This window comes from Cibotium barometz, chromosome 19 (genome assembly GCF_041138505.1).
Source record: "Cibotium barometz isolate CiBa-2024 chromosome 19, ASM4113850v1, whole genome shotgun sequence".
NCBI classification, from domain to species: Eukaryota; Viridiplantae; Streptophyta; class Polypodiopsida; order Cyatheales; family Cibotiaceae; genus Cibotium; species Cibotium barometz.
In genome coordinates this window covers 38842511-38986689 of record NC_141064.1, presented here as the reverse complement: position 1 = coordinate 38986689, position 144179 = coordinate 38842511, and the positions used below count along the sequence as shown (strand labels likewise).

At 40.5% G+C, this 144179-nt stretch overlaps 2 protein-coding genes across 17 annotated transcripts; one reads left to right on the top strand and one right to left on the bottom strand.

The window, feature by feature from the left end:
• Nucleotides 1–24551: 24551 nt before the first annotated feature.
• Nucleotides 24552–113410, bottom strand: LOC147628563 (uncharacterized). Of its 16 annotated transcripts, XR_015268140.1 has the most exons (8): nt 113124–113410; nt 112940–113030; nt 112320–112387; nt 105028–105118; nt 104851–104922; nt 104660–104766; nt 104409–104476; nt 83094–84364 (listed from the first exon to the last, which is right to left on the bottom strand). XR_015268140.1 is itself a non-coding variant. In XM_086813753.1 (7 exons), the coding sequence occupies exons 4-7, from the start codon at nt 104722–104724 to the stop codon at nt 83824–83826; spliced, it is 549 nt and encodes a 182-aa protein (XP_086669879.1). In that variant the 5' UTR covers nt 104725–105118; nt 112320–112387; nt 112940–113030; nt 113124–113384; the 3' UTR covers nt 83094–83823. The 16 variants fall into 16 exon arrangements, 6 of the variants coding, with proteins under 6 accessions (XP_086669879.1, XP_086669880.1, XP_086669878.1 ...); XM_086813753.1 differs by having other exon boundaries at nt 83094–84087; nt 84213–84364; nt 104660–105118; nt 113124–113384; XM_086813754.1 differs by having other exon boundaries at nt 83094–84087; nt 84213–84364; nt 104660–104922; nt 112320–113030; nt 113124–113262.
• Nucleotides 113411–118684: 5274 nt separating this feature from the next.
• LOC147628562 (uncharacterized) lies at nt 118685–119823 on the top strand. The gene is made up of 4 exons (XM_086813067.1): nt 118685–118768; nt 119022–119298; nt 119398–119708; nt 119803–119823. Exons 2-4 carry the CDS (start codon nt 119121–119123, stop codon nt 119821–119823), a joined length of 510 nt encoding a protein of 169 aa, XP_086669193.1. The 5' UTR covers nt 118685–118768; nt 119022–119120.
• Nucleotides 119824–144179: the final 24356 nt, after the last annotated feature.

The window sequence follows — 144179 nt, the reverse complement described above, 5'->3', positions numbered from 1 at the left end:
CTTAACTGACCTAAAAATGGTCAAATATTGACCAAACTGATTTAGAAAATTCTAGAATCAGTTTGTTTGGTTAGGAGCTCAATTTTTCCTATAAATAGAAGCCTCCCCCTTGTTGAAAAATATATAGTGTTTATGCATCGTTACTCTACTCCACCTAAGCCAAGAACTGTGAATTCATTTAATAATTCACTAGTTTTTGGAGCTTCCCTCTTTCTTCAATCCCCATTAGTGGCTCCATCAACATACTTAACCAATTGATTGGTTGGGGGCCTCTACCGTGAACAAAGAATCAAGCAAGTTGTAAGGTAATTAGTGAATATTGATCTTTCTATAATTTCTCAATGTTTCTCTCTTCTCAACCCCTCTCAAGCTTGAGAAGTTTAATTGGTATGGTTTTTTTTAAATGCTATTGAAGTTTGAATAGTAGTGAAGAGTTACATAATTTAATAAATGCTATTGAAGTTAATTTTCATTTATGTTTAAATTCTAATGATTCTTATGTAAATTCTCTCTCTCACTCAAGAAATGGTCATACTCATGACCCGTTCTCAATCCAAATCAAGCTTTTCATAAAGCTTTTCCTTAACCCAAGATTAAGCTATGCTTGAGGCCAAATTAATGGCTTTTTTCTATGCTTTTAGTTTATGAATATTGATGATTCAATCCATTATGGATTAATAATCCAATTAGAGATCTTTTTAATTATTTCCTTAATGATAAGCATTATCCCTTAGAAAAATTGAGATTTATCAGTCATAGCAGCGGAGCTATGGCAAAATTTTTATAAAAATTATGCATAAAATAATCTCATTCAAAGCATAAAAAGAGGACTTCCTACCATATTCTAGGAATTATCATCCTAGATTAATTGAAAGAATTTCATTACAATCATGGAGAAATTGAATTTTAATATTAGGCATAATGGATAAATTTTTATATCAAAAGTGTTATTTTTACCATTTTTATTTCATGCATAGAAGTATGCATAATGGATAAATTTTTATATCAAAAGTGTTATTTTTACCATTTTTATTTCATGCATAGAAGTATGCATAATGGATAAATTTTTATATCAAAAGTGTTATTTTTACCATTTTTATTTCATGCATAGAAGTATGCATAATGAAAAAATTTTTATATCAAAAGTGTTACTTTTATCATATTGGATTTCATGCATAGAGGTATGCATAAAAGTTGATTATTTTATTATAAAAGTGTGACTTTTATCATATTTGAATTTCATGCATATAGGTATGCATAAAAGATATTCTTTTTATACTAAAAGTGTGATTTTTCTCATAAATGGATTTTATGCTTAACTTAGATGCATAAGAGAAATTTTTTTATTCTAAAAGTGTAATTCCTACCAAATTGAATTTATGCATAAGAAGATGCATAAAAGATTGATTTTTTAATTCAAAAGTGTCATTCTCATCTAAATTGAAATTATGTATAGAAAAATGCATAAAAGATTAAAATTTAATTCAAAAGTGCCATTTTCATTAAAAATGAATTTATGCATAGGAAGATGCATAAAAGATTGATTTTTACTTTGAAAGTATTAATCTCCTTAAATAGAATTTATTCATAAATAAATGTGTAAAGAAATCTTATATCAAATGTAAGAATTCTCTTGTATTCTATAAATAGATAAGAGATGTGATAGGATGTGATAAGAGATGTGATAAGATGCTTATGAAATAAGTTAGGAGGTGATAAGAGATGTGATAAGAGGTGTGATAAGAGGTGATAAGATGCTTATGAAATAAGTTAGGAGGTGATAAGATGAATTAAGATGTGTATGGGGGGATGAGGTAAGAAGTGTATGTGATAGGATAAGATGTATATGGGTTGTGATAGGGCGAGAATGGATGTGATGTAAAAGATTAGATGTGAAGGTATATGGGGTTATATAAATGGGAATGTGGAAATGGATGTGTGGATGTGGAGATGGGAGTGTGGATGTATGAACGTGAAAATGGATATATGCATGAAGATATATATGCATAGATGTGAATGTGGATGTAGATGTGGATGTATAGATGTGAATGGATGTGGATGTATAGATGTGAATGGGAATGTGGATGTGGATGTATGTGAATGTGGATGTAGATGTGGATGTATAGATGTGAATGTGAATGTGGATGTGGATGTATGTGAATGTGAATGTGGATGTGGATGTATGTATGTATGTGGATGTAGATGTGGATGTATGGATGTGTATGTATGAATGTGGATATGGGATGTGGATGTATAAATGAGGATGTGAAAATGGAGGTAAGCATGTAGATGTGGATGTATGAACGTGAAAATGGATATATGCATGAAGATATATATGCATAGATGTGAATGTGGATGTAGATGTGGATGTATAGATGTGAATGGATGTGGATGTATAGATGTGAATGGGAATGTGGATGTGGATGTATGTGAATGTGGATGTAGATGTGGATGTATAGATGTGAATGTGGAATGTGGATGTGGATGTATGTATGTATGTGGATGTAGATGTGGATGTATAGATGTGAATGGGAATGGGGAGATGTGAATGTGGAATGTGGATGTATAGATGTGGATGTATGTGAATGTGAATGTAGATGTGGATGTATAGATGTGAATGTGGAATGTGGATGTATAGATGTGGATGTATGGGAATGTGGATGTGGATGTATGTGAATGTGAATGTGGATGTGGATGTATGTATGTATGTGGATGTAGATGTGGATGTATGGATGTGTATGTATGAATGTGGATATGGGATGTGGATGTATAAATGAGGATGTGAAAATAGAGGTAAGCATGTAGATGTGGATGTATGGATGTGAATGTGGATGTGGATGTGGATGTATGGATGTGGATATGGATGTGTATGTATGAATGTGGATATGGGATGTGGGTGTATAAATGAAGATGGGAAAATGGAGATAAGCATGTAGATGTGGATGTATGGATGTGAATGTGGATATGGATGTGGATGTATGGATGTGGATATGGATGTGAATATATGATATGTGATGTGAAGGAATTTGAAGTGAAGAGATGGAAAATGAGGTGATTGGATGAGTACACATATAAATGGAATGTGGAATAAGTAATGTGGATTAATGAGGAACAATGTGGAAAAATGAGAGTTAATATAGAAACTGTATTTGTAAACTGTTTGTAAATGGCTGTTTTATGTCAAGAATGCTGGGGAAGCATTTTGACCGTCTTGTGATTAAGGTCGTGGAGACCTAACTGATAAAGTTGCAACTGCTGACGGAGATTCAATGGAGGACGTCTCGCGTAGCAAGGTCGACCGAGGTCTTGACCAGCCTCGGTTCGATTAAAATGGTGAGCTTCCGGTACGGTGGATGAGGGACCAAGGAAGCGGCCTATGAGTGAAGCGCTAGGTCACGTGCGAGGATCCTAGAGGGTGCTGACCATACTGGAATGGAGGGATGTAATGCATGAAAAGATGAGTAATCACCATGTAAACATGATGCCTAAGTGTGTTTAGTCTCTCACACCAAGAGAATGGAAATAGCCTTCCACAAGCCAAGAAGCCATGAGCTCCAAGAAACATGAGTTTTCCATTTCTAAAAATGATCATCAAAAGTTACAACCATGGTCCAAGTCCCCTCTTTTATACATGGACTTGTCCCATTATTAACCCTATTGAATAAAGTTCCTACTTTATTACAAACCATCCCTTCCCAAAGATTTTGTCCTCAAAATCAATAACATGTACAATCTCAAAGTATGAGACTCTAATGTAATCAATGGGAAGTGGTTAAGAGTTCTCAAGTACATCCAAAGCACATATACAATGAAAATTTGGATGTGTACGAGTCCACGAAGCTTCAAGCCCAAAGTGTATGAGTGGGACTGTTATGACAGCCCTTCTAGTCGATGAAGACCCTTGAAAATCCTTCATTTAGACTCCATATATTGGGCTGAAAATGATATGTACACTCAGCCATATGTAGCCCACATCATAATCTTTCATTAGGATACGCCATGAAGCTTGTTGGAGTAGAAAAATAGGCCCAATAGTAGACCTTCCCAAAGCTGTCTAGAAATTACAGCATGTATACTTCTCCTCATATTACCCAATTTGCTCAAGTAAACCATACCACTTGGTCACGGAAAGTCATCCACAAGTAAACCATGTTGTTGGGCATAGTCCATTGATTGCCAAGTAGCCATATTCATGGGTAATTGTATCCATTTGGCAAGGTAGTTTCAGCACTCTAGGCCCCACCAACCTTTGTGTGCTTGGGTCCTTGCAACCCGTCAATACATCTTGTGAGATAGAGCATATGCAAACTGAAATTTCTGCATTGGTAGGCATGTCTCCATCCACAAGATTTTCCTTAACTCACCCTCCCGGGTCAAAAGGAAACTCACCATCCTCATGCACTTCATCATTGCAATCCTCCCATTCCTCAATGTCATGAGAGTCATACTTGTTCTCTTCTTTGTCCATGAGGATCATAGTGATCACCATCTTCTTTGATTTGCAAGCATGCCCGGGTGACCACCTCTCTTTGCACTTAAAGCATAGCCCTTTGCTTCTCAACTCCTCAATGTTTTGATCATCCATTCTTTGAATCTCCTTGAAGTGTTGAAAGGGCTTCTTCGTAGGATCACTACCCTTTTTGGCATCAATATGCACTCCATCCTTTGGCTGTCCACTCCCACATGATGTAGGAAACCTTGGAGTAGAGGATGGTAATGTGGAGGTAGGATCCTTCCCAAGGTTACAAGTAGTAGTGGTTGGTTTGGGTGTGTCTATGGCGAAGGTCATGGGCTGAGACCTCTTGTACTTTGGCTCATAAAGTTCGGCTAACCTCATAGCTTCTTTGAGAGAGCTAGGCCTTTGAGCCGACACATCCGCCTTGATGAAATGTTCAAGCCCATGCACAAACTTTCTCATCTTCATGTCTTCACTCAAACCTTCCACATACATTGAAAGCTTCCAAAACCTCTTGATATAATCTCTCACCATCATCCCCTTTTGAGAAAGTTCATACCATTCTTCATGGTAACGGTCAAGCACTGAAGGCCAAGTTCATCTCCCGCTTCAATCCTTCCCAAGTTGATGGCGTGTTCCCTTGTTTGACCAAGTGCCTCCACCATTGATGTGCATAATCTTCAAGGTGTAAGGAAGCAAATTGTACCATATCACGCTCACTTTTTGGGTAAAGTTGGAAATAAGTGTCAAGCTTAGTAGCCCACTCCTCCAACTCTTGCGGAGATGATCCATCACCTTTGAACTTTGATAGTGAGACTTTGTCTTTGACATCCTTAGAAGCTGTGTAGGATGGGTTGTCATGTTGGGTAGAGGGTTTGAACCTTTGCATCTTCATATACGATTCCATGAATTGCGCAAAGTCTTTGTAGTCCCTCTTGATGTCATTTGGTAACTCCATCCACTTCTCATGAGCATCCCTTTGTCTTTGGGCAAAGGACAATTGGTTCCAATCGAGTACCACCTCTTCATCAATCATGTGCATATTGGAATTAGATGGACCCGAGTGAAAAGAAGAATGAAACATGTCCTTGACAAGGGGCCTCCGTGCATCCGCCATGAATCCAAAAGTAGCATTCTTGGTGGCATGCTCATGCATTACTTTGGGAGAAACCTCTTGTGCCATAGGTAGCTTGCCTTCCCTACGGCCTTCAAAAGCTGTCCCATATTGCTTGCCTGCATGTGAAACACCATGACCACTATCAAATGAAGGTTGGCTCATTGGCCGAGCCACCCTCTCTTCCAAGACTTCCATCCTTGTGGCCATAGTATCAAGTCTATCATTGACCTCCACCCTTGTAGCCATCGTGTCCATCTTCGCATTCATTTGCATCAGCATTTGCATAATCGAATCGATGGGGATGGTATGTGACGCTTGTGGGGTGGGCTTGTGGGCACTTCCAACATTCACCTCTTCATGCACTTCCCTTGAAGTATGCCCACAAGTATCTTCCGGAGCATCTAAGATTCCTTGCTCCATAATTGCTTCTTCTCCCTCTACCTCGTCGGGAGTCAAGGTGTTATGCTTTGGTCGCCCTCTTGTCCTCGTTCCCATGGAAAGTATCGGTTTCAAAGATTTGGCTCTAACTTGAGGTAGGGATGTCCGATTGAAGTGGTCTAGAGCTTGTTGGAGAGCTAATGAGGTGTACTAGACCACTATACAAAGACCCTTAAGAGGTGAGAAGTGCTACTATTCTCTGTTTTAGGGTTTACAGGGTTATAGGCTGAAATAGTATTTTGAGCATAACTTGAGCTAGAAATACCCGAATGCAAAACTTCTTAGCTCAAATCGAAGCCCTCGATGAGTACTACGAGCCTATGTGATTAGATCTTGAAGACCTTAAAACCCCTATGACTGAATTAGGGTTTACTGTTTCTGCAAAAACCCTAATTTCTACCCCAAAGAGATATCGAAACGGAAAGGTTAAGGGCTCATTGGGTAGCTCTAAGGAAGCACTAAGAGCTCGTATGATCACCTTTAATTCAGTCCAAAAGGTTTGGGACTGAATTAGGGTTTTGTAAATCTGCAATTTTCTTGCCCAAGTGACCCTTTTGTGCCCCCAATGATCCTTGCTTGTTCCCGCACCTTTGTTAGCACCTTTTGCACTTCCTTTGCATCCCAAGGTCTGCAATTAATGTTTCACCAACCTCAATTGCCATGCATAGCCAAGATTTTGGAAAAATTTCGTCATAGTCTCCTTTGTAAATGGAGCCAAATCTCAACTGAAAATGCAATTTCTGAAATCAAAATACAATGCTCTTTGCATCCCACAATGCCATGAAAGCTCTTATGCAATCTTTGTCCATCAAGGCATTAGCAACATCCACACAATATGATGGAATAGGGGGCCCCATTGCCCAAATGCATCCATAAAGTCGATGTGAGGATTGTTGAGGACGCGCGTTGAAGCTTGCCGATCTCCCGGCCAAGCCCTTCTCACCCCTTCACCAAGTTTTCCTCCAAGGTGAAGGTTGAGGCCATTTCTTCACTCCGTGTACCTAATCCCTCTTTGTACCGCTTTTCCAAGGCAATCACGGCACAAAGAGTTCAAGACATTCTCCCCTTGGCCTCTCCAACCAATGCCAAGGTACCCTCACACATTGCTAGATTCACTAGGAATTTGACGTGAGTGAAAGCAATCGTGAGGTGTATGTAACTTGAATCTCAAAATGAAATGAATGTCATGGATGAGATCACTTACAAGTATGTGGCATGACTCATGCCATTTACAATATTCTCATGAATCATTATGCATGAATTCATGCTCATTCTCATAACTCCAAGTGTCCACCATTCATCAAAACAATCCATCCTCCATAAGCTCCAACACAAAGCAACAAATCACAATGCCCTCACCATGGCATTTGGCATTTGCATAAGCATTTGTAAGACCAAAGTCAAGGCATATGTAATTGCATTCCACAATCCTTTTTACATCAAATTGACAAATGCATGCTTCCACTTATGCTCTCTTATGCCCATGTGTAAAACATAGCATTGCCAATGCTATGTATAGCATCCCTAGTGTCCATATGGCATCAAAGTGAGCATGTTTCCATGGCATGGTATGAGCTTGTCAAATGGCAATCCATAGCATGGATATGGCATATGAATGGTGTATATGATATGTGAATGATGCTTCAATTCCAACCAATGCTACATAGACTTGCCATTACAACTTGATAAATCCAAACCTCACTAAGCAAGTGTAAGATTTATGCACCTTCAAATCGAACTTTGTCTTCCATTGATTCAGCTTCATAGCATCATTCCAATTTGAAGGAGAAGAATACTCTTGGACCATAGTCTCCTTCAATGCTGTTTTTTTTTTGAGGTTTTCGGTAGGTTGTAGCTTCTTTTCTGAAATGCACAGCAGCAGGCAGTGCTGGGGCTGCTGATGACGTTTGCAGCTCACGTTCGCAGCTCCCGTTTGCAGCTCCCCGTTTGCAAGGCGTCGACGTTGCTGCTCCCGTTGTAAGGCGTCGTGTAAACGGCCTGCAGCTCCCCGTTTGCAAGGCGTCGACATTGCTGCTCCTGTTGCAAGGCCCGTCGGCTGTGCAGCTCCCGTTGCAAGGTCCGTTGGCTGTAAGGTGATGCTAGGCCCGTCTAAGGCGGCCTTGTCGGCCCTTCTAAGGCGGCCCTGTCGGCCCTTCTAAGGCGGCCCTGCAGGTCCCCGTCTGCTGTAAGAGAGGCTTATGCAGCCCCCCCCGTTAATCAGCGATTTGAAACCTTAGCCAATTGAAACCTTAGCCAATTGAAACCTTAGCCAATTGATTAAGGTTAATGCCCCTCTATCTCACCATTCAGTGATCACAAGGGAGGAAAATTCCAGGAATCAAAGGAATGTTCAGAAAATGCAGAAATCAAAGAATGTTCAGAAAATGCAGAAATTAAGTGGAAATAGGTGGAAATTGTGTGGGAATTTGGGGGAAATGGACAAAGCTTGAGGAAAATCACAATTCACTCTCTAAGACCTCAAGTTCTCAAGGTTTCCATTAAAGCTTGAATCACAGCCATGAAAAATTGACCAAACTCTCTCCATTCTTGAGAAGAAACTTAGCAAAATGAGGCTCAAATGATAGATCTCAATGAGCTCTACAAAAGCCCTAAGGTTTGGCATCAAAACGGGTAAGGAAAGGGTGTCCCATGGCTATGGAAAGCTTGGGGAAGAAGGAGATGATTACTAAAACGTGATTAGCAGAAAAGTTAATTGCAATTAGTCATTTGCCCTAAGTTTTGGCCCGGCTGCCCCAAATTTTTGGTCCAGAGGCCCAAAATTTGGTCCAGAAATGGCAAAAATGACCAAAATCACTCAAAATTCAAGCAATTTCCATGAAATCTTCACCAAATCCATGAGATTAAGCATGATTAGAGAAGATTTAGCTAGAATCACTCAAGGATTAGAAGAAAATAAGGAAGAAAATGAAAAAAATGAAAAAAAACTCAAATTCTCAAGCAAATTTTTCCATGCAAGCAATGGATCTAAATCAAGCTCTGATACCAATTGGAATGGAGGGATGTAATGCATGAAAAGATGAGTAATCACCATGTAAACATGATGCCTAAGTGTGTTTAGTCTCTCACACCAAGAGAATGGAAATAGCCTTCCACAAGCCAAGAAGCCATGAGCTCCAAGAAACATGAGTTTTCCATTTCTAAAAATGATCATCAAAAGTTACAACCATGGTCCAAGTCCCCTCTTTTATACATGGACTTGTCCCATTATTAACCCTATTGAATAAAGTTCCTACTTTATTACACATACGCTGCTCGGGCTCTGGGTCGCCTAGGATACCCACGCGTGCGTCGAGGAAGATATTGGAACAAGGAGTAAGAGTTGTTTTGTGAAACCGGGCATGGATCTGGTTGACTGACCTTGCTGGTCCTCAACGGATGAGTCCATGGCTCTTTTATATGGATCTGTTGGTTGATCTTGCTGATCTTCAACGAGAGTCCATCTTGATAAATGATTATATTGCCGAGTATTATGGGCTAGGAACTATGGAAACGGCCTCTGAGTGGACAGGTGGTGAGCGTTCTAGTTGCCAATGATGCCATAGATACTCTGATGATGAAGGAATGATGGGAAATTTGAGAATCAACCGGATAATTTGGAAGACTGTGATCAGTGGTACTATGGTTTCATTAAAGGATTGTTTTAAAGTTAGCTGATGCTAAGAATAAGGCAATTTCATATTGGGTGTGTAAGTGGTGTGCCTAATTTTATGTTTGCATGAACTTCCGGCTAGGGGGCCTTGGAACTCTTTTCCTTGGTACCCGGGACAAAACCTAACCAAATTCCAAATTGGATCCCATCACTACAGTGGTTGGGCGGTTGGCTAACCCATGGGATCGGATAGGGTTAGGCTGGACTGATGGATCCGTAAATCGAGACTCAACTTTTGTTAATACGATAGATAAAGTAAATCCCAGACAGTAATTGTTCTATGGATAGGAATCAACGGCTGTGCCTCTTGAATGGGGAAAAAAGCGTTGATCCCAATGATCCAAGTGCAAGTTTCTTCCTTGATCTGATCTAGTATCTTGAAGATACAATTGGATCAGCTTGATCAGAAATGATCTTGTCTTCGTTAGAGAAAAAAATTATCCTGGTGGAATCGCCCGTGCTTTCCGGTAAGGGAAGTTTTTTCCGGGTTCGGTTTTGGAAAAACCGACGGATTAGTCTCTTGTCCGGATATCCGTGGACGAGGCCCCGAATGTGGGACCCCTGTCCCGCGCGAGAAGTGCTACTTCCGCTGCTAGTACCCGAATCCGTTGCTCGGTGGGAACAGGGGGACCTCACAGTTGGTATCAGAGCATTTGGCTAATAAAGATCAACTGAGAAACCAAATATGTCAAAAATTTATCAAGAAGCACAAAAAAGGTTGTAATTGTGTGATATAATTCATACAATTTGATATTCAAACTGAAATTCGTAAATTGGTAATTGGGTCTTCAGATGGAAGTACCGCAATTATATAGAATCCCTGACTTGCTTGAGGCCTAGACATGATGGTATTTACCTTATAATTCCAAGGGCCGTGACTACCGTATATACCGAGAGTATAACTGCAGCTCTTTACTGACAGTATATACGAGTAAATCTAAGACTTGAAATTATAAGCGTTAATGCTATCCAGATGATGATTTCGAATGTGGTTGATATGATTTTTAGTTCTGTTTGGAAACCGATGAATTGATTTGGATTCTGATTGAAAAATGATGATCCCTGAAAATGGATTGAAATGTAATAAGCTGAGCGAAACCACAAGGTGGATGATTGGGACGAGTCCCTGTAATGATAAATGATGAAAATGATTTAGCAAATCACTATGAGATTAGTGGATTGTGCTGTCAAATTGCTACTGTTAACACTTGACCGTTAGATCAAGTTAAGGGATGACAAATTGAGAACTTACTTGACTGAGATTCCCGTGGAGGAATGCTCAGAAGGAAATTTTTCGGTCTAATGAACCTTTATCATGTTAAAGATATGAATGATATGATCTGAATGAATTGTTATTTAATGATGAGTTCTAAGGGATATTTATCCCAGTATTCTGTTGGGTTGACCAGAATATAAGGAACCCCAGAATAAAATTGGATCTTAAGAAAAAGAGTTGTCCTCTACTTTATGAGATGAGGACATCTCGCACTTTTTAAGTGGGGTAGAATGTAAGATTCTCCCCCAGCCTTCGAGGTATACAGGAGTAAGAATCTCCCTTTTTGATCTTATAATTTATTCCCTCTCTAAAATAAAAGAAAGATTCTGTTTAAAAAAGGAAGAACCTTTTTCCTGAATACTTCTCAAGAGTCCCACCTGTTTTAAGGATTCAGAACAACGAGTTCAGAAGTGAGAATCGATGTTTTGGATATCAAGGTTTTGGTCTCGAGTACGACCCAAAAGAAGTTCTTTATCTCTTGGGAAGTATAAGAAGTTATCTCCCAGATATTGTGGACCAAGGAAAGTAGGTGATTTAACTTACGAACTTCTTTTATCTCCTCATCTCAAAGTTCTTAATGCCTTCTATAGAAAATTGTGCCAAACCCAAATCATGGAAAGACGGTAAAACTTCAGTGGCAAGCTACCGTTGGCTTCTAAGTTACGCTAGCTCCTTCCTTTATATAAGTCGTAACTTTTACTTGTCGCTCACAGTAATCTTACTCCCATCGATCTCCTTTCTTCCTAATCTCCTTCATGGCTTGGCAACAAGAATTAGTTTTATCCATAATGATTCCTCACCTTCAAGACGCAAGTGAGTCTGTGAAGAAGGATTTTATAGAACAGTATGAGCGCTCACTTTTCCCTCACTTGGGAACTTCTGTAGCGCAGACCAAATGGCGGACCTATCAAGACATAACTAGGGTAACACCCTGGGGTCAGCAGCACTTTCGTAACAATGTCCGCTTGGCCATGGTTATTGAAGCCTTGGGTTTGGGTCCCCGATACTACTGCGTCATGAGATCAAGGCATCCTGGGTTTTCTGAGCGGGTCTTCTTATTGGCGTGTTTTCTTCCTCATGAGAAGATATGCCTTTACCCTGTTTTTGGCTTGCCTCTCAGAGGTCCTTTTGTTAGATCACCTCATACCACTGAGATAGGTGCGGCAATAACCAGCAGAATCATTCCCATAGATGAGTTACCCTATACTTGTGCAGCTTGTGAGTGCTGCTTTTGTGATCATATGATGGACGGGCTTATGGAAGTGTAAAGAGTTCTTCTATCTTTACTGTATAAGTTTCGAGAATGAATAAAGTTTAAATCTTGTTCTTATCTTGAATCTTGCTCTCTTTGAGACTTTTTCTTGGTGGTTAATCCTGATTTAAATTTTTCTCTAAGTCTCATAATTCGTGCATCTTGCGAAATTATCCCAGTTTGCGAGATGAGGACATCTCGCGTTTTTTAAGTGGGGTAGAATGTAAGATTCCTCCCCCAAACCCCTTTTTGATGTCTAGTATCTTCTTCTATAATCAATCCCTCTTCAGAAATATAATAGACTTGTTTCTAGCTGTTTTAACCTAGAGAGAGAAAATATTCTAGAGAGAGAATATTCAGATTTTTAATATTTTTAGATAGAAAATTATCTCATCTTATTAAAATAAGTTCCCCTGAAACAGAAATTCAAAAAAGAACTTTCCAATGTGCAATTGGAATTAATTAGAAATGTGTATAAAGGACCTTAGTCTAAGGGTCTAGATTTTCAGAAATTTTTGGATTATGGTCCAATTAAGGTTCCTATGGGCCAAAAGCATCAATCCATGTGTAGGGAGGAGATAAATCCAATTTGAAAAAGAAGATACCCAAAAATGAGTAAATGCTCACATAAGATGAAGAGTTGAAAATGTACAAGGTTTATTAGTAAAAAATTATGAGCAATATTAAAAGTATGACATATGTAAGGAAGAGGAGTTCTTTAAAGGAGGTGCATATTTCACATAAGATGAAGAGTTGAAAATGTACAAGGTTTATTAGAAAAAAATTATGAGCAATATTAAAAGTATGACATATGTAAGGAAGAGGAGTTCTTTAAAGGAGGTGCATATTTCACATAAGATGAAGAGTTGAAAATGTACAAGGTTTATTAGTAAAAAACTATGAGTAATATTAAAAATATGACATATGTAAGGAAGGGGAGTTCTTTAAAGGAGGTGCATATTTCACATGCTTGAATGAGTTTTAAACTCATAAAAATTGAGATATTTCATCTCTCCTCTCTCCTCATTTAAGTCTAGTTCCAAAAAGTTAGCTTAACTGACCTAAAAATGGTCAAATATTGACCAAACTGATTTAGAAAATTCTAGAATCAGTTTGTTTGGTTAGGAGCTCAATTTTTCCTATAAATAGAAGCCTCCCCCTTGTTGAAAAATATATAGTGTTTATGCATCGTTACTCTACTCCACCTAAGCCAAGAACTGTGAATTCATTTAATAATTCACTAGTTTTTGGAGCTTCCCTCTTTCTTCAATCCCCATTAGTGGCTCCATCAACATACTTAACCAATTGATTGGTTGGGGGCCTCTACCGTGAACAAAGAATCAAGCAAGTTGTAAGGTAATTAGTGAATATTGATCTTTCTATAATTTCTCAATGTTTCTCTCTTCTCAACCCCTCTCAAGCTTGAGAAGTTTAATTGGTATGGTTTTTTTTAAATGCTATTGAAGTTTGAATAGTAGTGAAGAGTTACATAATTTAATAAATGCTATTGAAGTTAATTTTTATTTATGTTTAAATTCTAATGATTCTTATGTAAATTCTCTCTCTCACTCAAGAAATGGTCATACTCATGACCCGTTCTCAATCCAAATCAAGCTTTTCATAAAGCTTTTCCTTAACCCAAGATTAAGCTATGCTTGAGGCCAAATTAATGGCTTTTTTCTATGCTTTTAGTTTATGAATATTGATGATTCAATCCATTATAGATTAATAATCCAATTAGAGATCTTTTTAATTATTTCCTTAATGATAAGCATTATCCCTTAGAAAAATTGAGATTTATCAGTCATAGCAGCGGAGCTATGGCAAAATTTTTATAAAAATTATGCATAAAATAATCTCATTCAAAGCATAAAAAGAGGACTTCCTACCATATTCTAGGAATTATCATCCTAGATTAATTGAAAGAATTTCATTACAATCATGGAGAAATTAAATTTTAATATTAGGCATAATGGATAAATTTTTATATCAAAAGTGTTATTTTTACCATTTTTATTTCATGCATAGAAGTATGCATAATGGATAAATTTTTATATCAAAAGTGTTATTTTTACCATTTTTATTTCATGCATAGAAGTATGCATAATGGATAAATTTTTATATCAAAAGTGTTATTTTTACCATTTTTATTTCATGCATAGAAGTATGCATAATGGAAAAAATTTTATATCAAAAGTGTTACTTTTATCATATTGGATTTCATGCATAGAGGTATGCATAAAAGTTGATTATTTTATTATAAAAGTGTGACTTTTATCATATTTGAATTTCATGCATATAGATATGCATAAAAGATATTCTTTTTATACTAAAAGTGTGATTTTCCTCATAAATGGATTTTATGCTTAACTTAGATGCATAAGAGAAATTTTTTAATTCTAAAAGTGTAATTCCTACCAAATTGAATTTATGCATAAGAAGATGCATAAAAGATTGATTTTTTAATTCAAAAGTGTCATTCTCATCTAAATTGAAATTATGTATAGAAAAATGCATAAAAGATTAAAATTTAATTCAAAAGTGTCATTTTCATTAAAAATGAATTTATGCATAGGAAGATGCATAAAAGATTGATTTTTACTTTGAAAGTATTAATCTCCTTAAATAGAATTTATTCATAAATAAATGTGTAAAGAAATCTTATATCAAATGTAAGAATTCTCTTGTATTCTATAAATAGATAAGAGATGTGATAGGATGTGATAAGAGATGTGATAAGATGCTTATGAAATAAGTTAGGAGGTGATAAGAGATGTGATAAGAGGTGTGATAAGAGGTGATAAGATGCTTATGAAATAAGTTAGGAGGTGATAAGATGAATTAAGATGTGTATGGGGGGATGAGGTAAGAAGTGTATGTGATAGGATAAGATGTATATGGGTTGTGATAGGGCGAGAATGGATGTGATGTAAAAGATTAGATGTGAAGGTATATGGGGTTATATAAATGGGAATGTGGAAATGGATGTGTGGATGTGGAGATGGGAGTGTGGATGTATGAACGTGAAAATGGATATATGCATGAAGATATATATGCATAGATGTGAATGTGGATGTAGATGTGGATGTATAGATGTGAATGGATGTGGATGTATAGATGTGAATGGATGTGGATGTATAGATGTGAATGGGAATGTGGATGTGGATGTATGTGAATGTGGATGTAGATGTGGATGTATAGATGTGAATGTGAATGTGGATGTGGATGTATGTGAATGTGAATGTGGATGTGGATGTATGTATGTATGTGGATGTAGATGTGGATGTATGGATGTGTATGTATGAATGTGGATATGGGATGTGGATGTATAAATGAGGATGTGAAAATGGAGGTAAGCATGTAGATGTGGATGTATGAACGTGAAAATGGATATATGCATGAAGATATATATGCATAGATGTGAATGTGGATGTAGATGTGGATGTATAGATGTGAATGGATGTGGATGTATAGATGTGAATGGGAATGTGGATGTGGATGTATGTGAATGTGGATGTAGATGTGGATGTATAGATGTGAATGTGGAATGTGGAATGTGGATGTGGATGTATGTATGTATGTGGATGTAGATGTGGATGTATAGATGTGAATGGGAATGGGGAGATGTGAATGTGGAATGTGGATGTATAGATGTGGATGTATGTGAATGTGAATGTGAATGTAGATGTGGATGTATAGATGTGAATGTGGAATGTGGATGTATAGATGTGGATGTATGGGAATGTGGATGTGGATGTATGTGAATGTGAATGTGGATGTGGATGTATGTATGTATGTGGATGTAGATGTGGATGTATGGATGTGTATGTATGAATGTGGATATGGGATGTGGATGTATAAATGAGGATGTGAAAATGGAGGTAAGCATGTAGATGTGGATGTATGGATGTGAATGTGGATGTGGATGTGGATGTATGGATGTGGATATGGATGTGTATGTATGAATGTGGATATGGGATGTGGGTGTATAAATGAAGATGGGAAAATGGAGATAAGCATGTAGATGTGGATGTATGGATGTGAATGTGGATATGGATGTGAATATATGATATGTGATGTGAAGGAATTTGAAGTGAAGAGATGGAAAATGAGGTGATTGGATGAGTACACATATAAATGGAATGTGGAATAAGTAATGTGGATTAATGAGGAACAATGTGGAAAAATGAGAGTTAATATAGAAATTGTATTTGTAAACCGAGGTCTTGACCAGCCTCGGTTCGATTAAAATGGTGAGCTTCCGGTACGGTGGATGAGGGACCAAGGAAGCGGCCTATGAGTGAAGCGCTAGGTCACCTGCGAAGGATCCTAGAGGGTGCTGACCATACGGTGCTCGGGCTCTGGGTCGCCTAGGATACCCACGCGTGCGTCAAGGAAGATATTGGAACAAGGAGTAAGAGTTCTTTTGTGAAACCGGGCATGGATCTGGTTGACTGACCTTGTTGGTCCTCAACGGATGAGTCCATGGCTCTTTTATATGGATCTGTTGGTTGATCTTGCTGATCTTCAACGAGAGTCCATCTTGATAAATGATTATATTGCCGAGTATTATGGGCTAGGAACTATGGAAACGGCCTCTGAGTGGACAGGTGGTGAGCGTTCTAGTTGCCAATGATGCCATAGATACTCTGATGATGAAGGAATGATGGGAAATTTGAGAATCAACCGGATAATTTGGAAGACTGTGATCAGTGGTACTATGGTTTCATTAAAGGATTGTTTTAAAGTTAGCTGATGCTAAGAATAAGGCAATTTCATATTGGGTGTGTAAGTGGTGTGCCTAATTTTATGTTTGCATGAACTTCCGGCTAGGGGGCCTTGGAACTCTTTTCCTTGGTACCCGGGACAAAACCTAACCAAATTCCAAATTGGATCCCATCACTACAGTGGTTGGGCGGTTGGCTAACCCATGGGATCGGATGGGGTTAGGCTGGACTGATGGATCCGTAAATCGAGACTCAACTTTTGTTAATACGATAGATAAAGTAAATCCCGGACAGTAATTGTTCTATGGATAGGAATCAACGGCTGTGCCTCTTGAATGGGGAAAAAAGCGTTGATCCCAATGATCCAAGTGCAAGTTTCTTCCTTGATCTAATCTAGTATCTTGAAGATACAATTGGATCAGCTTGATCAGAAATGATCTTGTCTTCGTTAGAGAAAAAAATTATCCTGGTGGAATCGCCCGTGCTTTCCGGTAAGGGAAGTTTTTTCCGGGTTCGGTTTTGGAAAAACCGACGGATTAGTCTCTTGTCCGGATATCCGTGGACGAGGCCCCGAATGTGGGACCCCTGTCCCGCGCGAGAAGTGCTACTTCCGCTGCTAGTACCCGAATCCGTTGCTCGGTGGGAACAGGGGGACCTCACAAGATGAAGAGTTGACTATGTACAAGGTTTATTAGTAAAAAACTATGAGTATTACTAAAAAAAAGGAGATATTTTGGGTATAATGATTCCATTTTGACACATGTGTAAGGAAGGGGAGTCCCTTCAAGGAGGCGCCTACTTCACATGCTTGAATGAGTCTTAAACTCAAAAATAATGTGATATTTTTATCTCTCCTCTCTCTTGGATCAAACCGAATCAAAAAGGAACCAAACTGAATAAAAAAGGAACCAAACTAGGTCCAAATCTGGTCCAAATTCAACCAAACTAAATCTAGAAAATTCTAGAAATCAGTTGGTCTTGGTTAGAGCCTTCCTCTCCTATAAATAGAACCTGAGCCCTTTGTAAAAAAATAGGAGAATTATACTATGCCAGAACTATGCTGAAATAATGATAATTTTTACTATTCTATGAAATTCTCTCCAAATTGAAGAAATTGGAGCTACCCTCCTTCAATCTCCATTGGAGCTACCCTCCTTCAATCTCCATTGGTGGCTCCATCAGGATACCAAACCAATTGATTGGTTGGGGGCCTCTACCGTGATCAAAGAATCAAGCAATTTGTAAGGTAAAGTGTGAATTTTGATCTTTTTCCATAATTTCTCAACGTTTCTCTCTTCTCAACCCCTCTCAAGCTTGAGAAGTTTAATTGGAATGGCTTTTTAACGCTATTGAAGTTAATTGATGAATGGAAGTAAGGAAATACATAAATTCCCATGTATGCTTAATTTTTATGATTTTTGTCTTCTCTAAATTGAATATGATGTTATGCCTCATTGAAAAAAAGGCATTCCCCTCTCTTCTTTTGCAACCGAAATTGATTGTGGAAAGTAGAGAATTAATTCAATCATAAAAACCATTGCTTGTAAGCTTCAACTAAATCAAAGCAATTGAAAAATTAAAACACTTAAACAAAAATACTTAGCTCCAAAAAGACCATATTGGGTGCAATCTTCCCCCCTCTTGTGCGTGGCCTCTCCCCACACAAGAGTATTTCTTTATTAGCTTTCCTTTTCACCAAAATTAGGCCATAGCCCCCAAAATACAAGATGTGCTTTTTAGAGAGCACGGCACTCTTCTTTAACAAAAATAGAGTGTCAAATTGGGACTAGGGTAAAGCCATAGGCTTTAATAAATTCCACAAAAATAAATGTATCTTTCCTAAAGTTCAAAATGGAAAAATCATTTAATAAGGTTACAAGCTACTATGCTTGCCAAAAATGAAATGTGATGATCCAAGACATTTCTTCCAAAGTAAACTCTTCAATTCCCATAGTTTTCATCACCTGAAAATATAAGCCCAATTAATTATTAAATTAATCCCACAAATATTAAACAAGCACAAATCATCACCAACTCATGACTACCAGGCGTAAGTACCCCAGGAATCACCCTGCCATACAAACCTAACTGAAATAATCATAGGTGGCCTCAAACATACGTCATATACTGCACGTATTAATATTTATAGTGGTGTCACCCACGATATTAACCTAGCCGGCATGACGCAAGAGTAATCTAGGCGTCCCCAAATTACTCAAGAGGGGATGAATAATATTTTTCTAGAGGACTTAAAATATATTCTCATGACATCCCTCTTGCTTGAGTTTGCAATTGTCCTCAATTGCGGATTTGCTGGGTTTGAAAAGAATGAAGAATTTCAGGGTAAACTCGGAAAAATTTCTCAGGCATCCATTTAGCATCTTCTTGAGGATGATTCTTAAAAGTCAAAAGATACTTGAAGTATTGATTACCTGTCCTTGTTGTTGTTATCTCTTGGTCAATGATTGCATCAGGAACTAGTACTTCTTCCTCTCCTTCAATAAGAGGTGGTTCCTCATATGTTGGGTGAGTAGGAAGTGTTCCTCGAAAAGGTTTCAAGAGATGGATATGAAAAGAATTGTGGATATTCCAATTAGATGGAAGCTCTAGTCTATAGGCCACATCATTAATCTTTTGAAGGATTTTAAATGGCCCATAATATCTAGGCGCTAGCTTCACTGCAGGGAATTTTTCCACACTCTTTAATCGACGCTTTTCAATTCTCAAGAGTACATAATCACCTTCTTGAAATGAAAAATCTTTGCGCTTCCTATTTGCTTGAGATGTATACTTCTCTTGAGCTTTTGCAATACAATCACGCACTTCAGATAGAATGCGATCAAAGTCTCTAACATATTGGTCGGCTGCTTCAATCTTATGAGAGAGTCTAGTAGCCGGAATAGGCAATGCTCTTCCATAGATGATCTCAAATGGTGCTCGACCAGTAGATAGCAGTATGAGGAGTATTATTATAAGCAAATTGGAGTAGGTGTATGTACTTATCCCATGCACTAGGTTGCTGGGAAACATAGGCTCTAAGCATATCTAAGATAGTGCTATTTGTAACTTCGGTTTGTCCATTCGATTCCGGATCGAATGCCGTGGAAAAATCTAACTTAGTGCCCAAGTTTGAGAAAAGAGCAACCCAAAAGTGACTACAAAATTTAGAATCTCTATCAGAAACTATCACTTTGGGTAGACCATGATGAACAAAAATTTTCTTAACAAATATGTTCGCGGCTTACTGAGAAATTAGTGTCTTTTTGCATGGAAATAGGCTTGCTTACTAAATCTGTCCACTATTGTCCAAATCATGTCATGGTGACTGGAAGTAGTAGGGAGGCCAGTAATAAAGTCCATAGACACGTTCCCATGGTCTATCAGGAATAGGTAGAGGCATAAGCAATCCTAAAGCTTTGCCTTTGTAGCTTTTAATTGTTTGGCAAATGTTACATTCAGCTACAAACTTAGCTACATCATTCTTCAAATGGGGCCAATAGAATTCTCGAGAAACTACTTGAAGTGTTGCGGAAACTCCTCTATGTCCCACAAATGGTGGTTGGTGCATCTCTTCCAAGACAAGCTGTCTGTAAGGTTGAGTAACACACAATCTTTTCTCAAAGAAAAGATAGCCATCATTATGAGAATAACTTCCTTGGGGTGTCCAATTGTTTTCACGCAATTTGATTCATATTTGAGAAAAATCTAGATCAACTTCATAAGTTTCTTTCATGAGGACAAATGGTTCACTTTCAATTATAGAAATGTTGTTGATATTTGGTCTTCGACTCAAAGCATCGGCAACAACATTTTCTTTTCTAGGTTGATATTGAATCATAGGTTGGAAACTTTGAATGAAAGCTGCCCATTTGATATGCCTATCTGAAATAAGAGGTTGCGTAAGCAAATGCCTAATGCTTTGTTGGTCTGTCTTGAATAAGAAATTCAGAGCCCATTAGGTAATGCTTCCAGATTTTCAAAGCATGCACTACTGCTGCTAATTCCTTATATTAAGTGCTATAATTTTGCTCTGCAGGCTTAAGCTTTATACTTTGATAAGCAATAGGATGGTTGTCTTGCATAAGAACAGCTCCAAATCCTTTGCCACTAGCATCAGTCACTACTATAAAGAATTGTCTTTGGAAATCAGGTAGTGTAAGAACTGGTGCTTGTGTTAAAGCATTCTTGAGTGTTGCAAAAGATTTATCTTGCTTTTCAGTCCAATTGAAATTTGTAGCTTTCTTAAGGAGTTCAGTCAAAGGATTGGCAATACAAGCAAAATTCTTGACGAACTTCCTATAATAACTACATAAGCCAAGAAAAGATCTAAGATCATGTATGTTTCTAGGCGTAGGCCAAGAAGCAATACACTCAATTTTCTTAGGATCTACACGAATCCCTTCGACCGATACTATATGTCCTAAGTATTCAATCTCTTCTTGAAAGAAAGAACTCTTTTCAGGATTGACATACAATTCATTTTCTCTCAAAAGATTGAACACTTGTTTCAAGTGTTGTTCATGTTCTTGTCGATCCTTGCTAAAAACAAGAATGTCATCAAAGAACACTATAACAAAACTTTGAAACTTAAGGAATATACGATTCATCATACGGCTGAAAGTAGCTGGAGCATTAGTCAAACCAAATGGCATAACCAAAAACTCATAATGACCAGTTTGGGTTCTAAAAGCTGTCTTGAAAATTCGAGATTGAGTCATACGGACTTGATGATACCCAGACTTTAGGTCAATCTTGCTAAAGACCTTTGATCCTCTAAGTTTATCAAGAAGATCATCTACCCTAGGAATAGGATATCTGTTCTTGACAGTAATCTTATTCAATGCACGATAGTCTACACACATTCGGTAAGTTCCGTTCTTCTTCTTAACAAGAAGTACTGGAGCTCCAAAAGGTGAACTACTAGGTCGAATAAGGCCTCTCTCTAGCAAGTCTTCTATTTGGCTTTGGATTTCTCTTTGCTCTAAATTGTTGACTCTATAGGGAGCTTTACAAGGTGGGGAATTTCCAGGCAATAAATCAATGCTATGATCCTCAGGCCTAGACTTAGGTAATCCTGGAGGCAGATCTTCCATGAAACAGTCACTAAATTTGGAGATAAAAGAATCAAACTTTGGTCTTTTGGATGTGTCCAACTCAGTATCAAGCTGGTTAACCCATACCATATAAGTCTTATCTCTTTTTCTTAGAGCTCTCTTTGCTTGAGTGTGACTCAACAAAGGACTCATTCCTCCTTTGACTTGACACTGGAGTATAATATTTTCATTGTCCTTCCTTAGAGAAATACTATGAGTGTCATAGTCTATAATAGGATTGTATTTGTGTCTCCAAGGCATACCCAAAATTATATCTACCCCTTGTAAAGGTGCAACTAAGAAATCCCTCTTTTCTGTTAAAGGTTTGATGCATAAATCCAAATCTTTCACTACTTGCATGCAATTATACTTTGTTCCAGTAAATGCTGCTTTGACTTTATAGTGCGTAGGTGAAGAATGAAGATTTAATGCTCTAAGTATCTTTTCAGAAATGAAATCATGTGTACTACCATCATCATGCAAAATAAGAACTTCATGTCCATTTATTGTTCCTTTTATTTTAAGCAAAGAATGAACATGAGGTTTACCTTCTTGTTCTGAGTAATCTGGATCGGAATTACCCTCTTACTCGAATGATTCTTCTTCATTGTCATCTTCTTCAATCATGTTGACTCGAGCTGCTGCTGCTGGTGTTGAATTCTTGGTACGCTCCGGACAATTCGGTGCTATGTGACCTTCTTTGTGGCACTTAAAACATTTGATAGTAGATGTCTTCGGTTTGCCACCATTGACTTTCTTATTGGTACTCATGTTGCCTTTAGCTTCGTCCTTGCCTTTGTCATAACCTGGTTTATACATCTTCTTTGAAGCATAAAAAGATTTAGTGAATGGTTTAGAAGAAGTACCCTCATGTGCTTTATTCTCTTTAGGAAAACCATTTTTACGTTCTGAATTAGTTGCCAAAGATATTGCAGAAGATAGTGAATGAGGTCGAAACATATTCACATCGGCCCTAATGGTAGATCTAAGGCCTGATATGAACTTCCTTTTTTGATCCTTCTCACTAACTCTATCCACAACCTGCACCTGTAATAAAGTATTCCAGAACTTTTCTACATACTGTGACATAGTCTCCTTTTCCAATTGATGCAAAGTGTCCCATTGGTGCCTAACTTTGGACTTGAATTGTGAGGGTAAAAAGTGCTTTTTAACCACCCATTGAAATCTTTTCCAAGAGTCTGGCTTATCACGACCTTGCTTAATTACACTCCACCATAAAGCTGCACTGTCTACCATATGATTGATTGCACATTTAATCTTATCTTTCTCTGAAAATTTTTCTCCAGAAAAATAGTCATCTATTTGACTAAGCCAAGCTAAAATGACCCTAGCATCCTTCTTTCCATCATAATTTTGAAATGTGAAAGCTTTCCGACTAATCTTGGATTCTTTTTGTGACCTTTGTGCTTGCAATGTAGCATTTACAGCCCTTTGAATAGTGTCATCTTCGTCATCAAAAGATAGCGAAGAGTCACGCTTGCGTCTACGATTTGAGAGCTGTCTCTCCAATTCAATACGCTTCTCTCTTTCTTCTACAATTTGATGTTGTAAAGAAAGGAGTTGCTCTTGAATTGATGGCGAGATAGGCAAATCTGCCATAGTGCTTGTGCAAATGATGTAGATAAATAAAATTTTACTTTATTTGATGTAAATAAATAAAGCAAAAATGAGTACTTATCTTGTCTTTCTCCTGCAATTTGATCTTGGTTGAAGCTGAACAAGACGTTGTTTAATGGCTGAATTGAATTCTCGTCGCCTCAAACAAATCTCGAACGATTCCGCGTGATTCAAGAGTCTTGGGCTAGTCGAATTGTTGATGAAATAATTTTTTTGCACTTTGAAACCCACTGAAACAGTCCTGTAAACCTTGCCCAAACTTTGTAATATTTTTCTAAAATTTTCAGAATTTTTCAGAAGCGATTTCGGAATTTTCTGGCCTTTTCTAGGCAATTTTCAAGCTTTTTAAAACCTGTAAATCACTTTTCTGCACCCAAAAATTTTCAGAATTGAAAAACCTTTGAATTTCTCCTCAAATTTGGAAATTGGGAAAAGTAGAGGTTGAAAAAGTGATGTGACTTGCATGGGGATTGGGAAAAGTAAGCTTGATTAGAAAGTGGATTGAGGAGGTGATTAGCTTATGGAGAGATTAAGCATGGAATTTTTTTTTCTTCTCCACTCCACGCTTTTGCGCCGGCAGGCTGCCGCCGTGCGCTTGCTTGTCCAAGAGCTTGTTGAGAATTTTGTGATGGTTTTTATACAGAGATTTATCTCCCCCGTCCATTATAGATTTGCTCAACCTTGAAGCTTTCCGATTTCTGAGAGTTACCCGTGAGGTTTTTGGCTATGAGGATTTCATCCATACGGTCAGATTCTGATTACACAGAGTATTTGGAAAAACCGCTTTTTGATAGAGAGGGATGGTTTTGCAGGGTGGTGAGTGGGTTTGAGAGTAGATCTAGTTTTGAATCTTTGACCTTTGGGTAAAGACCTGCAAAACACCCTTCTGTCCACTGGATAAATTCCTGCACTTTCTTGATTTTTGAGAAGTTGAAGCCCTTTCCTACCTTCTCCACAAATCTCCTAGCCCAAGCTCTGATACCACTGCAACCGGAATCTTATTCTAGGAATTGATTGTGGAAAGTAGAGAATTAATTCAATCATAAAAACCATTGCTTGTAAGCTTCAACTAAATCAAAGCAATTGAAAAATTAAAACACTTAAACAAAAATACTTAGCTCCAAAAAGACCATATTGGGTGCAATCTTCCCCCCTCTTGTGCGTGGCCTCTCCCCACACAAGAGTATTTCTTTATTAGCTTTCCTTTTCACCAAAATTAGGCCATAGCCCCCAAAATACAAGATGTGCTTTTTAGAGAGCACGGCACTCTTCTTTAACAAAAATAGAGTGTCAAATTGGGACTAGGGTAAAGCCATAGGCTTTAATAAATTCCACAAAAATAAATGTATCTTTCTTAAAGTTCAAAATGGAAAAATCATTTAATAAGGTTACAAGCTACTATGCTTGCCAAAAATGAAATGTGATGATCCAAGACATTTCTTCCAAAGTAAACTCTTCAATTCCCATAGTTTTCATCACCTGAAAATATAAGCCCAATTAATTATTAAATTAATCCCACAAATATTAAACAGGCACAAATCATCACCAACTCATGACTACCAGGCGTAAGTACCCCAGGAATCACCCTGCCATACAAACCTAACTGAAATAATCATAGGTGGCCTCAAACATACGTCATATACCGCACGTATTAATATTTATAGTGGTGTCACCCACGATATTAACCTAGCCGGCATGACGCAAGAGTAATCTAGGCGTCCCCAAATTACTCAAGAGGGGATGAATAATATTTTTCTAGAGGACTTAAAATATATTCTCATGACATCTTTAGTAAATCCAACCATTCTTTATCGTAGATGAATGATTAATGGATAAAATCAAGTTTTTTATAACGTTTCGCTTTGATAAGTAGAAAAGGTTTACATTAGAATGATTTAAATACTCTTGGTGAACTTCCAATTAATTTTAGAGAATAAAAAATTAAAAAATTATCAGCCATACAAAGGAGGTTATGGCAAAATTTTCTAAAATTGTGAAAAATAAGTTTTAATTTTTTTAATTCAAAAAGAGTAATTCCCATCGTATATGTATTCTTAAAGTGTTAATTTTCATCCTAGGTATAAGAAAATGCATACTAAAAATATTTTATTAAAAAAGTGTTACTTTCTTAAAAATTAAATTCCATGCATAGAAGGAAGTATATTGAAATTGTTATTTTGATTATAAAAGTGTGGTTTTCATCATAAATGATTTTTATGCATAAATAGATACATAAAAAAATTCTTTTATATTAAAAGAGTGATTTTCATCATAAATGATTTGTATGCATAAACATATGCATAAAAGATATTTTTTAATATTAAAAGTGTGATTTTTATCATAAATGATTTATATGCATAAAAGATATTTTTTATATTAAAAGTGTGATTTTTATCATAAATGATTTTTATGCATAAATAGATGCATAAAAGAAATTCTTTTATATTAAAAGAGTGATTTTCATTATAAATGATTTGTATGCATAAAAGATATTTTTTATATTAAAAGTGTGATTTTCATCATAAATGATTTATATGCATAAATAGATGCATAAAAGATATTTTTTATATTAAAAGTGTGATTTTTATCATAAATGATTTATATGCATAAATAGATGCATAAAAGAAATTCTTTTATATTAAAAGAGTGATTTTCATCATAAATGATTGTATGCATAAAAGATAAAATTTTTATATTAAAAGTGTGATTTTCATCATAAATGGATTTATGCATAAATTAGATGCATAAGAGAAATTCTTTTATTCTAAAAGTGTAATTCCTACTAAATTGGATTTATGCATGGAAATATGCATAAAGAATTTATTTTAATCCAAAAGTGTTATTCTCATCAATTTTGATTTTATGCATAAATAGATGTATAAAGAATTTTATTTTTACTTCAAAAGAGTTATTTTCATCAATTTTGATTTTATGCATATAGAAAGATGCATAAAGAATTTTATTTTTTAATTCAAAAGAGTTATTCTTATCAATATTGATTTTTTGCATAGAAAGATGCATAAAAGATTTATTTTTATTTCAAAAGTATTATTTTCATTGAAATTAAATTTATGCATAGTTAGATGCATAAAAGATTTATTTTTATTTTGAAAGTGTTATTCTCGTTAAAATGGAATTTATGCATAGTAAAATGCATGAAAGGTTTATTTTTAATTCGAAAGTGTTATTTTCCGTAAAATTGAACTTATGCCTAAATAGATGCATAAAAGGATTTTTATAAAAGTGTTATTCCTACTAAAGTTGTCTTTATGCCTAATTAGATGCGTAAAGAATCTTTATATCAAAAAATTAGAATTCTTCTTCATTCTATAAATAGATGTGATAGGAATCAGATAGAAATGGATGTGGGTATGGATGTGGATGTATGGATGTATGAATGTGGGTATGGATGTGGATGTATGGATGTATGAATGTGGAATGTGAATGTGGATGTATGGATGTGAATGTGGGTGTGGATGTGGATGTATGAATGTAGATGTGGATGTATGGATGTGGATGTGGATGTGGATGTATGAATGTGGATGTGAAAATGGATGTATGGACATAGATGTGGATGTATGGATGTGGATGTGGATGTGGATGTGGATGTGGATGTGGATGTATGGATGTATGTATGTGGATGTGGATGTATGAATGAGGATGTGAAAATGGATGTATGAATGTGGATGTGAAAATGGATGTATGGATGTAGATGTGGATGTATGGATGTGGATTTGGATGTATGGATGTGGATGTATGGAAGTATGTATGTGGATGTGGATGTATGAATGAAGATGTGAAAATGGATGTATGAATGTGAATGTGGATGTGGATGTATGAATGTGGAATGTGGATATGGATGTATGGATGTGAATGTGAATGTGGACGTATGGATGTGGGTATAGATGTGGATGTATAGATGTAGATATGGAATGTGGATGTGGATGTGGAAATGGATGTATGGATGTGGATGTGGATATGGATGTATGAATGTGGATGTGGATGTATGGATGTGGATATGGATGTGTATGTATGAATGCGGATGTGGAATAATTGGATGTATGAATGTGGATGTGTATGTAGAATAATGAATGCGAATGTGTATGTGAAATGACGTGTCGTTGATATGAGTGAATAGATGAGATGTGATGACATGTGAATTGGGATGTGAATATATGATATGTGATGTGAATGAATCTGAGGTGATGAGATGGAAAATGATGTGATTGGATGAGAATGAGTACACATATGAATGGAATGTGGAATAAGTAATGTGGACTGATGAGGGATAATGTGGAAAGACGAGAGTTCAATATAGAAACTGTATTTGTGACCTGTTTGTAAATGACTGTTTTATGTCAAGAATGCTAGGGAAGCATTTTGACCGTCTTGTTATTAAGGTCGTGGAGACCTGACTGATAAAGTTGCAACTGCTGACGGAGAGTCAATAGAGGACGTCTCGCATAGCAAGGTTGGCCGAGGTCTTGACCAGCCTCGGTTTGATTTAAATGGTGAGCTTCCGGTACGGTGGATGAGGGACCAAGGTAGCGGCCTATGAGTGAAGTGCTAGGTGACCTGCAAAAGGATCCTAGAGGGTGCTACCATACGGTGCTCGGGCTCTGGGTCGCCGAAGATACCCACACGTGCGTCGTGGAAGATATTGGAACAAGGAGTAAGAGTTGTTTTCTGAAACCGAGTATGGATCTGGTTAATTGACCTTGCTGGTCCTCAACTGATGAGTCCATAGCTATCTTATATGGATCTGTTGGTTGATCTTGCTGATCTTCAAAACGAGGATTCCATCTTGATTTTTATAAGTGATTATCTGCTAGGTATTATAAGCTAGGAACTATAGAAAAGGCCCCTGAGTGAACAGGTGGTGAGCGTTCTGGTTGCCAATGATGCCATAGATACTCCGATGAAGAAATGATTGGAGATTAAGATTCAACCGGATACTTGGAAATTTATGATCAGTAACACTATGATTTCATTAAATGATTGAATTAAATACATTTGAATCTAGGAAAAAGACAATTTCATATTGGGTGTGTTAGTGGTGTGACTGGAGTTAAATTTGCTTGAAAATCCGGCTAGGGGGCCTGGGAAGTTTTTTCCTTGGTACCCGGGACAAATCCTAACCAAATTCCTAATTGGATCCCATCACTATAGTGGTTGGGCGGTTGGCTTAACCCATGGGACTGATGGATCCGTAAATCAAGACTCAATCTCGAGACTCAATTTCTGTTTAGTTTGATAGATGAAGTAAATCCCGGACAAAAATTGTTCTATGGAAAAGAATCAACGGCTGTGCCTCTCAATGAGGAAAAAAGCGTTGGTCTCTATGATCCAAATACAGTCTTTTTCCCTGATCTGACTATGGGACTTAAACGGGTTTGGTCAAATGAGCTCAGTTAGTTAAGGCTTTTGACTACGTTAGGGAAAAGTTATCCTGGAGGAATCGCCCGTGCTTTTCGAGCAAAGGAAGTTTTTCCGGGTTCGGTTTTGGAAAAACCGATGGATTAGTCTCTTGTCCGAATATCCGTGGTGGTGGGCGAGGCCCCGAGTGTGGGACCCTCCCCCATGCAAGAAGTGCTACTTCCGCTGCTAGCACCCTTGAAATTGTTGCGCGGTGGGGATAGGGATCTTACAGTTGGTATAGAGCGAATTGACTAATGAGGATCAACCAAAAAGCCAAAAATGTCAAAAAATTATGAAGTAGTAGTATAGGATCAGAATTGTGTGATGAAATTCATACAAATTGTTATTTGAACTGAAATTCATAAATTAGTAATTGGGTCTTTAGATGGAAGTACCACAATTGTATGGAATCCCTGACTTGCTTGAGGCCTAGACATGATGGTCTTTACCTTATAATTCCAAGGACCATGACTACCCGTATATACCGAGGGTATAACTGTAGCTCTTTACTGGCAGTATATACGAGTAAATCTAAGACTTGAAATTATAAGCATTAATGCTATCCAGATGATGAATTCGAATGTGGTTGATATGATTTTTAAATTCTGGTTGTTGTGAACTGATGAATTGATTTGGATTCTGATTGCAAAATGATGATTTCTAAAATTTGGTTGAAATGTAATAAGCCGAGCAAAACCACAATGAGGATGAATGGGATGAGTCCCTGTGATAATGTTCGTAGCTATAATGACGTTAATGACTTCAGCAAATCACTGAGATTAGTGGATTGTGCTGGCAGATTACTATTATTAACTTTTGATCAGTGGATCAAGTTAAGGGTTGATAAATTAAAAATCTAAAAATTTGAAATCCCCATGGAGGATTGTTTAGATAGAAAAATTCAGTCTGATGGACCATTATTGTGTTAAAGATATGAATGAGATAATTCTGAATGAATTGTTAACTGATAATGCGTTCTATATGAGTATCTTTATCCCTTGACTCTGTGGGGAGCCGACCTATTTAGAGAACCCCGGAATCAAAAATAGGATTGAATCATAAATAAAGAGATTTAACAAGAATTTTCGTATTGATAGGAACATGGATCGAGGTCGTCGTGGTAGAAATGTTAACCCCCAACTCGATGAAGAAGAGCTCGACCTGGATGTTCGTAAAAATCTTCATAGTTCGTAGCCTAGACCTTTCAAGGGAGAAGGGGAAAACTTGGGCGAGGCTGTGGAGAAAAGGATCGAATCAATGGAAGAATACTTCGATGTCACCGGGTACAATGAGAAGAGAAAAATGGCTCTTGCAAGGCTAAAGATAGTGGAGTCAACTAGAGTGGCATGGTGAAACCACTGCGAGACAAACCGTCTCGACCGAAATACCTAAACCTGGACTGATCTCAAAATTTACCTAAGGACGAGGTTCTGTCCTCCCGGCTTTTTAGAAACAAAGATGAACGAATTCTTAGAGTTAACCCAGGGGAGTAGAACTATTGAAGCATATCACCAAGCATTCGCCCTCCTCCTCAAATACTCGCCTCCGCTCAATGAAGAACAGCTGATGGCCAACAAACCTTTGAATATCCTGGTGAAGAATGCCAAGCCAGTTTCCATGGCCAAAAGCGGATGGCGAAGGATTTCGCCAAGGCCTTTGATGTCAAAGTCCGGCCAAAGCCAGCACCATCACCATCACCTTTCAAAAGGTTTTTATTTCCAGAAGGTGATTCCAACCTTCCTCCGCCTAAGAGATATCAGGGTCAACCCCAAGATATGGGAAGTTCTCGAATGGAAGAAATGTCCTTTTCTCGAAACTCAATCCCCTGGATTTCAACTTCAGAAGTTCCACCCTTGAACAAGAGAGTGAAATGCTATAACTGTCAAGGGTTTGGACATCGCAGCATGGATTGCCCAACTCCTTTTGGATCAAGGTTTTCAGGGCAGGAAAATCAAGGATCAAGATTCCAGACTCCAACCCCTTCCATCTAGAGACCGATGGATTAGTCTCTTGTCCGGATATCCCTGGGTGAGGCCCTGAGTGTGGGACCCTACCCCGCAGAAGAAGTGCTTGTTGCGCGGTGGGGACAGGGATCTTACAGAAGAGTACTTCGATGTCATTGGGTACAATGAGAAGAGCAAAATGGCTCTTGCAAGGCTGAAGATAGTAGAAACAGCCAGAGTGGCATGGAGAAACCACTGCAAGACAAACCGTCTAGATCAGAATACCCAGACGTGGAATGATCTCAAAATTTACCTAAGGACAAGGTTCTGTTCTCCCGGCTTTTTGGAAACAAAGATGAACGAATTCTTAGAGTTAACCCAGGGGAGCAGAACTATTGAATTATATCACCAAGCGTTCTCTCTCCTCCTCAAATACTTGCCACCGCTAGATGAAGAACAGCTGATGGCCAGGTTCATTTAGGACTGAACGAACCTTTGAATATCCTGTGAAGAATGCCAAGCCAGTTTCCATGGCTGAAGCAGTGCGGATGGCGAAGGATTTTGCCAAGGCCTTTGGTGTCAAAGTCCCACCGAAGCCAACACCATCACCTTTCAAAAGGTTTTTAATTCCAGAAGGTGATTCCAACCTTCCACCGCCTAAAATATATCAGGGTCAAGCCCAAGATATGGGAAATTCTAGAATAGAAAAATGTCCTTTTCCCAAAACTCAATCCCCTGGAATTCAACTTCAGAATTTCCACCCTTGAACAAGGGAGTGAAATGCTATAACTGTCAAGGATTTGGACATCACAGTATGGATTGCCAACTCCTTTTGGATCAAGGTTTTCGGGGTAGGGAAATCAAGGATCAAGATTCTAGACTCCACCTCCTTTCTTCCAAAGTAATCAGGTTTCTTTCCGCCAAAATCAAGGAAATCCCAGAGGTAGAACCTCTAACCAACCCGCAGTTTCAATCCAAAGTAATGCAAAACCTCTGCCTCATCAATAGGGGAAGTCAAAGAGAGATGATCCCAAATCGACCGTCCACTTCCAAGGCAGTAAGGCTGGAAGTGATTAAAGAAGAAGAAGATGATGAAAGAGATCATACTCCGCCTGTGAGATGAGGACATCTTGCATTTTTTAAAGTGGGGTAGGATGTAAGATTCCAACCCCTCAAGATGTCCACTTTCTTCCCCTGTAATCAATCCCCTTTTCAGAATAATAACAGATCTTGTTTCTATCTATTTTGGCTGGAGAGAGAAAATGTCTAGAGGGAGATAATTCAAAATTGAGATATTTTTGGATATAAAAATTCTCCTGCTGTCTAAAATGGTTTCCCCTGAAACAGAAATTCAGAAAGAACTTTCCAATGTACAATTGGAATTAATTGAAAATATGTAAAAAGGACCTTAGCCTAAGGGTCCAGATTTTTAAAATTTTTTGGATTATGGTCCAATTAAGGTTCCTATGGACCAATAAGATTAATCCAAATGTAGGGAGGAGATAAATTGAAGAATAAAAGAAAAACCTCAAAAAATGAGTAAATGCTCACATAAGATGAAGAGTTAACTAAGTACAAGGTTTAGTAGTTTAAAATTAAGAGATATTTAGAGAAAATGATGCATTTTTGACACCTCAGTGTGGGGATCCCCTCATGAAGGAGGCACCTATTTCACATGTGTGGAGGAGTTTTAAACTAAAAAAATAATGAGATATTTTCATCTCTTCTCTCTCTTGTTTCAACTAGATCCAAAAAGTAAGCTAAATTGACCTAAAAATGGTCAAAAATTGACCAAATTGATCTGGAAATTTCTAGAATCAGTTCGCTTGGTTAGAGGCCCACTTTTTCCTATAAATAGAAGCCTCCCCCTTTGTAAAAGCTTAATGGTGTTTATGCACTGTTACTCTGCTCTTGAGCGATTTAACATTGAATTTCTTAATAATTCAATTATTTTTGGCCTAATCCTCTCCAAAGAAATTGGTGGCCACCCTTGCTTCAAACAAGAGTAGAACCCTCAATCCCTCAAGCCAAAGGAAAGCTTACAACTACATGTAAGCTAATTTTTTTTACTTTTTTAATTTTAAATCTATGGTTTTCTTGATTTTCTTGTTTTATAGTTGCTTGAATTAAATTCAAATGCTATGCCTTTGAGAAAAAGGCCACCCCCTTCTCTTCTTTACAATTCAGCCTTTCTTGATCCTAGAAAGATTAGTTAAATGATTAATTAAACTTTTCTTATTGTTTACTCTCTTGAATTCTAAAAATTGAGTAGATTAGAGTCCTATATATCTAGATTGGGTTAATTTAAGTTGAAATTAGAATGATAAAAATAAGAAATGGTCAGCCATACAAAGGAGGTTAGTATTTACCTTATAGCTCCAAGGACCGTGATTACCCGTATATACTGTGGGTATAACTGCAGCTCTTTACTGACAATATATACGAGTGAATCTAAGACCTTGAAGTTATAAGCAAAAATTCTATCCTAGATGATGATTTCGGATGCTCGTTGATATGATTTTAGAATTCAGGTTGAGAATTGATAAATTGATTTGGATTCTGATTGAAAGATGATGATTTCTAAATTCTGGTTGAAAGAATATAAGTTGAATAAAGCCACAATGAGGATGAATGAAGAGAATCCCAGTGATGATGTTAGTAATTTGGAAGACGATTATGACTTTTAGCAGATCACTATGAGGTTAGTGGATTGTGCTAACAGATTGTTCGCACTTTGACCCAGTAGACTCAAATTGAGGAATGACAAATTGAGAACCTAAATAACTAAAATTTCCTGGAAAGTGTTCACATGAAATTACTGGTTTGATGGACCATTTGTGTGTTAAGGATATGAATGATCTATTTTCTAATGATGAGTTCTGTATGTTTCTTCTTGTAGAAGGGATATTTATCCTGGGATTCTGTGAGGGTTGACCAAACTTTAAGGAACCCCAGAATCAGTTGGATCTAAAGTTTAGCTCCTTTCAGATTTGAAGTGATCTTTTCACCTAAGTGTCTTGTAGAAGGGATATTTATCCTGGGATTCTGTGAGGGTTGACCAAACTTTAAGGAACCCCAGAATCAGTTGGATCTAAAGTTTAGCTCCTTTCAGATTTGACGTGATCTTTTCACCTAAGCGTCTTGGTTAAATTGGAAAAAGGGACTTAACAAGAATTTTCATATTGATAGGATCATGGATCGAGGTCGTCGTGGTGGGAAATGTTAACCCCCAACTCGATGAAGAAGAGCTCGACCCAGATGTTTGTAAAACTCTTCATAGATCTCAGCCTGGACCTTTCAAGGGTGAAGGGGAAAACTTGGGCGAGCCTGTTGAGAAGTGGATCGAAGCAATGGAAGAATACTTCGATGTCACCAGATACAATGAGAAGAGTAAAATGGCTCTTGCAAGGCTGAAGATAGTAGAAACACCCAGAGTGGCATGGAAAACCTTTTGTGAGACAAACTATCTGGATCGGAACACCCAGACATAGAATGATCTCAAGATTTACCTAAGGAAGAGATTCTGTCCTCCCAGATTCTTGGAGACTAAGATGAATGAATTCCTCGAGTTAACCCAGGGGAGCAGAACTATTGAAGAGTATCACCAAGCATTCGCTCTCCTCCTCAAATACTCGCCACCGCCACTGGATGAAGAACAGCTGATGGCTAGGCTCATTTGGGGAATGAACGAGCCCTTAGATACTCTAGTAAAGAATACCAAGCCAGTTTCCATGGCTCAGTGCGGATGGCGAAGGGTTTCGCCAAAGCTTTTGTTGTCAAGATGCTGCCGAAGCCAACACCATCATCTTTCAAAAGATTCCTAGCTCCGGAAGGTGATTCCAACTTTTTGCCTCCTAAGAGACAACAAGGTCAAACTCAGGATATGGGAAGCTCTAGAATGGAAGAAAGGTCTTTTTCCCCGAACACAATCCCCTAGAATTCAACTTTAGAAGTTCCACCCTAGAACAAAGAAGTTAAATGCTTTAACTGCCAAGGACATCGCAGTATGTGACCAACTCCTTTTGGATCAAGGTTTTCCGGGTAGGGAAGTCAAGGACCAAGATTCCAGACTCCAGCTTCTTCCTTCCAGAGTAATCAGGGTCCTTTCTGTCAAAATCAGGAAAACCCAAAGGTAGACCCTCTAACCAACCCTCAGCTTCGACCTCCGCCTCAGAATTGGAAAAATCAAAGAGAGAAGTTCCCAAACCAGCCGTCCACTTCCAAGGCAGTAATGCTGGAAGTGATAGAAGAAGAAAGATATTATTCTTCAACTCTGCGACATGATGAGGACATCTCACGTTTTTTTAAGTGGGGTAGGATGTAAGATTTCTCTCTCCAACTTTTGAGATGTAAAGGTGTAAGAACCTCCCCTTGTGTCTCTTGTAATCCTCCTCCTCAGAAATGGAAAAAGATCTTGTTTTACCCAAGTTTTGGCCTAGAGAGATAAAATGTCTAGAGAGAAGTAGTTCAAAATTGAGATATTTTTGGATACAAAAATTCTCCTGATATCGAAAATGAATTCCCCTGAAACAGAAGTTCAAAATGAACTTTCCAATGTGCTTTAGGCATTAATTGAATATGTGTATAAGAGACCTTAGCCTAAGGGTCCACATTTTCTAAAATTTTTAAATTAAGGTCCAAATAAGGTTCCAAAGGGCCAATAGGATTAATCCAAGTGTTGGGATGACAAAAATGCAAAGAATAAAAAAAAATACCCCAAAAATGAGTAAATGCTCACATAAGATGAAGAGTTGACTGAGTACAGGGTTTATTAGTTAAAAATTAAGATATATTAGTAAAAAAATGGGATATTTTGGTAAAATGATGCATTTTTGACACCTCAATAAGGAGGGAAAGCCACTTGAGGTAGGTGCCTTTTTTATCATCATTGCTTGACATTTTTAATTCAAAAAAATCAAGATTTTTTATCTCTCCTCTCTCTTGGTGCAAACTCGATCAAAAAGGGAGCCAAACTGATCCAAAACTTGTCCAAATTGGATCAAATCGAAGCTAGAAACCTCTAGAACCCAGTTGGACTTGGTTAATGGCCTCCCTCACCTATAAATATACCCTCATTCCTTTGTATTTTCATCTTTGCGAATTTACATGCCATTATTATCTTTATTTTAGTGTAATTTCTATTATCCCTCTATTTGCCTCTTCTCTTGGGAGCTTTGGAGCATTCTCCATCCTCTCTTGGAGATTACCCTCCCCCTCTTGGTGGCCAAGGACTTTCTTGGGGGCTTCACTTCTAGCCAAAGAATCAAGCCATATTCAAAGGTAAACCTAATTTAATGGTTTTTTTTTTCAATTCTCTCAATGCTTTTCTTCTTCTCAACCCCTCTAAAGCTTGAGAAGCTTTCAAATCAATGGCTTTTTCTTCAAATCAAGCTTTCCAAAGATTCATAATGTTTAATTAGATTAAGGTTAATCTCTATGCTTAATTAGAATGTTTTCTTTAAGAAAATCTCTCTTTTGGAAAGATTAGTCATTCTTATGGCTAGATCCTTGGTAGAAGGATGATTCTTAATGATAATCCCTTTATCTTAATCCAAACTCTAGGCTTGACAAGCTAGAGAAAGAGATTAATTATTTTTATGATTTTTAGTCTAGAAAAAAGGGATGATTAATTTTTTAAAGCTTATTTGTGATATAGAAAAATCATATTAACTCATCCTAAATTGAAAGAGGGTTATGCTAACATTTTTAAGGAATGAGGAATGGTTATTTTAGTTTAATCAAGAGAATTAATCATAATTATGCTTATAATTATGCTATGTATGCATAATTTAATTTTAGTCTAAAAGAGGAGTTTCTATCATATTTTCATTACAAGTATTCAATTTAAAATAGAAAATTGAATATTCTCAGTAATTACAGCGAAGCTATGGTAAAATTTTCTAAAAAAAATATAAATCTTATTTTTATGCATGATTTTAATAAAGTAAAAAGAGAAATTCCGATCATATTCTAGGCATAGATATTTTTATGCTAAAAGTGTAGTTTTGAGCATTATTCAATAGTCAAAAAAATAAAGAAGGTTATGTATAAATTTTATAGAATCATTCAATGGATGTGAACGGATGTGAATAAATGTAGGAATGATGTGAATAGATGTAGGAATAATGTGAACGGATGTGAATGAATGTAGGAATGATGAGAATGGATGAGAATGGATGTGAATGTAGGAATGATGAGAATGGATGTAGGAATGATGAGAATGGATGTGAATGAATGTAGGAATAATGAGAATGGATGTGAATGAATGTAGGAATGATGTGAATGGATGTAGGAATGGTGTGAATGGATGTGAGTTGATATAGGAATGATGAGAATGGATGTGAATGAATGTAGGAATGATGAGAATGGATGTGAATGAATGTAGGAATGATGTGAATGGATGTAGGAATGGTGTGAATGGATGTGAGTTGATATAGGAATGATGCGATTGGATGTGACTTAATGTAAAAGATGTGGGATAATGAGAAATGACGTGGAATAATGAGAAATGACATGGAATGGGATAATAAGAAATGAAGTGGAATAATGAGAAATGACATGGAATGGGACGATGAGAAATGATGTGGAATGACGAGAGATGATGAGGAATAATGTGAAAGGATGTGGATGATGAGAAAAGATGGGAATTCTGTTTGGAACTGTATTTGTAGATGAACCTGTTTTTTAAAAGATTGTTTTATGTCAAGAATGCTGGGGAAGCATTTTGACCATCTTGTGAATGAGGTCATGCAGACTTAAGTGAAAAAGTTGCAACAGCTGACGGAGAGTCAATGAAGGACGTCTCCCATGTGGCAAAGTCGGTCGAGGTCTTGACCAGCCTTGGTTCGATTAAAATGGTGAGCTTCTGGTACAATGGATGAGGGACCAAGGAAGCGGCCGATGACTGAAGCTAGGTGACCTGCGAGAAAGAGCCTAGAGGGTGCTGACCATATGGTGCTCGGGCTCTGGGTCACTGAAGATACCCACGCGTGCGTCGAGGAAGAAAAATGAGTTGGAGCTGTTTTTTGAACACGGGCATGAATCTGGTTGATTGGCCTTGCTGGTCTTTAACAGAAGAGTTCATGGCTCTTTTACATGGATCTTGATGGTTGATCCCCAACTGAGAGTCCATATGGTTTTTATATGATTAAACTCCTAGGTACTATCGGCGGCTAGGGACTATTAAAAAGGCCCCTGAGTGAGCAGGTGGTGAGCGTTCTGGTTACCGATGATGCCATATGTACGCTAAGGAAGGAATGACTGAAATTAGATTGTATGGTTAGAAAGTGGAAAAGTTAAAAATTGGATCAGGATATTTTGGAGGATTATGATTCGAAATACTATGGTTTCATTTCAAGTTTGCTTTAAAGACAGCTGAATTTATAAAAGACAATTTTATATTGGGTGCATAAGTGGTATGTCTAAATTGTATTTTGCATGAGTGTCGGCTAGGGGGCTTGGGAACTCTTTTCCCTAGTACCTGGGACAAAACATAACCAAATTTTCATAATGGATCCTATCAATACAGTGGTTGGGTGGTTGGCTAACCCATGGGACTAGATGGGGTTAGGCTGGACTGATGGATCCCTATAATTAAAATTCAATTCTGTTCAAGTTACGATAGTTGAAGTAAATCATGGATAATCCTTGTTCTATGGAAAAGAATCAACAACTGTGCCTCTTTGATGAGAAAAAAAGCATTGGTCTCTATGATCCAAGTGCAAGTTCCTCCCTTGATCTGGTCATGTGATTTGTTGTTGCGGGTCTAGTTGAAATGAATAAGAGAAATTAAGGCCCTTGACTACGTTAGAATAATTCTCGTGAGGAATCGCCTATGCTTTGTGGGCGAGGAAAGTTTTTTCCGGGTTCGATTTTGGATGAACTGAGAGATTAGTCTCTTTTTCGGACATTCGTGGAGCAAGGCCCTGAGTGGGAAACTTTGCCTCGTGTCATGTAAGGTTAGTACTTCCACTGATAGCTCCCTGGATTTTGGTGCGCGGAGGGGGAAGGGGTCTCACAATAGTAGCTGAATTTTCTTCTATCTTCTTCTCTTCTTAACCAACATAACATAAAGATAAGAGTACACACTATATGGGTTAGTACTCAACTACTACAACATATAAGGGTTGGTTCATAATGTGAACCTTACTAAATGAGCTGGCACTATAACTATGCTAGTCTCTAGTGATCCAAAATGGTTGTCACACAGCGTGTCATCCCACTGGCCACATATCACCCATAATCTCACCAACCATGCCAGTGGTGTAGATGCGGAAGCTATCACCTAGGCGGGTCATCATCAATGTCCGCTGTAGCACTAGTTGATCTTGATATTTTAACACTCCCCCTCGAGCTCAACTCTGCACATTGCACTCCAAGTAAGCTCCTAAACCTGTGGAGCTTCTCTGTGCCCAATGCCTTCGTGAAGATGTCAGCCACACCTGATCCTCTGTGGTGCTGACATATACCAAATCTACATCTCCTGCTAGAAGCTTCTCCCTCACAAAGTGATAATGCACCTCAATGTGCTTCCTTCTAGCATGATAAACTGGGTTATTGGCCAATTGTATGTTGCTCATGTTGTCATAATATATGACAACTGCCCTATCCATGGGCTCTCCCATGTCACCAAGTAGCTTTTGAAACCAAGCTACCTCACAAGTTGCCATAGTAGCACCCCTGTACTCTGCCTCTGTGTACTCGACAAGGCAATCGTTGGCTGCTTCTTATTGCTCCAACTCACAGTAGCACTCCCAAATGAGAACATAAAATCACTGGTATATCTCCTGTTTGCAATACTACTAGCCCAATCAGCATCTGTGTACCCATGCAATTGTATCTCTATACCAGCCTCATAAAAAAGTCCATAATCAACTATGGACTTTATGTACCTGAGGATCCGTCTAGCCGCATCCAAGTGTGGCTTCCTCTATGGGCCTGCATAAACTGACTCACAAGTCCAATAACAAAACTCAAGTCTAGCCTTGTAATGGTCATGTGGATCAAACTACCCACTATGCGCCTGTATGTAGTAGGGTCCTCCAAAAGCTCACCTGTATTTGTGGAAAGCTTTGTGTTATGCTCCAATGGCATTGAAATAGGCTTACAGCCTGTCATACCATACTTGCACCACATTTCCAAGCCATACTACCTCTACAATAGCAAAATGCCATGAGGTGATCTCACCACCTCTATGCCCAAGAAATACCGCAACTCACTCAAATCCTTCATCTCAAACTTCTACTTCAAAAGCATCCTGACATCATGTATGTCTGCATCACTATCACCAGTGATAATTAATAGAATGTGTAGCGGAAGAAGGGAAAGTGGAAACATAGGAGAGAGAATGAGAGAGAGAGATGGAGAGGAAACACAGGTGAGAACTTGCTCTCAATATCATCACCAAAAGGAATACATGTCCCAAGAAAGAGGGGAGAACCTCGTATGTGAGGGACTACAGCAAACAATGCTAAGAAAGTAGTGAGAAATGAGGGAGGCAAGCCAGCTACATATATGCCCTTGTGTAGGCAGCCGACTAGAGATAGAATCCTCCATGACTAGGGAAAATACCCAAGACTCCATAAAATGGGAAAAAATATGGGAAAATATATGTGAGGGGTGACCAGCCCCTCCTCTAGCTAACATGGTCAGTCCTAGAGGCTAAAATAGGACACCAAATAGGAAGCCAGCAAGAAGGGGATGATATCTAACACCCCCTCTCAACACCATGCTAAGTGAACTCCCAGAAGCTAGAGATGTCATCCTCGATCATCAAAGATGAAGGACTATAGAAATAAGTACCAAGAAAGCTCCACAAGTAATCTCCTTAGCAACTCAGCTATACAAAAGCAATAGAACAAGCTGCTAGGTACACCGCTCCTCTGAAAGAAAACAACCAAGTAGGCTGCGATGTGCTGCTCCAAATAATGGTTCAAAACCCAAGTGTAAGAACACTCCACGAAGTCGAATGTCGTGTATCGCCTAGAGAAGGTATGAAAAACTTCATAACTAACCAAGATCAGATCCTGTATATAATCAATCCTAGGAGAAGCAAACTACTCCTCACTGGAACCCTCAAAAGAAATAGAGTCAATCTGCTCCAACTCTGTACCAAGAGTAGCCAAATGCTGTACAAAAGCATCCTCTGAAAAGGTCGGCATCGCAAGATGTAAAGACTCTGTAGAAAAGATCTGTAGAAAAGATGGGGTTCATCTGCTCAAACTCTATACCATGAGTTGCCCAATGCTGTACATAAGTACACGCCAGTGAGGTGGGCATCGCAAAATGAAAGGACTCCACATCCCCCTCTGAAAAAAGATATCATCGGACTGATATAAGCCTAACTTGATTTTGATCCAAATCCAAAAAACTCTAGAGAAGTACTACTGTGCCCCAGGCAGCACGGATAACAACCACAGATCCAAAGCATCCCACTGGGTCCAAAAAACTATCCTCCAAAACAATAAACCTGCACACTACAGCAAACCAAATGTAGAACTGGCAAGGGGAGGGGCATCCTCAAAAGCATCACAAAGAGAGGCAAAGGTAGCTCCTCACAATGAGGAAGTAGGAATATAAATTGCAGTGGGTAACAAAGTCCTCAAAAACATCATAGATAGCAGAAGACTGTTCCAGAAGTAGAATCAGATCCCAAGAATCAGCCCCCAACAAATAAATGATCCATGTGAAAGGATCACACCTCAAAGGGCAAAACACCCTCCTTGTTTTGCAAACACTACAAAGAACACATGCTTGGACAAAATAAACTCTGCTCAGGATCTCTGAAAAGGTCACTTCTCTCCTCCAAAATCAGCAAACTCTGCTCAGGATCTCTGAAAAGATCATTGCTCTCCTCCAAAATCTATAAACTCCTGTCTCACAGAAGAAAGTCTCCACAAAATAGCTCCCAAGACTGATCCTCAAGTGAAGTAGCTGGAGATAGGCCTCCTCAGAGTGTAGAAAACTCCTGTGGGAAGCAAAATGCAGCCAAAACACTGCTATCCAGCAAAAAATATCACTCCACTGCCAATAGAAGGCAAGGAACATGAAGAAACTGGGAAATTGAGTAGGCTAGGAACAAAACACAGGTATAGATGCTCCAAAATCAACAAAACGCTGACTGAAATTAAAAATTCAGAATCCTCCTCAAGTACCAAATTGCCTCCACCCAAAGCCACAATCCAAACAAGAAACCCCCTCTGCAAGTGATATGTGTCCACACTGGAGAAGAAAACATAGCCAAACAAGGGGCTACAAACTTGAAAATTCAGGCCAACCAGTGTCCACACTTCTTATGAGGAAAATGCTAAAGAGAAGGTACCTTTAGGTCTAATAGATGAAGCCCAGGTGAAGGTAGAGCTACCAGCAAGATCGGTTTAGAAAAATGCAACAACCATGGCTGTAAATTTGAAAATGCAAAGGTATTTGGGGCAGTAGAAAGGGCTAAATCTGGAAACACTGAAGCCTCAGATCAAGAACTGCTCTGCAAGAACAAGTACAATCAGAGGGGGGGGTGATGGCACATGATAACCAAAAGGGACAGGCGCTGGCCTAAGGCCTAGTAGAAGGCCCATTGAAGAGGCTGAAAGGGGAGCCCAAAGAGCTCCAAGAACAGGGCGTGGGAAGGCAAGCCCAAACAGGGCAAAATGCAGCCTGTTGGGACACAACGTTGTTGCCCAGTCCCTGAAAAACAATCACCTGAGAACCCTGGAAGGTGCCGCTCTGAAGAGCAGGTCTGCTGCCCTGGAAAAAACACCCCTGTTAGTTCGCCTAGAGGCTGCCAATTGACGTCCTGATGAAGAGGGACTATAGCCCACTGAATTGGGGATGAGTGATTGACCTGAAACACAAGCTTCATTGCATGAAAAACACAAATTCGTCCTCCACAGGCAAAAAAACACAGAAATCAAGAGGTAGAGGAGGGAGCATCCAACGCTGAAGATCACCGACGCTCTGATACCATGATAGAATGTGCAACGGAAGAAGGGAAAGTGGAAACACAGGAGAGAGAGTGAGAGAGAGATATGGAGAGGAAACACATGTGAGAACCTACTCTCAATATCATCACCAAAAGGAATACATGTCTCAAGCAAGAGGGAGAACCTCGTATGTGAGGGACTACAACAAACAATGCTAAGCAAGTGAGAAATGAGGGAGGCAAGCAGATATATATATGCCCATGTGTAGGCAGCCGACTAGAGATAAAATCCTAGCTCTGATACCATAAAGAGAATGTCGGGGAGAGGGAGAGCTTCAAACCCTAGCAAGCAAACACACACACACAAGAGAGAGCAAGACACGAGAGAGATGGATAGCTGAATTTTCTTCTATCTTCTTCTCTACTCAACTAACATAACATAAAGATAAGAGTACACACTATATGGGTTAGTACTCAACTACTACAACATACAAGGGTCAGTCCTCCATAATATGAACTCGACTAAATGAGTTGGTGCTATAACTATGCCAGTCTCTAGAAATCCAAAATGGTTGTCACACAGTCTGTTATTCCACTGGCCACATATCACCCATAATCTCACCAACCATGCCAGTGGTGTAGATGCAAAAGCTATCACCTAGGCAGGTCATCAATGTGTGCTGTAGCACTAGTTGAGCTTGATATCTCAACATGCTGTACTATTTATGATTGTAAATTTTTTTCACGGCAGCATCCTTCCTCACATAGTGAACCACATTGGAGTCCTACCTCACAACATCGAAATTGGCATATGATAAGTCGGGAGGTTCTTTGCTTTTGCGAATGTCATGGGTGACCATTACAACACCGTCGTTCAAATCCAAGATCATGTGCATATCGAAAGGGTGCTACCTAAACCTCAGCTTAAGAACCTTGTAGGAAATGTAGGAAAGCTAGATCTTCTTGCATTGATCTTGGATTTGAACGGTGTTGTAATGGTCACCCATGACATTCGCAAAAGCAAAGAACCTCCCGACTTATCATATGCCAATTTCGACTTTGTGAGGTAGGACTCCAATGTGGTTCACTATGTGAGGAAGGATGCTGCATTCTTCATCTTGGCTACGAGCCAAATAGCAAAGATCTTCATATAGAGTTGTTGCAAGCTGGCAAACTTGTGGCAAACTTGCAAAGAAGGATTGATTTGTGTTGGCCGGGTGGGTGGGCCAAGAAATATGTGGGGTTGCTTCCTTTGAGTACAAGGAAAATCCTATTTTTTTCAAGACCTTGAGGAGATTCTAGGTTGTCAGGCTGTGAAATGTGGATTTTGCTATTGCACATGTAGTATCACCTATTTCGGGAACAGAGATTTTACAATTGCAGTTGCAAGCCAATCCATGTTGTCCAAACCTCCCTTGCCGCATTTGATTAAAGGCATCTGTAAGATACACAACCTGCACATGATACTCATAGCAACAAGTATTTCGGTCATTCAATTTGCGCACAAAATAAGCCCTCAAAGCATCTAAGGGAAATCTTCACGTCAGGATGTTTGTCTTGAAATATTCTATAGAATTCCACCTGTGCCAATACACCATGTAAATTTATATAGTTAAAACAAAGAGATCACTCTACAAGAGTTGTTTGTTGTAATTGTAATTACAACTTACATCTAAGATCACTTTGGAGATTACCTGAGAGTACCCCGGAGTGTGATTGGGAGTACTTGGGAGTACTTGGAAGTGCTTTAGAAAGAACCTAAAAGTACTTTCAAAAAGTGCTTGGGAGTGCTTGAGCCCACTTGAAAACACTCCAGAAAGTGCTTGAGACCTTTTGAAAGTACTCCAAAAGTACCTAAGAGTACTCCAAAAAGTGCCTGGGAGTTTCTGAGAGTACTTGGAAGTACTTTAGAAAGTACTAAGAGTATTTGTAAGTACTCTAGAAAGAACCTAACAGTACTTGAAAGTACTTTAGAAAGTCCCTAAGAGTACTCCAAAAAAGTGCTTGTTGGGAGTTCTTGAGAGTACATGGATATAGTTTAGAAAGTACGTAAGAGTACTTGGAAGTTCTTTAGGAAGTATCTAAGAGTACTTGGAAGTTCTTTAGGAAGTATCTAAGAGTACTTGTGAGTGCCTAAGAGTAGTTGGGAGTACTTTAGAAAATACCTATGAGTACTTCACAAAATGCTTGGGAGTACCAGAGAAGACCGCTAGAAAGAATTCCAGGATGCACTTGACAACACTCCAAAAAGTTGGGAGTGGTTCCAAAACGTTGGGAGTGGTTGAGACCACTCCAAAGTAGTCCAAAAGTGCCTATGAGTACTCTAGATAGTGGTTGGGAGTGCTTGAGAGTACTTAGAAGGACTTTAGACATTGATTGAGGGTTCTTAGGGGGACTAGGTAGGACTTTAGGAAGTACATAGAAGTCCTTCAGACTAATAGCACTCTAGAAAGTACATAGGTAGGACTTCAGGAAGTACATAGAAGTCCTTCAGACTAATAGCACTCTAGAAAGTCCTTTAGACTAAGAGCACTAGGACTTCAGGAAGTACATAGAAGTCCTTCAGACTAAGAGCACTCTAGAAAGTTCTCGAAAGTGCATGAGAGTACTTGTAAAGACTCCAAAAATTACTTGATAGCTACTAAGTGTACTTGAGACCTCCCACACGTACTTAAAAGAACTCCAAAAAGTACTTAAGTACTTAAATGGGAGAATAAAGTGGATAAGAAAGTTGTACAAGCTTTGCAAAGTGCAAAGTAAAACACAATGCCACCTTAGCAAAGTGTTTGAGAGGATTTCATAGGTAGCTGAGAGCACATTGAAGGATAGATTGCATACCTGAGGCAAAGTAAAATACAATGCCACCTTAGCAAAGTGTTTGAGAGGATTTCATAGGTAGCTGAGAGCACATTGAAGGATAGATTGCATACTTGAGGCAAGTCAAGTAGATGCACTGGATGCATCACAAAAGCCTTTCTACCAATCCTCTTTTGACATATATCTTTTGTGATGCACAAAAGCCTTTCTACCAATCCCCTTTTGGCATATATCTTTTTTGTTTAGGGAGACACGGGTCTCTATTGCCCAGAAGTTAAATACAAGGTCTTTAATCTCTAGTGTGATGCTGGTAGTACGATGCACTTGTCGTTGGTATGTAAACAGGGGGAAGAGTCCATTGTCATCCTCACACTACAAGCGTGAATTGGCAAAAATAATGTTCCTCCTATGTATACCCAATGCCTTGGCAGCTGTTTTGCTACTCAAGAGCTTTGAATCCTCCACATCATTGGCATTCATAAAGGCCATCATAGTTGCCCTTTTGAAAAACAACTCATTACTTGAGTGAGGCACCTTCACTTCGGACAAGGTTTTGCGAATGTTGGAGAAAATTGTTCTCTCCAGTTCCATTGTTTTCTCCATTGTTGGAGAAAATTGTTCTCTCCAGTTCCATTGTTCTCTCCATTGTTGGTGGTCATAGCCCACGAAATAATGGATGTAGGAGGAGTTGCCCAAGAATCTTTGTTTTAATTTCGTCTGTCAGTCCTTGTGTTTCCTTGCACTAGCACTTGCCACAACTCTGCAATTCTTTTTTCTTTGGATCTCATCAACCTAGTCTTCTTCTCTCATCCTTTCCTTTGCCCTACTTCTCTTTTCTCTCTTCTTTTTGCAAGCTAGTAATCTCTCATACTTGGTATGAGTTCTTGTGGAATTTGTGCTGTAATGCTCACCGACCCACGATGGCATTGATGAAACCTAAACAATCATCCTCCATTAATGGCATGAAGCAATCATAACGCAAATGCAAAATTAAGGCTATTGATATCTCATCAGCTAAGTACCTAGCTCAATCTGTAGCTCCAATGTGTTTACGTCTCTACACCTCAATATCCTAGAGCCGACGTCTCTCCATTATGTTGAAACCTCTTCACTTTATGACTCCATGCACTTGGCTAAGTCCTTAGTATAGTGTAACAAATGGATTTCACTAATCGTAGCTCAAAGACTCTCAGTACTAGAAACCAACTGAATATTCGGAGCTTGGGCTATGGTACACTCATTTCAAGAGTTAGGTTGACAATAATGAATGGCATCTAGGCATCGGGTTGTTCTACATGGGATACATATGCATAAGGAAGGAAGCTAATTGTTTGTCTTGACTCTGCATGGGAGAGAGAGAGAGAGAGAGAGAGAGAGAGAGAGAGAGAGAGAGAGTGAAAGATGGTCATTACCAACAAGGAGGTTGTGGGCATGTAGTTGTAATTATTTGTAGACAATAGTTTTTTTTTCTTTATTTCCATTCCCCCCCACTATCTGAAAAGGAATGTCCAAGACACCCCTTTTTGGTATCAGCAATACATGCTATAACCCAGTTACTAAGCACATTTTTTTAACTGATGCAAGTTACAACATGATTTGTTTATTTATTTTTGGTATCAGCAATACATGCTATAACCCAGTTACTAAGCACATTTTTTTAATCGATGCAAGTTACAACATGATTTGTTTATTTATTCTTGTACAGAAGTTCCCTTATCCTTTAATGAATACATTCTTTTCCAACCAAGTCATTCCACATAAATTTATCATAAGAACAACTATAATCTCAAACCCTCGGCATCTCGAGTTTCATCCATCTCTAATCTGTCAGCTCATCATCGAGTCACAAAATAGTTTAGAGCTTACAACCATTGTGGCCAAAAATCACTTGTATAGTAGAATGAGATTGTCCCCTTCACCCTCTTCTTGCTATGGTGGAAGACCTTTCTAACTCAAGCTTGTAACTACAAGAAATAACCCTCACCTTGCCCCATGGTTGGTTACCCAACAAAGGCGGTTGCCTCGATCTCTAAGCATTTCTAGTGTCGGTTGCCCAAGGTGGGGAGTACCTGATTACCCCAGATAGATCACTAATAGATCACATCGAAATAGTTTCCCCAAACCAATCTCATTGGAATGGTTACCCTAGGGGGAAGTCCCCTAGTTTACAAATTCATCATCATCATTCACACTTTGAGACCATGTTTATCAACCATCTTTATGAAACCAAAATAAATAATCCCATATAAGACAGTTGCCTTTCTTTAAAAGAAAAGCCACTTTTCTATAATATGTAATAAACAATCTTACTTTTTATCAATGTGGCTAATAATTAAGATATTGTCCTAGTATGCACAAGTAATGTAGAGACAAAGACGAGGTATGTTCTTTGGCTATGCTTGGGGATGGGCACGGAGCGGGCTTTTCTTGACAACAATCTCTTTGATGTCTTCTCTCTCTTCTCCCTACTCCTCCTCCCTACTCCCAGCCCAGCCCAACCCAAGTCCCCCTCCACTTCTCTCTCTCTTTCCTCTCTCATGCCCTCTCTCCTCTCTCTCATGCCCTCTCCCTCCCCCTCTCTCTCCCCCCCTCTCTCTCTTGTGGCCCCTCCACTGCTCTCTCTCTCTCTCTCTCTTTCTCTCTCTCTCTCTTTCTCTCTCTCTTGTCTCTTTTATTCTCTCTCTCTCTCTCTCTCTCTCTCTCTCTCTCTCTCTCTCTCTCTCGTGCCCTCTCTCTCCCTCTCTCTCATTGCCTCTTTCCTATCTCTTATGCTCTCTCTCTCTCTCTCTCTCTCTCTCTCTCTCTCTCCCCCCCCCCTCTCTCTTTCTCTCTCTGTCTCTATCTCCCTCTCTCTATCGTGCCCCCTTATGCTCTCTCTCTCTCTCTCTCTCTCTCTCTCTCTCTCTCTCTCTCTCTCTCTCTCTCTCTCTCTCATTGCCTCTTTCCTATCTCTTATGCTCTCTCTCTCCCTCTCTCTCCCTCTCTCTCCCGCTCTCTATCGTGCCCCCTTCATTGCTCTCTCTCTCTCCTTCTCCCTCCCTCCCCCCCTCTCTGTCTCTGTCTGTCTCTCTCTCTCTCTCTCTCTCTCTCATTTCTCCCTCTCACCATCTCTCACTCTCTAACCATGCATCTTATCCTCCCTCTCTTCTCCCTCCATTCTATATCTATCTCTCACCTTCTCTCACTCTCTAACCATGATTTTTTTTGACTTCACTCAACCCTCTCTCTCTCTCTCTCTCTCCCTCTCTCCCTCTCTCTCTCTCTCTCTCTCTCTCTCTCTCTCTCTCAAACATAGATTTATTTGAGCGCAAGTCCTCAAAATCTTAACTTTAAGGACAAGAGAATGAATGAATGAAAAAATAAAACAATACCATACTTTCTGAAATAATTTCATGGACACAAAATAAGAATTAAAAAGCACACATTTAGTAGGAAAGTAAAAGTCCATACAAATGAGAGATCTCCAACCAAATCGAGAGATCTACAACCAAAACGAGAGATCTCCAACCAACATGAGCAAGACTATTTACATCTTCTAGTTACCATGATTATTCTCTTTTATTCATTTCATGGCAACACTACATAGTCTATTTTCCAACAAGGGAACTACGTGTCTTTTTCTTGCACTTGCTTCCCAAGCTCCTTTCAAAGAATGGATTCTTCATTGTCGCTTATGTAGCCATATGCACACCAACTCCCTTTTTCAGTACTCAATTTTAAATTCCATTGATATACATCTCCATCTTTTAAACAAACCATCTTCATTGAGTTTACTCCATAGTTTTGGTTCTTCTACACTCTGTTGCATGCCTGCAACACTTCACGTTCATTCCGGCTCTTATCCTTCATTTACACCCATTGCTTAGACAAGATTGTGGCGATGGTACTTTGATGTTTGGCACACAGTGGTGCTTGAACTAGCCATGTTGGAAGGATGAGAGGGAGCGACATAGAGGGTATGGGATTGACATGAGAGAGAGAGAGAGAGAGAGAGAGAGAGAGAGAGAGAGAGAGAGAGAGAGAGAGAGAGAGAGAGAGAGAGAGAGAGAGAGGGAGGAACAGCTTGTTGAGGGACTAGGAATTATGGTAGATGTAATGAGCTCCAAGACATACCCTTATACAGTTTTAAGGTGGTCTACTTATAGCCTCCCCATGTCACTTTCAATAGGGACATCTCCTTTTTATTGTCACTTTCAATAGGGACCTCTCCTTTTTTATCACTTTTAATAGGGACCTCACTTTTTTTTTGCCACTTTCAATAAGGACCTCTCCATTTTTTGTCACTTTCAATAGGGACCACTTCTTTTTTTTTTTGGTCACTTTTAATAGGGACCTCTCCTTTCTTTTGTTACTTTCAATAGGGACCACTCCTTTTTTTTGTTGCATGCAAAAAGTAGTGATTAAATGAACACATCTCTAGGTTTCCATGCATGCAAAAAATAGAGTTTTCATAGGAACACCTCTCCTTTTTTTTGGTGCTTTCAAACTTGGATGAGAGAGAGTATGCATGATCCTGCTCTTTCTACGAGGTAAACACTTGTTATTTGAAAAAGAAAAAATGAATTATATTTTAATAATGAAAGTTAATTATCAGTACACTGTTCACAAGGTCGTATCAAAACTATTCACAGTATTGTTATAAAAATCTAAAAACTCAAAGACCACTTCATAAGTACTATAATGTGTGTGGGTGAAGAAATCAATTTAAAAACCTTGACATAAACCTAAATATAACAAAACCATCTAATGGATTGCAAGTCCTCCCATCATGCCACTTTATGACATTTTCAAAAAGAGATAGACCCAATACTTCCCTGGGCACTCTGTGCTCACATTGGCATAGACCTTTTTGCACTCAAAATCCTGGATAGGTTTTCCTTTTCAAGATGTGGCTGGTGTATAAACACGTTATTGTTTGCATCGAGACCGAGTACACACAGATAGACAAAATACATGTGCTTAAATGCAACAAACATACATCCTTCACCCGCTCTCATCTAAAAATTTGGACACGTACAACACGATAGCTTTGCAATTGTGACATCTTATCTCTCACCTTGCATCCTCGAAGAATCATTCTCTACTACAAATACCTCATACTCCATTTTGTTCGACCTTTTCTGCAATTATTGTACGTGACAAAGTGAGAGCATTATCTATCCTCTTGGCTGCTATATGTGACACTCCTGTCCAATACCTCAGGGTTGTGCTTCTTGTTGTGTTCTCTTTTTGTAAACTCTCCTTTTATAGAACAAATCCAACTCCTTCAAGAGCTTGCACCTCGTCGCTCGTAAGGCTTGTGCCTTTCTAAACGGGCCAAACACATGGAGGCCGTATAGGTGCGTGATTGTTGAGTATATGGACCATCTATGGTCCATATACTTAACACTTGGAGGCCGTACATGTGCGTTTTTTTATTGTTGATTCTATGGACCATCCGTGGCCCATGCTTGTATTGCAGATCTATGGTCCATATACTTAACACTTGGAGGCCGTACATGTGCATTTTTGATTGTTGATTCTATGGACCATCCGTGGCCCATGCTTGTATTGCAGAACCACATGAACTGTCTGCACTGCCGATCGGTCCACTTGCACATTCCATAAAAGCTCGGTGCGGGGACCCCTTTTCCTGATTACCTGATTTGTTTTATGCATTTCCCTTCTTAGCCACGCTTGACAAGTGACTTTGTTGTTTATTTTTGTGCATCAAATCACCTAGATTGTATCATGAATTTCTACTTCCCACACTCTTCGCATTCCCTCCTCCTCTTTTTGCACCTCCTCCTCTCTTTGCACACCTCTGTTTGGTTGTTGTTCTAGAGGAAAGTCAAGTTTTTTTGCTTTTGCCTTCCGAGGTTGATTTTTTGTAACTTATTTTGGCCTATGGGAGTTGTTTCCGTCCTCATTTATTATGCTTTATGGATGTTACTTATGGTGCAGTGCCTTATTGTCTCCTATGACATTGGGAACATGGAACATAGAAGTTCCTATAACTATTTCTCCCACCAATGTACCTGTTCGAGTTGGGCTCAGTGTGATAATCCACTTCTGTCAGCACACCTCTCTAATAACTTTAAAATGCTTGGACTATATCCTAAGTGCTTCCCTTGCAAAAATACGTGCCTTTTTGCACTTTGAAGTAGTGCATTGGCTAGGTCTATCATAGTTGCATTGTAAAGAGAGATTGTTCTCTTAAACCCCTCACGAGAAATCCAACTTGCATATTTGAACTCCTCCAAGTTCATCTGTGGAATGTGCTTGGATTTGTTGTGTCATCCAGAACCTGTGAACTGAGACAAACATGAGAAAAAAATTCAAATAGATACATGATTGCCGCAAAAACCAACATTGATTCTCTCACCCCAAGAAGTTGTTTTCTCCAATGAGGGTATTGTACATTCCACTAGCTCAGCTAACAATCCATAGCAAGAATATTTTTGTTTCTGCCACTTTGCCATTACCCCACCATGGTCTTATATATCTGTATTTAGCTAAGGCATCCTCTTTGCTTTCCGCACACCTCCACTGCCTACACAAAAGCTTATGCTCGTCCTGGATTCTTGACCACATACTGCTGTGTATGAAGACTTTGCTCCCAATGAAATAAGCATGATCTTTCTCTACCAGCCATTCTCTTATATGGCTTGCCATATAAGAGAATGACCACATACTGCTGTGTATGAAGACTTTGCTCCCAATGAAATAAGCATGATCTTTCTCTACCAGCCATTCTCTTATATGGCTTGCCAATGAAATAAGCATGATCTTTCTCTACCAGCCATTCTCTTATATGGCTTGCCATTATAAATAGACCTCACAGCCCTCCAATTCACTTGAGTCTTGTCTGCCATGAAGCCGGCAAAGTCTTGTTTATGCAGCACCTTTTGCTCCACTACCTCATTAAGCATTTTGCAAAACATTTCTTGTGCATTCGTGTCTTCCTCTTTCATTTTGCAAGTGGCAATTGTCATAAGCTCCTGCACGCTAGAGTATGTACTTAAATGTATGAGTACATGTAAAATCCTTTTAGAGCATGGACATTATGTAAGTTCGATTGCAAAGTATACCTGGGGTCATAAACATGTGTTGCCATCGTGGTCCACCCTGTAACCCTGCGTACATGGTCAAAGCATACCGACACTTACCTCAATTCTCAATTCCCATAGCGATGCATCCTACTCACAAGGTCGACACCCGATGATGGTCTAGCAATTGACATCTTGAATACATAGCAACGCTCGCCGTCTTTTGTCCCTTGTCATGGGAAATCTTCTCCCATGGAAGAATTCATATGAACATTGCTTTTTGAGCTCCAGTATGCTTGACTATGGTAGGAGGAAAGAACTAATAACATTAGATGAAAAAAAGTTCATTCAAAAAAGTTTGACGTATATAGATTTTGGAAGCCTTTACTTGTGTGCTTGGATGAGAGGTTATAGTTCTTCTAACAGTTTCAAGCTTTATTTGTCCGATTTGATTCTCCATTATAGTTGTTCTCACCACCACTGCATCCCCCATGATTAGGCACTTCACGATATTCATTTAAATTTTGCAAGGTCCAAAGGATGATAGATTAGATAGTGTCTCCTTATCTAGCTCCTTGGTTCTATTGATGGCGGCTCTTGAAGTTCCTTTTTGGACTGCATGTTGATGCATACCTTCGTGTATCATCAACCTCATTAAATGTGCATGGGTAGGCATACAGTAGTATATTGAATCCCCACATGTTGCAATGCAAATAGGTGTGCTTTTGTAGAAAAAACATTGCAAGGATCCAAAGCCATGGGTAGAAATCCCCACTTGGGGTACTTTCTCTGCTGGTAATTTACCTGCAATTCAAGACATTGCTTAGTTGCATCTTATTGTGTGACTAACGAGTGAAATATTTACAAACTCACCACTCCATGATAATGGTTTGCGCCCTATTGTGTGACTAACGTGTGAAATATCTGCACAAACACTCACCACTCCATGATAATTGGTTTGCCTTGCCACCATTGATTCTTAAGTTTCCACATAGGCTATTTATGCATTCGAAAATCCCTCCACAATAGCTCTTCCTCACAATGCCCGCGAACTTTAAATGTGTCTTCATCAGTTTAGTCCAACAATGGTCATTGTACATTTGTTCCATGCATGGGAGAAAGAAAAGAATCACCTATGCAAGGGAGCCCATGGGGATTTTTGGGGGAGGGGGCGGTCCCCCAAAAATAGGTGACCCCCCCTTATAAAGGGGGTCCCTCCCCCTTATCCTCTCCTCACGCTCTCCTCATGCATGTGCCTCTCCCCCCTATCCTCTCCTCACTATGCTCTCCTCGTGCCTGCGCCTCTCCCCCCCCTTATCCACCTCTCTCCCCCTCCCTTATTCTCTACTTGCACCTCTCCACGCTTATCCTCTCCCCATGGTCCCCATAGGCCACACATGGCCATTGTGGCAAGCTTGCCCCACAACCCGTGGCCCATGGGGATTTTCGAGGGAGGGGGCGGTCCCCCAAAAATAGGCGACCCCCCTTATAAAGGGGGTCCCTCCCCCTTATCCTCTCCTCGCGCTCTCCTCATGCCTGTGCCTCTCCCCCCTTATCCTCTCCTCGCGCTCTCCTCATGCCTGTGCCTCTCCCCCCTATCCTCTCCTCACTATGCTCTCCTCGTGCCTGCGCCTCTCCCTCGCCTTATCCTCTACTTGCACCTCTTCCCCCCCTCCCTTATTCTCTACTTGCGCCTCTCCCCCTTATCCTCTCCTTGTGCCTTCCTCCCGTCCCTCTCCCCCTTTTCCTCTCGTTGTGCCTCTTCCCTCCCCCCCCTCTCACCACTCCCCCCCTTATCCTCTCGTCGTGCCTCCCTACCCCTCTTATAAAGAGGGGTCCCTATCCCCCTTATTCTCTCCTTGCATGTCCCTATCCCCCTTATCCTCTCCTCGTGCCTCCCTACCCCTCTTATAAAGAGGGGTCCCTATCCCCCTTATTCTCTCCTTGCATGTCCCTATCCCCCTTATCCTCTCCTCGTGCGTCCCTATCCCCCTTATCCTCTCCTCGCCCATCCTCTCTTCGCGCCTCTCCTCCAGTTACCCATGCTTCCCTCCCCCCCTTATAAAGGGGGGGTCCCTCTTCCCCTTATCCTCTCCTCATGCCCCCTCCTCCCCTTATCCTCTTCTCGCGCTTCCCCTCTCCCTCTTCCCGTCTTTCCCTCCGCCTTGTGGTCCTCTTCTTTCCGTTTCTCAAGTATTTTAGTTTTTTGATTCATTTTTTTGAAATGTTTTATTTGTTTAAATTTGATATACAAATTTAATTTGATATATTTTTTAAATAATTATTACATAATAAATAATTATATTTATATTTTTGAAATGTTTTATTTATTTAAATTTGATGTACATAAGTAATTTATTATATTTGTGTTTAAAAATGTTACGATATAAATATCTTAATATATTAAAAAATAAATTATTCAAAAATATTAACTGTTTAATTAAACATATAAAAAATGTTATTGTGTTTTTATTTTTTTATATTTGTAAAGTTTGAAATGTCTTATTTGTTATAGTTCGATGTATATAATTAATTTGATTTAATCTGTGTTAATTACAGACTGTGTTTTCTAGATGGCTAGCATTATTGACATAGTTGGAGGGTTGTGGGATGATATGCACAGAGTAGAGGTAACAATAGTATTATTTGAGCAATCAATGGTACATTTCAAAAACTTGTGTTTGTGCATAATGACATACTGATTTGTTTTACTTGTCATCAAGGTTTTGTGCGTAATGATGAAGTGTCAATTATGTTTGCTGGAAGAAGGAAGGTTGGGTGTGGACGCGTAACACACACATTCACAAGTTAAACCGTGCATTCTTGACCTATTTCAGAAGGCAATATTGGAATCATGGTCGAGAATTATCTCGAGCAAGACATTCCCTTGCTGTATCCAATTGAGCAGGGTGATATGTATATGTTGCAAGACATTGTGAACTCATTTGTGATATGGAAAAAGGTCAACTTGGTAAGTATAGTTTGTTAGTGTCACTTTCGTGATTTGTTTAGTTTATTTTGACTACTAACTGGCCACCAACAGATTAAAGGAGATGCAAGTACAGTACATACATCTCGTGTTGACACTCACATAACACATCCAACTCAACAAGCACAAAAGGCCCCTGCAACAATCAACAAAACCAGCAAGAGAGTGAGAGGAAAGAAAAAGCAAGATAGTGACAAGGATTACACGGTGAAAGTGCTAGAGTTATCTAGAAAGCGAGGTAGGCAAAAGAATGAAGATGGCAGTGATAGTGATTACACAGAGACGGTCCACAAGAAGCCAAAAGGTAGATGAAAAGGGAAAGCAACACAAGTGGAGACGGAAGAAGGAAAACCAAAAGCCAGCTTGGGTGCCATTCAAATAGTGGGGTGAGTGAGGATGATCATGACAAATATGAGCATCGAGATGCTTTTGTTATCAACTATGGTAGCGAACTACATGTCAACATGCTACAAGAGGTCTTGGATAGACTGCCGATATGACATGCTCACTTCCAATGAATATATGAGTTAGAAAGCCTCTAGTCAAAGATTCTATTTAATCTTATCGCCTTTTTCAGATTTAAAAAAGCATGCCTACTCCATTGATTACACTTTGGCATTTGGTAGCGAACCTATCCATCCGTCGGGTCAATGCATGGTACACGAAGCTATGTGTCAAGTTTTTCAACCATAATTACGTACACACAAAAGGAACACTATATGTTGCAACTCCTTTGCTTTTGACATGTGAAATAATGGAAAGTGACAAAGGTATGTGGGATGAGATATGCGAGAGAAAGAACCAAGAGTTTGAGGATCAAATCAAAGGGACGGAGTGGGAGCTCTTAACTCAAAAAGTGTTTTACGTCTAGGATGGAAACCACCGATTATGCACTTGGATGGAAGAAATTATAAGAGGTATAGTGTTGTTATAATTCCTTGGCACCATGTAGAGTATAGATTTGCATATTGAAACAGCTTCAATACATCATTCACACACAACAATTCAAGACATTCATTTGTCGAGGCTACCCTACTGGATGTTTCCACACATGATGAAGGAGAGGTGTTATTAGTGATTGCCCAAATTAACAAAGTGATTTGTCTAAGCTATATCTTGATAGACTAAAATGTATGTAGCATCATTACCAAAACATAGCATTGAAACTTGCAACATTAATGAGAATGGATATGTGCATTCCATAGTAACAGATAAGATATGCATGATTTGTGCACTTGGATGTGCGAACAAAGACATGTTGCTTTGTCGGGCTTCACTAGAGGACATGAAGTGGATGGAGAAACAAATGGAGAAAGAGTCCTATTGGCAGTCAGCGACCTTGGTACAACTGTCCCTTACTGGTTCTCTCACAAATTGTTTTCCAGGTGAGCAAAGTCTTCTAGTATTGACAGCTTTTGAATCATTTATAACCGAGCTATAAATCTAATGTTGTGAAATGTCAAACTTGTAGGATGACTACTAGGCCGAGTTATGTGAAACTCTCCAGTAAAAGGATTTTTTGGATCCTGACACCTTTCAAAGTAAGTGGCCAAAGGCATTTTACGAAGTTGATGCAAGGTGTTGGAAAGCAACTAGGATACTTGCCACGATGTCAAATCCAATTAATGGTGAAGATTTATTCAAGTTTGTATCTTCTCCTTGTTTATTTACCAAGCTTGTATGACCAAAAAGCAGCATGTAACATGTATTGTTTATGTAGTTTGCTAGTGTAAGTGAATTGGGATTACAAGCTAAAAGGCTTGATAGAAGACAAGGTGTATCCTAGAGCCGACAAATAAGTGTCATATATTATACATACTGAAGGATACAAACAAGGACACAAGGGTTGTGTATCATGTGCTTTGTGGTAAGTGCAATCGCTAAAGTAGTAATGACGATCTTGGTAGTCATTTCAGCCCAGGAGTGGTATTGAATTTTTTCATTTTGAAAAAAGTTCATAGACACATAGGACACCAGGAGGTTCTTGAAAAGAGAGGTGCTACGGAGCTAGATTTTAGAACAAAGCGCCTCCACAATCCGTAATATAGAGATGACCTACAAAAAATGAAATTACCCAACACATTCTCTCTCACCATACTCGAAAAAAAAGGGAAGCACTTCAATAGCACATTCTCTCTCACCATACTCGAAAAAGGAAGCACTTCAATAGCACATCTGACGAGCTACTCAAGAGAGTGAAGTCTTCCTTCAGAATTGACAAGCAGCCCAGATTGAAGCAAGAATCCAAGAGATGAGTATTCAAGTGTATGGTAGAGCATGCACTGTATATAGCCTACAATTAGCAAACTATTTGTGTTGCTGCACAGGTGGCTAAGAGCATGCACCTTAGCTCTAGAAATCAAGGCTATGCCCCCAAATTATCATCAAGTCTTGGATGGATAAGTCCTCTAAATAACGACACAATGTACAAATTTTCAGACAAATGAATTTTGGGAGGAGGATGCTTTTCTTACTTGTCTTGGTGGTTGGACTTCCCTCGTGGAAAGTATCCTATAGAAGAGCAAGCATAATTTGTACTATAAGAAAAGAAAAGGATAGTCAACCAAGCTACCAATGTAAGTAAGCCTATTCTAAAAAAGGATGAATGATGTTGGACCCAATCAATGTAAAAATACATAACCATTGGTTTTATTACACAGGGAAGAAAATTGAGAAGCCCTCAAGAAGAGAAAACTGGTATACGCACCAATGAGGATTCACAGCTTTGTTCCAATGGAATAAGGAAGTCCTGCTTCTTCTCACCGCAAACCTTACACACTTGACCCTGGTTCGATGAGTGTTTTCTATGCATATTGTAATTGCAAACAAACCTCCACCATAGTGATAAGTAGAAGTAATGGAGTGTTGTGTGTGGTCAAAGATTGCAAGTGCCCGCATGGATGAAGAACGATAACATATAGTACATAATAAAAAACCTAAGGCATGCTTTGTTGATGATGTTGGATTCATAAATTTGGAATAATGTGATATAATGTAAAACACTATGATTAGTAGAGTGCACCGACTCCAATAGTAGAGGAGCATAGTGAGAGCCATGATGATGTGACGAGCCTCCTGTTCCCTAAGAAAAAGTAAGTGAAAATGTAACATTGACCATTTGTGCGACCGTTTGTGCGAGAAGTGTCATGGATAGTAACATATTTTTGTGTTTGTTGATAGGGTAGGAGAGTAGCTGGTTGTCCTAGTGGGCAACTCAAATTGGTAGTAAAACTGGAATCAAAAGGTATTGTGTGTAATGCTAAAATTATCTTATACAACATATGAGGTGCATGAGAAACATGTTGTATGAATCATGAAATAACTAAACGAACCATGATGTGAACATAGTTGGGAGCCCTTGACAAAGTTTTGCATATGGTCGCCAATCCAATAGACATAGCCACTAAATTACGGGAGGATAGTGGAACCCTAAACGTTCAGCGTGTCATAGGAGCATTGGGGTCACTCCGCCAATTAAAAATAGGGTATCTGGTGAGAGGACAAAGGTATCCAATAGCATGGGACTTGGTCATGGCAAGATTGTCCACATTGGAGGTGATGTGTATGGAATGAGGGCTATGATGAAAGATTGGAGTTTTCATACTCTAGGGGATAAGGAGTACTTGTTTGACATTTCTAGTAGAGTCTTTTGTGACAGTGGGTCACTAGTTAGTATAGGCACTATGTTTACTGCAATTCACTTGTCCAAAGTTGTTATGGAAAGGGATTGGTTGCAATTCATGCATACCATAAGGTGCAAGACCACCAAGGTTGGAACGATATGTAGTACACATGTAAGTTTAAATGTCTTTGAGGTTGGCGGCATCTAAAAATACATGCAATGTATGGTTGGCATGTGTAATGATTTTCATTTGTTTTGAGATTGTTTACAAACATGGAAACTGTTAAAGTGGCTGCACATGCCTTGTTGCCACTCACATAGCGATAAAAATCTTCTTTGATGGAGAAATATAAAACATTTTTGTGAACTATTTTATAGTATAATGAGTTTTTGTAAGAGAGGGAGAGAGAGTGAGCCATCCAATTGTATGTATTTTCAGCACAATGTAGGTTTGTGAAAGGTTGTGATGCAAGGAACAAGAATGTAATATCTATATAACAAGAGATATAGAGAAAGACAAAGAACGGAGGGGTGGAAAGGAATGTTGAGTGGCGAGATAACATGGGAGAGAGAGAGAGAGAGAGAGACAAAGAACGGAGGGGTGGAAAGGAATGTTGAGTGGCGAGATAACATGGGGGAGAGAGAGAGAGAGAGAGAGAGAGAGAGAGAGAGAGAGAGAGAGAGAGATGGAGGATGTATGGTGGCAGGGAGGAAGAGAGGGTGTTAGTTGTGTGTTGGAGGAGAGAAAGATAGAGAGAGGTTGGGGGGCCAGGGCGGGATGGTGGGCTGAGGGTTGGGGAGGGGAGGTTGGTGGGCCATGAAATTGCAGAGAGAGGACAAGGAGGGAGCGGTTGAGGAAAAAAGACCACTGAAAAGCCTGCTTTGAGAAGCCCGCTCCATGCCCACATCTGCTATGCTCTCCCTCTTTTTTCCTTGACATCAGTATAGCCAATAGCAAGCTGCTACTTGCTCTCTCCCCCTCCCTCTCACCTATCTAATACACTCTGTTGATTGTGTAAATCCTTTCCCCACAAAAGAAGGTGCAACATGTTTTCTAGACACATTCTTCATACATTACAAATTTCATAGTTTGATTTGCCTATTTGCATGAATATATGAAATCTAAATCCATCAAGTAAAGCATACAATTTAATATAGAGTTTAAGTGAATATATGTACTCTAAATCCATTGTAGTATGCATGCTACCTATACATCTAGACCTATTTTATGAACTATTGTATCCTTCATAATAATAAGCAGATTTAATACAATGCCAAGCAAGACATGAATTCGTAAATTTGGGTTTTTTCCTAGGATGGAACCCTCCACATCAATTGGAATGGAATCGCAGGACATTGCTAATCAAGTTGATAGTTCAGACCCACAATGCGATGATGCTGAGGTAGGTGGAGAGGAATCCTTCTCTATACAACCATCATGCTATCAAAGAAATAGGCGGCACTTGGCATTGTCTATGGTGCAACATTTAAAGCAAGTGACTAGCAACCACGACTTAAGTATAAAGGCTTAAAATCTGGGAAGGATTTTGTAGCATTTGGTAATGAAATAGGTTATGGATGTGATTGAACTTCCGAATCACATGGTATTGATGATGATTGTGGAGAATTTGAAGAGGTCTCTAGGTTAGGTCAAAGGAGTACACAATGCTAATAATTTGGTTGCAAAGAGAGAAGCATCACATATGATTGCCAAAATAGCAGTAATAAAAGATAAATTAGTGATAAAAAAGTTGCAGAAGCTCTTTGTATTCATCCCAAGAATATGAAGAAACACCATGTTTACATAAAGGGAGAAGATTTGAAATAGGCTTTTGGTGGTCAGAAGCATAAGAATGATTGCTTGAGTCATGAGGTTCTTCAGTATGTTATAGATTTTTGGAAAGACAATACTAGGGTGTCTCCAAATAAGAAAGATATTTGCATGAAGTAGCTTGGAAAGAAACAATATGAAGTCCATCTTAGCTCAAAGAGGTACCTAAGTCCTTTCAACTACAATATACCTACATATGCATCACAATTTCTAATAGTACTAAATAGGTATGTGGTATATTTCAATTTGTAACAATCTCTTTTTTTTTTGGGCATAGGTACGTGTCTTCACCACCCTTGTTCCTATCTTTAGCCTTGTTCTTTTGTTTAGCATCTTGTGCCATCTCACCCTCCTCTCTAGCCATTGTATGACATGTTCCCTTTTCCCTTGTTGTCATGTTGAGATATGGTATGTCTAAGCGTAGTGTAGAAATGAGATTTTGTTACAATTATTTGGAGGACATGCGAAGGATGCTGAGACATGCAACCTTCATCGACATTGTCTTTGTCTGCAGACTGGAAAGAAAGGAGCTTGGGGCTTCTTGAATGGTGGTAGAGAGAATCTTTGTGCAAAAGAGAGAAGCTTAGGGCTTTCACGATGATATTAGCTTCAATGTCTCCTATGTTGGAGAGCATACTATTGCACATAGGCATGGCATAGTACAAGCTCACATGCATCCCTCTCCTCGACATAGATGGTCTCACCATTCACATTTTGTTGTAGTTATTTATCTTCAAAATTGAATTGTAGAACTCAGGATCAATCAACTCATGGTCTTCCAAATCAATGGAGTCTTGCACATCTAGATCAAAACTAATGGATTGCAAGTTATCACGGATTGCCTCATCTAGCTCTTCTGCTATCATGAAGCTTTGGCATCTACTATGTAGCAATATTTTTTATGATACAAAGGTAACATGGATACATAAACCACTGTTTTTTTTAAAATGATCTCCTCCGAAATTTATAGTTAAAGGTTGAAACCATGTGTCTTTTTTAGGTTCTTAGCTGTAAACCTATGTCACTTGATCTAAGGCATATTTTTCTTTAATTCTCTATGATTTAAAGGATATTTTCTATTTTTTTGAGATTTTATCAGCCCATCTACTATTTTGAATGATTGTGTACAAATTTTTTGGGGATAAAAATAAAAAATTTCTAAAAAAAACCAAAAGTATTTCAAAATTAGGAAGAAAATCCTCAATGGTTCTCTCTCTCTCTCTCTCTCTCTCTCTCTCTCTCTCTCTTTTTCCCTAAAAGTTGATGTTCTACATCAAAGTTGATGCAACTTTTAGGCTAAGAGTTGATGTTTTGCATCAAAGTTGATGCAAAATATTAACTTTATCACAAAACTTATGTTTTGCATCAAGTTTAGATGCTCCGGAGAAGTTAGAGGATCAGAGGTCAATTTTTACAAATGGCCTAATTTTGCAATTCTATTCGCTTGAGCATGCTCAAACAATCTCTTCCACAAAATTTGAGTACCAACATAACCTTGTTTAGGTGTGTGATTGGAAGAAGTTATAGAGCAATTTTTGTAGAATTTATAGAGCGCTCTATAACTTCTACAAATCGCATCAAAATAAAGTCAGGTTTGTACTCAAAATTTGTGCAATAGGTGGTGTGAGCTTGCTAGTGTGAATGGAATTGCAAAATTAGGCCATTTGTGAAAATCGACCTCCAATCCTTGAATGTTCTTCTATGGAGCATCTAAAACTTTTGTGTTAAAGTTGATGTTTTGCATCAACTTGAATCAAAACAACAACTTTAGTCTCAAGTTGATATTTTGCATCAACTTTTAGCCTTAAAGTTGATGTTTTACATAAAGTTGATTCAACTTTTCCACATTTTGCATCTACTTGATACAAAACAACATCTTTTATGCAAAAGTTGATGTAAAACATTAAGTCAGCCAAAAAGTTGATGTTTTGCACATCAACTTGATGTAAAACATCAACTCTTAGACAAAAAGTTGATGTTTTGCATCAAGTTGATACAAACCAACAAAGACAAAAAGTTGATATTTTGCATCAAGTTGATGCAAGACAAGAATATTCACAGGGTTGTAAACCCTGAGTGAACCAAGTGTGAACCATGACCATGTGTGAACCAAGAGTGAACCCCATCAATTTGATCTTCTTGCACCACTTTGTTGAAAGCCTCAAGCTCCATGTGTGACTTGTCAATTACCAAGGCAGCTGGACGAATATCTCTCATTCTAGATAGCACTGTCTTGAGAGTAACTTGGAGAGCAATTGCTTCTTGTTCAGACCCTGGATCATTTGTGCATAACATAAACCAAATAGGTATGCCAATTCCATTTTGATTGGGCAATACTGTAGCATAAAATGGTAGCCCAAAAATGTTTGTTTTAAATGTACTGTCAATTGCCCATGAGTTGTTCAAAGAAAAACGCATTGCCATGTGCAGCATCCACTCATCTTTCTTGAATTATTACAATGAATGGTCTTTTTTGAGCAACCTCCGCAGAAGGATTGTAGGGTTGACAATAACACACCTGCAATGCCAAGAAAATCTTGTTACTTTCAAGCTGCACTGGGCCTAGCACCTTACACACATGGCCAACTAAATTTCATACCTTGCCTTGTTTTTGCAATAGCTGTACCTCTTTCCACATTGCAACCCAATCATCTCCAGATAGCCTCCCTACAAAAGACAATAAATGCCATCGTTTGTTCATCACATTATTGCCAATTCAGTGAGAGGTATGTGCTAGTATGCTTTGTACCTTGCCATCTTATTTGGAAGGACATCATCGACACTTCTCATGGTATCATAAAAAACCTGTAGATTACCTTATCCACATTAGAGGCATTATCATAATGCAACTTCTCCTTTGACAAAGACATTTTTGCCACATGACGCAGAATTCCCACATCAAACAAGTCCTCTGTACAACATTGGAGAACATTTTGATGCACAGGTAGATGATACAAGTCTTCTCGTGGGCCTGGCACATGTCCTTGATGATAGGGATACAAAGTGATGGAAGCAATATCAGAGACATGGTCAATACATACTGCAACACAAAAAGGACATCCACACCTTTTTGATTTTCTTAGCCTTCTCTTGCTTCCTTGCCTTCGAGGTTCCCTGCCTCTATGACATGCATAGTCAATTACCTTTTTCTTTCCACATGAACTATTTCTGGAGCGAACAAACACTAGCCGTACTTTGTGCTTAATGACAATGTCATCTAGTGCTTGACCCAAATTAGAAACTGTGATATTCACGTATTCCTGCTTTGCTAGATTTGTGTTCAACCTGTTAATACCATTTGTTCTAAGCGCTCTTTTGGAATCTTCACTATGCGAACAACTACAGCTATGTAGAAGATCTTTTACAAATTGTATTGGGATGCCTTGCCTTCTTATATCCATGCACCATGCGCTCTTGAGCATGCACAAAGTGTCATGAATATCACGGTAGGATACTCCATCTTTTGCCATGTGACATTCTCTAACAATTGTGGCCCACTCATTTATATGGGATATTTTTAAATGTGGTGAAGAGACCAAGCATAGGTTAGAGCACCCATCTTCATTCTTTTGTAGCTGCAAATTGTCCCGTAGTTTTCTCCATCGCTTGAGATCCAAAGAACCTGTATTGTCACATGCCTTTATCTCCTCTAATCTCGTGGAATCATTATTTTCAAGAGCTCCCTTCATTAAATTGTAACTTGCTTTGTTGAAGGAGTAAAATCGTTGAGAAACATACCAATGTGGATCAAACGGGAAAAAAATACTTGAGTTGATCTCCAAGTCGAGAGGTGGTCTTGGGGCTTTGCATGAACGGCCTTCATTGGAGCTTGTTTCAACAATATTGTCCTTGGATATAGAGAGCTCCCTGTCAGTAATACTATCATTGGATGTAGAGAAGTCAGAATCATACTCACTTGATTCACACCATAGCCAATCCTCAAATGACCACACTGGTCTATCAAGATCACTGCTTGCAAAGAAAGATGCCATAACACACTCCTTGAATAGTTGATAACTTTAACCTTGCACTAGTTTACTAAAAAAAGCCTATGAATGAAATACTCACATTGAGTCCGAACTGCTGGCTGCTCTGCTAATGGGAGTCGGTTGAGCAACCACCAGAATTCTATTGCATATTCATGGATTGACCTTCCTTTTTGCTCCACCATGGTGAGTCGAATGAGGACAAGTGCATTTTTTTTCTCCTTCCTCAAGGTCTCTAAGAACCCTGTCTTTATTTGCTCATATGTTGTAAAGTTTCTTGTAGCATATTGTGCTACCCATGCTTTTGCTGGAGTTGTTTAGAGAGGGTCATTGAAAGGTTTTGCCAAATATGCTTCCTCGAAGAGCATACAATGCTCATCGGGGTCTTCAATGTTGCTTCCAGAGTATTTGATACCCATGCTTTTCCACACGCCAGGGTGGACTATTTATGGTGGAGGGAGTCCGGGGTTGTTCTACACCTTCTTGATCTTTGTATGTCATCCCCTTCTTGATCTTGTATAACGTATTCTTCTTCTTTAGGTAGAGGTGACGGGCGTTGTTGATATTGTATGTCAACTTCTTCTTCTGGCATAGGTTGTAGTAGTTGTTGATGTTGCTCCCTCCAAGCCCATCGGTGTTGCTGTCTTTGCAGGCCTGTCAGTGGGGTTATACATTAGCTATTAAGCCAGGAATGACTGTTGTCTTCAGCTTCCATCTTGTCCTCTCCCATTTGTAGTATTGTTGTCTTGTAGGCTATTGGGGCATTAATGAGAGTTCCGACTCAAGGTAGTGGAACGAGGTCAGTAGAAAACTTGGAAATAATACGTGAGGACTTGTCCTCTGACACATATTCAGACCTTGATTCACAAACAGAAAGTGAGATGGCTTCAGGAGACAACTCACAGAGACCTGCAACTATGTCTCAACAGTCTAGAGACATGCATGCACCTAAAATGCCAGATCTAGGGACAAAGCCCGTTCACTGAAAAACCACTGGAACTAGAATATGACATGGCACTAAAATTAGAAACTACTAATGCACACAAAGCTCATATTTTCTGAGATCCATGGAAGAGATATGTAGTCAAACTCACAGATGTTGACTCGCCGATGGAATCAAGACCGTGGGTCAACTACCAAGGAGACTCTTACATGAGAAGGCACGGAGAAAGGTATGTGTTCACCGAGGATCTGGACAACATGGACTGTCGATAGAGCTGAAAAACGCGTCAAAGCCAGCCAACCAGTCAGAACCACCAACTCAAGGACCATCAAGATGTATGCGTCAACTGTTTTTTGATTGGTATGATGAGCCAAATTTTCCTTTCGATGAAACATTAGAAAAGAAAAAAGAAAAACAAAGACAAAAGGCAAAGGACAAAAGAAAATTCAGGGTGGAATCAATTGTGGTAGATAGAATCCCACAAGATTGGGTCTAAATCCATACTAAAAGAGGATTGCTCGAGTGCATTAACTCGGGCATCTTCTCTGCATCATTAGAGCTTTTACATAAAGGCTAAATATAGTACTATTCACTTCCTCTTTTTTTTTTCAAAAAACTGGCTGCTTATATTAAGAAATTAGAAAGAGACAGGTTACAACATGTTGAGAACTCTACGGAGACCAGAGTCTATGCACATGCTATACAGATCCGCAAGCCATGAGCTTGCCTTTGACTTAATTGAGAAGTTTCTCTAGCTGTGAAACCAGCTTTTCCCTCTTTTCGTGAGTGTGACATTCAAAAGGCATAGAGTGCTTTGATGAGCAACACATCCTTGGAGATGACGGCCTCTCTCATCTTCTCCACACTTCCTGAATTTGCTATGTTATTTGATCCACTTGCTTTCCTTTAGCTCTTTCCTGCACAGCCGATGAAGCTTGGAGTCCATGTCTTTCAACCTTCTTTGTATGTATCTTTCACCTACATGAATCAATTTCTCTTTCGGCTTGAAATTGTTAGTATGCATACTATTAAAGATGGAATCAAGTCTATTTAACCATAAGCACCATAACATAGTTCCAAGGTGCACCCGATGCCTTCTCCAAGGTCCTCTGTTTGGGGGGAATAGGGAGAAGTCCTTTTTGATTCTTCCATTGGAAAGCTTTGTGCGCTGGCATATCTTTAATCGAAAGCAGCCAAGTGTCCGATTGGTGCCATAATCTGATTCTTATCCCAATAAGGTCTAATTCTGCATATGAGACATTGTAATCTCTGATCAGATCAGCTTTGGACATCCACGCATTGATGTCGGTGTTACCGAGGGTTTTGCTAATGTATCCTCTATCCAATCTTGCTTTCCTGGTCAATTCCCCATGGGCATAGTTCTGCCACGTGAAGTCTCCCCTATTCCCCACGTCACATAGCTCAAAGTGATCCGCAGTGCGCTGCCAAGCTAGGAGCTCTGCCCCTTTAATGACTTGTCCCAACCCTCTTAATCTGTCATTTTTGGATTCTACCATATTGAAGTCTCCCATTAGAATGATAGGATCAGGGACGCTTCTCAGTGTACCCCAAGTTCTGCTTCTGCTCGCCTAAGGACCTCCAGCATAAATCCCAATGAAGGAGAAGGTTGTCATTTCAAATGCAGCCCATTGATCAAACGTATCAATCCTCACGTCTTTCAGATCATTTTGATGGTCCAAATGCATCCCCACAGCCACTCCTCCAGATCCCTGATAGTGGGTTGTGTAGATCCAGATGTGCTCTTTAGAGATGTTGAGCAACCTTCCCCGCTAACTTTGACTTCCATTAGAGCTATAAAGTCAAATCTTCCTTGTTTCCTTAGCCATTGTTTCACTAGTTGGACTTTTGAAAGATCAGTCAACCCCTTGACATTCAAAGTGATGCATCTCATTTGCTCTTTTTCTGGGAGTTGACCTTTTTAGGTCCCACTTTGGATGCAGTTTGAGGTGTGGTGGAACCCACCTGAGCATGCATTCTTTTCAATTCCTTGACTATCTCCATTTCTTTGGGCAAGCCATTTTCTGTACCAGACAGAGACTGCTTAACCCTGTCTTGCTCATCTCCCAATGGGCTAGCCGTCATTGCGTGGGGCAGGAGCACTTGGTCATGGTCCATTTGATTAGTTTCGGCCAGAATTCTAGATCTATCCAACGGCGTGGAATGACTGATCTCTTGGGAGCCAATCGAATCATCCGGGTCAGATATGCTGTCTAATAAGGCAAAGGAGTTGGCAAATGCCCTCTGGTTTCCCGCCCTATTCTGTCTAAAGGTCTTCTTCCTACTGGGCACTGTACACTTTTCTCCCTTTTCTTTTGAGGTAGAGGGAACAAGGGGAGAGGGCACCGTCGTATTCTTATTCATTCCAATAGGCTGAGCTTGGTTGATGGCTAGGGGAAGATTAGGGACACTAGTGGCACTCAAGTTGGGGTATTTTGAAGGACACTCTCTTATCACATGTCCTTGCTTTTCACAATGGAAGCATGCGTTGGGTAGGTGTTTGTATAGAATGCTTTGCTGGATGTTGTATTCATTGCAATTGATTTCAATCTCATCAATAAGGGGCCTATCTAGATCCACTTCCACAACGACCTGAGGATGCCAAGCGGGGTTGTAATCATTCTTGGGTCTCATGCGACTTTCCCTATAGGGGAGACACTTTTTTTTAGCCAAGGGTACAAGTAGAAGGGCAGGTTAGGAAGCTCCACCCACACTGGGCAAGCTGAGGGTTTAGGACCTTGAGGGTTAAAGTTCTTGGACCAATTGAAAAAACAGAATGGGATGTTCCTGTACATCCATTGCCCTGAACCTAGGACCTTAAGGGCCATATTTGGGTCCTTGAATAGAAAGAGGTAGTATCCATTTGGCAGGGCTTGGATGATCTCTACCTCAATACCAATTGAAATCCAATTATCTTTGACCCACCCCCTAAGGAAATCTATTGGTGGTCTTGGCCCAAACATTAACCCAACTAAACAACGGGCTGTGTAATCAGTTTCCAACGAATGAACTAGCTCAGGAGGAAGACAAACCACAGGAGTAGTGGAAGAGGGTTTACCTGATGTGTCCATTACCTTAGCTGGAGCTTGCTTGTTGATTTGAGCCTCTTCTTCAACTTGTTTCTGCAGCAACATCAGATTTAGCTCTTCCACTCGGGCTCTGGAATCTTCCAGTTGTCCATGAAGTCCATGAAGTCTTCTAAAACCTGCTCATACTTCAGCATGGTTTCTCTGTTGCCATCCATGGCCGGGGGCCAATGTAGGAACTGCTGAAAGGCAGCTTGAGTGAAATTTGTAGGTTGAGAAGCCTTACTCCCAGAGCTAGATCCCTGTTCTCTGAGCAGTGTAGGGGCTCCCCTCCACTCGGTGCCCATGCACGTGAGGGGGGGGCTGTGGAAAGTAAGGAAGGAAGCACACAGAGGGCTGCAAGCCTCTGGGTAGGGCAGCAGGGGCGAGAGAGAAGGAGCTCACGCCGTTGAGCAGCACACCATCGCCAGCGCAGCACACTTCAACGGCTCTCTATTTTTTTTTCTCGCGTGGCACCGAGCAATCAATATTCTAGAACTTTATAATATTTCATTTCCAAAAACATTGAACCACTATTCACCTCCTCTTACCTCATGGAGTAATTGAACAGATTGAATGCCCTCAAAATGGACGCCTTTATCCTTTAGGAGTTCTTACTCACACACCTCGTATTAAACATGAGGCTCCACAAGCCTACATAGCGTGTACTGCATTAACTTCCAAAACAAGTCTCCAAATGTCTAAATATTACCTCACATCAAGAGCCCTTTTAGAGGTAATGGCAGCTATTGACACACTTCTAGGTGCTCTATGTGCTACATTTATTTCTAAGAGAACCCATCATAACTCTTCTCTTGCATAACATATTGTTTTACTGGCATATTTTGTGTATGCATACTAGGTTGTCCCACCCTTGGGCACATGCATTAGGTGCCTTTTTGCTTCCACCCAGGCACAAACATCACATGAGAAACTATCCACCATTGAAACCAGGGATTTCATTAACGTCTTCACAATTTCGTGATCACGTTAACAAAACCTGTTATTAACATATTAAAACTTGTGATCACATTGTATATTCACATGACCTGAGCAATGACCTGCCAAAACCTACTAGTCCCGTAAACCCACCGGGTTCTTTTGTTTTCTCGGCAGGCCCGCTGGGAAAACAAAAGAAACCCGACGGGGTTCTGTCATGTTTATAAACATTGCCCGACACCCATCATGCAACTTTTGGGGAGATAGTCCTTGTTTTGGGGGCGTGATATCTCTCCTCAAAGTACTTGTAGAGCTCTCGAGTTGCTAGAAGTGTCCTCTTGGGAAGAACGTCCTTATCTTAGGGGCTGTCGTCTTTCCTTGTAGGCACTCCTAAGGCTATTGAGCCACTCGTCCTTAGTTCTTTGAATTGGGGGCAGGGTGTGGTTCGTAGCTAATACTTGCGGAGATTTAGGGACAAAGTTGGAGTCATTCAGCTTTGCATTTGAGCTACGTAGGTAATCTACCTCATTCTGCTTTATGAATGGTTTGATAGAGCCAAGAGTCCTGCTTAGGGGCTTGTATTGGTTCTTGATACTTGATATAGTTTAGAGTAGACAAGGGTCTATTGTCCTATACTAGAGTATTGGGCAAGCATAGATCTTTGATTTTCTTTGTGAATGTTAGAGAAGGTCTATTGTCCTATACTAGAGTATTAGGCAAGCATAGATCTTTGATTGTGTAAAGTATCCTTAATTGGGTACAAAAGGCATCCTTCATTGGGGGTGCAATGTGCATTGTATGCATGCTATCAATTATATGTATCTTAATCTTAGAACACACATTTATGCATTCGTCTTGTCGTGATGCTAAAGGTTTAGCAAGGATTAAAAAACTTTCAGTCATCCTTTGCATTTAGCATGAATCGTCATGGATATCTTTATTTTCTAAAGTTAAAACAATAAACTACGTATATGATGATCTTTTGAGTTTGTGAACACGTCAATGAAATCCTTTCTCATTGTAAAAATTGATTGTACAAATTACCCTACATATTAGAACTGTGGATGAAATTCTCCATATACGAATGCTGACATTGGAAATAACAACAGCTATGGTAATGTCCGAAATCAGAGTGTATGAAAGATCAGAGCTGTAGAGACGTCAAAATGGTCTAGACAGTAGAACTGTGGGTGCAATCTCTGAGAAGGTAGACAGAATGAGCATGTTAAATCTTGGTCCTACAGAGCTTAATGGTGTTGGCACATTTTCTCCTTTCACCTCCACTAGTATGTTCTCATAAGCATCAAAGTGGACGACGTGCATATCTACTGCATCTGCTTTGACCGCAATATCTGGCTCACTAGGATTTAGAATTGACATGCTAATTCTGCCCATTGCCCAACTTTAGCCGTGACCTTCATACAAACTCTAATTGCGGGCATTACCATAGTTGTTATTTCCAATGTTAGCATTCATATATGGAGAGTTTCGTCCATAGTTATGATTGCAAGTCTCATTGTTTTTGTAGTCAGACCTTGCAAGATAGTTTCGAAGTAGTTTTCTGTTAGTGATGATCTTTTGTGTTTGTCAAGATAGTTTCGAAGTAGTTTGTCTGCTGATGTATGTTTTGTAATACGTGAGTGACTTTGTTGTTTTTTCATTTGTGTATTCATTGTTATATGCTTGCTTGAATAGGTTATTTGAGATGGAGGACAATGTTGGATCCAATGATACCTCCAATAGAGTCCAAATTCCAAATAGTAAAAAAAAAGGCACCTGGGATAGAGTGGCAATATGCAATTAACGTCGGTGATCGATTCATAGATTGGGAGTGTAAGCTATGCCATGCAGTAAAATCAGGTGGGGCGCCTCGACTAAGAGAACACTTTTTAGGCGGAGCGAAGAAAAAGTCATGTACCCACCCCTCTGCACCTGCAGTAGTGGCCAAATGTATAAGAGAAGAAATTCAAAAGAAAGATGCAAGAAAACATTACACTCCTACCGTTAATGTATCAAGTCAGTAATAACACTGTTGTTCTAATCATCAAACTCCGGCTACATCGCCTGCTTGTACTCCGAACGTCAATGTGTAACCAGAAAGTAATCTACCCAGTGCATCTTCTTGCAAGCGGAACTTTGACGTAGGAAATATACCCATGCGTCAAACTTCATTGCAAGAAAGCCTACGTCAAGGTCGGCTCGATGATGCACAACTCGCCCTTGCTGAAGCGATCTACTTTTCTGGGAGTGCTATGATGATGGTGGATAGTAAGCATTGGAAGAGAGCATGGAAGAAAATTGGTGAGTTTGGACCAGGGTTTTCATCGCCTACGTACCATGCTATGCGAAATGATCTATTAGAGAAATGTTGTGCGCAAGTAAAAGAACGTGTACAAAGAATAATTCTTAGCAATATAGAGCTTTCTGGATGTAGTATAGTAAGTGATGGATGGTCCAATGTACAAAGAAAACCATTAATTAATATAATGGTTATTTCACCTAGAGGTGAGACTTTCATCTGTGCCGTGGATTCTGGTGGTTCAATCAAAACTAGGGCTTACATTGCTCAAGTCATTGGCTCTGTGATAGAGGAAGTGGGTGCCAAAAATGTAGTCCAAATCGTCATGGACAATGCAAAGAATTGCAAGAATGCATCCAAAATCCAAAATCGGCACTATCCACATGTTTTTCCGGTAGGCTGTAATACTCATAGTTTGAATCTTGTATTAAAAGATTGGTATAAAAGTGATGATACCAAATGGTTTGCCTCAATCGTCGACACTGCTGCCATCTTGTGAGATTCATGTTCAAGAGACAGAGAGTGTTAGATATTTTTCGACCTCGCATGTCAGTTATGTTAAAGCTTCCAGCGGAGACTAGGTTTTGCACTCACTTTTACACTTTTGAGTCTCTTCTTCGAAATAAAGATGCAGTTTGCAAAACATTTACATGCATGACATTTCATGACTGGGAGAGCACTCAACCTGAAAAAGTGAAAGAGAAAATCAAAGTCTTGAAGGCAGCGCTTACGAGAAGAAGTTGGTGGAACAGTGTGATGGATGCATACCATGTAATGATGCCTGTTATGTATGCCATACGAAATCTTGATCAAAGAGCGCCTAATCTCGGGAAAGCATGGATGCAATGGTGGACTGTCCAATGGAGTTTGGAGTGTCCTGAGAAATTAGAGCATTCAGTGGCGGTGGAAAAGCAATGGCGTGTACCATTCTCCAGTAGACAAAGAAAAGTCCTATTGAAGTACTTCCATGCTAGATGGATCGGAGCGCATTCACCACTACACAGTGCTGCTTACATACTAGATCCTGAATCCTGGAATATGGATTTGATGTCCAACGTTGAGGTGCGTCAAGATTTTTATAAAGTGGTAAACACTTTTTATAATAATGTTGATGATCGTGTAAAGTGCATAAAGGAGATGACCTCATTTCGATTGAAAGAGGGTTTATTTTTCAACTCCCTTGTTCAACAAATGGCTAAAGAGCAGCCTGCATGGAAGTGGTATGATGAATGGTGGTGAGCACTATGCTTTATTGCGCACCTTGCGATGAAGGTTCTAAGTCAGTGCTCTTCAAACTCAGGCTCAGAAAGAAATTGGAGCATGTACAAATATATTCACAGTACTATTTGCAAATCGAGCAGATAAACTTGTTTACATGTATTGCAATGAAAAGATCTTGCGAGACATTGAAAGCGAAGAGTATGAAGAAGATATGCCCAGATGGATGTACGATTATGATGATGTAGTAGACGAGAACTTTGATGTTGGACGTACATCGTGCACTAGCCTTGAGATAGAAGACAATTTGGACATTGACTTAGATGAGCTTAATTTAGCAGACGAGAGGGTAAACGGTGAAAGAATTTTGGAGCAAGATACTGACATAGAGGAAGAAGCCATTTCATTAATTTCATAAAAAATAATTGTACAAATGATTGTATTTGGAGAAATTATCAATACAAAAGTAGGATTTATGTCTTTCTTAGCTTTCATCTTGAAATAAATTGCGAATTGCACTAGGAGTTGCATCTAAAGGTCCTGGTGGTTTATATTCGCTAGCCATGCCGAACACTGTATAAATACCTTGATTTATTGGGACACTACACAATGCACATGTGGAAATACTTTGCATGTGCCTCACTAAACATATTAAGTGGTAGTAGTGTCCACAGGGTAGTATATACTGGCCGCTCCACCCATCGAATACTTTGTAACATACAGGACATTGGGGGGTGGAGGAACTAGTAGCCTCAGCAAAAACTCCCACAAGATCAGGATGTACCAAAAAATGAGAGATGTGGTTCCCTTGGCGCACAGGAGCTATACGCGAAGAGAGGGTCTGTACATCTTGGCTGATCTTTGTGAGCTGCTCTTGAATCCCTCTATTGGCCGGGGGAGGAGTTGATGCTTGAGATAATCGTACAGCTTCTTTCTCCTTCTCTGCTAGCTGTGCCCCTAAGCTTTCTTTGACCTTATTTAACTCCAATCCAGCGCCCTCCACCATGAGAGCAAGTTCCTCCCTTGTGAATGTCACTGTCTCTTCACGTATGTCGTGGGTGCTGACAGTGGCCTCTCTGGAGGCGAAGTCCACTGGAGTTTCTAGGATAAATTGTGCATATAGCATCTTAGCAAAATAGAGTGGAGCTTCAGCGTTATGGAGAGGACGACCATACACCTCCAAGAAAATGCGCTCGGCATTACTTTTGATATCATTATGAGTGCAACGCGAAACCTTCCATCTTCCATTCTTAATCTCGCTATCTAGACATGGCCATATTTCCTTGATCATCTCTGTGGTTACGCGTTTATTTATGTCTTTCCATTGGGCATAAGTAGGATTTGTCCATTTCGACAACCTGCATGCTGTTCTTGTAGCTTTGCGGGCTGTCAGTCCATGTGCAAGGGTCTTCATTCGCTCATATGCCTTCTTGGCTAACTCTTGATGCTCGTTTGCTTGTGCTTTTGTCATATCTACGTGAACGTAAATGACTTTAGGATTTTAATGAACTATAAAGATCGACGTAAGATAAATTGACCATTACCCTCAAAAACTTAAAGTTTAACACCACGAGATGAGATATGAATTGCAAAGACTCGATGAGAAATATCCACTTGACTCAAAGAATATTTCAAACAATGCGCGCACATCAAATTTTGAAGAGAAAACATAAACTTAAACACCACAAGAGGAGAGAGAGATTGCAAAGACTCAATGAGAAAATATTTCAAACAGTGCACACATATCAAATTTTAAAGAGAGACAAACAAAGAGCCATTCTTGAAACTAAATCTCCTGATACTGTTGAATTACAAAATTGGGGTGAATGACACCGATAGCTCTACAAGAGGACGTTGTGCCCTCGTCGGGTCAGTATTTAGTGATCTAAAAAATTTCGCTACTTGCAAAACAGATTTTTGCTTAGGTAGACACATCCAATTTTTGACTCTATAAATAATAGTATCCATGGTAACTTTGTCGTAGGAACTATTGTCCATCCACAACTCTTGTACTTTTTGCCAAAAGTCATATAAAATTTGTAATAAATACCCTAAAGCAAAAACATCAGATGCAGGAGTGTATGCATTTGCCAAAAACGGATCAAAAATTTTCGGGGCTATCCACGGCCGTTTATTTCGCTCTCTATCTGCGTAGGAGACCGCCTCTGCCACCTTCTCAGGGTTCTTGTCTGCTTCAAATACAAAATTGAGAGACATCCGTTTTTTGGGCACTCTCAGCAGTAACCCCCAATCGATAATACCTACGCTTGGCTTCAACTCTTTTGTAAAATCCAACACTACATTGAATGGATGTAGGTCGGTATGTACAATTCCTACCAAATGTGCTGCCGCTAGGCCTTCCACCAAGGCATGCATAATATGTGGCATGGTTATTACTATTTGTTTTATTTTAGAAAGTTCTAGATGACTTAAAGGAATATTATCGCGCGGGGTTTTCTCCATCCTTGATCCAAACGGAAAATTGCTCTAGTGAACTCACTGAATATGAAGGGGACCTTCAGAAGAGTATCACCAAGCGAGCCGCCATTATAGTATGGGAAAATAGTGATCCAAGGAGATTCTTTTGTGAAGGCAATACACCTGACAATTGATGGGTGTAGAACCTGCATGCCTTGCTCTGCCTGGAAGCTCTCAAGCTTGGCGCTGCCTTCTCCTTTGTAGTGCTTTCCGCAAAAAGTAATGTGCTCTGTGGCAAAAATGATATACCTCTAACTGTATACTCTTTTACTGTGCTAAAAACACCAGAGCCTATTGTTCGCCCTTCGACTAGAGCCTCGTGCGGGACGCCAATGAGGTGTGTACACATAGAATTGTAGATTGTGCGATTAATGGCACCCGTCCCACTCGCATCTGGCTGGCTGGACGTTGCAACGACATCCTGGGCAATGCGCACTCTTTTGGGGAGTGACTTTGCATCCAACGCCTTCATGCGCTTGCTCTTTGCTCTTTGCTCGCTCCATACAGCGTCCCATAACTGTAGACGATGCATATTAGCTTCAGGCGGGGTAGCATCTCTAAGATCATTGCATGCTACACGCATGCTCCCCAAAATAGTTCGTGTTATATGTTGATGGTTGAAGTCTGCTATCTTTTGTCTATCAAGCAACTCAGTGTTGCCTCCGAAGTCGACGCTGTGCATTTTTCCATATCTGCTCTAATAGATCTCGCATGGGTATCTCAGACTCATTGATTTTTTTGACGATGTCTTCTGAACATTGTGACACTGTGATGACTGCTTCAATGCGAATTACTCGTAGAACGATTTTACGCTCTTCAGGGGAAAGCATGGTGGTCATCTTCGCAAATCTAGCAAATATCACTAAACACAACAAAAAAGGAATATCAAACAACATTACTGAAATCAACATCAAGCAATACATCATCGAACGTGAGAGAACTGCAACAAGTGTATCATTACTTATCAATGATCAAACAAAAACGGAATATCAAACAATATTACTGAAATCAACATCATGCAATACATCATCAAACGTGAGACAACCGCAACAAGTGTATCATTACTTATCAATGATCAAACAAAAACGGAATATCAAATAATATTACTGAACTCAACATCATGCAATACATTATCGAACGTGAGACAACTGCAACAAGTGCATCATTACTTATCAATGTTTATCGAACATGAGACAATCGCAACAAGTGTATCATTACTTATCAATGATCGAACAAGTGCATCAGACATAAGCTTCTATACATAATCACTAGAGAGCATCATCAATACATGAGCTTCATTACTAGAATCGAGAGAGAGAGAGAGAGAGTTGTGGAGTCGTGTGTATCGATACGTGTGCAGATGAGAGAGTCAACATTGAGTGACTAGAGAGTGAGAGATGATAAAGCCAAAGGTAATGCAACTAATAGTATACATTAAGACAAGTTGTAAAAGTGTTTAAAAGAGAATCTTGCTAGAGTGAGTGGCACACACTTTACCCAACTCCCTCTCTCTATCTTCTTTTCGTGTGCCTGCTCCTCTCTCTTTCTACTACAGTCATTTTACTTTGTAAACATCTTCTATGTATCTCAAAAGTCTATTTTTGACAAGAAAGTGCCATACCCAAAAACCTACACTTACATAATAAAAGCTATCGTTAGATTTTGGAGTGTCTTATACATGTTGCACTCCTCATCTACACACCTACCATGAGAGAGAGAGAGAGAGAGAGTTGTGAAGTGTATCATGAGAGAGAGAGAGGGAGAGGGGGAGGAAGAGAGAGAGAGTTGTGACAGATAGAGAGAGGAAACATTAGATGACATTTTTAATAGTTTTGTGAGTTCCTAAAGAGAGAAATCGTGACACAGAGAGAGAGAGAGAGAGAGAGAGAGTTGTGAAATGTATCGAGAGCGAGAGAGAGAGAGAGTTGTGAAGTGTATCATGAGAGAGAGAGAGAGGGGGGAGGAAGAGAGAGAGAGTCGTGACAGATAGAGAGAGAGGGAACATTAGATGACATTTTCAATAGTTTTGTGAGTTCCTAAAGAGAGGAAAATAATGTTTAGTATTGTTTTATATTTTAAGAAAATAGAGGGAGAAAAGGTAATTTATTAGGGATTATGTATATTTTAAGAGAAAAAAAAGAACTCCTCATCTACACACCTATTGTGAGACAGAGAGAGAGAGAGAGAGAGAGAGAGAGAGAGAGAGAGAGTTGTGAAGTGTATCATGAGTGAGAGAGAGAGAGAGAGAGAGAGAGTTGTGAAGTGTATCGCGAGAGAGAGAGAGAGTTGTGAAGTGTATCATGAGAGAGAGAGAGAGAGGGGGGGGGGAGGAAGAGAGAGAGAGAGAGAGAGAGAGAGAGAGAGAGAGAGAGATATTCATTTTTATGAGTCACGACATCATGAAATTAAACTTAAAGACAATATGATGTAAACTTTGATCCATGAAATACTCATGCCGCGTTACCAACCAAGTATCGCATGGATCACACACAATAAAAAAATACAAGCCGCATCAAGCAAATTTACGACATTTTTTCGACTGCGTTAACGATCAAATGCCGCAATATGCAAAAAACAATATATGCACTAGCGGACGACACCAACTTGCCGCGTTAACGACAAAATGCCGTCCGAATCTATGGGAATACGAATAGGATATGGACATACACTGGCCGCGTTACCGACCATATGCCCGCATTTGACAAAGAGAAGGGAAGGGAAGGTGACATCGCCATAACGATACTATGCTTGCCGCGTTACCGACTAGTACCGCTACGGCGTGCCATACTTACCATTGGACACAAACCAGCCGTGTTACCGACTATGTGCCCCACGATAAGCACCATTCCAAAGAATGGCCTTACACACACACACACACCCCCCTCGTGTGGCGGACCACCCACATCTTGCCACGCATTGCGACCATGGGCGACTGCCCGCACGAACACACACACACCCACATACACACACACACACCCACAACTGTCATTACCTGTGTATACTGTCAGCAATGAACTCCCAAAGGGCCCCCCGGGCCCGTATATATACAAAAATGTAGCCCGCCGGGGTTTTAAAATTCACAGCGGGACTACCGGGTATTGCAAAAATCTTGGCGAAATTTTAGCCGGTTACCAGGGAACCTCCCACCGACTTTTTTGGGAACATGTTAACATGTTAATAACATGTTAACACATGTTATTAACAAAAAAAAATTGTGATCACGTGAATATAAAATCATTGATTGAAACTCAAGCACATGTACATAATCAATAAGATCAACAAGCCAGGGCACTTTTTATCCCATTGGGTTCTTTTCCCTTGGCCAAATCTGGTGTCCAGCACCACATTTCTTTTCTTTTTCAAGTTTAATAAAGTTCTCACAAGGAAAGCTTCAAGATACATAAACCAAGCATAGCAATAGGATCTTCTACTAGAGTTCATGTTCAAGTCAAAGAGTGATTAGGTTCTTCTAGACACAACAACTCACTAGTGGACTACCTCAACTAAGCACTTTTATGAGCTTATGCTACAAAACTATTGTTATTATGACAGATGTAATAAACTATGGCAGTTTTCTTTCACTGATAAATGGTGGATTAGAACACTTCAAAAGACCTAGTCTTTAAACATTCAGTTCAAGTTTAAATGCTTTTTGAGGAAATTACACATTGTATGTTTGCCTATGGGATGCCAACTGCTGAGAAGAGGGTTCCCTAATGTGGTAGATGTGGTAAGTCTAAAGAGATATATAAACATGCATTCTAGTAATGCCCCCCTATTAAATTTAGTATTTGTCTCATAGGCCACATTGGCCTTTTGTAGACGTAAGTATCTCTCTCTCTCTCTCTCTCTCTCTCTCTCTCTCTCTCCTTTGAATTGGCTTCAATAAGACCATGCTTAGTTTACATGAACATGCTAATAGAATTTCTCAAAAACGTATAGGCTATTTAAGATGCTCAAGTATTTCCCTTTCTCTACCTTTTTTAGGGGAGCTAGTGAGAGTGTTTCCTTCTTATAGTCTTACGTTTAGCAACTCCAAAGGCTTGTACAAACGTACCTCTCCATCATTCTCCAGCTAAGAGAAATCTACCATTGCAAGGACTCAAATATTTTGTAACTCTCTCTCTCTCTCTCTCTCTCTCATTTACACACACATAGACACAAAGCACACCACACCACACACACAAAACACACACGTACACATACATACAAACATACACACAAAAATTAAATAAAAATATTATAAATGAGAGAGAGATTATGTTGTCTATGTGTATATCTGGTAAGAGAAAGAGACTTCAAAAAAAAGAGGGAGAAAGCAAAATAGATCCCGAATGAAAGAAATCACGTGTGTATATTTGAGAGATTTAATATTGGAATGTAGTGGCAACACACATTCTAGATTTTTTAAGATCTTCAATTAATAGTAAGAGACAAAGACATGAACTATTTTTTCTATACTTATTAACTATAAAGGTTTATCCATTGGACAAATTACACAGGGAAGTTTTGTTCCAATGTACATCTTTGGGTAATTGCAGTTGAGAGAAGGGGTGGATTTTTAAGTAGAGCCAGTTGTGCATTTTCCCCCACGTACTAAAACATATCTCCACAAGAACACAAGCCCTCTTTAAAATGATGCACACGATAGTCATCCTGAACAATGATCTCCTCTCGAGTTTAGCAATGATGGGGTTTCAAGTCTAGTTCCAATTGGGTAAATAGCTGTCTAGTTTTACTATATGCATTCATTAACGTACTCACAATAAAAAGACCTCTTTCAAAATTGGTTTTTAGGACCTTGATGTGCAATTGATGGTACATATATTTTTACCATAACTCACTTTCTTTCATTATTTTTGTAGAAAACACAAGTGGATACAAAAACGAGGTGCTAATTCATTCTCTATATCTATTACATGGCTAATAAAAAAACAAAGAAATAAACGAAGACATGTTCAGGAATATTATTTAAAAAAATGTAGAACGGCCAATTGAAAAAAAAATTGTATTCGAAAGCAACATTCAAGAGATAAATGAGGAAAATAACCATTCCATTAAAGATACAACGTGAAAATGGATCAAAAAGAGTTGTTACCATGAAAAGATCGTTGAGTCCTTCCTTGTCTCAAGCTAACTCCTCCATTCTTGAATGAATCGATGAATCTTCCAGACTCAATAATGCGATGCTTAACCCATTCATATACACAAAACTACCTTCCCATTCTTGTATCGCTACCCATGCACTATAGCTGAAAAGGCCAGCCTGTCAAAAAGTGTAAAGTGTATATGTATATTTTTTTTAAAATGCGACTGCTTTTCAAGGTACCATACTGCTGTGTATGTATTAGAGGCCCCATAGTTATGCGGCTAGGGTGTCAATGTGAAGAGCATATGGTTGTCAAATTGCAATTAGAATATCATTATTCAATTTTTCAATAACAAAATTCAACATGAAAAATTATCTAATCTAGTAATTAAGGCATTTTTCTTTTTCTTTAATGCATGTCTTTCAGTTTGAAGAGGTTCAAATGCCGTGCAAGGTTGGGCACACAATTATTTGAAGATAACAACTTACTACCTACTAAACATCAATTGGAACCTTTTAGCTAGTGCAGTGAAAATGATTATGTGCTTGCTCATTTTCATGTTTGTATTATGCAATACCGATTTTTGAATGTCACGTGCAAATTTGTGAATGGGGATTAGTGCGTGCCTGTACACAATTATGTTGCACCAATTTACATAACCATTAGTGATGGGGGCAATGTAGAGGGTCTTGCTGCAGAGGAAATTTTTCAAATTGTTACATACTTTGAAGACTGATTCTCATGTAAATAAACCTTGTGCATCTTTGTACATAGAAGGTTGTTTCTTATAATGTGTAGAGAATGTTCTCTTGTGTTTGAACTACTTTACATCACATAGATTCTTGGGGAGGGGGGTAGCTAAGCTCGCAACCTCAATCATCAAGATGAAAGCAATATAAAATTTGATGATACATTCTCCATGCCCCTTAAGTATCAAGAAGTTTTAGACAATTTTCCACCATAATTCCCGCTTCACGGATTACGACGTACAGTGGCTGGTATAGCATGCGTAGAAAGTACAAGCACTCGTACAAGTACAATGGCTAGAAATCATGAGATTGTGCAAGGGAGGCACCGCATACGTAGCTAGGTGCGGCGAGGGGATTGTGGAACTAGATAGGTGAGGTGGGGCACAACCAATCCCTTTTCCAAAAGGGAAAATGTCCAAAACTTCTTGTGTAAGAAGCTTGCTCTTTTGTGAGTTGTTTTGTTTTGTAGTGACTATGAATGCATGAGAAATCATCAAGCTTTGCCATGCTTTAACATGGCCTAACTTTTGATATTGTCTTTTTGGTTTTCTTTCTAGGTTTATAGAGGCCCAAAAGAATTACTCTGCAGTTACAGCAAGAGTTTTTGCGTCAATGATTCACGCTGCTCGCATCAAAGTGATCAAAAGAGGTAGCTTTGGCAGTAATTTCCCTAGGGCTCACACATGGGCATATGGGCATCACTCAGGCCAATGAGCGCCCAAGACTAGCGTCCCCCAATCTAGTAGACAATCATATCATTTTGACGCACATGAATGCGTGACATAAGTGTGCACTTACGTCGTTTCTTTGTATGACTAACAAGGTAAGGTTATATATGAATGTTCATATGACCAAAAACATAGATGAGATTAAAAAAATAGAGACTTTCTTATGCTACACCCGGATGACACAAACATCTATCCAGTTTGGCTTGCTATGGCTATATCTGACATTGAAAAACACATACTTTAAGCAACCACACAAAACGACAACTTAAACAATAGATAATAACAGATTCTTTTGTGTACTTGCAAAGCAGCACAATACGAAGAGCGTCTAGAAAAGCACTCGTGAATTATGAATGGGTCACGTAAAGCTACTGCTTTACTATCATACATAGTCATTACAAAAACACTTTCCTTCTTCAAAATGATGACGGAAGTTGGCATCCCAGAACAATTGTCCGCATCTCTATCTTGTGATGTAGCAACATGGCAATCACCACCCATCCGCATATTCTTTGTGGTAGGTACAATTTCTCTTTTAGGTGTATTGATGAGGCAACATGCAAGGGCATAGGAAATGTTCTGTGACACCCAATGCAAACATGTGGGTGCAAACCTAGAGAGTACCGTTGCTGTGACATTTTATGAGCATTATCTTCTAGCTTTGCATGAATACATTTGATTTGTGCACAATGTGTGTCCCCAACAGAAAATGCATGATCAATGTTACTTGTGTTGACCCACCAACTACGCCCCGTCTTCTTCCGTGCTTTGTTCCAAATTCTCATGGCTTCAATGTTTCTTACCATCTCTTGCATGCTAGATATTTGCCATGAGAATATAAGCTGGCCCATCGCTTTTGTCCAGCTGTACTGCCCGTTCAAAGGCCATCTCCCACATTTTTTTCTGGAAAGCACCCAATAGGGCATGTCAGATTACTGAATAATCAAAAGCTGAACAATCAGTTCAAAGGCCAGCATGCACCCAATAGGGCATGCCAGATTACCGATAACCATCAAAATATGGCATATCCTGCATCAGTCATCCTGTTTTTTTAAGGTGCCCTGAACGCCCAAAAAGGTCAACCATGCCACGTGTAACACTCTAGATCTAGCTTCACATCATATTTGGTGCTAATATTCATAAAAAGTGCTTGGCCCTCTGCTAGTAGACCTAAATGACTACACACAGTAAACACACAAGAAATTGTCAATGCATTTGGAAGGATGCCCTCACGCTCTATCTGTTCCAGAAGAATACCCATTGGAAAATCCAAAGAAAGGTATCCTGCATCTTTTGATGCACTTTCAACATCCTCATGTGCAGACATGCAATATGGGAGAGACTGAAAGTAAAAACATGCAGCATGAAGAAATTATTAAGCCTCCTATCCTTCTAAACAACTCACCAGATTTTCAGAAACAACCACAAGATCAGTAAATGATAAAATGTAATTACTCAAATGTTTACCTCCAAAATATACACAGTATTCACACCAATACCTATTCCCACTAAAAAGGGCCCAACAATCATAGCTCTGCTGTCGCATTGCATCAAACTGCCAATTTTATTCCCTTCTTGAAACAAACACTTGACAGAATCCCAGGCAGCGGCAAAATTACCTACAAAAGTCCGAGGCAATCATGAGGTTGGAAACGTGGACTGTAGCAAAATTTTCTCTGCTTGCACTAGATTAGCATACACGAATCCAACCCCAAAACCTCTGCTGCATGTATTACCAAGAATCCAAAACCCCAAAATTTTCTCTGCTTGCACTAGATTAGCAGAGAACAACACACTTTAAGTATGCATACAAATGTAACACTGTTGGGCAAGGCAATTTCTAAAAGAGTTTAAGAGCATGATGACCTTCACCAGCTTGAGAATACCCTAAGATCATCACATTCCATGGGACAACATTTTGATTTGGGGAATCATCAACACTGTCTGTGTTTCCATGGATGCGGTCTGGAGGTTCCCATCTTTGCTATTGAGGGATGTTGACATGCTACTAAGTCTATCAAGCTCATGTTTTTTATCTCCCAAACTATTTGTCAACAAAGGTGAAGGACCACGGGTCCACGAGTGTTTGAAAATAGGGGAGCATTATTGCTGTGAGCAAAGTTAGCCAATAGTGAGGCTTGAAACTGAGTACCAGATGGAGGGGTTTCATTGGCTATCATAGAATTGGCATCCATACCTGAAGCTAGATCTTGAGATAGGGGTTGACCATAAAGAGAAGCAAAGACATAATCTGATCAATATTTCTTGTAAGGCTGGCAAGGGCTAGCTGATTCCTAAGATTTACATGAGTTTGACTTGTTTTAAGGCTTGAACTATCAAAGGCCATGGCTACCTTCAGGGCCATCAACAAGACGTCGGGTGTGTTACTATGGATACGATCATGACTATTGTTAAACTTGAGATGGTTGGATATATCATCTATAGATGAGCCATTGAAACTTTCCGAATTTCTACCATTTGGCTATGAACAGTAATCGGGCAAAATCCATCATAAATCCCACCATGCGGAATACCATGGATGTTTACAGGGCTAAAGTCATCAAAAAACACACCCCCACCATATCCATCGATTGATACCTCGCCAACTGAGCATGAATGTTTTGCAAAGAGTGGTGAATGCTTATGGGGGATATCACAATAGCTTCACTGCGAGGCGCTAAGGGCGAAACCCATTATTTGGAAGTCTCAGGAGAGATATCGAAGCTGGGAAACAAAATGCACCAAAAAAAAACACTCGGCGCTTGCAAGATTTATTGTCTTCACAGTGAAACGCGTTTCGATAGGGGTGAAACCCTGAAACTCCTGAAATGTTTCAAGGTTTCATGAAACACCATATTGAAACCTTGGTTGAATTAGGTGTTTTTTAATGCAAATTTTCCCTACAAATTCAAATTTAGACGTTTCAGTTCGGAGTTTTAGTTGGCACTTGTCTAGGGGTGAAACGTTTCGGGGTGAAACTTCACTTTACGAGGTGAATTGTTTCGTTGTGATGCTACGAGTCACATGAATCAAATCTCTTGCAAGTATCCCTCCGAAAATCCGAACAATTAGTGAAATTAGCGAGGGTCTCTTCTCCTTGCTTTCTCACGGATGCACAAATGGACACTCAATCCAACCATGGCTTCTTCACAGCATACATCTGTGCACTTTAAACTCATACATCCTGAACTCATGAGCGGAGAAGTTGTGTTCTTCGTGATTAGAAGGTAGAAACTTCCAAAATGAGTTGTTCCCTGGAGGAGAATAATATCTTTTATCTTGTCTCCTGCAAGCACTATCATATTTGTTCAGGGAACACTGACATGTAGAGGTACAGTAACGTAACAGGTACCGAAGAGAAGATGCCAAGGCTATGGAGAGAGAAGGAAACAAAAAGTGTGGGAATTCACAATTTTGAAGACTTTACCTTTTTGATGTAAAAACCCGCGAAAGTGCAATGTAAATATTATCTAGCCTATCTATGGGCATAAAGTTCCAATTTGTAAACTCATAGCCCATATATATATATATATATATATATATATATATATATATATATATATATATATATATATATATATGCTATTAGCCAATTTCTTAGAATTGTCCGCCTAAGTGTGAACAACCGATGCTAAATTTCCCTAGGTATAAACGGGAACCTTTCTAAGAAATGAGGTGTTTGCCCTAAATTTTGGTCAAGGAAGCGGCAAAGGTAAATTTTACTGCATTGAGTAGCCCTACCGATGGCTCTAAACAGCTTATGGTAAAAGAAAAATTGTCCAGATTTGCTCTTTGTTTACCCGATCGACAGAGTTTTTGAGCTTTTTAAGCCTCGATTTGAGTTTAGAGTTGTGCAGGGACAATCCCTATAGCTTGGGGATCAATATGAGCAAGTTTGAAAATTCTAAAAATTGTGTCGGATCGGGTGAGATTCAAAGCAGCCAGAGAGTCAAAATTTAACTTTTGACTTGACAGATGTAATGTCCATGTCCAGACCCTAAGCTACATGCACAATAAATCTTGGGTCATTTGGAGTTGTCGATGGGTGTGCAAACATTTGATAACTTTCTGCAATTCCTAAGTCTCTTGCATAAAAAATCCAAAAAAGCAAACAAAAACAGTAAAAAAGCTGAAAATTTAAAAATACAAACAAAGTCATCACAAAAAAGCAAAAAAGGACCTTGTGCCTTACAACCTCCTGCATTGAAAAGCCATATCCAAAAGGGAATAAGGAACACTGAAAAATCTTTTAGCTGCATAAAAACAGAAAGTCAAAGAACTGAGTTGTTTGAAAACAGCACACAGTTGCACATTGACACCTAAGATCAGGAAGATCATCACAGAAGAAATGACTTCTAACTCAGGAAGCACAACAACTGCCTCGGTAAGTGAAGAATCCTACGACATGGGTGACTTTCAAAATCTAGGAGGGCAAACAAACCCACCTGAGCCACCTCAGGATGGACAAAATGCGGGGCTAGCATTTGGTATATGGCTTGTGTATGTCGATGACAATATACATGGAGCTAAGTTATACATTGACCCCCTAAATATAATAGCTGTGAAATTGGAGGATATCTTGTCTCCACTTGAGAATGAAGTATGGGTCAACTACAAGTTTGGAGTAATACATCCGACAATACCAGAGGGAGAAGCACAGACGGAGCCATTAGATGGAAATCCAGAAATCATACCAGGGCGGCCAGCAAGAAGTGACAACTTTATTCTCACTGCACAGCAAGAACCATCAACAAAACCGATGCCAACATCAAGTGCAGGTAATCCGGAGGAGGTAAACTCTAAACAAAAGGATGTGCTGCTATATGACATGAATGTATCTCATATTATTTTGATAGTCATTATGTAGCACTGTATCAGAATAGAGCAGGACTAGTGTACAACACTATGCTCTATCAAGGAAGGGTTTACCCACGAGCTAGTATTGCATGTATGGGGAAAGAGCGGTTCTAATTTAACGATTAGAGCAATTCTTATCACCATGTTCAGGAAGAAAACTTAGGAGAATATAAATGGCAGGGGCAACCAATCTTTTATAGGGGAGTGCACCCACCGTTACCTTTTCAAAGGCCTGCTCCTACATTTGATACTGCTAGACCAGGTGAACCAAATTATAATGCACCTACGGTACATGGAACCTTTACATGATCCATTTGTAGATTTACATCTAGACCCTGGACTTAGGGGTAAAATTCCAACGGGAGGTATGGGATCCATGGGAGTTCCTATTCACTCTTTTGGAGGAGCAGGAATTTCACATGTGGGTGACAGTGGAGCATACATGGCTAGTGGAGGGCCAATGTTATATTCAGATCCAAAGGTGGGTTTTAGACCTGACCGAACCAGGGGCAAAAAAGATGACTCTTGGGGAAAAAAAAAGTAAGGCCCACAAGCCTACAAAAATTTTGCAAGAGGTTCAATGGAACGAGGGATCCATATGACCATGTAGCCCAATATAGACAACTTCTTTTTGCAGAAGGGGTTACAGACGTGCACACTATGGTGCAGGGATATGGAAGGTAGAGCTTTATCGTGGTTCCAAAAATTAAAGCCCTCAACACTTTATGACTTTGAGACCTTGGTCAAGTGATTCATTGAGGCCTATTCCAAAATTGGAATCAAACACAACATGGTGACTCAGATTTTGAGTTTCAGACAAAAAGACAATGAGTCGGTTAGAGAGTGTGTAGACAGACTATGCCAATACATAGTAAGATGCCCAACATCTAAAACTCCAAGACAAGAATGGATGATATCCTATTTTCTTGAGGGCTAGAGAGGTAGGTAGCTCTACATACATCTCTTTGCAAAGAATCATGTAGATTTTGATGAGTGCTGCTTCGATGCAAAGAAGTTTGATGACAACTGTGATTTGCTGCATAGCAAATCCGGTCGCGGAACATCTGAAGCAGGAGATACGAGCATAAATGCCGATCCCCAAACAATTGCTGATATCATCTTAAGGAATCTGAGATAGGAAATGAGGCCTAATCAAGCCTGTAGGCAAAACCATCCTACAGCTCCCCTTAGGATGTATAATTGCAGAATATACGGAGGGGATCACCCAACAGAAAAGTGCAGACTAACCAACCCATTGAAATGGTGTGACTACTGTAAAAAGATGACAAATCACGATTCTAGTGAGTGTTATTATAGACCAGAGTACGTAAGAGGAGGAAATAACACTCAATTGCAAGGTCAAAACATTGCAACATACCAAAACAACACCGGGACGGATGAGAGAGCAAGACCGGTATTAGGGACACAAACTACACCACCTGGAACTACGACATTTAGATTTGTGGATGTGGAGGATCAAGGGCCATCATTGGAATTGGTACCAGTGCCTACTATGAGGAGGAGACTTCTCAGCCACAATCTTATGCCAATCCACCCAGTGATCAAGGTTTAGCGGGTTCGGGCCACATGGTGAGCATGGACTCACAAATGCTTATGTTGATAGTAGCCAATGGCGCTTTCAGAAAATCTGGGGAATATAACAACATGAGACCTCAACAAAACCAAAACTACACAGCATGGCCGTGTTTTAAATGCCACAGTGATCATTGGATAAGAGATTGTCCAATAGATCAGGAAGAAAAGGCACAAGCTAGAGAAAGCTGGCCAAGAGTAGCAAGATATTGTGTTGGATGCGGAGTCGATCACCTTTCTAAGAACTGCCCAGTAAAACATGCGGAAAAACCAGTTACATCGACGTCTTTAGGATTTGTTGGAGGGATTTTATCTCCTTCATCTTCTAAAAATGAGAGTGAACCAGTATCTGTGTTAGTAATTGACAGAGTACTAGCTCAACGAGCTGAGAAGACGGCTGAAAAGCCGTTGATAGAGTCTAAGGAAGAGCCTCTACTTCAAGAATTATCGTTGAAAGAACAACAGGAAAATAAGTTGAAATAGGACGGGGGTAAAGCCAAGAAAACAAAACTAAAAAATTTCAGTGGCACTGACACTTAGGGTCATCGGAATCCATTATCTTAGAAACACCAGAAGGAGGACGTAGAGAGTATATCATTAAACCTGCTTGAGCATACCCTAGTTTAAGAGCATGATGACCTTCACCAGCTTGAGCATACCCTAAGATCATCACATTCCATGGGACAACATTTTGATTTGGGGAATCATCAAACACTGTCTGTGTTTCCATGGATGCGGGCTGGAGGTTCCCATCTTTGCTATTGAGGGATGTTGACATGCTACTAAGTCTATCAAGCTCATGTTTTTTATCTCCCAAACTATTTGTCAACAAAGGTGAAGGACCACGGGTCCACGAGTGTTTGAAAATAGGGGAGCATTATTGCTGTGAGCCAAGTTAGCCAATAGTGAGGCTTGAAACTGAGTAACAGATGGAGGGGTACCATTGGCTATCATAGAATTGGCATCCATACCTGAAGCTAGATCTTGAGATAGGGGTTGACCATAAAGAGAAGCAATTTTGTGAGATAAGGGGTGGGTCTGACTCGAAAAGGCTATGCTAGAGAACATGGGAGGTGATTCCTTCCAATGGTGATAGTGGAGGGGATAGAGAAGACATGCCCTACGAGAGTAGATGTAGGAGACATAATCTGATCAATATTTCTTGTAAGGCTGGCAAGGGCTAGCTGATTCCTAAGATTTACATGAGTTTGACTTGTTTTAAGGCTTGAACTATCAAAGGCCATGGCTACCTTCAGGGCCATCAACAAGACGTTGGGTGTGTAACTATGGATACGATCATGACTATTGTTGAACTTGAGATAGTTGGATATATCATCTATAGATGAGCCATTGAAACTTTCCGAATTTCTACCATTTGGCTATGAATAGTAATCGGGCAAAATCCATCATAAATCTCACCATGCGGAATACCATGGATGTTTACAGGGCTAAAGTCATCAAAAAACACATCCCCACCATAGCCATCGACTGATACCTCCCCAACTGAGCATGAATGTTTTGCAAAGAATGGTGAATGCTTATGGGGGACCTCACAATAGCTTCACTGCGAGATGCTAAGGGCAAACCCATAGTCTCAGGAGAGAAATAGCGAAGCTGGGAAACAAAATGCACCACCAAAAAAAAAAAAAAAAAACTCGGCGCTTGCAAGATTTATTGTCTTCACAGTGAAACGCGTTTCGATAGGGGTGAAACCCTGAAACTCTTGAAATGTTTCAAGGTTTCATGAAACACCATATTGAAACCTTGGTTGAATTAGGTGTTTTTTTAATGAAAATTTTCCCTACAAATTCAAATTTAGACGTTTCAGTCCGGCGTTTCAGTTGGTACTTGTCTAGGGGTCGTTTCGGGGTCAAACTTCACTTTTCGCGGTGAAACGTTTCATTGTGATGCTACGAGTCACATGAATCAAATCTCTTGCAAGTATCCCTCCGAAAATCCGAACAATTAGTGAAATTAGCGAGGGTCTCTTCTCCTTACTTTCTCACGGATGCACAAATGGACACTCAATCCAATCATGGCTTCTTCACAGCATACATCTGTGCACTTTAAACAACTCGTACATCCTGAACTCATCACAGCGGAGAAGTTGTGTTCTTCGTGCTTAGAAGGTAGAAACCTCCAAAATGAGTTGTCCCCTGGAGGAGAATTGCAATTCAATGCTAGCATGGAAGCTTGGAGATCATCTACATACTGGCCCTGATCATCACTGCCTATGAAAACTTTCAATCTACCCAAATGGACGCCCTTGATAGGTGCTATGGGAGCTTGAACATTGCTCCCATAGTCTCTCTCAATGCCCATATAGTATTTGAATGTGGTTACCCTTCCATTGTCCCCATATAGTATTTGAATGTGGTTACCCTTCCATTGTCCCCATGCCTCTACATATATATTCATTAGTATCTTTTCTCTTGTCTCCTGCAGGCACTATCATATTTGTTCAGGGAACACTGACATGTACAGGTACAGTAAGGTAACAGGTACCGAAGAGAAGATGCCAGAGCTATGGGGAGAGGAGGAAGCAAAAAGTGCGGGAATTCACAATGTTGAAGACTTTACCTTTTTGATGTAAAAACCCGCCAAAGTGCAATGTAAATATTATCTAGCCGATCTATGGGCATAAAGTTCCAATTTGTAAACATACTGGGTTCAATGTGTGCATGCAAGTGTGATCATTGAAGTATTTACATTCTTGTGTGTTTGATTAAAGCATTGAATAGCTTAATTAGTGATTATGTAGCTTGCATCAATGGTTTCTTTGCCTTGATTACTTGAGTGGATTAGCACTAGGAAATGATGATTGCTAATGGTTGCTAGTTAATCTAGGAGTTGCTTAATCAAGCTTGCTAGTCTAGGTGTCTATGCATGGATGCTTATTGATTAGTAGAAGGTTCTATTTCAATGGTTTCTTTGATTAAATGCTAGTGTATTTTAGGAGTGTGTGATTAGCATTCTCTTGCTTATCCACTCGATTAGGGCATGTTTGATTGATTAAGAATAGCAATAAGTCGGGCCCAAGCGCTTTGCTAGAGATTCCCTTGCTTCGACATTGCAAGGTTTCCTCTGTGAGCTAGGCGGGTTAAGCTTTCCATCGACATCTTCTTAGGAAGGTTTTTGGATAGAGCCACTTTGCTATTGCAGCCCCAACAATGGCGCCGCTGCCAAGGAGCAGTATCCTATGCTAGTGAGTCTTAAGCTTGCTATTGGGTCATTAGAAAGCTCCATTGGTTGCAAAACCTTTGGACTAGGAAGTGGGTTTGGTGTGAGATGCAAAGGTCACGGTTTAGGCAGTTTTTAGAGTATTTTGTGGTTTTAATCATTGCAAAATTGGAGTTGTGAGTACTCTAAAACTCACAAATACCCTCCTTGTGAAGTTGAGAGTCTCCCACAAGTAGATTAGAGAGGATAAGCTTGAGTAATTTTGTTGATTTTTGCTAATTTAGAAATATTTACATTTTCATAGGTTTTGCTCTTAATTTCATCATAAATTGCTTTTTAATTTAGGACAAACACATAAAAATCATAAAAGCAAGGGCAAGAGACGGTCAAGGAAGCGGTAAAGGTGAATTTTACTGCATTGAGGACATTGTCGGCTTTGCCGAGGCCTACCGATGGCTCTAAATGGCTTATGGTAAAAGAAAAACTGGAAAAAACTGTCCAGATCTGCTCTTTGTTTACCCGATCGACAGAGTTTTTGCAAGTTTGAAAATTCTGAAAATTGTGTCGATCAGAGCAGCCAGAGAGTCAAAATTAACTTTTGACTTGACAGATGTAATGCCCAGATCCTAAGCTACATGCACAACAAATCTTGGGTCATTTAGAATCGTCAATGGGTGTGCAAACATTGGACAACTTTCTGCAATTCCTAAGTCTTGCATAAAAAATCCAAAAAAGCAAACAAAACAGTAGTCAAGCTGAAAATTTAAAAATACAAACAAAGTCATCACAAAAAGGCAAAAAAGGACCTTGTGCCTTGCAACCTCCTGCATTGAAAAGCCATATCCAAAAGGGAATAAGGAACACTGAAAATATCTTTTAGCTGCATAAAACAGAAAGTCAAAGAACTAAGTTGTTTGAAAACAGCGCACACTTGCACATTGACCTTATGCACCTAAGATCACAGGAAGATCTATAGCTTTAGGGTCTAGCATCATCTCAAGGGTTTCTACCCAAGGGAGCAGCAATCAGGCCCCACACACTTTAGGTCCAATCACAGAAGAAACGACTTCTAACTCAGAAAGCACAACTGCGTCGGTAAGTGAAGAATCCTACGACATGGGTGACTTTCCATGTAGTGCAAAATCGGAGCTCTCGAGAATGAAAACATGCTGCACAAGCCTTATTACATGATCAAATCCAGTGCAAATCACATCAATGGATGCATGAACATGTCCCCTACACAGCCATGAGGCCAAAACTTCAAAATCTGTTGATGTGCATCAAAGCGCCCTTTGATGCAATCTCCTTCAATTTCACATTTTCTCACATCACTGCATCAACCACACTCTTGGAAGCACTGTCGTGTGATTCTAGCCAAATTGGAGCCCTAAACATCACCCAAATCATGTTTTATGTCACCTGCCCTTGCATACACAACACCTACAACATATCTACATACAAAATGTATCATCAAATCTGAAAAAAACCTACTTTGCATCAAATTGCGCTTTGATGCACCCTTCTTCATTTCAGCATCTGAAGTACATGTATGCATAGCCCTCATGTCCAGGAACCCAGCTATATAGTCTTTATCTCATTCGGTCATATGCATAGCACATACGTCCCAAAAAAGGCATGAAATCACACTGTGGAAATACAATTTTGGCTGAATCTTGAAGAACGACATCAACGGAACGGTGACAGGACGGCGAAAGACCATTTTTATGACTTAATTAATGCTCATAATGATAGGAAGTATGTCAGAGGATTCACCAAAGAAGAAGAAAAGCCAGCGCAAAGCAAAGGCGACTCAAGAGATAGTACCCTATCAACCGATGAATTTTCTTCCTACAGACGACTCCTCCATCATCAATACAGAAATGCTTGACACACATAAAATACCTGTGTGTTCAAGGGCAGTTTCAACAATCCGCAAGGCAAGAAGGTCGGCCTGGTAATGCTACCAGATACATTTTTTGATGTCCACCGATGCAAAGAATGCAAGGATATGTTCCACCGTGTTGGACTCAAGGGTTATTACGATCTGCCGCCTTGGGGCATAGATATCCAGAGAAGCTACGAACTTATCACGTCCATCAATGAGGATGGAGCGGCAGAGATTACGCATCTCTTGGAGGAATAGAGGCAATCTACATTTCTGTGGGTGCCAGGGCAAACAAATACGTTCAAAGATCTGGTGCTTGAGGAAGTCTCAGTACCTCTCAGGCTGTACACTCAGCACTTCAGCCTCACAAAGCCTCCAAGATACACACAACCGAATACTCGGATAGCCCACTTCTTTTGAAGGCCTACACAAGCAAAATCACACGACCAGGAAATTTTGCAAGGCAGATCTTGAATGATATGGTGGGGCATGCTAAGACAAAGAATGCACAAGAGACACCTTACCTTGGAGCGGGCATGATGCTCACAAGGATCGCCCTCCGCGAGTTGGGTATGATTGATGATCTACCGCCACCTCTGGCTCAGAGAGTGGCAATTGGCAGAGCTTGGTCGCCTCAAGGGTCTGCTTGAACTGCGCCTACAAAGCGCATAAGCCGCAGAAAGCAGATTATTTTTGAAGAAGAGTCTGATGATGAAGAGGGGACAAGCAAACTCAGTGAGCAAGGAAAAGCCACGGGAGACAAATCAAGAGAGAATCCTGAAGAAGAAGATTGCCCACCGATTTCTAAAGCCCGACAGAAGTTTGAAGCAGACAGGTCAGGTAGTAAGAAGGAAAGGAAAAGAAGAGATACCGAGGAAGGCATTCTGGAACAAACAACTGCACTTCCTGAGCGCCTTTCTAAAAATGCTGAAGATTTAAAGACAACGAAAGCCTGCAAGGAACGGATGCAAGAATTGGGTGAACAAGTACATCATGAGAATCTCCTGCAAAAGAAGGCTAAGGAACTGCTGCATGAGGCTTTAAAGACACATCCGGGATTGAACAAAAAGACGGACAAGCGTAAGGTTCGTGAGGAGGATCCAACGCTTGCAGAAATGAGCAAAAGATTAAAGACAATCATAGGAGGAGAGCAGGAAAATCTTGATGACCAACAAGCGAGAAAGGAGCGGAAAATAGAGCAAGAGCAAGAGCCTCCATTGCCTCCATCCTCCAAGGCCCCCATGACCTCCTCCTTCTCCACCACCCACCAATGTTCCTGCTCCTACTGAAACTGAGAAGGGACAAGAAGAGGAACAAATATTGGTGCCATCACCTCCTCTGCCTCAACTAACACCTTCTGAAGAAGCCTTCAACATTCCAATTTTTGAAATTGAAGTGTTAGGAAATAATGGGGCAGAGCTGGTAATGGTTAAAGTTGCAAGAAACGGAATGACTGCGGATCCAAAAGGACAGTCAAAGGCTGAAGAAGTTGTTGTAATAGCCACATAAGCAGAAGCAGAAAAGGTGATTACTTTTCACAGAATTACCAAGCCCTCAACAACTGTTGGGGTAAAGGCATTATGCCCACCCTTATAGTGTGTACAAGCCCATAAGTTATAGTACATAGTACACTTAGTACTTTTAATGTACTAAGTGCACTATGTGTACTAGTGCAATATACATGTGTGATAGGGGAGTCACACAGTTGACTTATCCCCACAACTCTCTCTCTCTCTCTTCCTTCTCTCTGTGTGTTTGTCTCTCACATGAAACCCTAACCCTAATTCTACTCATCAACTGGTATCAGAGCTTCGGCTACAGGAGATCCCTGTGGTAGAGTGATGGCTATGGCTGATGAACGCTGCTGAGATGAGATGCACAGGAGGGCGCAGCATAGCAGTAAAAGAGATCGATGCAGCTAGTCAAAGGCGAGGTTAGCAGGTCGACTAGGTGTTGACGGGCAGAGCTGCATCGCTTTATCTACAGCAGCGCAGTAGCAACGTGGTGAGGCAGGCGAGCGAGGAGGAAAAGCAGCGGCGCTTCACCGGCGCGCACAGCTGGAGGAGTCGGGCGCCGTGCTGTAGTTTCGCGCGCAGCTGAGGAGTCGGGCGCCGTGCTGTAGTTTCGCGCGCAGCTGAGGAGTCGGGCGCCGTGCGTCGCCGACTCGATAACACACACAGCCCCTTCGGACCCGACGCCTTCTGCGCCCGTGGAGTTCCTGTCGCCCGCGAGGAGAGCTACGTGTCCCAACTCTCTCTCACCGAAGCTGGCGGCTATAGAGGCTCGCTCGTAGGCGTGGTGGTGGTCCGCGTGAGTAGGCGAGGTGAAGAAAGACAACACCAGCAACACATTGCCCAGCAGGAGTCACAGGAACCTGCACGAATACAAGCACGCAGAGCAGAGGCATGAACGGAGGACAGCTGCAGACAGCTTAGCTTCCTAATTCTCCTGCGACTTTCAAAAGCCAAGCAATTTTTCAGACTGCAGCAGCATCAACACGACCCCCCTCTTTTCTGCAACAGAAATCAGCTGATTTCAGAAACTTGTACGAGGTATTTTGCTTCAATTTTTTGGGATTTTGCATGTCCAATCATCAATTGAGCAGGTACAATCATCAATTGAGCAGGTACAGGTGCCAAATTGCTCAAATTTTGAGCAAAATTGGCAAAATTGGGTGACATTGGTCACATTCAGGATCAATTTGCAGGAAATTGGATGTCGAAATTCCGGGCTTTTGTGTATTTGTGCCATTGGGCATTCATACATGCTGTATGATGTGAGCAATCTCACATTCGGGCCAAAATTGCAGGAAATTGCAGTGCAAATCAAAGGGCTTTTGTGCCGATTGGGTTGATTTGCATGCAAGCACTCACAATTGATGCTTTGGGTAATGTGTTGATGCCTGTCAAGCACTCAATGTGCCTGTAAATCAAGGGGCTTTTATGTATTGGATGTATATGTGGACAAGGGAAGCATCGTGAAGACTCTGGATGCCTTCATGTGCGTTAATGTATCATGTATGATCAGAAATTGATCTTAAATCAAGGGGCTTTTCAAGATTTTATGCTTGTTGAGCTTGGCAAAGCAGCAAGCAAGACTTTTATGCCTTGAATCCTCAGAAATCAGCTTGCAGTCAAGGGGCTTTTGCCCAATTTCTGTTCGGGACTGTTGTATGCAGTGGTCGGGACTGTAAAAGTCTGATTTTCACTCATTTGGACAACCAGGAGAGCATTTATTGCTACTGTACTTGTTGGTACAGATTTGGTACAACTTTGTGCAAGTTTTGGCATTGTTGTACATTGATTTGAGTGAAGAAAAGGTTCATTTTCAGCTGCTGTACTTGCCGGTACAGATTTGGTACATCATTGGTGAGCACTTGGTACTGTTGTACAGTACTTTGGAAGGGCAACAGAGCACATTTAAGGTGCTGTCCTAAATCTGCAGCAACCAGATTTTGGTGATTTAATCACATACAGTGGGAGTAGAGTTGCATTTGTGCTTCCGCAGTGGGAGATAAACTTTGGGAGAACAACTGTGAGCACTTTGTGTGCTTTTTGGTGCAGTGTTTGCACATCTTGCAAGGAGTCAGGCATTGACTGTGACAGGTTGCATATTGTATGGCAACCACAGAGAGCTCTTCATTGCTTCACATCAAGAAGCTTGAAGGCTCACATAATTATGACATTTGGCAAACCCAGTGCTATAATGTGTTGCTCCAGAAAAAGCAGCACAAGCCTGTCAAAGAAAGGGGTGTAATGCCCGCTTCTCTTACTGCTGAAGAGTGGGAAGATATGGATGAGCTAGCAAGATCCACCATCATGTTATCTGTGTCAGACACTTTACTTTTCAGCATTCGTGAAGAGAAGACAGCTTGGGGAATGTGGCAAAGATTGCAGGACTTGTATGCCCAGCAAAGTGCCTCAAGCAAAGTGCATTGGTTGAAGAAACTCATAGGTCTTCAGATGAAGGAAGGGGCGTCTATGACAGTCCATCTAAATGAGTTTAATGGTATTGTCAGCCAGGTCATTAATCAAAAGTTGGCAATGGACGATGAGTTCAAAGCCACTTTTCTCTTATGCACTTTGCCATAGAGTTGGGACACATTCAGAACAGCCACTAGCAATTCTTTATGCTGTCATATGCAGATGTTGAGGGTGCACTCCTTCAAGAGGAGATGAACAGGAAAAACAACTCTGTTGGAAAGTCCAATGCAATGAATGCACGTGGGAGATCCCAGCAAAGGGGTAAAAGCCAAGAATGGGGAAGGAGCAAGTCCCGCTCCAAAAAGGACTCGGAATGCCATTATTGTGGCAAGAAGGGACACATCAAAAAGCAATGCTACAAATGGAAGAATGATCAAAAGGAAAAGGGCAAAGGAAAAGACAAAGACAAAGATGAAGCCAAAGGGCAAAAGTGGAGTCAAGATTGAAGAAGTCAATGTGTCACATGCAGGTGACAGTGAGGATGAAGTCCTATTCACGTCTTCACTTGATGCCCATTCACTTCTTACAGGAGATGGTCATGGTATGCACTCATGGATCATTGATTCAGGTGCCTCCTTTCATGTCACAGGTTGCAGAGACTTGTTTGTCAGGTATACTGCTGGCAATAAAGGAGTAGTTTATTTGGGTGACAACCATGCATGCAAGATTCTTGGCAGAGGTGATGTGAGGCTTGTGTTTTCAGATGGCTCACAGCTTATGCTCCATGATGTCAGGCATGTGCCTGAGATCAAGAAGAACCTGCTTTCTACTGGACAACTTGATGATGCTGATTATGTTACCACATTTGGTCGTGGAAAGTGGAAGATTAGTAAGGGCTCACTGGTTGTTGCCAAAGGCTCTAAGGTGGACACTCTTTACTTCATGCATGCAGGTGTTTGTCACCATGCTAATGTAAATGCAACCGAGCTGCCGAAAATCTCTATGTGGCATAGCCGGTTGGGACACATGAGTGTCAAAGGAATGGAGCAACTGTCTCGTTTTGGTTACTTGCCTTCTCTAAAGTTCTCAAGTTTTCAGTTTTGTGAGCATTGTATATATGGCAGGCAACTCCAGTGCCCCCACAAGAAAGCTCTTGGACAGAAAAATGCTCAGTTAGAGCTTGTGCATACAGATGTATGTGAGATGCCTCAGCTTTCTTTGGGAGGGGCAAAATATTTTGTCTTTTATAGATGATGCCACACGCAAGGTGTGGGTTTATTCTCTTCGTTTGAAGAGTGATACATTCTCAGTGTTTGAGAAGTTTGTTGCTCTTGTTGAGAATCAAACTGGCAAAACACTAAAGGCTTTGCATTCCGACAATGGTGGAGAGTATATGTCCAAACAGTTTCAGGACTTTTGTGATGCTAAAGGCATCAAGAGGGAGCTCTCTACTCCTTATGATCCTCCACAAAACGGGACAGCAGAGAGGATGACAGGACCATTCAGGAGAAGGTCCGTTCTATGTTGTCACATGCTGCATTACCTCATGGTTTTTGGGCTGAAGCTGTTATGACAGCCGTTCATCTTATAAACAGGTCACCTAACACGAGGCTTGGTGGGAAAGTGCCAGAAGAAGTATGGACAGGGAAGCCTCCGTCCTACAAGCACTTGAGAGTGTTTGGTTGCGTTGCGTACGTGCACATACGCAGGGAAATACGCACCAAACTTGATCCTAAGTCTCACAAATGCATATTCCTAAGATATGGTGACAGAGGTGAAATGGGGTATAGACTTTGGGATCCAGTGAATAGAAAGATTATACGCAGCAATGATGTCATTTTTAATGAAACATGCATGCATAAGGAGCCTGCAAGGCAACAGGAGCCTGACAGAGTCATCTTTGATGATGATGGACATCATGGACAACAACCAAGGGCTGTAAATCAGCCATTACAGCAGCAAAACCAGCCCTTAAATGGTGCTGAAAATGGTCCAAATGGACAGCCAGAGATGGCAGAAGATATCCCTATGGATATCCCACAGTTAGAGGAAATACCGGGCATGATATTTCAGCCTTATGGCATGGAACAGGAGCCACCAATAGGTGATATGCAGGCTGGACAGCAACCTGCAAATGATGGTCATTGGGTACGGAGGTCCACAAGACCCTCCAGAGCCCCTGACAGGTTTGTTCCAGGGGTTGACTACTTGATGCTCACTGACTGTGGGGAGCCCTCATGTTATAAGGAGGCTTTACAGAGGGCAGACAAGGCTCTTTGGGAGCGTGCTATGAAGTCAGAGATGGATTCTCTGCACAAAAATGGAACATGGAAGTTGGTGCATTTGCCTACAGGCAAGAAGGTTTTGCCATGCAAGTGGGTTTACAGGCTCAAAGTTGCACGTGATGCAAAGCCAAGATACAAAGCCAGGTTAGTGGCTAAGGGCTTCAAGCAGGAATATGGTGTGGACTTTGATGAGATCTTCTCTCCAGTGGTCAAAATGACCACACTTAGAGCTGTGTTAGCTTTGGTTGCTCATGATGATCTGGATTTGATCCAGATGGATGTGAAGACTGCTTTTCTTCACGGTGATCTCCATGAGGAGATATATATGCAACAACCAGAGGGTTATGCAGTAAATGGAAAGGAGAAGCTTGTATGCAAGCTGAAAAAGAGTCTTTATGGGCTCAAACAGGCACCAAGGGAATGGTATCATAAATTTGATACATTCATGAAATCCCAGGATTTCATGAGGAGTGACATAGATCACTGCTTATACACCAAGAAAGCTTTGGAGGGCAGTCTATTGATCCTCATCTTGTATGTTGATGATATGTTGATTGCCGGGAAATCTCGTAAAGAGATGGATGCCTTGAAGAAGAGACTGCACCAGACCTTTGATATGAAGGATTTGGGTGATGCAAATCACATTTTGGGTATGCGGATACTTCGGGACAGAAATCAGCATGTGTTGTATTTGTCTCGGAAGGAATACATTGGCAAAGTTTTGCAGAGGTTCAATATGGACGAGGGGAAGAAGACTAGTACTCCTTTGCCTCCATATGTGAAACTCAGTGCTATGGACAGCCCACAGTCAGATAGTGGTAGGGCTGATATGGCCAAGATTCCATATGCTTCAGCTTGTGGCAGTCTCATGTATGCCATGGTTGCTACCAGGCCGGACATTGCATTTGCAGTGGGAGTGGTTAGTAGATACATGGCCAACCCTGGCAAGAAGCATTGGGAAGCAGTGAAAGGTGTCATGAGATACCTGAAGGGCACACAAAATATGTGCATATGCTTTGGCAAACAGGATGCATTAGTGCATGGTTACACGGATTCGGATTATGCCGGTCATCTAGATAACCGGAAGTCTACTACCGGTTATGTGTTTACATTCACAGGAGGTGCTGTGTCATGGATATCCAAGATGCAGAAGTGCACAGCCTTATCTACTACAGAGGCCGAGTATATTGTAGCCACAGAGGCTTGCAAGGAGGCACTATGGATATCTCGGCTAGTGGTTGATTTGGGTTATACAGGGGATATTCCATTGTTGCATTGTGACAGTCAGAGTGCCATCCAGTTGGCAAAGAACCCTGTCTTTCATGCAAAGACGAAGCATGTGGATGTGAAGTATCACTTCATCAGAGAGGTGATAGAGAACAAGCAAATTCAGCTTGTTAATATTCATACGGATGACAACACGGCTGATCTGTTGACAAAGAGTTTGCCTCCGGAGCGGTTTGCTCATTGCAGACACTTGATGGGCATTGGATGAGGCCAGTTTCAGCCTTGATATGGCCTTGTATATTATCATGTACATGCTGATTTTTCTTTTCCTTTACTTAAGGGCACTTTGCCTTTAAGTGGGAGGTTGTTGGGGTAAAGGCACTATGCCCACCCTTATAGTGTGTACAAGCCCATAAGTTATAGTACATAGTACACTTAGTACTTTTAATGTACTAAGTGCACTATATGTACTAGTGCAATATACATGTGTGATAGGCGAGTCACACACTCATCTCATGAGTTGACTTATCCCCACAACTCTCTCTCTCTCTTCCTTCTCTCTGTGTGTTTGTCTCTCACATGAAACCCTAACCCTAATTCTACTCATCAACAACATCCACACTTTCAGAGGAGGTCATTGATCCATTAACTTTCAGAGGAGGTCATTGATCCATTAGGCGGAATCAAGTTGATTCCAAAGGCCACTCCATTGCCCCCTATCCCTGAAGAGCCAGAACAGCATGAACAACAGCCAGAGAAAGCCTTGAAAACACAACAAGCAGAAAATCCTGAAGAAGTAAAAGATTCAAGCGGCACAAAACTCCTCAAGGATGGTGAAGAAGGGGAAATCTTGGTAGTAAAGGATGAAGCTGGCCCGAGCGGTACTAAGCCCATCAAAGAAGAAGAAGAAGAAGAAGAAGAAGAGGATGATGAAGAAGAATACACTCTTTTGGGCTCAATCGCAAAAGTACAAAGGGAAATGCTATTTATTCAGGCATTTGCAGTGCAAGGCATGGAGATTTTAGCAGCACAAAGAGGTGAAAAGATAAATGAACTAGCCGATTAGGTGGCTGTCAAAGAAAGTCTTTTAGAAGCTGAATTTAAAAGGACACAAGACTTCATGGAAAGGCTAAACTCCATGAATATAAGAGCCATTGCAGCTGAGAAGGAAGTACACAACAAACAGCAGCAAATGAAAAGAATGCAAGTAGCACTAAAGGTGGCCAATGATCGTAGAAGCCAAGGAGAGGAGGCTTTGAATGGTCTCTTGGACAACCCACTAACTGCAGAGGGCCACGCTAGCACCTCTGATGAAGTTTTAAGAAAAGAGAATGACGAGCTCAGGCAAAGATTAAAGGCTGAAAGGATGCAAAGAAAGATTCTATCAGAAGCCCTTCTCTCCAAAGAAGCCTCCTTTGAAGCACGCATTAAAGCTCTGGAAAGCCAGCTTGAGGCTACAAGGAGTGTGGAGGCGGCTGCAACCACTGTGATGATGCCAGAAGCGCCTCTTGACACTGCCTTTATGGATACATCTGCTCAAGAGGACTTCCCTCAAATTGAAGACGCCGAAACAAGTAGAATAGAGGACATGGAGATTGAGACTGATGAATTAAAAGAGGTAGAGGCCAAACTAAAGGCAGAGATTGCAGCCAAAATGGAGCCTATCCTCAAAGAAAGCATGGAATGGGCGCAAAGAATACTTCACTCTGCAAATATATCTTACATGAAACTCGGCGATGCCACGAAGGATTACCATCGGCCGATGCTGCCATACCCTCTGCTTAAGCAAGAAGCACTTCTTTGTAAAAAATCACTGTTGTTGCCGAACTGCCCAATAGAAATGCTTCGAGGATATTAGCCAATGACTATGGAGCAATGGCAAGGAGCTGAAGTACTAAACAACCAGCCAAAGTGGCAGCTCTCCTGGTTTAGAAAGCAACCCCAGTTAAGGACATACTACCTTAAGGTGCCAAGGGAGTTGAGAATAGACCCTACTTTTTGCCCAGGGCGTTGACGCAGGACATGGGAGAGCTTCAACAAGCTTCAAAAAATACGGCCAACTTGGCTGGACTTCCCGCTGCTACTACCCCAGAGGACAATACAGAACCCACAAAAGCTTACATGCTCTTCTCATGCACCACAGCCATTGAACAATTCAAGGCGGTACCAGATCTCGCCTGCATGATGCTGGTCAAGATTGCCAAATTGATAGTGGTATGCATCGAGACTTTCCCAGAAGCAATTGAAGCAAAGGTATCTGCCCATTTTGGTTACGCTACCAAGTGTGGTGCACCGCCCTCTCTCTCTCTCTCTCTCTCTCTCTCTCTCTCTGCCCATAAGGAGTAGCCCATACAGCCTGCTCACAGGTGACAAGCTCATAGCCTTACCCTTCAAGCAATTGATAAGCAGCAAGCTGGTCTTCAAGCTGGTGATAAGCCGCAAGAGTTACAGTGTACTATGTAGCCTTCAACTCTCTAGCAATTGGGCAAGCAGCCGGACAACAAGCTCCATAGCCACCCTTGAGGCTCTGAGAGTCGGCCGACGAGCCTCGGCCCTCCAAGGACCAAGCTACACTTCTAAGTCAAGCTCTCTCTCTCTCTCTCTCTCTCCCCATAGATTGGCATACTAGTAACCATAGTACACACACTCAAGAGTCAACAGTAGTAAACATTTAAAACATTTAAATTAAAACTTAAACTTTACAGTGTCTTACTTCTATTACATACTGCATACACATTGTAAAAATTGAAATTTGAAACTTGTATGTAAACTTTGAAGTGCCTGTAAAAATTTAAAACAGCGTAGTATTAGTAATTACTCCATAGACCATAGTACCTAATACATACACACTAAAAAAATGTAAAACTGAAAACTTTGAGTACTGGCTATTCTACAAAATGGCAACAAATAGAATCTCTTGCTCCACTTGCACAACCTTGCCAGTATTCTTGACAATGTACAAACCTCATGTATTTCTTGTCAATGTACAAAACTGTCATGTAGTTAGCTGCGCTATGTACAAACCACATGTAGACATCCACTCCCAAAATATGCTGCTAGAGAAAATCCACCTGCACCAAAAACCTCTAATTGCAAACGGAAGATAAACGTGGCTATGTACAAACCACGTGTAGATAACTGCGCTATGTACAAACCACATGTAGATATCCACTCCCAAAATATGCTGCCAGAGAAAATCCATGTGAAAATTTCTCTGCACCAAAAACCTCCAAATGCAAACTGAAGATAAATGTGGCATCAAGTGCTGGAGGAAGGGAACACCGCAATACATGTCTTTGATGTAGAGCCACCAGCCACTAAGGAAGACTTACCACCTATCACCAAAGGCGGGTGGATCGGATTCTTTTGGCCGGGAATGGTCGCCTCCATTCCGTACCACTGCACAGCTCTCTCATGCTTATTCTGCGCAACAAAAGAAAAGCCACGGTTAGTAAAAGAGGTCAATTGAAAACAAAATTAGCAAATGACATACCAAAACAAGGAGAGATGACTTACATTCCTTTTGATGAATTCCCTGATAAGGAAAAAAGCAGTTCGCAGGACTGTTTCATACTTCTCACCGGCTGCTGCTTCCTTAAACTTCTTCTCCACATCTTGAAGCAAAAGAGCTACCTTTCCTAAAACTTCGTCCTTGAATACCTTGAGGTGAGGTTGCGGGAACTCCTCCTCTAATCCTTGCAGCTGTGCTAGAGGGGTTTATTATTGCGTCCACAAAAGCAATGTGAAGGGGTGTGACCCGAGATTGCGGTCAATTAAGTCCTTGGATTCTTCATCAGTCGCCCTTCTGGTGACGCAGCAAAGAGATTCCGCAAATTTCTGTAAGCTATAATATCATTGCGGAGATGTGAAGCAAAAGCATCATGATTCTTCACTTCAGCACCAAGCTTCTCCAAGAGGTTAATCAAGCTCGCTTCTGTTGATTCCAGCAAGGTGAAGCAATTTGCCAACAATTCAGCTTGTGTATCTGCCTCATCACTCGCCTTTTGCTCAAGTTGTTTCTGATTCGCCTCTTGCTCAAGTTGTTTCTGCAGGTACCCTATGAATTTGAGCAAGATTAGATAAGTAATGTGTTCTGCCTTCTCCGACTCAAAGGGCTTCTTTGCGTAAGGACCAATAAAATCCTTTTGTAAACTTTTAACTTGAGCTCTTAGGCAATGATCGAGCATAGCAAGCACAAAGCTGATGGCATCTCCTATGCATGCCACAAAGGAAGTCTGAAGCAAGTGGCAATAGAGGAGATACTCATCTCTGAGGGTGAAGAAATTCACTGTAGACCTTATTAGTTTGTCCGGTCTGAGATGGCTAAACTGCAAAGCCATATCCAGGTATGATGTTCTCCACAGAGGCCTTCTTGGGAGAAAGGTCCTCTAGGGAGGTTAACCTCAGGCAGAGGTTAGGATGGTTCTGCTTTAGGGCAATTGCCTCTCGTACATTGATGGACTGGGGAGAGAGCGAAACGAAGTGCAGAAGAAGATCCAGCTGGACAACTTGGCTTCAAGCGCTTTGCAGCGGGTGGAGAAGAGCGTTCCATTGACAAGCTAGAGAAAACACAGAAGACGATGCAGACAAGCCACAGCAAAAGAAGAAGAAGAAGAAGTTAAAAAGCACTAAAACGCAACACGGTTGGTTTTAGTTCTAGCTTATATTTCTCTCTTTAACTCCAAAAGCACACAATCTCTCTCTAAACATAAAGCACTTTAATTAAAGAGTAAGATTTTCTTTAAACGAGTCGCCAACTGTTAATCACGGCCGCGACGCGGCCGAACATGGCGGCTATTTATCGTCGCCTACGATGGCAATAAGATACATATTATTAAATAAATGTATATGTCTAAAAATATACTTAAATACAATCGTGCATATATTTTTTTTATGCGAAAACAACATACAATTTAATATAATTCCGAATTGCAATAAGAACAATATATAATTTTGTTAGTATATATATATCATTGGCCAGGTCCGATCAATTGCAGTCGTTGGTCCTATTGTAATTTGTACATGAATTGCAGCAAGTCTGTGGGATGTCATCCAAGTTTACTTCTAGGCACACTTGGGAGTAAACTAGACTTGATTTAGGCTTTTTATGTTCTGGCATATGGATTTAGGGAGGTTACACACCGCCATTTCATTTTGGGCGCACGTCCAAAACATGGCGGCCAAAATGAAATGGCGGGTGGGTATAGGGGATGGAAGTTTACGGACTGCCATCTTCAAAAAATGATTTAAAAACCTTGAAATGTAATGGCCCGCCATTTAATTGCTAGAATACAATTTAAAAGCTCCAATTTGATTGGACGCCATATGTTTTAATGGTTTGGGCAGCCAAGACATGCCGTCCAAATGCAGAGACGTTTTGGCGCTCAGTCAGCTGCCACGGAGGATTGGCTTGCAGTCTCGTTTTGGTAGTGTGTAGCTAAAACGCTGGGTCGTTTCGGGGTGAAACTTCACTTTTCGCGGCGGTGAAACGTTTCATTGTGATGCTACGAGTCAGATGAATCAAATCTCCTGCAAGTATCCCTCCGAAAATCCGAACAATTAGTGAAATTAGCGAGGGTCTCTTCTCCTTGCTTTCTCACGGATGCACAAATGGACACTCAATCCAATCATGGCTTCTTCACAGCATACATATGTGCACTTTAAACTCGTACATCCTGAACTCATCAGCGGAGAAGCTGTGTTCTTCGTGATTAGAAGGTAGAAACCTCCAAAATGAGCTACCCCTTGCAGGAGAATTGCAATTCAGAAGTTAATGTAGCCTTCAACTCTCTAATAATTGGGCAAGCAGCCGGACAACAAGCTCCATAGCCACCCTTGAGACTCTGAGAGTCGGCCGACGAGCCTCGGCCCTCCAAGGACCAAGCTACACTTCTAAGTCAAGCTCTCTCTCTCTCTCTTTCTCTCTCTCTCTCTCTCTCTCCCCATAGATTGGCATACTAGTAACCATAGTACACACACTCAAGAGTCAACAGTAGTAAACATTTAAAACATTTAAATTAAAACTTAAACTTTAGAGTGTCTTACTTCTATTACATACTGCGTTTTAATGCTTTTTAACTTCTTCTTCTTCTTCTTTTGCTGTGGCTTGTCTGCATCGTCTTCTGTGTTTTCTCTGGCTTGTCAATGGAACGCTCTTCTCCACCCGCTGCAAAGTGCTTGAAGCCAAGTTGTCCAGCTGGATCTTCTTCTGCACTTCGTTTCGCTCTCTCTCCCCAGTCCATCAATGTACGAGAGGCAATTGCCCTAAAGCAGAACCATCCTAATCTCTGCCTAAGGTTAACCTCCCTAGAGGACCTTTCTCCTGTTCTTCACCTCAGAGATGAGTATCTCCTCTATTGCCACTTGCTTCAGACTTCCTTTGTGGCATGCATAGGAGATGCCATCAGCTTTGTGCTTGCTATGCTCGATCATTGCCTAAGAGCTCAAGTTAAAAGTTTGCAAAAGGATTTTACTGGTCCTTACGCAAAGAAGCCCTTTGACTCGGAGAAGGCAGAACACATTACTTATCTAATCTTGCTCAAATTCATAGGGTACCTGCAGAAACAACTTGAGCAAGAGGCGAATCAGAAACAACTTGAGCAAAAGGCGAGTGATGAGGCAGATACACAGGCTGAATCGTTGGCAAATTGCTTCACCTTGCTGGAATCAACAGAAGCGAGCTTGATTAACCTCTTGGAGAAGCTTGGTGCTGAAGTGAAGAATCATGATGCTTTTGCTTCAGATCTCCGCAATGATATTATTGCTTACAGAAATTTGCGGAATCTCTTTGCTGCGTCACCAGTGGGGCGACTGATGAAGAATCCAAAGACTTGATTGACCGCAATCTTGATCACACCCCTTCACATTGCTTCTGTGGACGCAATAATAAACCCCTCTAGCACAGCTGCAAGGATTAGAGGAGGAGTTCCCGCAACCTCACCTCAAGGTATTCAAGGACAAAGTTTTAGGAAAGGTAGCTCTTTTGCTTCAAGATGTGGAGAAGAAGCCGTGTTGTTCCACCGTGTTGGACTCAAGGGTTATTACGATCTGCCGCCTTGGGGCATAGATATCCAGAGAAGCTACGAACTTATGACGTCCATCAATGAGGATGGAGCGGCAGAGATTACGCATCTCTTGGAGGGATAGAGGCAATCTACATTTCTGTGGGTGGTAGGGCAAACAAATACGTTCAAAGATCTAGTGCTGAGGAAGTCTCAGTACCTCTCAGGCTGTACACTCAGCTCTTCAGCCTCACAAAGCCTCCAAGATACACACAACCGAATACTCCGATAGCCCACTTCTTTTGAAGGCCTACACAAGCAAAATCACACGACCAGGAAATTTTGCAAGGCAGATCTTGAATGATATGGTGGGGCATGCTAAGACAAAGAATGCACAAGAGACACCTTACCTTGGAGCGGGCATGATGCTCACAAGGATCGCCCTCCACGAGTTGGGTATGATTGATGATCTACCGCCACCTCTGGCTCAGAGAGCGGCAATTGGCAGAGCTTGGTCGCCTCAAGAGTCTGCTTGAACTGCGCCTACAAAGCGCATAAGCCGCAGAAAGCAGATTATTTTTGAAGAAGAGTCTGATGATGAAGAGGGGGCAAACTCAGTGAGCAAGGAAAAGCCACGGGAGACAAATCAAGAGAGAATCCTGAAGAAGAAGATTGCCCACAGATTTCTAAAGCCCGACATAAGTTTGAAGCGGACAGGTCAGGTAGTGAGTGTATCAAAGAGAAGAAGAAGGAAAGGAAAAGAAGAGATGCCGAGGAAGGCATTCTGGAACAAACAACTGCACTTCCTGAGCGCCTTTCTAAAAATGCTGAAGATTTAAAGACAACGAAAGCCTGCAAGGAATGGATGGAAGAATTGGGTGAACAAGTACATCATGAGAATCTCCTGCAAAAGAAGGCTAAGGAACTGCTGCATGAGGCTTTAAAGACACATCCGGGATTGAAGAAAAAGACGGACAAGCGTAAGGTTCGTGAGGAGGATCCAACACTCGCAGAAATGGGCTAAAGATTAAAGACAATCATAGGAGGAGAGCAGGAAAATCTTGATGACCAACAGGCGGGAAAGGAGCGGAAAATAGAGCAAGAGCAAGAGCCTCCATTGCCTCCATCCTCAAAGGCCCCCATGACCTCCTCCGTCTCCACCAAGCAAGAGCCTACATTGCCTCCATCCTCCAAGGCCCCCATGACCTCCTCCTTCTCCACCACCCACCAATGTTCCTGCTCCTACTGAAACTGAGAAGGGACAAGAAGCGGAACAAATATTGGTGCCATCACCTCCTCTGCCTCAACTAACACCTTCTGAAGAAGCCTCCAACATTCCAATTTTTGAAATTGAAGTGTTAGGAAATAATGGGGCAGAGCTGGTAATGGTTAAAGTTGCAAGAAACGGAATGACTGTGGATCCAGAAGGACAGTCAAAGGCTGAAGAAGTTGTTGTAATAGCCACATAAGCAGAAGCAGAAAAGGTGATTACTTTTCACAGAATCACCAAGCCCTCAACAACATCCACACTTTCAGAGGAGGTCATTGATCCATTAACTTTCAGAGGAGGTCATTGATCCATTAGGCGGAATCAAGTTGATTCCAAAGGCCACTCCATTGCCCCCTATCCCTGAAGAGCCAGAACAGCATGAACAACAGCCAGAGAAAGCCTTGAAAACACAACAAGCAGAAAATCCTGAAGAAGTAAAAGATTCAAGCGGCACAAAACTCCTCAAGGATGGTGAAGAAGGGGAAATCTTGGTAGTAAAGGATGAAGCTGGCCCGAGCGGTACTAAGCGCATCAAAGAAGAAGAAGAAGAAGAAGAAGAAGAGGATGATGAAGAAGAATACACTCTTTTGGGCTCAATCGCAAAAGTACAAAGGGAAATGCTATTTATTCAGGCATTTGCAGTGCAAGGCATGGAGATTTTAGCAGTACAAAGAGGTGAAAAGATAAATGAACTAGCCGATTAGGTGGCTGTCAAAGAAAGTCTTTTAGAAGCTGAATTTAAAAGGACACAAGACTTCATGGAAAGGCTAAACTCCATGAATATAAGAGCCATTGCAGCTGAGAAGGAAGTACACAACAAACAGCAGCAAATGAAAAGAATGCAAGTAGCACTAAAGGTGGCCAATGATCGTAGAAGCCAAGGAGAGGAGGCTTTGAATGGTCTCTTGGACAACCCACTAACTGCAGAGGGCCACGCTAGCACCTCTGATGAAGTTTTAAGAAAAGAGAATGACGAGCTCAGGCAAAGATTAAAGGCTGAAAGGATGCAAAGAAAGAGTCTATCAGAAGCCCTTCTCTCCAAAGAAGCCTCCTTTGAAGCACGCATTAAAGCTCTGGAAAGCCAGGCTACAAGAGGACTTCCCTCAAATTGAAGACGCCGAAACAAGTAGAATAGAGGACATGGAGATTGAGACTGATGAATTAAAAGAGGTAGAGGCCAAACTAAAGGCAGAGATTGCAGCCAAAATGGAGCCTATCCTCAAAGAAAGCATGGAATGGGAGCAAAGAATACTTCACTCTGCACCAAGAAGCACTTCTTTGTAAAAGATCACTGTTGTTGCCAAACTGCCCAATAGAAATGCTTCGAGGATATTAGCCAATGACTATGGAGCAATGGCAAGGGGCTGAAGTACTAAACAACCAGCCAAAGTGGCAGCTCTCCTGGTTTAGAAAGCAACCCCAGTTAAGGACATACTACCTTAAGGTGCCAAGGGAGTTGAGAATAGACCCTACTTTTTGCCCAGGGCGTTGACGCAGGACATGGGAGAGCTTCAACAAGCTTCAAAAAATACGGCCAACTTGGCTGGACTTCCCGCTGCTACTACCCCAGAGGACAATACAGAACCCACAAAAGCTTACATGCTCTTCTCATGCACCACAGCCATTGAACAATTCAAGGCGGTACCAGATCTCGCCTGCATGATGCTGGTCAAGATTGCCAAATTGATAGTGGTATGCATCGAGACTTTCCCAGAAGCAATTGAAGCAAAGGTTTCTGCCCATTTTGGTCACGCTAGCAAGTGTGATGTGCACCGCCCTCTCTCTCTCTCTCTCTCTCTCTCTCTCTCAGCCCATAAGGAGTAGCCCATACAGCCTGCTCACAGGTGACAAGCTCATAGCATTACCCTTCAAGCAATTGATAAGCAGCAAGCTGGTCTTCAAGCTGGTGATAAGCCGCAAGAGTTACAGTGTACTATGTAGCCTTCAACTCTCTAGCAACTGGGCAAGCAGCCGGACAACAAGCTCCATAGCCAGCCTTGAGACTCTGAGAGTCGGCCGACGAGCCTCGGCCCTCCAAGGACCAAGCTACACTTCTAAGTCAAGCTCTCTCTCTCTCTCTCTCTCTCTCTCTCCAAAATGCTTTTTAACTTCTTCTTCTTCTTCTTTTGCTGTGGCTTGTCTGCATCGTCTTCTGTGTTTTCTCTGGCTTATCAATGGAACGCTCTTCTCCACCCGCTGCAAAGCGCTTGAAGCCAAGTTGTCCAGCTGGATCTTCTTCTGCACTTCGTTTCGCTCTCTGGCATACTAGTAACCATAGTACACACACTCAAGAGTCAACAGTAGTAAACATTTAAAACATTTAAATTAAAACTTAAACTTTAGAGTGTCTTACTTCTATTACATACTGCATACACATTGTAAAAATTGAAATTTGAAACCTGTATGTAAACTTTGAAGTGCCTGTAAAAATTTAAAACAGCGAAGTATTAGTAATTACTCCATAGACCATAGCACCTAATACATAAACACTATAAAAAATGTAAAACAGAAAACTTTGAGTACTGGCTATTCTACAAAATGGCAACAAATAGTATCTCTTGATCCACTTGCACAACCTTGCCAGTATTCTTGTCAATGTACAAACCTCATGTATTTCTTGTCAATGTACAAAACTGTCATGTAGATAGCTGCGCTATGTACAAACCACATGTAGATATCCACTCCCAAAATATGCTGCTAGAGAAAATCCACGTGCACCAAAAACCTCTAAATGCAAACTGAAGATAAACGTGGCTATGTACAAACCACATGTAGATAACTGCGCTATGTACAAACCACATGTAGATATCCACTCCCAAAATATGCTGCCAGAGCAAATCCATGTGAAAATTTCTCTGCACCAAAAACCTCCAAATGCAAACTGAAGATAAATGTGGCATCAAGTGCTGGAGGAAGGGAACACCGCAATACATGTCTTTGATGTAGAGCCACCAGCCACTAAGGAAGACTTACCACCTATCACCAAAGGCGGGTGGATCGGATTCTTTTGGCCGGGAATGGTCGCCTCCATTCTGTACCACTGCACAGCTCTCTCGTGCTTATTCTGCGCAACAAAAGAAAGGCCACGGTTAGTAAAAGAGGTCAATTGAAAACAAAATTAGCAAATGACATACCAAAACAAGGAGAGATGACTTACATTCCTTTTGATGAATTCCCTGATAAGGAAAAAAGCAGTTCGCAGGACTGTTTCATACTTCTCACCGGCTGTTCCTTGAGCTTCTTCTCCACATCTTGAAGGAAAAGCGCTACCTTTCCTAAAACTATTAAATAAATGTAAATGTCTAAAAATATACTTAAATACAATCGTGCATATATTTTTTTATACGAAAACAACATACAATTTAATATAATTTCGAATTGCAATAAGAACAATATATAATTTTGTTAGTATATATATATCTTTGGCCGGTCCGATCGATTGCAGTCGTTGGTCCTATTGTAATTTGTACATGAATTGCAGCAAGTCTGTGGGATGTCATCCAAGTTTTACTTCTAGGCACACTTGGGAGTAAACTAGACTTGATTTAGGCTTTTTATGTTCTGGCATATGGATTTAGGGAGGTTACACACCGCCATTTCATTTTGGGCGCACGTCCAAAACATGGTGGCCCAAATGAAATGACGGGTGGGTATAGGTTACGGACCGCCATCTTCAAAAAATGATTTAAAAACCTTGAAATGTAATGGCCCGCCATTTAATTGCTAGAATATAATTAAAAAGCTTGAAATGTAATGGTCCGCCATTTAATTGCTAGAATACAATTTAAAAGCTTCAATTTGATTGGACGCCATATGTTTTAATGGTTTGGGCAGCCAAGACATGCCGTCCAAATGCAAAGACGTTTTGGCGCTGAGTCAGTTGCCACGGAGGATTGGCTTGCAGTCCCGTTTTGGTAGTGTGTAACTAAAACGCTGCCCATTTCCAACGTGGGCAACGTTTATTGGTTTTTTTTTTTAAAAGTTGGCAGGCGCTGGCTCGGTGTGTAACCGGCCTTATTAAAATATTTGGATAAATTTTTTGACCTACATCTAGGAAGGAACACACGCCTTAGTCGGTAAACAGTTTTAAGGGTTAGAAACATCCATTTCTTGAGACAAAATGACCTGGAAAATGAGTAATGTACTTGTAACGGGGAAACGCGGTTCCAAGGCTGGAAACGATCGTTTCTTGTGACTATGACACACAAAGATGATCTTGCATCTTAGCAACACTATATATAGTCCTTTTGACAGAGAGTTCTACCCCCACTATTGGGCATTGATGACGTTAGTGGGGATGTCGTAGTATCTAGTCCATACTATGCATAATGAAGTTGATAGTTATATAGTCTTGTGGTTGAGTACCATGAGTATATAATATGCACGTTCCTAAAAGGTGAATTTGGGCATGTTCCTGGATTCATGTAGGTGTATATATAGTCCTTTGGGAAAGAGAATTGTTGTCGAAGCATTTATTTGGTTTTATTATTGCATCTAATGGACAATGCTATTCTTTCTTTATAATGGCCTTTTGGTAGTGTTGCACCAAGAGATTAGAGAAACAAGTAATAAACTTGCATCATAACAAATGGGCTTTAGTTACAACACGAGTTGGCTTGAGCATAATACATAGCATGATGCCACCTTGCCTATACACATGGCATCTAATTGACTTTTGTCTTCACATCAAATACACGTGTCCGAATGCTACACCCTTTTCACTTTACATGCCCCACAACTAAGACCCGACTCCCATTCAATTGTCGATGTCTATTTCAACACTCTTCGTCACTAACAATCTCAGAAAAGTTCTTGAATTAAACCTTATTTCCATCACTTCTACCCTCTGAGCAAAGCTAGACAATAATTTCACAAAATAGCGATTGAAGTAGTCTATACTCTCTTGGATGCATATTACATGAGAGTTTATGGAGCTTGGGCATAGTTACAAGGCTTTTTATTATTGGTTACATGAGAGCGATGCATCGAAAGGACAACCTTTTGAAAGGTTGATCCTTTATGTCTAGTTTGTAGAATATTGTCATTACACTGGGGAATTGGTGGTGGTTGATGAAGCGGCGGTCATTACATTGTGGAAGCTGTGGTTGCTGAAACGTTTCATCGATCAATATACATCGAAACGCGGGATTGAAACGCTGATACATAAAAGTTTATTTTTTCTTTAGCGTACTAAAAGATATATGATCACTCTCATCACAATCATATAACCATTATTTATGACCCATCAAGCTATTTGAATTTAACAGAAATGTGTATAGAAACAAGGCATCTCAATCGAGATTTCAGAAACAGTGTTGTAATTGAAAAAGAAATTGAAACGGTTTCATAGTTACCAAAATGTGTTTCATGGTGATCATGTTGATGACACTTATGTTGGTGTTGTTCTCATTGGAGCCAAGCATGGTCACCATGAAACGCGTTTCGACAGGGGTGAAACCTTGAAACTCCTGAAACGTTTCGAGGTTTCATGAAACACCATATTGAACCTTGGCCTACTAATTTACCCTACAAACTCAAATTTATTCAAATTTAGGCGTTTCGGTTGATACTTGTCTAGAGGTGAAACGTTTCGGGGTGAAACTTCACATTTTAGCGTCAGGGCTAAAATGTTTCATGGTGACGCTGGAGCCAAGTGAGTTGTGCTGCACCTTGAAGCTCTTTATGAAACACATTTTTTCTACATTGCAATTTTTTTCAGATGTGTTATGCCCATGGGTAAATATTTTGGCATGGTCTCATGGCAAAACAAGGGAGTGTCTATTGCCTTACACAGAAGGGATGGGGGAAAGGTAGATGTAAGTGGAAACCCTCAATTGCTGAGAGTCTTACCCAAGTGCAAAATGATACCCTTCCTCAATTTAAAAACATATGCCTTCATGCACAAATATTTCTTTCCCTTGGAAATTTCTCAGTTTGCGATTTCTCTTTTTCCACTGGCTTTTAAAAAGTGGTTATATCCCTTTTACAATAATAATTAGCTTGTGCTTTGAAGTGTTTAAAGAAGCAACCAAACCATCCTTATGTGCCTGCTGCAAGGTAGACAAGCTCAAGTGGCCAAAACGGGCATGCCACGAAACTCCTTTTGCAAGCTTTGAAACTGAAGCAGTGAACTTATAAAGCCCACCTCCCTGAACACCGTGAGCGAGGACTGCTCCCGAAGCTGTGTCTCGGATAGTGACAGAGTCACGATCAAACTCAACCGACGCACCCTGCTTGGTGAGAGAGTTGACTGACAAGAGGTTAAAACTAAATCTGAAACATAGAGAACATTGGAAAAATATCTCTTGTTGTTGTTAGTACAGAAAACAGGGATAATTCCCGCAGCTCGGACGAGAATGGGTTGAACCGGGGTCCGCCGGCGTCGACGTTGATCTCACCTGGTCGCTTGAAGAAGTTGGCAAACCAATCATGATGATGTGTCATGTGAGAGGTTGCACCATTGTCGATGAGCCAAGTGCATGACTCGGAAGTGAAAAATGTAGTATCGCCGGCCTCAATAGAGATGTAGAGATCGCCCTTCAAGACAATTACTGTGGAGGTGGACTCCGACTCCTTGGAACTCTTGGAAGAGTCCCCTTTGTCCTTTCTTACCCTGCTTCTTGTTCGGGCCCTTCTTGGGAGCCATGGGGGAGTTAGCACTACCAGGGGTAGTGGGAGAAGAAGCTCGGCCATCAACCTGCATAACCATGGGGAGCAAAGTAATAGGCTGAGCCCTATGAGAAGGACATCAATGCATAGGGAGTTAGGGCTCAGCCTTTCTTACCCTGCTTCTTGTTCGGGCCCTTCTTGGCAGCCATGGGGGAGTTAGCACTACCAGGGGTAGTGGGAGAAGAAGCTCGGCCATCAACCTGTATAACCATGGGGAGCAAAGTAATAGGCTGAGCCCTATGAGAACACCCCAAAAGCAGAGGGCGAGTGGTTGCCGGGGCTCCACCTTGTTCACTACCACTGCTAGGCGACCCTCCCAGGCATGTACCTTTGCAGCCTGTTTTGGCTGCGTTTCTCTCTACAGCGTCTCTTTAACTGCTCCTCCCCTTCCAGTGCCCGAAAAGCCACTTCTTCTTAAGGTTTTTGGTGTTTCTTTGCCTCTACAAGCTGCTGCCCACCAAGCACACCCTCGGACGTCTTGTCCCGGTAACTTCTCTCGTCCTCTGTTTTTGGGGTGTGTACTTCCCCAGGTACTTTTTCTGTGGACAGCAGCGTTTTGCTTCTCTGCCACTACCATGACTGCTAGGCAACCCTCCCAGGCATATATCTTTGCTGTTTTTTGCTGATTCTCAGCCTGTTTTGGCTGTGTTTCTCTCTACAGCGTCTCTTTACTTGCTCCTCCCCTTCCGCCGGTGACCGAAAAGCCCTTTTGGTGTTTCTTTGCCTCTACAAGCTGCTGCCCACCACTGTTGGACAGCACACCCTCTTGTCCCGGCAACGGCTCGAACTACATATCGGGTTGCTGGCTGATGTGGCGCCTACGTGGCACATCAGCCACGCTGGCAGTCAACAGCCGACAGCCCGTTTTCCGCCCGAGGTTTTTTCACCCGCCGAGCCACCGGTTGCATGGGATTACTAGCGTGAAATGCATGGAATTAAATCTTCCTAAAATAGAAGCGCCAAATTTGCATGCGGCGCTGTTGGAGCAGAAGGGGAAACCACACGATTTTCATTTTGAATCTGCGTCTCGCTCGACCGCGAGGGGAGCTCGTCCTTCATTCCTGCTGCAAGCGTGAGCGTGCTGCTGCTGCACTGTTGAATCGAACACACGTGCTGCTGTGCTGCTCGCTCGACCACGTGTGGAGCGAGTTCTGCTGCGTGGAGCCCTGCTGCGCTGTTGGAGGAGAACTTGAACGTGCTGTTGCTGTTGCGTGGAGCCCTGCCAGGTAGCCATAACTACACACATCTCCTTTCTTGCTGCTGCTACGCTGTTGGAGGAGAACCTGAACGTGCTGCTGCTGCTGATGGGAGCCTTGCCAGGTAGCCATAACTACACGCATCTCCTTTCTTGTTGCTGCTGCTGCTGCTACGTGGAGCCCTGCCAAGTAGCCATAACTACACGGCTCTCCTTTCTTTCAGCCCCCTACTCTTGTCATGCACTACTCTAATTAAAAAAATAACTTTAATTAAAAAATAACTTTAATCAAGCATACATGCACTACTCTGATTTGCGTAGCAGCAAGTTATACAAGCCAGAGAGGGTTTTATGTACATAGTTCATACCCATTACACCTTTTTTTGGGTACCTCATCTTCTTCCAAAATCAAGCTTTCACCATGTGGTGTAACTGAGGAATCTTTGGCTGCTATTGTGTATGCATGCATGTATGTATTAATTTAGAGGAAAGTATTGTGTATGCATGCATGTATGCTTAATAAAAGTTATTTTTTAATTAAAGTTATCTTGATGCATGCATGCTTAAAGAATCTTTAACATTTAAATAGGCTAGAGAAAAGTATTGTGTGTGTGTGTGTGTGTGTAATGTCTCATTCTATGTCTGTGTGTGTATGTAACAAAAAGAAACTATTGATAATACAACAATGCATACAAGCTTAATGAAACTTTAACATTTACAGAAAAGTATTGTGTGTGTATGTAATGTAGCATAAATGGCAACTTATATCATTTCAAGCACCATAAACAATGTGAACTCTCCATCCGTGTTGGGAGCTTCAGAGACGCCAATTACTGCACCTAATGTTACCGAAGCGAGAGGGTACTCCTCCAGTGGGAATAGACGTGCCGACATTTAAGAAGCCCACCAATTTCTTTGTGCGACGCGAAACGGATGAGGTGTGCTTTGAAGCTCTTGCATGTATTTAGAAGTTTTTAGTCTTTAGTCTAATGATTTTCAATATGTTTGAAAGCTTGCGGGTTGCCTTAATTTTGTTCCTTTGCATGTTCAATCAATGTATTCACATGCTCTTATTGTTTGCTCATAATACTCATGTCAAACTCATGTACAATCAATGATGTTTCTTCAAGATATTCATTTGCTTGGACGTATATATGCATGATTGTACTTATTATGCCTTTATGCGTGCAGTTCGTTGAGCATGTTCATGAGGGGGCAAATATTCGACAATTTTTTTGTAAGATTGTTGATTGTCACCATGCAAGGAAACCTTTTCCCTCTAAAGTGCATATGGAGGCACATCTTCTCAACTGCCATGACATACGTCTTGAAATACCAGACGTACGTAAGGTAACGAAGAAGATGAGGCTCTCTAAAATGCCTGGCCGTGTAGAAGAAGTTTTAAAGCACGAGGCTAGCTACATGCGTCGAGCCAACGAGGGGAAGTTTGGTTGCTCCAAAAGAGAAGGTATGGGATCATCATGTGTAGCATGATTGTTAAGCTAACACATTTATATTGGGTTATATCAAAACTAATTGGTCATGGATGACATGACCAATTTTGCAGGTTGCTATGAGCAACCCATTGACCTCTGCACCCCAACACCCAAGAAAGCAAGTGAAGGTGAGGAGGAAGAAAATGGAGACGTGGAGGATTCAATTGAAGGTGAGGAGGAAGAAAATGTAGACGTGGAGGATACAATTGAAGGTGAGGAGGAAGAAAATATAGACGTGGAGGATATAATTGAAGGTGAGGAGAAAGAAAATCTAAACGTGGTGGATACAATTGAAGGTGAGGAGGAGGATACAATTGAAGGTAAGGAGGCCCCCGATGTTGCAAATGCAGATGTTGACAATACGCATGACATGAGCACACAGGTGATACGTAATGATAGGTTTTGTTTTAGAGCTTAAGCTAGCATTTGTTGATGGTGATGAATTGAATTGACGCTTTATTTTTTGTTTGTAACAGGTCGAAGAGAGTGAGTCTTAGGAAACGCATGTTCATGGAGTGAAACAACATGCTCCCCTTCGACGTTCTTCGTGTTTGATGGCCAAGAACAACAAAGCTTAGCGATATTGTTTTTGGATTTAGTCATGTCAAAGCCTATGTAGCTTCTTTTATGTCCCCTTTTTTGTGTGAGTTTACATACACTCTATGTAATAGCCATTGTGGGCAAAAACACTATCATTTTTAATATGGTACATTTGGAATGGTTTCATGACATTCAGCCTCTCTCTCATGTTGTTTTAAATGAAGCTCTTTCTTACAGACATGTTGAATGTTGAATGTTCTTTCAAATGAATGTAGCATTTTGTACACGCTTATACACGCTATACACGCTATTGCAAAGCTCTGTTGAAATTCAACCTTTCTCTCTCTCTCTCTCTCTCTTCTCATACACGCTATTGTGAAGCTCTCTCACACACACACACAATCTTACACACACCAACTTTGTTTCTCTTACACACGGCAACACACAAACAAAATACGGCTCAAGACGCACAATAATTGGTTGAAGACTGAGATGCAAAAAGCCATTGAAGCATTGGAGAGTTCATTACATAAATTCAAAAGGCTACTTTGAAGCTTTCTCGTCAAGCCTTTTTTGCATTGACACTTTGGTTTTCTTAGTAGGGGTCTTGAAGGGGTGAGCCAATGGGTGACTCTTTGATGATGTTGATTTCTTCTTGTTGCCCTTCTCAAAGAATGGTTTTGCTTGCTTCAAGGAGTTGCCGAATCCATCTTTCAAGACTTGAAAATTAGCTTGTGTTTCTGTTTGCTCATCCATTCTTGCCTTCATTGTCTTCACATGGCCCAATGTTCTCCTCAATCCATTGCAAGCCTCCTCAATCAAAGCCTGGTCCTGTCCTACAAAACAAGACAACTCTTGCCACAAGCATTGAAGTGTCTTCACATTTCCCGATTGCTCAAGTACTTCACTACATACATTGTCCCCCCCTAATGCGGCAACATCATCACCATTTCGTTCAAGCACATCAATAGTAGAAACATGTGAGTGAAGATCGACAGTAGACCTAGAAGCATCTCCCCATGCTTCATACATATGTTGGCATTGCTCCATAAGTGAAGCATGTGAAGCACCCCGCAACAACATCACCTTAATTTGGTGCTTACAAATATTTCCAAGCTCTGCCCATGTACATGTACAACATGCCCATTGGCAATCGGAATTGTAGACTGTGTAAAATGAAGCTTTTGTGTGCATGCTCTCCACTATAGCAACACCACCAACCTGGAATGAGACATTAGCATCTGGTATATGAAGTGCTCGCTCATAAGAATTCTCCACTACTCTTTCAATGGCGTTGTTTCTCATAAAACCATTGTCCTTCAACTACTGAACATACCAATAATATGGCAAGCATGATGATGTTAACTTGTATAAGAGCCTAGCCTTGAACTCATCCTTTTGGAAGAGCCCAAAAACTTATATTTGAGCTGCCCATGATATGACTCTATTGCTCCATTAGTGTCTTGTCCTAAATGTGGAAGCAATCGGGAAGCACGCACCCACATTTCTGCACATAAAACAATTGAAGTTAGAAGAGCAAGAAATGAAGTACGAACAAGAAGGAGAGCAAGTGTGCATTATTTTACCTATAAGAAGAGTATGTATAAAGTTTAAAATTCAACCTTACCTAGTTTAGCCTCCCAATAGGTTTTGAAATACTCAATAAAACTCCCCTCATCTCTAAAGTTGGAGTAGAAGGTAGAGATCATAGCCTTTGCATCCTCTTTGATTATATGGTCTGTAGAATTTGCTGACCCTTGCATGTTCATGATATTTCCCAAAGACCAAAACATAGAAGCTCTTTTGGGCCATTCCTTCACCTTCTTAATAAGGTGTCGGAGCCAACAACGTTTGACATGCCACAAGCATAGAAAAATGGGTTGATTGAACACCACCCTACGAAATTAGTGTCTTGTCCTAAATGTGGAAGCAATCGGGAAGCACGCACCCACATTTCTGCACATAAAACAATTGAAGTTAGAAGAGCAAGAAATGAAGTACGAACAAGAAGGAGAGCAAGTGTGCATTATTTTACCTATAAGAAGAGTATGTATAAAGTTTAAAATTCAACCTTACCTAGTTTAGCCTCCCAATAGGTTTTGAAATACTCAATAAAACTCCCCTCATCTCTAAAGTTGGAGTAGAAGGTAGAGATCATAGCCTTTGCATCCTCTTTGATTATATGGTCTGTAGAATTTGCTGACCCTTGCATGTTCATGATATTTCCCAAAGACCAAAACATAGAAGCTCTTTTGGGCCATTCCTTCACCTTCTTAATAAGGTGTCGGAGCCAACAACGTTTGACATGCCACAAGCATAGAAAAATGGGTTGATTGAACACCACCCTACGAAAAATAGAAAGGACACGTCACATAGAACTCAAACACACGGTTCTCATTAGTTTGCACTCAACACATATGAACATATGGTCCTAACCTGAGTGCATTAATCTCCGTTTCGGCATCATCAACCATAAAGGCTCCGGGCTCCCATGATTTATGAAAGTCAAGCATATTATCTCTAAACTTGCTTAACCAAGTGCCAGTACACTCAAATGTAGCTGAAGATGTAAGCACCCAAGCAATGGGCACACCATTGCGATGACCATCAAAAACAAGGATTGTATACAAATGAAACTGTTCATGTGTTTTAAAGGAAAGTGAGAATGTGAACAAGAAGTAAAAAATGAACATTTATTATAACTTAAGAGAATGTGAACAAGAGTAAAAATGATAATTCATTACACCACATACCTTATATTTGTTTGTGCCAAAGGTAGCATCCAAGAAGGTTCCCATTTAAGAACTTCTTGCACATCTCCCTTTGCCATGGTGATTGTATTCCAAGGATAAATTCCTTGGAATGTTCCACATCTTGATCCTGGTAGATAAAGGTGCTTGATTGATTCTCATGACACCATCTCTTGGTGCTTTCCGCATCATCTGTGTGTAGCTGGTACTGATCAATAGCCAGCTTGCTAGATATATTCATGATGTCACGAATAGACAAAAAGTCATCCCTAACCATAGTAATTGTAGGGTCATGACTTTGGCTTGAATGCAATGCTTGGACATGCATTTCCAACACTTGATGTGGAGAGAAACCACGATATAGCATGCTTGAAACCCATAGTTTCTTTTGCATTGAGATCCATGGAGAGAACTTCAAAGAGGGATCAACAAATTTTATACCATGACAAACCTCATCATTTGCATTTGTGTGGTATGGATGTATATAAGAGATTATGGCCACCCCTGGATCTTGTGCGAGCCTCTTGACACTAAAATGACATTTACATCCACGCTTTCACTTGCCCTTTGTGATGGGAGGGTGCCTTTTCTTACATGGCTTCTTTGCACTTGGCTGTGGCAACTCTTTTGTTTCACTACGCTCCTCCATCTCACCATCTTCACGATTCGACTCGTCACCACTATTCTCCTCCACCTCAACATCTTTGCTACTACTAGTGTCCTTGCATTCATTGAGCTGGGTAGTTTTGACATCTTTGCCATCCGCAATGTTAGATTGCATTGGTGCTTTAGTGCCAGCAGGACCAAAACCACACCAAAAGCTAAACAAAAGAAGTAACGATAAACATTTAATTGTATGTGTGTGTGTGATGATTAATGAATGGATTAGACAAACTAAAATAAATACACACTTACACTATCTTCTCAATCCATGATTCATGTGCAATCTTTGTAAGATTGGAGGCATCTCAGGTGATGGTGGCTATATTTTTTGAAAGAAGTCGGAAACTTTGCATTGTCGGCTTCTCCTTTTACAAAATCGGCAACACGGTTCCAAGGGATGTTAGCTTCGCGTACAAATTTGTATTTTGAACGATTGTCATATGAGTGCACCCAACACAATGCTGTCGAATCGAAGACACCGATGGGGGCATTTGAGAACTCATGGCATTCTCTAAGCTTCAGTTTTGGAGAGACATGATTAACCCTTTAAAAAACCTGAACCTGCTGAACCAAAGGTCATAGTAGCCGGTGAAGATTTTGCAAGGCCAAAGCAGCTGGTGAAAGTCAATTGAGAGGAGGACATGCACTTACATGTAGAGCCTGCGAACGAGCTGAATGTTGCAGAAACCATAAAAATAAGGCACCTTGACTGTGGCTGCTTGCAAAGGCAACCATTGACAAATCAGCCAGCGAACCTATATCTAGCAGCCATGGACAACAGGCCTTTGCGGCTGCTGCGTGGGGGGTTGCGGCTGCATAACCCTCTCTTTCAATCCTCTCTTTGCGGCTGCTGCGTGGAGAAAACCTGAACCTGCTACTCGGCTGCTGCGTGTAGGGTTGGAACGTGGAGCGTAGGGCTGGAGCGTGTAGCATGTGGGACTGGCGCCAAATCAGCCTATGTATTAATGGCGGCTCGGTGCCTGTAGATTAATGGCGGCTCGGTGGGTGAAAAAACGGACGTAAAATTTTTAAATTTCGGGCTACCCGCTGTTGACTGCCAGCATGGCTGATATGCCACGTAGGCGCCAAATCAGCAAGCGAACCGATATCTAGTTCGAGCCGAGCTACAGGGCAGCCAAGCAAAAGCTGATGTTTTGCTGGGGTAGATGCCCAAAATGCAGCCCCCAATTGGAGGAGAAGATGCCTCAGCAAAGCACTTGTGATGGTACCATGTCAGAGTGGGCAGTGGAAGAGAACACAATGACACACAACTCAGCAATGAACATGTAACACACGTCGACGTCTTCTGCTTGCTTAGGCCGATAGTACCCACTTGTCGGAAGCGATTAAAGGACAACACTGTGCGCAACTGTGAAGATGTGTGTGTATGGAAAAAGACTTGCACACAAGGTACTGAGAGAAGACACTTGCAAAAGAGAGAAATGGAGAACAGGTGTACCCGCATCCTCTGCTTACTTGCTGTACTTTACACTGCTTGACTGCTAGAACTTGGGCTGCGTGTGCGAGAGAGAAATGGAGAACGGGTGTACCCGGAAGGTGCACCCTCTGCTTACTTGCTGTACTTTACACTGCTTGGTGCAAACCTGCACCCTGAAGACTGCTAGAACTTGGACTGCATTTGCGTGTGTGCACACACAACGCGAAGAGAGCGGCCTAATTCGTGCGCGTAGATACACGAGGGGGGGTGGGGAGGGGGGGTCGGCTGATCAGAATGCAAGAGTGCGCCGCCGAGGGGGTGGCTGCGTGAGGTTCTTTTCCACGTGGAGGAAAACGTATGCGTTTCTTTCTTCTTCTTATTGATTCGCATGATTAAAAGTGGCGCTAAGGCTTGCTTTATATTTCTTATTTGACCGACGGACTTAGTTTTGTCCAAGGTAGGTTTAAAATGTCTTAATACCTATCCTATGGATAACAGCTAAACTTTAATCATGTGCTAATGTGCTCGTCCAGATTCAGAAACTAGTTCTGAAACTTGCGTCTAAATGCTCATGCAGCGTAGCTCACTCGGGGACTCTCCGGAATGGGCATACGACAACTTTCAAAAAATGCTTCTTATACGCACTGCGGGTAACTGCAGGTGCGCTTGAGCACCTGTGTGAGCGTGTCACCATGCACCGAGAGGACTTAACACACACACACACACAAAAAGAAAGAAAGAAAGAAAGAAAAAAAGAAAGTTGTATTAACGTCTGCAAAAAGGCCAAATCGGCGTATGAGACAAAACTCATAATACAAGGGATGTACACCTTCCCACATCATCATCAGCGCTCCACTAGGGTCCATGCGAATCTCCAAGTTTTTGCAGTTCCACATTTTTCTTGCATAAGCATGTAGCCTCAACGTCTACACTTAGAAGTTAGAACCCTCCGGTTAACATCGCAGTCAGGTGTTTTAAATGCAGGCTTCTACCTCTCTCTACTCTTCTCATCTTTGTCAGCATTCATTCTCACTCAACACTTCCGGCCTTCGGGCCAATTTAAGGACCATTGCAACCATATAGAACAAACTTTCTTTGGCTTAAAAACGTTCCTTCCTTAGGGTATTACTTTGTCCCTACTAAATGCACCTGGTTTTACATAATTGTGGGATCTAAGTTTGACTTTGAAGTATGCTGCTGAGACTATCAAACTTGGTTTATGCTCTAAGAAATTGTATGAGTACGTGTGCATATGCATGCCTCTTGTGCTGACAATTTTCTTTATTCAAAACACATGCTTGTCATTTGCACCAAGAGTATTGGTGTGCATGTGATACTAATGGCAGGACTAGGGGAAAACGTTCACACTTGGAGAGGCACGTCGCAAATGGTGCTACTGATGAAAGGTTCAAGGGGAACCATATCTTAACCTGAGACTTAGTAATTTATCCATTCAAAATTAATAAGCTCTTGATGTTATTGGTGCAAGTCCCCATTTGCTATATAGATAAAAGTGTGACTGCAATGGAAGGCTAGGAGCGTTTTAAGACCTTTTTCAAATTCATGAGAATAATTGTTCAAACTTAGTGTTCAAGATAATTAATTGGTGGGTGAGTTTATCTCAGTAGATGTGAACCTTTATACTTCCAGCTAATAGTCTCAATTTGAATGGTGAGACTGCAATGTGGTGTTTCCTACATGGTTAAAACAGTGTTTCCTACATTGGTGAAAACTTAGTGCCATCTTTGAGAAGAGGCACTTTGAGAAGATTGATTCTTGTTGTGATGCTTCTTTATGAAGAGCAGCTAGATCAAAAATAATCCTGACATCAAAGATGAGGCTTATTTCAGTTTATCCAAGAAATCTATTTGCAGCATAAGCAGTCAAGTATCTATGTGCCGCTAAAGTGATTGAACAAGTTGAAGACTGCTAGACTAGGGTCTCGATGATTAAGGTGCTGCCGTCTTGGATACCACGACATGGCTTCTTGAACTGTGTTCTCTTGGCTAAGTTCTTATTCACTGGGCTGGCTTGTTTGCTTCCATCTTTTTTCAATTCTTGATGGGCTTTTCAAAGATGTATGCTCATTTCATATTGTCAAAAAGTTCAGAGTTTCCTGCAGTAGTCCAACCACAATGCTTTTAAAAGTCAAAGCCATGCATGCTGGATGTAGCTGAAATGTCACCAGTATTATAATGAGAAATTGTGACAACAGGTATATGCATGGGGTCGAGGTGAGCATGGTCGGTTGGGCTTTGATGATGACAAGAGCAGTAAGATGGTACCCCAGAAAGTACTGCTACTTGCAAAGGAAACTATTATACAGGTTTGTGAAGTGCTACATGTTTGCTTCTTAGTCCGATTGGTGTTGAAGTTAGAAGCTGACACTTCACTCTTGCTCAAGGTCTCTTGTGGTGGCACTCATTCAGTGGCATTATTAGCAACAAGCCAGATGTATTCGGTAAGGAAACTTCATCACAGTCACTCCTCGTGTTCCTGAATAGGCAAGCTTTTATTTAATCTGATGATGTTTCTGTTTTGGTTGGATAGTTTGGGCAGGCTGATCATGGGCAATTGGGGTTCGATTGTGCTGTTACAACTGGACACCCTGTTGAGGTGCCTGTGACAATTGCAGATGCAAGGAAAAACTCTGGTTTAAGCAATGGAAGTCATCATTATAATGGCAATTGTGAAGAGAACGGGGATTCATCAAATGGCAGGTTGTTTGTCAGATACATTGCTTGTGGTGGAAGACATACTTTGGCTTTGGCTTCTTGGGTATAATAAACTTTTGGTATTTGAGAGGGTGAGTTCAACCATAAAGATCACAAAAGCATTTTGTAGGGCTTGCTGCTGCTATTCATGCTTTGGCGTGCTATTCATGCTTCGCTGAAGGATGGCTTATATACATAATGAGCTCTGCCTTTTCTAAGGATGAAAAGGAGTAGTCTTTTCTAGTTTTAGCTTTGTATTCTATACATACAAGAAGCCCCATGTGAAGTAGGGAGGGTTATGTAGCACACAGCCACAAATTTAAGATCAGAAGTGTAAAACTCCCAAGGATCTTGAGAAATTAGGCAACGAGAGGATTGACTAACTAAGCTCTCCATATTTTTTACTGTCAAAAGGTTGATCAAACTTGATTTTAACCAAAGCATTAGGAATTTTTCGGACCCAAAGAGGGTCTCTTGGATTAACTTTTGATTAGGAATGGACCAATAGGAAGAGGGCCGGCTACACATTTTTGACTTCTTTGACCCTAGGGCGCCTAGGCTTTGGTTTGCTAATGGGGCCTAATTACTACTCTTGTCCCCCTACCTCTTGGGCCCAAACTTAGAGGTCCCCCCACCTAGAATCGCACAGATGAAAAACCCTAAAAATTGAAAATTTTCAATTTTTTTCCAAAAGTGTGTTTTCCCTCTCAAACTTCCCCCCAACTTACTCTAGGTTTGGAAAGCTCATTTTGAACCTCTTTCTTCCTCTTCTAAGCTCTCCATTGCTGCTCTGCAGAAACTCCATACCTCTCAAGCTCTCCCTCCTTGTCAAGCTCCCTCAGTCTCAAGCTCCCTCTCCCTCTTTCTTCCTTTTCTAAGCTCTCCATTGCTGTAGAAACTCCATCCCTCTCAAGCTCTCCTCCCCTCTCAATCTCCCTCCCTCTCTCTCTCTCTCTCTCTCTCTCTCTCTCAAGCTCCCTCCCTCTCCATTGTTGCAGAAACTCTATCCCTCTTTAGTCTACTCTAGGTTCAGGAAGCCTATTCTCAAACTCTAACCCTCTTTTAAGCTTTCCATTGCTGCACTGAAAACCCTGAACTTTCTCTCCTCTCCACTCTTCTGTTGTAAAACAAGCTTTTCTTTTCCCTTCTCTTTTCTTACTACCATGGCCTCTTCCAATAATGTGAGAAGACCTAGGGAGAAGGTGGAAGAGCTTGTGCTGCATAACACAAGAGATGAGAATGGAGTTTGGGCTCCAACAAGATTCAGGGTTGGGGCTTGGGTCTACATGCAACCAAGCTCTAAGGGACCACATCAAGTGCGTCAACTGGGGAATATGCTACATCATTGGAAGGGGCGGCTATAAGGCTTCAAGCATACTAAGAAGGAAGGACTGGTTGCCATAGTGCAACATGTGTATACCCTTGGAGATCTGTACATTCAAGGCCAACGACCAAGGTTTCCTTCAAATTGTCAGTGTAACATAAACACAGCTTTAACAACATGCTAATATTGGATTTTTTGTTTTAAGTTTTCTTATGATTCTCCATTTTTTTATGTCTCTCTGTAGATATTTTTCCCTCTAATTATGTTGAGGAACAACCACTCCAAAGCCTCACTGGAGTTTTCTATGCTATGCATGCATCCATTGGAGAGGCAATGTTCGTATCTCAAAGCCCAAGTGATCTTGTACAGAACAATATCTTTTTCTTTTCTCACTCATATTTTGTAGATAAAAAACCAGGTTTATTTGGCAAGCTAGAAGAGATCCACAACCCCCCTCTTAACAATCCCGAATGGCCCAAACCTGATGCTTGGACCATCTTATGCTTAAAGTTTAAGATGGTAAGTGATATCAAGACATCACTCAAGTTTTCAAAGGCATCTAGGTCAGTAGGGCTAAATTGGTTTTGTCCTTTACATGTTTTTGTACACATGTTCAATTCCATGCCAATGCACCAAACAAAAATAATGTATATTTGTAAGGAGGTACGGTCTGACCTCATTCAAGGATTACTAGGAGAGGGTTGGGAGGTTGACCTCATTCAAGGATTACTAGGAGAGGGGTCACATCAAGGTGATGTGTACAACAAATGGAGGACCTTGAACTTTCAGCAGCAAGGTGCATAGCCCTACCAACACATAGTAGGCATGTGGAAGAGCTTGATGATGAACTGAGTATATGGGAAAATAGCCTCTGTTTTGATGCACGTGAGGGGCAAGAGTTTCAGGATCGAGGTGAAGGCAATGACAAGCTTTCAAGTCAACAAGGAGATGGAGATCAACATGAAGTAAATGTCACAAGGGGGGGCAAAAAATGAAGACATTATAACAATTTTAGATTAGATGACATGCTTGTAATTTTGTAGCAGGCTCTTTTTTAACCAATCTTTATTTAATTGAAATCTTAATATTTTAGTAAACTGTAATTTTTTTTGTCTAGCGGTCTAGTGTGAAAAGGCCAAACTTTAAATTTTAACTTTAAATAGCGCTTTCTTTCTCATTTTCACGCGGTAGAAACCAAGCACGAGCTCACACTATCTCTTTGCATTCACATGGCTACCCACTTTGACAACTTCTGTGAGTTCCTCTCCACCACCTCGTGGGTGGGCAAGAGCGAGCTCTTTGTCATGTTCTCTTGTGAAGTCGACTTTGAAAAGTCGCTCGCCCTTGCGTCCCAACATTATGAGACGCAGATTGCATACATGGAGCAATACTTGGCTCCCCACTCCATCTCCTTTCCCCATTGCGCGAATGATCGATGGGTGCTGTTGAGCTGCTTAAGTACATTCAACAATATGCCCGCCCCTACATCCAGTGCCTTGAATGCTTCATCGACATCTGCATCCCCGCAGGAGCTTACTGTACCTTCAATAAGCAGGAGGTGTAGAGGTTGGGGAAGGGCAATTTAGGAACTAGGTTCCTCTCATGGCTCGCCACTTTTGCGTTCCTCACATCAGAGGATTCGGACGAGGAGGTAGAGATGCCTGCATTGCAGTTGGCAGGGTATTTGAGGGATGACAAGGAAGCGAAGGCAGTAGGAACGAGTGCTAGTGTAGAAGAGCAGCTTGCATCAGAGGATTCAGATGAGGAGGTAGAGATGCCTGCATTGCAGTTGGCAGGGTACTTGAGGGATGACAAGGAAGTGAAGGTAGTAGGAACAAGTGCTGGTGTAGAAGAGCAGCTTGCATCAGAGCACTTTCCAGAGCAGCTTGCATCAGAGCACTTTCTAGAGGGTACACAATCTGCCAGCTGAACAGCCCACTGTAGTAGAAGATGCGGGGCCATCTTCCCCACAACATGAGATCAATCTCTTGAGCACCATTGTGGTGGAAGGTGAAGAATACTTATTTCTTCATGACCTTGAAAAGACAGCTGGCTTGAGAATGGATGAATGCTTGGGCATTATATGCACGCGAAGTGAGGTGGACCTTGTGGTGGAAGGTGAAGAATACTTATTTCTTCATGACCTTGAAAAGACAGCTGGCTTGAGAATGGATGAATGCTTGGGCATTATATGCACGCGATGTGAGGTGGACCTTGATACGTCCACCAACCTCGGTCCTCACCTAGATAGTGCTATATTACCCCTTGGAGAATCAATCGCAGAGACAGTTGTTGTGGTCAAGGAAACTGTGGTTGAGACCGCGAAGCAAGCCCTAGTTCCAGAGGAGGAATTTATAACCTTACAAAACAAGCTAGAGGCTGAAAAGGATACCCTTGCTTGCTGGAGTAATGGAGGAGACCAAAGCACCAAAAAAGGATGAGGCTAAGTCCTCGATTGACCTCTCCGCCCCGACCAGCACTTTGGCAAAAGAAGACATTGAGCAAGAGGTAATAATCGAACTTTTATAACCTAGAAACATTTGTAATTATGTATAGGAAAACATTTTGATTTTTCCTTTGACTGCAAAGAGTGGTTGAAATTGATGCATTTGCTGGGAGAGCGGCGGCAGGCAGAGACCAGGCCAAGGTCCATGGACATGATGCTGTGTTGGCGTACTATCTTGGTTGACTTCCTGTGGTGGATTGCATCGCCATTATCCACAGGGACTACACCCCTCAATCTGCCTTCACTCTCTTCTTTTTGAAAGCCCTCTCTAAGGTGCTCTGTGTAGTCTCTATGGCACAGAGCACCAATGTATAGTTCTGATTAAAAAATCCCTTGCCTTCGATGTTTTTGGTTTTGGATTTAGGGGTAAGCTTCTTGCTCGTATAGGTATAGCCAAAAGCATACGCATAGAGGATCCTCAAGAAATAGCCCAATGACTCCTTGAGCACACTCTGCTCCCAATAACAAGAGAAGGAAGCTCAATATTGTAAGAAAGCTTTTGTAAAGATGATGTATCATTTCTTATTATGAATGCAATACAATTTTTGTAAACTTATTTTCATCAAGTATATCATTGTTTTTTCTAGTTTGTACCATCAATGTTTTTGTGAATGCATCAGAAATGACCCTAGGAGCCTAGGGGAGTAGTGCCAGAACAGTGCAAATTTTGAGCCTGCACCGCTACTGTAGAGCCCAAATTCGCACTGCTTTGGCACAACTTCCCCAGCCCTTCAGGAGCAATTTTGATGTATTGGATGATAAATAATGTATTTTTACATTAAAGGTATTTTTATCTTGTAAATTACTGTTTCTCATAATCAATGTACTTAACTTGATTATAAATGCATAAAAAATGATTCTGAGTGGCTGGGGGAGCAGTTTCAGAACCGTGCGAATTTTGAGCCTGCACCGCTACTGTAGAGCCCAAATTTGCACTTCTAGCATAGCTTCCCCAGCCCTCCAGGAGCAATTCTGATACATTAAATGACAAATAATGTATTTTTATACATGATTAAAGGTATTTTTATTTTATAAATTACTGTTTTCATAATTAATGTATTCAACTTCATTATAAATGCATCAGAAATGATCCTGAGTGGTTGGGGGAGCATTGCCAGAACAGTGCAAATTTTGAGCCTACATCACCGTAGCTGCATAGCCTAAATTCGCACTGTTCTGGCATAGCTTCCTCAGTCCTCCAGGATCAATTCTGATGCATTGGATGACAAATAATATAATTTTACACATGATTAAAGCTGTTTTTATCTTATAAACTATTGTTCACAATTAGTGTACTCAACTTTATTATAAATGATCCTCTATGCCTATGCTTTTGGCTATACCTATACGAGCATGAATTCGCACTATTCTGGCATAGCTTCCCCAGTCCTCCAGGAGTAATTCTGATGCATTAGATGATAAATACTATATTTTTACACATGATTTAAGATGTTTTTATCTTATAAACTGCTATTTCTCACAATTAGTGTGCTCAACTTCATTATAAATGCATCAAAAATGATCCTGAGTGGCTGGGGGAACAGTGCCAGAATAGTGCGAATTTTGACCTTGCACCGCCACTGTAGAGCCTAAATTCGCACTGTTCTGGCATAGCTTCCCCAATCCTTCAAGAGCAATTCTGATGCATTGGATGACAAACAATGTAATTTTACACATGATTAAAGCTGTTTTTATCTTATAAACTATTATTTCTCTTACAATTAGTGTACTCAACTTTATTATAAATGCATCAGAAATGATCCTGAGTGGCTGGGGGAGCAGTGCCAGAACAGTGTAAATTTTTACCCTGCATCGTCCTCGCTGCAGAGTCTAAATTCGCACTGTTCTGGCATAGCTTCCCTAGTCCTCCACGAGCAATTCTGATGCATTGGATGATAAACACTATATTTTTACACATGATTAAAGGTGTTTTTATCTTATAAACTAATATTTCTCACAATTAGTGTGCTCAACTTCATTAAATGCATCAGAAATGATCCCGAGAGTGGCTGGGGGAGTAGTGCCAGAACAGTGTGAATTTTGAGCCTTCACTACCGTTGCAGAGCCTAAATTCGCACTGTTCTGGCATGGCTTCCCCAGTCCTCCAAGAGCAATTCTGATATAGTGGATGACAAACAATGTAATTTTACACATGATTAAAGCTATTTTTGTCTTATAAACTATTGTTTCTCACAATTAGTGTACTCAACTTCATTATAAACACATCAGAAATGATCTTGAGTGGCTGGGGAAGCAGTGCCAGAATAGTGCAAATTTTGAGCCTGCACTGCCGTTGCAGAGCCTAAATTCACATTGTAATGATAAACACTATATTTTTACACATGATTAAAGGTGTTTTCATCTTATAAACTACTATTTCTCACAATTAGTGTGCTCAGCTTCATTATAAATGCATCAGAAATGATCTTGAGTGGCTGGGGGAGCAGTGCCAGAACAGTGCAAATTTTGAGCCTGCACCGTCGCTGTAGAGTCTAAATTCGCACTGTTCTGGCATAGCTTCCCCAGTCCTCTAGGAGCAATTCTGATGCATTGGATGATAAACACTATATTTTTACACATGATTAAAGGTGTTTTTATCTTATAAACTACTGTTTCTCACAATTAGTGTGCTCAACTTCATTATAAATGCATTAGAAATGATCCTGAGTGGCTAGGTTAGACGTGCCAGAACAGTGCGAATTTTGAGCCTACATCGCCGTTGCAGAGGCCAAATTCGCACTGTTCTGGCACAGCTTCCTCAGTCCTCCAGGAGTATTCCTGATGCCTTGGGTGACAAACTGGCACATGATAGACACTCCATGTTAAACAAACATGATGACACCGAGACATTGTAAGAGAAACTTAAAATTTTAATTATCAAAAGGTTACAAATGAAAGCCAGATAGGCTTGTTACAAAGGTTGGTTTGAAACAAAAGAGTTGCTTCAAAAAAAAGGTTAACATCTAAGATCTCTAGATCGTGTCTCGCTCGCCTCGAATGCGTCGAGCTAGTTGCATGTCCTTGGCAGATATGGTAATCCTCTTTGCATGTATTGCAAGGAGGTTGGTGTCTTCAAAAAGCCCAACAAGGTAAGCCTCTCGCAGGCTTCTTGCAATGCTTCAAGGGCAATCCCCTACACATGGAACTCTGTTCTATATCGTTGGAGAATCTCCTTCACTGTGCGAGCAAAAGGGGCTCTTCTTATCAGCAACTCAGTGTTCCTCTGATAAAACTTGATTTCTTGTAGATCCCTATGCCTTGGCGCATCCTTCTCCTTGGAGCTCTCTGTGTTGTGTTAGTGTGTTGGTGAGGTTGGGACTTCCTTGGCTTGAAGAGCTTGACCTTTCTACGCTTGCACGTACTTGCAGGAACCTCCTCTCGGTCTCTCTCATAGTCTGAATCCTCCTCCTCCTGTTGCTGTGGTACCTGTGTATCAAGTTCCTCTCAGGTAGGTAGGGGACCCTGTCCTAGTAGTAGGGTCTTGCCACCTATGGTGCTGCACAATGTAGGAATGTTTTCACCAACCCAGTCGAACTGCTCATCATTGGTCTCTCTGTCTTGATCTCTGGGGTGGCTGCATTATGGGGTCTTCTTCACACGCTTGCTTCCACTAGAAGAGCCTGCATGTGTGTGCGCTGGTGTTGTTGTGGGAGGAGGCTTGGACTCTGGTGATCACATTGGGCGTGTCCTAGAATCCAAGGGGTCACTCTCTTCCGTGGTGTCGCTAGTATGTGGTCGTTGGGTGCCTTGCACTGTGTTTTGTGAAGGCATGGTAACACGTGCGGTGTTCTTGGTGCGTGCCATATCCATGTAGGACTATGCTAACATGATGTGCTGGTGTCCTTACGTGGGTGTCTACGTAGATCTTGAGCTCAAGCTCTCTAAAAAAGTGAACTAAAAATGAAGTGAGAGAAGGAACTATTAATAGTTTTTTTTAAGGGAAAAAAAAAACCTAACTAAACTTATTTTCTTAGCCTTATTACATCTAGATTTACGCTGGTGCGTGCACAACCCAACGCCTCCCTTGTCTCCTCATTCGTGCACGCCAAGCACCATGTCTATGTGGAGCATTGCTCTGCAACCATTCAAGCCGAGCATGACTTTTTGCAGCCTTGCGTGCCTCTTGCGCAAGCTTAGATTGTTGGGCCCGCTCCCTAACCAATACCCTTCCAAAGGTTGTGCGATAAAACCAATTGAACATCTCTTGTAGATAGTTTATACGTGTTCCTCCTACAAAAGTTCCACCTCCATGTCTTGTATTTTTGAAATAAACCCCTCTTGCTTTATAATGTGATTTCTCCATCCCTTGGGTACTCCACATGTCGAGCGATCCATACTTGTTCATGAAATACGCACTATGCGCATAAACTATGTGCTGTATACATGACAATAGAATTTAATTAGAAAAAGTCAAGGTTAAAACACCAGTTTATTTTTTTACTGTACAACTTACCATATAGTGTGTTACTTTACTCTCTCCCCAAGCACCTAGCACACTTTTGGTGAATTCTATGATATATTGTTGGAATGATGCTCGTTCTTGGGCAGTTGTGCTACTTTGATTCATAATGCGAACCATGTTATTGAAATTTATCCAAAGCTGTTTGCACATATTTACAAGAGCTGGCATTGGACAATCTACATTTGTGGTGATTGCACACAGGTCTCTCCAGAGTCCCCAAGTCTTCTTTGAATTTTGTATGTTTGCTGGCTTATGTATGTTTGCTGGTACTCCACATGTCGAGCGATCCATACTTGTTCATGAAATACGCACTATGCGCATAAACTATGTGCTGTATACATGACAATAGAATTTAATTAGAAAAAGTCAAGGTTAAAACACCAATTTTTTTTTTTTTACTGTACAACTTACCATATAGTGTGTTACTTTACTCTCTCCCCAAGCACCTAGCACACTTTTGGTGAATTCTATGGTGAATTCTATGATATGTTGTTGGAATGATGCTCGTTCTTGGGCAGTTGTGCTACTTTGATTCATAATGCGAACCATGATATTGAAATTTATCCAAAGCTGTTTGTGCATATTTACAAGAGCTGGCATTGGACAATCTACATTTGTGGTGATTGCACACAGGTCTCTCCAGAGTCCCCAAGTCTTCTTTGAATTCTCTATGTTTGCTGGCTTCTCCAAAAATCTCCTTGCCTTTGATCCAGTCATGGAGACCTTTTGAGCAACCTCGTATGACATACCAGAGGCCTGCTTATTCACTCCAATTTTCACGTTTCTGCTATGGCAGCCCAGAGAATTCAAAAGATGCTCTAATTTACCAAGGGCTGCAACTTTCCTCTCTTATGTAGGCATTGTGAATGCATAATCGATATGGCACTTAAGCAATCGATCAAAGATTCTCATGAATGCATGAAGTGTGCAAAAGTGAATATTTTTTAGTGGAAAATTAATGATGGGGCTCCAATTTGAATTCGTGTTTGGTTCTCCTAGCATATCACGAGACATGACACCTTCCACCCATCTTGCATTTGGTTGTTCCTCATCTTCATCACATCAGTTGACTCGGTTGGATCTATTGCATCTTCTTGTTGCTTCTTCCCTTTCTTGGGACCTTTCGAGGCATCCTTCCCAATAGAACCACCTTCTGTATACCTTTTCCATTTGTCTTTTTCTGCCTAGGAATATCAATCTGAGCATTGCAGTATGGACAAGGCCATCTTGATGTCGCGCCTTGAGCATAACCCATCATGCATTTAAATGTCTTCAAATCTCCCCCAAGATGCCAATCCACCTTGAACTTTCCTATGTTTTCTACATCTAAAAGTTGACCATCAATTTGCTTTTTGATTACATCTGTTATCCCCAGGGAGTCCTTTCAAACATCCATGTCAATACCTCATGTGTTCCTTCGATACCTCGAATGCACCAAGCCACCAGAACTCTTTTCTCAGATTGCACACTAAAACTTGGTTTGGTAGTCTTTTCCCATGCACAAATCATGGCCTCATTCATGAGCGTAATGCTCTTACGTTCTAGCTTCCGACCTTTCACAATTTGGCACTCATCTAGCTTGAGCACAAATGAAAGTGTGCTCCCCAAAACTGCAAATAAATGGTAATTTACAATATTCAAAACAAAATAATTGTCTTCATTTTCTACTGAAAAACATGAATAGTAGCAATTGCAAGTTCTCACCTTCTGGTGAAAGACCATAGAACTTCACCGTAGCTTGTTTAGTCTCTCAATATGAACAAAGATGTTATTGTAAACGTCAGAGTGAAATTCTGTACTTGTTGTCTTGATTTTCTTTCTGCTCGACCCTGTGTCTAATGTTAGTGTGCCCTCAACGTGATAAAACTGTCTTGTAGCTCGTTGCTTATCATCATTATTGATACGCTTGACATTGTGAATCACCTTGAGTGTAGGAAATAAAGTGCCAATGATTCCTTGTCTTAGAAATGCATCTTTTACAACCTGACGGATTGCTTGGTACCCTTTCATGCTGATTCCAGCCGCATCACAAGCATGTTGAATTAATGAAGAATCGATGGAGGTGGTAATCTCGCTCACTACATTGCTGACAACAGCTTGGCGTATTTTAGGATGATGAAGGTCAGTAATAATTGAGAGAATATCCTTGGTATTCAGAATGGCTTTGACCAAATCCTTCCATCCCTCTTCATTAGAACCACACACCTCTTGCAGCAGAAAATTCCTGGCAGAACACAAATCATGACTATTTTGTTTAAATCACTGAGTGCATAATGAAAGTTTATGTTACTTACTTTGTTGTACGAATCCTTTTCTTCCATGTTCCACCTTTAAACGCAAGATATTCTATACCAGCCAATGTCTTTTTGCGTTCACGAGCACCATTTGGTGTTTCTTTGAGTCGTTTGATAAGTTCCTCTAGCCTTTGAATCTTTGCATCCTTCTCCACATTCTCTGCGAGGATCTCTTTCATTTTATTTGATGATGTTTTAAGTCCTTCTTGACATTGTAAAAGGCTGAATTGTGATGCTTGCACTTGAGATTGGAGAATATGGGTTTGCCAAGCTCCACTTGTAGTCAATCTTCTGCAGTATCCTAACAAGCCAAGCTCCACTTGTAGTCAATCTTCTGCAGTATCCTAACAAGCCAAGCTCTCCTTCGCCAACACAAATTGCATAAAAGATGATAAATTGCGGAAAGGAGGGTTTGCTCTTAATGGAGGGTCAACTGGATAGAGATGCCCATCAACCCAAAGATTACATTTTTCTCCTTAGCTATCCTACGAGCTTGGACAGATTGTGCATCAGTAGGATGGGTTTTTTTAGAGCTGCCATATTCTTCAGGAATACGAATGTGTAAATCAACCTTTCATTTTCTAGCTTCACAAGGGGCTATACACACAGCTTGCAAAGGCTCCATAGCTAAGTAGAGGAAGAAGCTAAAGCAGAGAGAGAGAGAGAGCGAGAGAGAGAGAGAGAGAGAGAGAGAGACTATTAAAACTTTGCTGTTTTGCAGGTTTAACACAAATCCATTTTTCTAAGTAAAAAATGATATTTTTGATATACAAATATACTAACATGGAGTTTTTCATCACAATAAATTACATTTATGAGAAAAATTAAAAAATAATAATTTTTGGGGTCCCCACAATTTTGGGATCTGACAGTTAGTTATGTTTATAGGGTTGTGGGGACTTGACAGTTAGTTATGGATGTACTGGCTCCTGACAGGCTTCTGACGTGACCCTTGAATAACAAGCTTTTTGGAGGGAAAAAATTATTTTCATCATACATATTGGTTGGGTGGCGTTTTTTCCATCTCAAAATGTAAAAAATAAAATAAAAAATTTCACTTTTTGGGGTCCACCTAAATACGAGAATGTTTTGCTGATGTGGAAGGGAGATATGGTGGGAGTTAATGAGAAAGGAGATTTCAAACTGATAAGAAATTCAATTTATAGAGAGTGAAGATAAAAAATTCAAAAAGTAAGAGAAAATATGAGAAAAGTCAAAAAGTAAGAGAGAGAGTATGAGAATATTCCCTAACACTAGTTTGGTACCAAAACAGGACACTTGAGTGTCCTTTTTTGGGGGTTGCAAAAAAAATAATCAAACTCCTAATGTAGGCTTTAAAAACCAAAATGCTTCATTGGGCATGTAGAACATAACCCTATGCTTATGTAAAAAATGCTAAACATATAAAATGCCTTTTTATTTGAAAGTACATAAGCAACAAAGTAGCATATGTCTTGAAAATTAACATTTTTCAGGATTTTTCCAAATATGCAAGCATCATTCTCTCAAAAAAAAATCCAATGATATCAATAGCATTTTTCCCAAGATATTTTGATAGCATACATCAGTCCAAAGGAGGTAGAAGTTCACCAAAAAAATCATTTTCCTTTCCTAGAATTTTTTCCAAAAAAGTTACATAAAATCAGCAAAAGTAACGCGTATTATCAAAACTCAATCACGCCACTAAAAAATAATGTAGCCCTATCAATGAGAATGTTGATTATTGGTTTTCATGCTTGAGATGAGATAAATAAGCCATAATTTGATGTGTATGACACTAACTTAGCCTCCACTTAAGTAGGTTCTTATCGCCTAGTTCTAAAAAAACTGTAAAAAATAAAAATGTAAAATTTGATCATCTTTTATCAAAAACTAATCATAACTATGCTTGCACAAGTAGTCTACACCTATAGTTACAACAAATAATGCACTTACACAGCTTTCCCCTTTGATGAAAATCAAAATTAGGCTCATAATTAGACATTTTATGTATTAAAAACAGGTTGCGCAAAAGGCCATGTATGAGAAGAGGCCCAAAAAGTGGCTCTAAAGTTTTGGAAAATTCAAAACAAAGTAGTATTTACCCTATATAACATGGGTGCACCTCAAGTTTTACATTATTAGCTTGCATATGGAAGGAGAAAAATTCATGCTCCACCTGTATAAAAAACGCCATTTCAATATTAGCGAGTCAAAATTTTATCCAATAATTGTCGTTTGATGATTCCAGGATTTAGTTTACATCATGGGCTTTCCATCAAGCCAAGTTTCATGATCAAACTATGTCCCTTCTAAAAGTTATGTCCAAATTACTACTATTTTGAAAACAGCAAAAATCATGCGTTTTATCAGTATGTGTCTAAGAAAATTAAAATATTTCCTTGCAAAAGCTAAGAAAAGTGCAATTTAAAAAATCTCAAGGATTTTTTGGGTCTTGAGGAACATTTGTGGATGTTAAGCATTTCAAAACTCTTAATAGATTACCCACAAAAATTCAAGAAAAATGCTAACTTTTCAGGACACTTTAGTGTCCTCAGGACACTTTAGTGTCCAATTACAGAACTAGTGTTAAAAAGTGAAACTAGGGGGGTATGGCTGATGTGGCAAGGCAAAAAATAGGGGTCATCATAGCCTTTCTCCCTTAAGCCCAGCTTTTTAAGCTCTAATCCCATAAAATTAGGAATCCTTAGGAGGCCCTTTTAATTTTTTGGGTCCAAAAAATTCCTAATGATTTATCATCCTCAAGTTCACATTTGCCATAATTGACGTCTCCCCCAATATGGAGGCATTTGTGATTGTGTGCACAAGTTCATGATTTCAATTTCACACCTGTCATCATGTGATATATATATATATATATATGTATATGTATATGTATATGTATATGTATATGTATATCTATAGAGAGAGAGAGAGAGAGAGAGAGAGAGAGAGAGAGAGAGAGATGCATGAATGTGTGTGGAGGGACATGCATGAATGTATTGTATGCACACACACACCATGCCTTTGGCCTCCTGTGGACTAAAAAAGTACCATCATTATAATCTCTCTCTCTCTCTCTCTCTCTCTCTGGCGGCTAAGTGCAGTTGGAGAGAGAGAGAGAGAGAGCTCTTTTAACAATATAGTATCTTTTTAATGGATCTTTTTGATTGGTTAACCTATTAGTAGGTTCCATGAGCTAACCAATCTATTGATAGGTTAGTCCATTTTGTTTACTTACATGCGCGCGCGCGCGCACACACACACACACACACACACACACACACACACACCGTGAGAGCTATTTTAATGTCTTAGATATACAATCTATCTGGCGATAGTGAGATTCTAGTTTAGTGCATGGAATGCATGTTCTTGTTACTTTAGGTAGCATGACAGAAACTTAACAGTGCTTTGGCCATTATTGAGGCTATCCATGTGGCTATTTTGAGTCCTTGTCCTTTTCCTTTCTCTCCACTCTTTTTTCTCTTTCCTTTTCCTTCTTTGTCTCTCCTTTTCTCTATCTTATCACCCCTCATTTGTTGGTGTGTGTGCCACAAAGAGAGAGGGGGGGAGAGAGAGAGAGAGAGAGAGAGAGAGAGAGAGAGAGAGAGAGAGCTCTTTTAATGATGATCTATCTAGCAAGAGTGAGATTTGAACACAAGACGCATTAAATAACAACTCCATGAGCTAACCAATCTATCGCACTTGGGTGATAGAATGGTTTATTTATTTTGGTCACATACACACACACACACACACACAAACACCCCCACCCACACACCATGATAGTGTTTTTCTAGCTCCATAGGAGCAATCCCAAGAGACCACATACAATTTATCTGGCGGGAGCGAGATCTGAACATAGGACATGTTCAATCACAAATCCATGAGCTAACTAAGCAACCATACTAGGGTGATAGATAGGTCAACCCATGGAACACTTCGGTGTTCTGGGGGAACAAGGCCCAAGATCACAACAAGTACAGAGGTTCCAACATAAAAAAGGCTTAGGCAATCCTGGGCTTGAAGCTGTTAAGGGATTGCCTGATTACAACTTAGATTTAATCCTTGCATATCTTCTAGGCTTCTTATCACAGGAGGAACCTTACATGATTCTAGCTATTGTTAACGTGATCCTCCAAGCTCGAGGAAGGTGGGCGGGTGGGCGTAGAGGGAGTCTCTGAAGGGATCTCCCGTCTATAAACTTGAGCACAACTCAGTACATATGATCTCCGAGCAAGTCGTCTCCTCTTCTTTGCCTCTCTCCTTCTCGCCTTTGATCGTTGAGGCAGTGTCTCCCTAACCTGCTCTGTCACCTGTCCTTGAGAGAACACTTTTCTAGTGCACTCCGCCACCATATGACCTTTTCGCCCACCTACAAAGCAATGCCCAGGGAGCTTTGTAAAGAAAACTCTTTGCAAAATATCTCTCCCGTGAACACACAGTATGGAGACAAATTGTGGAGGATCCTTCACCAATGAAGGTGATAGCACCAACCTTATTAAAATAATCGTATCTTCATCTGTCACCATGCTATCATCCCCTACATAGCCCAAACTGCTTCAAATTTCTTGTAGATATGACGATAACTCTGGGAGAAGACATGGAAACCTTGTTTTTGTAACCACGATTCCGGCATCCATACTTGTTAAGTCCATACCCTATGTCCATCTATCAAGAAATCCCATAGCCATGTGAAAGTCCACAGAGCTCCTTACCAAGACTACACTGGCCTGATCTGCTGATCCAAATTAAACCCTAAAGAAGCCTCTCCCTAGATGGGAGACACACACAATAGTAAATGTGATATCACAAAGCCGCACCTGCAAATAGTGTTGTACCAATCTGCTCGAAAAGTAGGCTCCTACTACCTTGCAAACTAGTGAACAAGACTCCACGAATCTTATCGAATTGTACATGTTATGTATAGGTTTTGGAGAAAACATGACGCCAATCGCTGAAGAGGCAATGGAAATGGGGGCATTTCAGCTGCGACAACCTCTGACACTTCGGGGTCGGTTCCATTAGAAGGAACACCTACTTCAGCAGCTACATGTCTTTCCAGGCTTTGAAGTTCTGATTTGCACGCCATTTTGATGCCCTCTGTGTGTGTGTGAGAGAGAGAGACATTACAAAGGAGAATAGAATGAGAAGAGGGTAGCGTGCGTGTGTGTGTTTGTGTGTGTGTGTGTGTGTGTGTGTGTGTGTGTGTGAGAGAGAGAGAGAGAGAGAGAGAGAGAGAGAGAGAGAGAGAGAGAGAGGGGGGGGAACCAAAGGAAGGGGGGCGAGGACTTACAATAGAGAGAGAGAGGGGCGCGATGGAAGTGCTACAATGTCACCCGAATCAGTGAGCATGTTGCACACAAGTGGTTTTGGAGAAGTGGATCCCAAGCATGAATAATGCCACCCGAAACAGTGGCAAAGTTTCACAAGGGTTGAAGGGTGGGCCTAAACATTAGATAAGGGAACCTAAATGTGCTACAATGCCACCCGAAATAGTGGCAAAGTCTCACACAGGCATCAAACACATCTACATCACCACCCATCGCATCCCTTAGTAGTGGTGAAGTAGATTGCAAGTACTACATCGACGTCCGATTCAACATTGAAGTAACACTGCAAAACTATAATTAAAAAGACACATACAAAATTTTTCTAAACAAAATTTCATTGTAATATTTGAAAATACATTAATTTTTTTCATTCTATTAAAATGTTTGCTTGCAAAGACTTTAAATTTGTATTTTTCACTCTATTAAAACAATATTTGAAATAAATTTAATTTTTTAATTTTTCTTTTTTTATTAAATTTTTAACATAATTTTTATTATTAAAAATAATTTCCAATTTATTTAAACAAACTTTTATGAGCACACATAAATTAGAAGTGCACACATCGACGCCCTAATCAGCGTCAAAGTGGCACATCAAATGTAGTACATGTGCTAAAATTAAAATAATTTTTTTTAAAACCTACAAATGCAAAATATTTTTTTTAAAACCTACAAATGCAAAATATATTTTTTAAAAACCTAATAGCAAATAGAGAGAGCAAGAGACAAGGAGGAGAGAGGAAAAATGATGCAAAAATGACAAAATCAGCACGGCTTATATATTTTTATGTATTTGATTTGATTGTATTGCATATGTTTGTATGGTATACGATTGAATTTAATATAA

What these genes read in the sequence shown, in the direction of transcription:
- LOC147628562 (XM_086813067.1), top strand. Translation starts at nt 119,121, where the DNA reads ATGGAGGCACATCTTCTCAACTGCCATGACATACGTCTTGAAATACCA. An exon ending in TGGTTGCTCCAAAAGAGAAG is followed by an intron (nt 119,299 to 119,397) that starts GTATGGGATCAT and finishes CCAATTTTGCAG; the next exon opens with GTTGCTATGAGCAACCCATT. An exon ending in CGCATGACATGAGCACACAG is followed by an intron (nt 119,709 to 119,802) that starts GTGATACGTAAT and finishes TGTTTGTAACAG; the next exon opens with GTCGAAGAGAGTGAGTCTTA.
- LOC147628563 (XM_086813753.1), bottom strand. Translation starts at nt 104,724, where the DNA reads ATGTGGTTTGTACATAGCGCAGCTAACTACATGACAGTTTTGTACATT. An exon ending in ATTGACAAGAAATACATGAG is followed by an intron (nt 104,477 to 104,659) that starts GTTTGTACATTG and finishes AAATTTTTACAG; the next exon opens with GCACTTCAAAGTTTACATAC. An exon ending in GTATGCAGTATGTAATAGAA is followed by an intron (nt 84,365 to 104,408) that starts GTAAGACACTGT and finishes GGACTTTTGTAG; the next exon opens with GTAATTTTGCCGCTGCCTGG.